This window comes from Neolamprologus brichardi, chromosome 7 (assembly GCF_056152115.1).
Source record: "Neolamprologus brichardi isolate AB-2024 chromosome 7, ASM5615211v1, whole genome shotgun sequence".
In the NCBI taxonomy this organism is placed as follows: Eukaryota; Metazoa; Chordata; class Actinopteri; order Cichliformes; family Cichlidae; genus Neolamprologus; species Neolamprologus brichardi.
Genome location: NC_142110.1, coordinates 42,048,490 through 42,170,385, shown reverse-complemented (window position 1 = coordinate 42,170,385; position 121,896 = coordinate 42,048,490). Strand labels below are relative to the sequence as shown.

The window sequence follows — 121,896 nt, the reverse complement described above, 5'->3', positions numbered from 1 at the left end:
TCTTCTGCAGCCTCAGGCAGTGGCTTAAGGAATGGGCCTAATAAGTTAATGCCCTGTTTACTCCTCCCGAACCGTTTGCTGCCCCCTAAATCTACTTTTTTAAATACCCAAAAAAGCTAGGTGTAAAACAACATTTTAATATGAAACATGTTTACCGAGCAAAAAGACAAAACGACAAAGATGGAGTTAGCAATAAAGTTTGGTTAGCTGGAGTTGATTGTCGCTGATAATGTCCATGGTTGAATTTGGATCAATTAGGGTCTGGCAGATGTGCAGAATCATGGTTGACCCCAGGGCCTAAAGAATACAATCCAATTTTCCTCAACAAATGTAATACCATTAGGCTGGATAAAAACAGACAAATCACTAGGGAGGAGTCTCTTAAAAACCAGAGAGGTGAATGAGACAGACAGAGACCGGGCAGTTGCTCAGAGACAATACCCAAAAAGGCTTGGAGACAGAGAAACCTAAACACTGGGAAACTGGTGGTTTTTAAAAGAAAGTCAAACTTTTCAGAAAATGAGAGCCTGAGAGGATAGAAAACATGTGAAGAAGAAAAAACAACAATCCTCGAATGACCACTGAAAGGGATTCTGCTGTGGCCAGAATGCAAAGAAGAGAAACACAGTGAGTGCTTGAGTTTGGAGAATTTTACAGCTCTGGAGAAAAAGTTTCCACAAAACATTTTGGATTGAATTCCAGTTCAACTTTGGTTAAAGAGAAAGAAAAGAAATTGAGGTGGAAAGAAAACCTGAGAGACTCTGTTCGCTGTTTTACTGAAGCTCATTACGATCTGTCGTTGGGGATGCGGATCTTCAGCAAAAACCTTCGCCTTCAGGACATAACCATCATGTATTTTACTGCCCTGGCTGCTCTAATGGTCATCTTGGTGGCTTCTTACCAGGCGCCCAACAATCCTATTGAAGTGTCCAGCCTTAAACCAAACCCCTCTCGCCCTCTCCCACCTCTCCCCATGCCTTTCCGTGTGCCCCTTGATCCACGAGGGGAGCTCCAGCTGGCTTGGAATGTCAGCTACACCAACCAGGAGATTTATATGGAGCTGAGGGTTGCAGAGCTTAGACACGGGGTGGTCCTGGGGATGTCCGATCGGGGAGAGCTGACCAATGCTGACCTGTTGGTGCTGTGGGACTCTGGAACCCAGAGCTACTTTGGAGTAAGTAAACCCTAGATGTGTGTATTTTATCTTCATAAGACTCTGTAAAAAGGACTTTAATTTTAGTAGGTAAAAGAGTCTATCATGCTCCCTTTGCCAATTTTTATTGCAAGTTAGCTTGCCATATTCATAAATGCTCAGGGATTACACGGAAGTCCTTAAAGAGGTGAGATTTTCCTCTTTCTCAGAAATCATCTGCCTGTGGTCCTTGGAGTGTGAGATTGGTGTTTTTGCAGAAGGAGCCGGCGGATGGTGTGCTTCATGATCACATAGTCACAAAGGATGCAGGCGGTCTGCACTAATTGGAAATCACTCAAACAGCACTAATAGCTGAAATTCATCTGGGAATTATTAGCAGATATTAGCATATCAAAGTTGAATCCTGTGCTGATTAAGATGTGTATGTATATTACCTCATTTTCTTTTTGCCAGACTTGAGCCTTTAAACAAAATCCAACTTTTTCTCTAATACGCTGTCTTTAAAAACAATATACATAGCTATAAAAATGTTTGGATTTACACTTTTCCCCAATCTTTTAGTATTCCTAATGAGTTTATGTGGAAATATTAATGAAAGCACCAGAATGTGTTTAAATTCTCATTCCTTCTCCTTTAGATTTTTTTCTTTAATATTTTATAATAGTAACATAAGAACAGAGTCTAAGTGGTGTAGTTATCAAAATATGGAATATCACTTATTTTTCAGCTACAGGCAACACATGTGGTGCTAATACGTTCCAATAATCCATATCTATTACAGACAATTTTCTTGTTTCCTTCAATAAGATGGGAAAAAAAATTAAGTACAATACATTTATTTTACATGTATATCAACAAGCTGCATGCTTTTGGATCTTGACATGGAATTGTCCAGTTTAAAATGAGGATACATGTTATAAGAATGTTTATGAATTAATAAGGAGTAGTGTAAAATTTAAATAATTTGTATCATTTATACTTAATTTCAAAGATATGCCTTCATTTAATTCTGAAATATTTCCATAAATGTCAGTGTCGCATTCCCACTGTTAAAAGATTTTGAATTTTATTACTTTATTCAACTGTGATAATTGCTTATGTTTAGCTTTATTTGAATTTCACAGTAATGCCTGTACATAGCGTGTCAGCAATTCTTTAACTGGAACAAAGTGACCACATGAGGAAGTTGCTCAAGTTTAGACAACACCCACATGTATTGTTTCAACCCATTACAAGATCGTTAATCAACTTGTTCCTCTTTGTCTTGCAAGGCTGCATCCTGTGCAGCCTCGTATGCAATCGCCAGATAAGAAGTTGTTTTTTCCTTAACTTGTACTCCACCCATGAGTAAGACAGTATATAATAAAGTGTGAGCAGATGCCCGGCGCGCATTCCTGCACGACTCTGTAGTTGACGGATCGTGCTCAGGAACCGCCCATGTACATGAATTAACTCTGGGCCCGTGATTCTTTGCTTCCTGGGGTTTTCTCCTAACACCCACCTTTTAAAAGCATCTACAATCTACATGTAACACTCGCATCATTGTAAGTCTTTTCTTGTTCAATCGATTGCCTCCTGTCTGACTTTCTTTCTTCTCCAGTTCCATCGTTCTTTCCTCAGAAGGCCAAAATTACCCACAGAAGAAAGGTCACTGCTGTTCCACTGTCTCCCTCCCTCCCTCTCTTTCTTGCTCCCTCTCAGGCACACACACACACACACATGCACACACACGCACACACCCGTACACACACACACGCACACACACACATGCACATATATTCACAGACTTTTCAGTGACTGGCTACTCAAGCTTGAACCATTTCTGTACAATCAGGAACTCAGAAACTCTGGACTTTCAATAGATTGATGAAAAAAAATCTCTGCTATGATCTTCACAGCAGTGTGTATGGAAGATGAAATAAACACACAATATGGTAAATGGACTGGTTCTTATATAGCGCTTTTCTACTCATCTGAGCACTCAAAGCGCTTTACACAACTTGTGCCTGTACCTTCACCCATTTACATTTACACCCATTCCCACAAGCACATCTTTCTAAGTGCTTCATAGCTAACATTCACACACATTCATACTCCGATGGATGCATCGGAGAGCAATTTGGGGTTAGTATTTTGCCCAAGGATATTTGGCATGTAGACTAGGGGAAGCCAGGAATCGAATCACCAACCTTCCGATCAGTGGATGACCTGCTCTACCACCTGAGCTACAGCCACCCCAATAGAACTTAAAGCTAAAAGAAAGACAATAATAAGACATTTATAGGGCATTTATTTATTATTCATAGGGCGACCGAGGCTCAGGGGGTTGGGAAGCGTATCTGTAACCGGAAGGTCGCCGGTTCGATCCCCGGGCTCTCTGTCCTGGTCGTTGTGTCCTTGGGCAAGACACTTTACCTACCGCCTACTGGTGTTGGCCAGAGGGGCCGATGGCGCGATATGGCAGCCTCGCTTCTGTCAGTCTGCCCCAGGGCAGCTGTGGCTACAACCGTAGCTTGCCTCCACCAGTGTGTGAATGCGAGAGTGAATGAATAGTGGCATTGTAAAGCGCTTTGGGTGCCTTGAAAAGCGCTATAGAAATCCAATCCATTATTATTATTATTATTTAAAAAGCTAAAAAACATAATAAATAAGATTTCAAAGTCCACAGAACTCAAAACTTGTGGGTCCAGCAGTATGACAGTTATGAACAGTTGTTAATGCAAAGCCATTTACAGCTGCTATATTAGATATAGTAACATTAAATAGCATAAAACAAATGCAAATAACGGTAAATTGGATTTTTTTTTCTAGAGTATTAAAGCAAATATAAACAATAAAAAAAATTCATAATGGTCTGTACCAGATGATGATGTGTAAAGAGTCCTTGGTAATGATAAAACTACAGAGAACTATCAGTTTAGTCTCAATAGCTCTTCATCTGTATCAAGCCTGTCATTCTTTGGTTGTCTGTTCTGAAATGTTATCTTTTTTTTTATTCCTTGTGTAGGATCATTCTCACCTGCACTTGGATGAAAGCTCTAAAAGCCCACCTACCTGCTCAGGGGGGAAAGAGGATGTTAGAAAGAGTTGCCCACTACCGTGTGCACACACTGGAGCATTCAGCAGCTAAAAAAAAAAGCTAGCAAAAGTCTCAAGTCTTAATTTCTTTATATGACACTAGGGAAAAAAACTGACAATCAACATTAATTTTACCCACTGCATTTACCAACATGTTTATTGTGTGACCTAGGACTGAAAGACCTCTATCATAACTTATACACTGATCTGTGCTTTTTCAGAGGGCAGGGACAAAAGATTCCTCCACTCATTCACACGCAGTGGAGATTCCTTTAAAAACAACAACAACAAATAAATAAAAAGATTAGATAACACATAAACTGTGGCTTCAACACTTTTTAAAATAGTTGTATAACTCTGTGTCTCAGCCATCTGTAGAGCTCACAGCTTGTGAATTCCATACATGCATACATAGCACATGTTGTTTAATGTGAACATTTTCCTCCTGATTTGTACATACTGTATGTTTTCAGAATTGCTGGCTTTAAAGTCTATGAAGTGTGTGCAGAACAGTTACATAAGAGCGACAGAGAGGGAGACGGAAATAAAGAAAGAGATCTTAGGTGCTATTCTGGCCAGGTATGAATGTGAGAAACATAACAGAAGTGGATAGAGCGAGCTGAGCTGCTGCAAAGCCTCCTGGCAGAGAAGTAGAATATCGTGTACACCAGGCTTGGATGGCTCTAAAACACAAACTGGCACACTTTCAATGATTTCTCTAACTGGATTATAATTACTTGCCAAACAACTCCAATATTTTTCTCCTAGATGTAACTTTTTCACCACTTAAGAAACAAGCAGCTACATGCTTTGCACACACCCGTAATTCTCCCGAAATTTGTTCATTAATGGCAGAATAATGAAATTCCCTAAAAAAATGTAGCCTCAGTATGTCTTTTAAAATGAGAATGAGTTGTTTCCCTTAATTACTAGACTCAAACCCTCAGTTTGAGAATAGGTTGCTCAGTGTTGACTCTAACTTATCGCTGTGTTCTCAAATGTTTTGTTTTGCTATTTGTTGCGTGTTATTCAAAACCTAACCAGACTTATTCTGTCTTCTCCTGCAGGATGCTTGGAGTGACAGTAAGGGTCATGTATCACTAGACAGCCAACAAGACTACGACCTGATTGAAGCCAAACAGAAAGCTGAAGGATATTACCTGCTCTTCAAAAGACCATTCAGTACCTGCGATCCCAGAGACTACATCATAGAGGTGTGAAGAGTTTATATTCTTAGTGTATGTCACTGCTCTTTAAAGCTCTGGTACTCAGGAGAAACCTAGTAAGAGACTCTTTCTTTAGGTGGTTTATTTATGAATTTGATGGTGCAGTTTTGCTTTCCTTTTTAAAACCAAAGATTAATAAAATATTGCTCACAATTACAGTTTTCAGAAAGAGAGGCTGGCTATCATCACGGCTATCCCACTAGAATGCAGTGAATAAATAAATGCATAAAACTCCCCAAAGCAACAATTTATCTTACAAACTGCCAAATCTGAACTGCTCCCCGACGTAAAGGTGAACGGAGGAAAAGGAGTGCATGCCAGAAGTCATCAGATAAACTCAGTTAGGAAATGAGCAGGTAAGTTACCTATTACTGAAGAACCCCATAGTTATGGGTGTTGTTCAAACTGAAACAACCTCCCAGTGGTTTTCAGCAAGCCCTCAAATTCTTAAGCAACATACAACTGACTGCACATACTATAAAAACATTTTAAATGACAAACAAGGTTTTAAAAAGGCAGTGAAGTCCTCATGTAAGCCAGGATATTTAATAGTCTGTAATTTGTAAATCTAAAAACCTTCCCGTTGGTTTAATCTCTTTTGACTGGCGCCTCTTCACATTGAAAGGAAATGTTGGCAATTCAGCAGACGTGTGATGTGTCATTTAAATTCAGACAAAGATGCATGCTGATGCTAATTTGCCGCTCATCACTTTATTTACTGTAAAACCTTGTTTGTCACATGTAGGCTAGAGGTATGCTAATTACCTCCTGTGATGGCTAGATACCATCTTGACCACATTGTAGGATTGGAGGAAGGAGAAAATTCCTGTCTGTGGAACAATGCCAGAAAAGAATCATTGATTCAATGAAATCTGTTTAACTCCCTGTCGAAACTTACTTGAGTTTTTTTTTTTTTTAAGGTTGAACACGGCTACGCTGTAAGAATAAATGCATTTTAAATATTGTTTAAAAGACGGTGCCTCTAAACTCCTCTATATATTTTTTTAATTTATATGTATCCCCTCTAAGGAGCACTCTAAACAAAAACAATTTAAATCCAGGAAGTGCTTTAAATATTCTTCAAATTAAGGGCATTGTGCTGGCTTTTATTCTGAGAGCACACATTTTGTTTTTGTTTGTTTAATTAACTTTTTTGACTAAGTTGAAAAATAATTTACTGTAACTCCAGGACTGTAGTTTTTGCTGTCTTTTTGATTTTTTTCACCTCTAAATCACTTTGTATGGCAATAATCTGTATGACAAGGTGTTACACAGATCACGTCTGACTGAACTACAGCATGATTTTACTTGCTGGTTTTGGCCTCAAGCCAAAATAACAAGAAGGCGATGAGAAGGAGGAAAAACCATGAATGTCAGACAGAAAGTATTTGAGTTAGCGCATCAATGTAACACATTGTCTTTGCACTCTGCATGTTAATGAGACAGGGCCTATGTGCATGCGTCTGCACGTGCCTGCACTTTTGCAGTATTTTCATTGCTGTGAACCTGATTAATTTAAGGTGTGAATATAAAATACTCTGAATTATGGAATGAACATTATAATGATTATAGTTTCCATGGCACCACATTAGATTTTTAAGTCAGATGCACCAAAGCAAGGCTCATCACTATGACAACATAATGAAAAGTTTGCTGTGCTTGCCTCAGAAGGCATTAAAGCCTAATAAAAATGAAGGGATGCTTAAGTAGAAATGCACATCATGGAGGTTCATATTCTCCTATTGTGGCCATTAAACACTCTTTCTTTTGTGATTGCTCTAATTTGTCAGGAGGGGACTGTGCACATCATCTACGGCTTCTTGGATAAACCACTTGCCTCACTGGAGAAGCTGAACCTGTCCGAGATCCGCACAGGCGTACAGAGAGTCCTGATGTTGCGTCCCGACACGCCGCCACCTACCCTGCCTCCAGACGTACAAATGTTAGATGTAGTGGCACCAAATGTCATCATACCAAATCAAGAGACTACCTACTGGTGCTACATCCACAACCTGCCGGAAAATTTGGCCAAGAACCACATTGTTATGGTAAAAAAGAAAGGAAAAAAAGCTTCTAAAAACAGAAATATTCAGCGAAGAGTCTTTTTACACACAGCTGAGGGGGTGTTTCAGATGATTGTGCACAGGCAGCCGTTATTCTCCATGTCTACAAGCTAGATCAAACAAAATACCCAGCATGGCCACAAAGCAGATGTGTCAACACAAAAAGTAACCCTTTGCACAGGCATTTTTAGTGATATAGATTACTCAGAAATCCTCGGCACATATGGGAACGTAATGCCTTTAATGTTACATGACAGCAGAAAGAAACAGATACATTTCAGCCTGTGACTTCCTGCCACAGCAGTATTGACATGTCTTGCATAAAAATACATATACATTTTCTTTTTTTCTTTCAGTATGAGTCGGCGATAACTCCAGGGAACGAGGCCATCGTGCATCACATAGAAGTGTTTGAGTGTTCTCCGGATGTCCCTGCAGTTCCAGCGTACAGCGGCTCCTGTGATGACAAAATGAAGCCGAAAAACCTCAACTTTTGCCGACACGTGCTAGCTGCATGGGCTATGGGGGCTGAGGTATGATGGGAAATACTGACCTTCCTACTCCTGTCTGAATGACATTACCTTGCCTCAGTATGAAATACAAATAAGCTTAAATTCCTAACCCAAATGTCTTCAATCTGCAAAACAGATAAGCCACAAAGGGAAAATAATTTAAAAAAGACAGACACCCACATAAACATTATTTAAAAAAAAAATTTTTTTCAATACATATAGCAAGTGCTTAATTGAAACACAGAGTTGGGAAAGTTTTTGGTCCAATGCTTGTACCTATAATAGGAGATAAACAAAAACTCCTACGCAAGTGATATCCAAGCCTAGAATTGCCAGCATAAAATCTTGTATAGATGAGCCCACACGCAGCACATATCTATTAAGAGCTTGGAGACAGTCTGCATGTGGGATGCACACTCACACAGAAATATTCATGCTTACATGGAAGCACAAATATCGTCATAGGAGACACAAATTAAAACTGCAGTGAGGAGGTAAGGAGAAGGTGTCAGAAAAGTTGAAACAGGAATAACTTGGCTTGCTGCAGCGAGCCGTTTATAGCAGTGCCACTTTTCTATCCTTTAACGCTGGCTCTTCCGATCATTGTGAGGCTGAATTCTCCGAGTGTTTGCTACTAGAGAACATGAGTTGGGATGGTTTTTTAAGAAGCAGAAAAATACAGATGCAACCCAAACAGTACTTAGATTCTTGTTGTTAGTGATTTGTTTTACTTTTCAATCACAAAACTCACAAAACTGCTACCTTATTCTGAGGCTTGCCTTCCCTCTACAAAAACTTGCTTGCCTTTTTTTTTTCTCATTGCTTTCACTTCCCTGTCCACAGTTTTTACCTTCAACAAATTCATTGCCAGCTGTAGAAGACAGCTGTTTTCAGAACAAAGAAGTCAGTGTGGAACATTTAGCACCTAAAAAGTTTGAGTAGCGAACAAACCAAAGTTAAAAAGGAGTTCTGCTCAGAGCTCTGCTGTCCCCCATTGCCAAGGTCACACTGTACACCAAGTGCCGTAGGCAGCTGAAGACACACAGTGATGAGGAACAGGAAGACGAACTATAGTGGAGGACTAAGTCCCTGCATAAGATGTACCACTGACTGAAGTGACTGACATTAAAAAAATCCTGCTAGTGGCTACAAAATGTCGGCCTAAAGGACAGTACAGAGCTCTGATTATACCAGCACAAGAACAGGCCCTAAGGACCACATCCATGGAGACAGGAGTCTGCCACACACTGCTCATCAGAGATGGGCAGTAACGCGTTACTTGTAACGCGTTACTGTAATCCGATTACTTTGGTATCCTTCCACTGACCGCTGCGGCACACCTGCACCAGGATAAACCTCCGCCTACTCTACTCCTGCTTTACAGGTGAAAATAGAGCAAAAGGACCGCTAGTCTTTGACTTTATTTATTTTCTGCACAAAAAAAATAAATAAATTTAAAAAATAAATAAATAAATAAATATATATATATATATATATTATGTGCTGGAATGTGCAGAAAATAGGTTTAAATGTTAAACTAATTTCTTCAAGTCAGAGAATGGTGCATATAATTAAATTTTGCTTCATGCATAAAGTTAAAAGATTAAAACTAACAAAACAAGTTTTAAAAAGAGACTTTTCCATTTGATTACATTTTGTATGAGGGATTATGTAGACAAAGTAGAATTGGGCTGAATGATCTATCGCTTTATCACCTATTCAGGTTGTAAATCATGTTTTTAAAAAGTAACTAAGTAACTAAGTAACTACGTAATTAATTACTTTTGAAAATAAGTAATCAGTAAAGTAACGGGATTACTTTTTGGGGGAAGTAATCAGTAATTAATTACTGATTACTTTTTTTAAGTAACTTGACCAACACTGCTGCGCATAGATGTCCCAGAGTCTATTCACCACATAGTAGCAGGATGTAAGATGCTTACACGAAGGCACGAGTAAGTGGCTGGCATTGTGTACAAGAACATCAATGGGAGGCACCACCAAAGGTGGCTGAGGACAACAGGGCTAAGGTCCTGTGGGACTCTGATTTCCAGACAGACAAGCAGCTTCTGGCCAATCAACCAGACATCATGGTGATTGTCAAGGATTGTACTTGTGGCAGTCCTAGTGCACAGCCCCATCAGAAGGAAGAAGTAAGAGAAAATAGAAAAGCACCAGGTGTTTGCGAGGTCCAGCCGATCAGAAAAAAAGGGGGCTTTAAGAGATGGGGCCCCCAACCCGAGGAGAGCTAAACTGTCTGGTTTCAGACAGCAGAGGAACTAAAGAGGATGATGTAAGGTCCAGTATAAGATAAACAAGGACTAAACTATGAATCCCTCAAACACCAATGTGAAATGCACTTCACACACGTACACACACGCACAGTTCTTTGTCGCCAGATGCCACGTTTATTTATCGTTTACATATGTTATGACCGACCACAGTCTGACAGCTCCGGTCTCAGCTGATTTCCAGCCTCTCCTCCGCTCCTCTCCCGTCTCACTATAAAAGGGAAGGAAACCATCATCAGTCCAAACGCCATCAGCTGTTCTCACCTGCGTCTCCAGCACCGCCCCGTTGAGCTCACTGCACCACTCCTCCCCTGCAGCCGCGCCCGGGACCACACCTCCGCCACAACCAAGTATAAAAATACAGAGTTACAAATGAACGTAAATCAGCATCTTTAATGCCATTAAGCTTTTCATTCATCTTTAATTATTATGTAGTGAAATCTAATAATAATTATAGCATTTTAGAAGTTTTCTTTGTGGCATCTGGTTGCAGAGTTTTGGAGTCATGTCCTTATTACCTCTGAAAGTCACTAAAAGATTGCATAGCAGTGATAAAACATCATCATATCGCCAGTTTGTTTTATTTTTAACCAGGTTCCACGATTTGTGTCGTTTTCTTTGGGAGATTTACATTTTTGAAAGGACCTCTCGTAAACAGGGGAGGTGACGCTTGTTATGAATTAGTCAGGTACATAGTCAGTCGGTCATCTATCAGCTATTAATCTACCATACTTTGGTAGCCTACTGCTGGCCACAAGAAGCAAAGCAGACAAGGAATGGTGAGGCTGTCAACATATTTGTCTGCACTACTCCCCACTGTATCACAGGCAGCCTGGCCCCTCTCCGATTGGATTATCTGCCAGCTAAACAAAAACAAGCAGGATGCCTTCTGTGAGCTGTGAGCTGTGGAGACAAGATTAGGTGGGAAATATTCAGGCCTCTTTCATCACCTCTTAATAGTGTTGTTTCATTCTCCTCGGCACCGCATCAGAAGGGAAACGTGGCCATGCAAAACAAGAGAAAAAGAGAAAAATAGAGTGAAGGAAGTTCTGAAGTGAAGAAAATCAATAATGTATGACGCTATCAGAATGCAAAAAGGGAGAGTAGCACCGAAGAAAAAGGTGCGTTTGTGTGCAAGGGACATGTTTCAGAGGATTTAATGTTAGGACATGAGAGCAAGATTAAAGCTTAATGTGGATTTCTCTATGTAATCGATGAAGGCAGTGGCTCTGATATGATCCCGAAGAATACAGCCTTTTTTATTTGTAGTATTTTTTTTCTTTTTTGTAAAAAATATTTATTTTTCTATAAGAAAAATATAGATACACATGATTTAAGTCATAATTATACATGACATGACAAAAAAAATTCTCAGCTGTCTGTAATAGCCTGTGCTACGTAAATTAATTTACAGATTTAAACTATGTACTTGGTTGTGCATAGGTATCCCTGTTTCTTTATGGGCTTCAGCAAGAATTCTATTGAGCAGGACAAGGAGAGCTTGCTTTGACGAAGCGATCACATGTTAAGAGAACAGAAGAATGATGCTTATGGATAGATGGAACATTATATTGCAAGCATATAAAAAATGATTAATGGAAACCTGAAAATGTTTTTGCCCTGTTGTATGATATGTGAAAAAAAACCTGTTATATGATCTTTAAAAAAAAAATCATAAATATGTGTGCATTTGTGTGTATTTGCAGGCTTTCTACTATCCCCCTGATGCAGGCTTGGCTATGGGTGGACCAGGTTCCTCAAGATTCCTCCGTCTGGAGGTCCATTACCACAACCCTCTCCTTATATCTGGTACATACACTATATATGTGAACAAGCAAACTTCAGGCGCATGCATCTAAGAATGTTTTTCACTTTTTTGACACACACACACAGCAGCAGCAGGACTCTCTGTGCAGGATCTCTCTCCAAGATCCACAGGGTTGTCTTGAACTCTGTCAGTGCAGACCCACTTTGTCTTCCTTATCCCAATCAAACCTTGAAATACACAGATATCTTCCAAGTATTTCTTACTTTTTCAGCCCTGGCTCTTATAATACAGTATTTCTGCGATTTAAAATAATTTAGAAACCACAGGTCTTCAATAACAGGAAACAAGAAAGCGAGGGGTGGAGGATGACATTCAACAAAGGTCCCCAGCTGGACCCCTGGAACAAGAGGGTTCCTCTTGAATTATTAAATTAATTTCAGAAATATCACCAAGATCACCTTTTAATATCTTATGCTAACAAATTGCACATAGCAAGTGTTTTAGAGGTTGTTATACTTTGTTGTCTAAACAGTTGACAGAAAATAGGAGGAGTCATATTTACCTGGGCCAAACATACATACTACATATTACAGTATATAATTACATATTAACTAGACCTTACCTTATAATCCTCTTTTTATGTTTCTGTTAATCTCCTTCCAAGATCTGTTGTTGTAGCACACAAACAGCACCTGAAATAAATTCCTTATTTTTTAATTATGTGTATTCTTAGTCTGGTATAATACAAGACTATTCTGGCTATCAAATGTTTTAAAATGATCTAAAAGTAAGTAGTTAACTGAAGATATGCTAAATGTGTTCTAATATTTTAATATTCTTCACACAGGCCGGCGTGACTCATCAGGGATACGACTGTATTACACCCCGAGCCTGAGGCGCTACGATGCAGGGATCATGGAGCTGGGCCTCGTTTACACTCCTGTAATGGCTATCCCACCTAAACAACACACCTTTTACCTCAGTGGATACTGCACCTCCAAGTGTACCCAAACAGTATGTACAGATTTACTTCATTATTTATAGTTAAAATGCTGGGGGGAATATTTTGGCTGACATGTCTTTCTTTTCCCAAGTTTTTTCTCTTTGTCTCTATGGTAAAAAAAAGTTTTAGTTGGAGCTTGACTCTTTCTCTGTCTACCTAGGCTTTGCCTTCAGGTGGAATCTATGTATTTGCTTCCCAGCTGCACACCCACTTGGCAGGGCGTGGGGTGACGACGATTTTGGTGAGGGGAGGCAAAGAGCTGGAGGTGGTACAGGAAGACCAGCATTTCAGTACGCACTACCAGGTGGGAGATAGCAGGGCTCTGTTTATGCAGAGGAACTCCACCTTTGCACACTGTGTCTTAAATTAGACTGGGTTAAGGTGGCCTTTATTTTAGATCTCAAAGAGATGTGTGTTTCAAAGCTTATTCACAACAAATATTTGGTAAATTAAACCAGAGTCTTTTTTTTTTTTACCCTTTTACTACTTTCTCCAACATTAAAAAAAAAAAGTAAAGTCTGATTGGACTGCGGTAAAGTGACCCGCGTACAGTATACACAGGCCATGAGATACACAGATAAGCTAGAGAGGCGAAAAACAGCTAAAATGCAAATGAATACGTGATCATGCATGTTGTTAATGATGTACACATGTGTTTAAGAGTCAATCAGAGTACTTCTTCATCATTTACTTACTAATTTCCTGTCGTTAATGCTGAGTAATTTAATAATGTTCCGTTAAAATAGGAATAAATCACATACTTTTACAGTATATTTTCACTGGCTGGTTAATAACATGTTGGGTTTAATATTAAAAAGCACTTGGGACACATTGGATGGCACAGTGGTGTACAGATTAGCACTCCTGTCTCTCAGCAAGTCTCAGTTCCAACTTACTGATCAGCTGAAATCTTTCAGTATAAAAGTACTGCACATCATCCCTGTGCCTGCTCCACCCACAGTCCAAAATATGAAGGTTGGGTTAACTGGCGATTCTAAATTGGCTGTAGGCATCGGGTAGCTTTTTAGTTTTCGGGGAGCAAAAGCTCAACAAGTTTTGACACGTGCTTTAGAAAAACTATTTCAAAATAGAGTCAATATGTAACTGAAAAAGATTCTTATTCTTAAAAAACAAAAAAGCGTATCTAGTGATGAAGGTCAGAAGTCACTCCTGTCCAAAAAACAGGAGCGAAAGAGAAGCTCACACTTAGAACACTTAACATTTTATACATCTAAAGACCATCAGCAACCTTGTATAAGCACTGACATCAGTATTGACGTCACTAGATAGTGATGTAGTCTTCAGCTTCAGCAGCATCCTGGTTTTGAATAGTTCCCTTTACAGGAGCTTTGCAGCGGCAAAGAGATACAGTGTGCCTCCATTTCAGGCTTTATATTAGAGAAAAGCATTGATGACTGAGTGAAGGTGTAGGTCAGGTAATAGATGGATGCCTTATATAATGCCTTATATGCAAAGACCTATCAACTAAACATCTAATCAGTTGTCGACATCTGCTGTGTTTTATTTATGCACACTATCCTGAGGCAAATACACACACACAGCTGGACACAGACTCTCAAATAAAATGTCCAGCTGCTGCTGATGTCCGATTAAGTTTCACCTGCAGCCTTATTGAGCAATAAGAACCGCATCAAACCAGTCTCAGCCAAGCTAATAGACCTTTTAACAGAGAAAGCTAATAACTGTGAAAGGTGCCTCCAAGGAAAGCAGCCACTGGTTTTTCTTACTGCATTTGTGCTGTACACAGAGTATCCAGTTATACCTAAAATTAAGATGCTATGCAGAGTACTGCATTTTGCAGTGGTAAATGTGAACTCTTTTATCAATACATACATCCATGATTGCATCCATCCATCCAGGGGACTATCCTACGCCTGTCATAGGTTGAACAGCAGGCTGCTTTTTAGGTTATAGCACCAATCTATTGATGGGCTAACACAGAGAGACAAACACCCATTCACCATCACTTACAGCCCAGAAGCTTCTTAAACCCAGAAGCTTCTTGCAGGACTTACTATTAATTTTGAAAAACTCTATTTTTGTCTTTTTTTTTGTCTTTGTTTTCATACAGACAATCCGAGTTCTTAGGAAAATGGTGAACATTTTGCCTGTAAGTATCCAACAAATGGCTGTATTTTCAACAGAAATTACAAAAGGCAATAACATGTTTTTGTTTACTTCACGACTGTGCTTGTTCTACGAATAGATTCCAATTACTGTCTTTTTTTTTTAATGCTAGAGCCCTGTAGATATGATTTCCCCTTCGCCTATGAAGTTTTTAATTAGAGTAGCTTACTACTGTAGAAAGCGTTTAAACAAAAGTGCAACAGCAATAGGCAGCTTGGCCCATCTCCTGGGAATAGCAGCAGCTCTGACTGGACACTGTACCTCTTACATGAATGATTTTCTGGCAGTAATCTTAAAGTATCATCAGTGTTGTTTGCTAAATATAAAATGTGGTGGAATGTCTTCATATCTGTGCTTAATCCCACAGGGTGACGTACTTATAACAAAGTGTACTTATAACACAGAAGATAGGAGCAAGCCTACAGTGGTGAGCAGCGCACTCTGAATATATAAAAACACTTTTCTTGTTACCGGATTTCACCCTGATCATTGTGAATAACAGAAGGATAACCACGAGCAGCTTCTTTAATCTCCTTCCATCTTTCTCCTTCAAAACTCAACATATTTCTTTTGTTCTCGCTGTCTTGGCAACCCTGTATCTGCTCTGTGTACTATATTTTCACTGTCTGAAATATCTTTGTCTCCTCAGGGTGGTTTTGGCATCATGGATGAAATGTGTGTCAACTACATTCACTACTACCCCCGTACCCAGCTGGAGCTCTGCAAGAGCCACGTTGACCAAGGATACCTGCAGAAATATTTTAACTTCATTAACAGGTAGTGCAGGCACACAACATTTCGCGCTCCCTAAAACGATTAGCTACTCTTTCTCCTTTCCCTCTTCCTCTCACATGTGACTAAGCCGTTTTTGTTCTCAGCATTCATCTCTTCCTGGGGACGCGTGGTGATTACATTGTCCAAAAGTAAAACTGTGTCCTGATAACTCAGATTCCTAATCCTTTCTCAATCTCGTTCTGCCTCCTTCTTTTATTGACTTTCCTTCAAATCTCTCTTCCCCCTCTCCATCCTACCCTCCTTCCCTGCAGGTTCCACGGAAATGACCAGTGTGTGTGTGGTGAGGTTAGTGTGACGGAGCAGTTTTCTCAACTAGAGTGGGATGAATTCACCGGAAAAGTGCTGGACTCGCTTTATAACACAGCCCCCATCTCGATGCACTGCAATCAGTCGACTGCACGCCTCTTTCCTGTAAGTCCCCAGTCACGCACACATACACCCGCTACAATAGACTGCCAAGCCACCAATTAGGCCAGTTCAAAAGAAGACATCAGTGGGACAGTGAGTCAGAGCAGCTGAACAGACAGCTTGTTAACTTGTAAAATCAACTCAGATGCACACAAGCTGTTTGGATCAGAGAGAATAAATCAATTACAAACTGTGAAGAAGCCTCGATCAAGGTTTTCTGTCAGAAATTTTGCTTTAGTCTTGAAGTTTAACTTAACTTGTGCAGTTAGTGAAAAGCAGTTACATATACCATACTGCAGCGTTTCGGTGGATACACGAACAGAGCGTCACTAAGACAAGTAAAGGATAAACGGATTTTAGGTGATCTAGGTTTGGAAACAGCACATAATTTAAAATTCAGGCCAAATACGTCACATAAAAATCCAGGATAAAATCAGGACTGCTTATGAAAGAAACCCACAAGGTACAGAGCTACAGTTCTGAATCAGCTAAATGTACAGAGAATTTGTCTGCTGTGAGGATTTATTTAGTTAATCCATTAAGGCCAAAGCTGTTGATTGAATTTTTTTACCTGAAAAATCCCCACATTTTGTCAGTAGCATCCGCAAAACTTTCACATCAAAATGAAAACTCTAGCTCTAGTAATGAAAGTCACTTGCCTGTGATCCAGAAAAAAATGTGTCAGTAACACAGACGCTCTACATCTGATGTTCTCAAATTATATTGTATATTCTCATAGCACTAGTCAGTAGCCCCGTCAGCGAATATACTGTGGTTACCAACTTTGGAAAAATGGCACCAGTTGCATTTTTCTATCTAATCTTATGATTTAAAATACGAAGTATTAACAATTCTGTCTCTCTAGAAATAAGGTATATCTGTACATCTATCTGTCTCTTCTTTAACTAGTTTGACACCTTTTTATCTGGCATATTTCAGTTATGGTGCCACCACTGGAGGGCAAAACTGTGTTCAAGATACATATATACATTTATTTTTTTTTTTTTTTTTTTTCGGGGAATCCGTAATGAGAGAAATTAACACAGTAATTCAACAATTGCACTTATAGTCAAGCTCACTGTTTTAGTATTTGAGCTGCCAGCACTCTGTATGGCAGAGTACATACAGCAGATGTTGTTTGGCACTTGAAAACTTTGCAAGAGATAATGAGCAATGGAGCCAATTTAGGGATGAGCTCATGCAAAATATCCAAGTTTTGTTTTTAACAAAACATGAAGCAAAAATGTGAAGCTCAACAAAGAAAAACCTAGGCGCAACAGCAGGCTCTACCTGCTTTAAGCACTGTGCAAGGCATTACATACAGAACACAAATTACTCTTTAAACCTGGCATACTTGTTGCTGGTCTGAGTATTTCTGGAACTGCCAACCTACTGGGATTTTCCAACACAACCATTACTAAGGTTTACAGAAAATTGTATGGCTGAGATGACCACTTGTTAAACACTTACAAAAAAGACATGCAAAAGAGCATCTCTGAACACACGGCACACTGAATCTTGAAACAGGCGAGCTACTGTAAAGCGCAAAATTGAGGCTGCAGTTCATTCAGGCTCACCATAAGTGGACAAAAGAAGATTGGAAACATGTTGCCTGGCCTGACAGGTCTCAATTTCTGCTGATACAAACATGAAAACATGGATCCATTCTGCCTTGTATCAGTGGTTCAGGCTGGTAGTAGTCTAATGGTGTGGGGGATGTTTTCTTGGCACACTTTGGGCCCTTTTGTACCAACTGGGCATCATTTAAATGCAACAGCCTATCTGAGTATTTCTGCTGATAATGGCCATCTCTTGTGACCCGATAATAGCAAGATGTAGTTAAAGGTCACTGAACGTATTTAAATGTATCAGAGTCACACCAGCTTCTTTTTCTGAAAAGTAGTAGTACATAGTCACAGTGTTTCCTGTAAATGGTCACTGTGCATTTATAAACTCTTTAGCTTAACAGTATTTAGCATTTTCAGTCTTAAAGCTATGTCCCAAAGCTTCATGTGCATTTCATAATTTTGTGAATTTGAGGAATGTGTGACAGTGGCGGCAAGGTTATTACTTCATTAAAATCTGTCTGAAGAACATAAACTGTCTGGCTATTATTTTAAAGCACCCAGAATTAAATAATACATTCGATTTTAAGAACATATCATGTGTGTTTCCAGGGTGACTGGGACAAACAGCCCATACCAGCGGTGACCACTGTCCTTGAAAAACCTCAGTACACCTGTAAGCGAGGCACGCTTCGCACCAACTGATGCCTTACACCTTCAATGTGAGCAACAGGGGGTTTGCAGGATGTTTCAGCCCAAGGAAAAGGGAGATCTCAAGAGTGGAAACCCAAACAAGTTCCCACAATTTGATTCAGTTTGCCTTGGTTTTTATGTGTTTGTTATCTACTTGCTGTAACTATATACTTATATAAATTCCTGCAGTCTGTGTTATCGTTAGTACATATAAATTCTGTTAGTAACAATCATATTTTTTTCCCTATTGAAACCATTTAAAACTCTACAAATTGGGAATGGCAGGTATCAAACTAAATTAAAATAATGCTGGCAGGTTTTTTTTGTAGCTGTTATCAACAGACATGTTACGTTTGTGCAGAGACATAACATACCTACATGTTTGTTCCCTGTGATCCTGTTGACCAACTCAAAACATTTGGGCTGGAAACACGATGTCATTTGGTGAATAATTACAATCTGTACTAAACACAGCATAATAAGTGACTTGAGTGTTATTCAAAGGCAAGACATTAAATAAAAATAATTAAAAATAAACACATTTTTATCCTTTCCTTAGTTAAAGTAAATGGATGGATGAATAATGAATGTCACAAAGTGTTGAATGTTAAATAGACATTTATTAAAACACAAATCGCGTTGGACAGAAGAAATGAATGAGGGTTAACATTTGCTTTATAATTTGACATGCCGCCACATCTTTCCACCTCTCATTTTTTATTCATTTTAAACTGATCATATTTTCTCTCTAAGCATTAATAATAAACGCACAGTCCAAATGTACATCCAAACATCCAATAACAAGATCAATTTTAACAACAAGCCAGTTTTCCATTGAGAGGTTTTCAGTGTTTAATCATATTACAGGAAGAAAAAGCTAAAAAACAAACAAACAAAAGAAACAGAAACTCTACCTACAATGTGATAAAAGAGCTGCAGTGTTTTATCAGCGTGTTTCAAATTTCCCACATAAATCTCGTTATTAACCTAGACTGCTCCTGAGAACAACCATTGCAATGATTAATGGCCTTGTGAGCAGAATCGATGAATCATTCCACATTAGTAAACATTTCGTGCTGAACCGGTTTCAACAAACATCGGCGGGAGAAGCATGAAACACACATACAAATGCCTTCCCTTATTTAGACACCTTTTTCTGAGCTGTTCACAGTGTGTGTGCGCTGGACTCGAAGTATATTCGTGTAAGTTAGAGTAAACAAAACATTGTCTTATGAGTGTCAAACCAGATTTAGATACTTGTGTAAACACTAAGAATAATTATAACTAAAAAACAGCACCTACATTAAAGATAAGATTCTCTGTACATTAAGAGCATTTAGTCTTTAAAAAAATCAATATAAGCCAAGGTATTCATCAACTTCATTTTTCCCAGCATGACATCTATAAAGTCATGTCTTGCTTTACTATTAGTTTCAAATTTAAATATTAAGCAATTATAGCAGAGATAAAATGAGAGGTTTACCTATGCATAAATTAACTGCTCGCCTTATTTAGCAAACTTCTCTGTTAAAGAACAAAAGGCGGTACATTAACACAAAATGCCATGACCATGAGGGGATGGATCAGAAGACAAAGGAGATCTTTTTTCATCATTCAAAATCATTTTCCCAAAACTGTTTTCTGAAAACTGCTGTCTTCTGTTATTCTACTTCATTAGTGTCTTGTTTCCCTGGTACGTCGTGCCTTTGGGTGTTTCTTTTTTTTGCCTTCCTTTCTCTTCCAGGATGTCTGTTTCAGATTTAGAGAACAAACAAAAAAAAGCCTCTGGATTTTGTCATCATTATCAGCACAAACAGTTATTGTATTCTCTGTAAATGTCTGCATTGTTATGAGAATACTTTTACTCCCCATTACAGAGTATTAGTATAACCAAGTAAAAGGTCGAATTAACACCGCCATTAATATCAAAGTACTTCTAATAAAGGATAGTTTTCTCTTGAGCCTGATTAGCTTTTTCAAAGGACCTTCCAACAAACTGAGAAGTATATTTATTGATATTTACTTTGGATAAAAACATCCAAATATCCGTTGTATCAGCTGTTTGTACTGTTTAGAAAACGCACGCACGCACGCACGCGCACGCACGCACGCACGCGCACACACACACACACACACACACACACACACACACACACACACACACACAACTGACCAAATTCTATCCAAAGAGTTGCACTGAAAACTCTACTAACTGGGTTAGTTGCAGATTAACAGTTAACTGTTTTTACTATATCTGGCTGTTGATCCTTTGACATAAACAACCAACAGATGTTTTACTTATTATTAAAAAAAAAAAAGAAACTGTTTGAAATACATCATCCGTTATTAAAGTTTTTAAGTTAAACTCTGGAAAGATGAAGGCAATCTGGACCACAAATCCCTCGACTCTTAGAGATAATACGATCAGTGTATCCCTTGAACGTTTTCATGGTATTAGTACTTGCATGACGATTCAAACAGAGTGCTGTTACTCTCAGAGTGGATATAAAAACGTGGAGACAAGAAACAGAAGCACCCTTAACAATCCAGTCATATCTAATTTTTACTGATGCACATTTTACATTTTTCACCAGCTTTCAACATGCAACATTTTACAAATGAGCATAAAATCGATCATACGTGCATGAGTCCCTTCAAATCAGAACAAAATTAACAACATTTGAGATGAACTTGTATTTGACAGAAAACAAAAACAGCTGCTCATACAAAAGGTTGTAAATCCCTCCAACTCTGGTGCCGTTCTGTAGCTGGTGTGTTTTTCGTCCGTTTTTACATTTGTGGTCTGTTCTCAATCATAGATGCCCTTGACACGCTTATTCTCAGGGTCAAAAGGAGATTTGAGGTGTGCTTTGGCCTTGTATACTACTCCCATCCTCTCCAGGGTAAACTCACCACTCTTTATGAAGTTAGCGCTAACCTGATGAAGAAAGAGACGGTGAGAGAAAATGATAAGTCATAAAACACAAAAAAGACAGAACGATAAGCAAGTATGGGGATACTCAAATACTCGAATTTCAAATGTGTCAAACAAGGACACAGTAAAGATGAAAAGGACAAGGGAGCAAAAAGAGATGAGCAAGAATCCACGTACTTTGTAAACCAGAATGACGGAGCAGCTCATCAGGCTCACGATCCATCACAATTCACAAATTGCATACAATGCCATTTGTGACTGTGCGATTTGTGATGGATTGTTTTGTATATAGTCCGTAAGATGACAAATAAAACCCTGACCCTGAGCACAGTTTGGTTGTAAATGCTTGTGTGCAAGTATCACAAAAATCTGACAAGTCATAGAGGAGGAACACCATTACTTGTTAGTTGTATAAAATACTGCTCCGAGCAGGCAGATTATTCCAGAACGGACAATGTCACTGCAGGAGTTTTAAAGCACAGGAAGCTATCAATTCCCTCATGACTCAGTGTCAGCTCGCTCGTAACACCAAGTGCTAATTTTCACTGACTGACTCCCCGACTCTCCCACTAATCTGTCACTGTGTCTCGAATTCATTCACTGACAGACACATGCTCCATGTCCTGGAGCCTCACGCTAACCATAAGCGTGCATGCTACTTGTTTATAACTAATCAAAGAAAAACCTTGAGAAGAATTTAAATGCAGAAATACATGCAGGGACATATGACACATATCTAAGCAGATATTAAAATCACAGAAGTCAACTGCTGCACACAACCTTAGCTACTAATCTAATCTGTCTGATATTCAGTTATGACAACGGCTCGTGTGATCATTTTAGTTTTCTGCACTTTACTTTCAAGGATTTAGTAAACTCGACACATTTTTTTCACAACAGTGCAGATCTCTGCCATTTTCGTATTTTAACACAAACACTGGAAAACGAAAGAGAAAGTGGTCAGAATAAGTGTGGGCACTGCAGTGTGTTGGTGCTTTTAAGGCACTTACCACTCCTCCATCTGGATTGCGGATGTATCCATAACCAATAGTTTTGTCAATATAAAAGCCATAGTCAGCACGTCGGAGGTGACCAACAGGAACACCATTGCGGTAAATGGCCTCCAGACCAAACATTGGGACTTTCCTAAAAGCCACAGAGTAAGAGATGCAGATAATGATAACAGCTTTATCTCAAAACAACGTTGCAAAGATTTTGACATTTGACAATGAAAGACTGGAGGCACTGTCAAGTTTTCAACAATACAACCCTCTCTGCTTCTGCAACCCTGTTGCTGTTTCACTGGATGTTTGTTTTGGACCGCTTTTGATAAATATTAACCAGTGCATACCAGTAACAGCCCACAAGACCTTTCTGAGAAACTCAGACCCCGCCATCACAACTGACTGCTGTCAGTCGGTCAGAGTTTCCCGCTTCCAGCACATCAACTTTAATAACCGACTGTTCACTTGCAACCTAAAATACCTCATTTCCTTGACAACTGCCACTGTAACGAGATAATCAATGTTATTCATCTCACCTGTCACTGGTTTTAATAATGTGGTTGTTCGGTGTAAAAATACAGTCTCAGGTCTCAGAAAATGAAAAGTTTTGTATTTTTTTGGTACATGTATTATTTACTTCATAAAATAAGGTTATGAATCTTAAATATTAATAGTCAGAACTACTTAAACATAATATATCTAAAGATAACATTTATAAACTGTTTCACCTGTTCCCATCTTTCGCTCTGGAATAAAACATATATTTGATTTTATTTTATTTTTCAAATCAATATTACATTTATTCACTGCACCATCATTAAATATAATGATCCTGTTGCCTGGGAATAACATGGATGGTTGCCGTGCTGCTGAAAATATTTAAATTACATCTATAAATGCTGCCCCCCACCCCTTAATTAATTTTCTTAATTTCTTTCTGATGACTAAAATATCATGTCACGACAGAAGCTCTACTGACTCATCAGTGGTGAAGCAGACGATGCGCCTCTTCAGTCCCTCCTTCTTCTGTTTCTCTAACATATCACGACCCTGGAAAGGGACTGAACTCTTCAGCTTGCAGGTGAAGGCTAGCCCCGCCTCCAGTGGTGTGTCATCAGGGCGCAGGTCGGCGTGCCAATGCCTGTACCCTTAAAAACAAGAAACACCGAAGATTAGAGTAAAAGCCATGTTTCCTGCATATTTGGTACAATATTATTAAAAGTAAACTTTGGCTGAGTTCCATGCTGGATAGTTATTAAAAGAAATGTAGACTCAGTTGTTTTGTTTACTGGTTAAATCCTACCTGAGCTAGATTGGATATTATAGTTATAGATTTAGGACCTTTAAATACAAGTTACCTTTTTCTATGCTGAGCGAGTCGATGGCTCTGTAGCCTGAGTTGATGATGCCGTGCTTTGCACCAGCAGCCATGACAGCATGGTAGACTGGAAGGCAGGAATCTTTGGGAATATGCAGCTCCCAGCCGAGCTCTCCGACAAATGACAGGCGCATAGCTCGCACCTGTGATGGGAGAGGGGTCAGAGAAGAGGCTTAGAAGATGGAGAGATGCACAAAGAGGACCAAGCTGCCATTACTCTTTTTGTGCTCATTCATGCACAAACACACACTTCATCCTTAAGGCCCAAATTTACATGGAATTCATTTTAATACCAAAAGCAGCTTCACAGAAAGCCAGAAAACAGAAGAGAAAAATCAGGACAGATGTACGAAGATACAAGGTGTACAAGAAAGGACAGGAGGGAAAATACAATCATACTGAAGGTATGAAAGACGGTGCTATGAATCAAAAGGAAAATGGAAAGTATTTTGCAATCTGTATGTCATTCTTTATAGTTTGTCTTTTTCAATAAAGATCATGTTAACATTCATCATCTTCACAGCAAAAAATGCAGAAAAAGGAAGAGGAGAAAAAACTCCAGTGAACAGCTCAGGAGAAGCAACTGCAATCTGTTTACCTTCTGACAACTGATGAAGACTGTGCAGTGAGTACAGACTGTGTATCCTGTCATTTTATTTTTGCAAAGTGAAAATCTGCACACAAATCTTCTCCTTCTGTTTCTTCTTCTATGGTATTATGTAAACTAAAGCGCCCTCACACCCTTACAGAAAACTGTGTGAAATTAATAAAGTAAAAATGTCAGCCAGCAGAATGGCTATGTAGTGGTTATAATAATCTAATATTTTATGCAGTTTACTACAACAGTGACAGCCATTTTCATTTTTAACTGGGAGTGAAATAAGATTAAACCATGTAGATACCTTTGGGCTTGAAGCACTGAAAAACTGCAGGCTAAAAGTTTGCATTATTATCATTGTTATTATTATTATTATTATTATTATTATTAGCACTGCTGTTTTAACGCCAACCTCACCATTTGAAAAATGAAATGGAATTTGAGTATCATTTTACATATAGCAGGTATCTGTGCTAACCCTGGCAGTGTTTTCTGAGATGATGTCACATTTACCAGGCAATGTCTATCTTTTTCTATCTATTTTCTATCTGAAAATAAAAAGTTCTTCCTTCAGTTCCCTTTTCACTACAATAATATATATAATGTGTCAGTAATGTAACAAGAAGTCCCAGTACATGTACGTGTTATATATTATAATTATGTATGGCAATGTGTCTTCATTACAACGTTAACCACCAGGGAGGGAAAAAAACCAAAACAAGCAATACATGTAAAGATCTGAAATCAAGTTGCATTATCAGTAACAGCTTTAAAAATCCAGAATATGCCACTTAATCATGACAAGACTGACTCTGCTGCCTTAATTTGTATCAGATTCAACAAAGCACTGAAAACATTCCTCAGAGATTTTGGTCCGTATTGACATGACAGCATCACACAGCTGCTGCAGATTTTTTGGCTACAAATCCATGATGTGAATCTCCTGATTCAACCCAAAGGTGCTTTGTTGGAATGCGATCTGACCATGAGTATAGTCATTAGTCATTGTAATGTTCAACACACTGGTTTGAGATGATTTAAGTTTTGTGACATGATGCAATACATGCTGGAAGTAGCCTTCAGAAGATGGGTGCACAGTGGTCATAATGGGATTTATTTTATTTATCCAGGTAAAAAATCTCATTGAGTCTACGAATATGCAAAGATGGACATTTAGCAGCAGCATACGAAGAACAATGATGTACACGATTTCCATAGCCAGTAATAAAACGTAAAGCACAATGGTACACAGTATCCAACCTCTTTAGGTAGTGGGCAGGTGCATTTATAAAAAGCAGGTCACCATAATCCAATAAAGGTAAAAAAGTAGCATGAATCAAGTGTTTTCTCACTTGGAGGGAGAAACAGGATTGATTTCTAAAAAAGTAACCTAGTTTTAGTTTTAACTTCGACACAAGCCTTTGGATGTGAGTTTTAAATGACAAATTCTGATCTATAATGATCCCTAGATACTTGTAAGATGTGACCATTTCAATTTCAGTTCCTTGAATTGTTTTAATCTTAGGAGACGTAGCTCCTTGACATTTGAGAATAACATGAACTTGGATTTCTCTGGATTTAACACCAACTTAAGTTGAGTTAAATGGGACTGAACTACATCAAAGGCAGACTGCAGAAAATGCAGGGTTTGTGCTACTGAAGGGGATGAACAATAAATAATTGTATCATCTGCATAAAGATGAAATGCTGCATTTGACAAATTATCACAAAGGTTGTTTATGTAAAGAGAAAATAGCAATGGCCCTAATATGGAGCCCTGCAGAACTCCTTTGGATACTGGGAGAAAAGAAGAAGAAGACCCAGCAGCATGGACACACTGTTTTCTTGCTGACAAGTAATTTGAAAACCAACTTACAGCATTTACAGATAGACCAATATTGTTTAGTCTATTTAATAAAATAGCATGGTCAACTGTATCAAAAGCCTTTGACAAGTCAAGAAAAAGAGCAGCACAGTATTTTTTGCAGTCCATTGAATCAATGATGTCTTTAACCACTTTAATAGCAGCAGTTATTGTGCTGTGTTGTTTTCTGAATCCTGACTGATGTTGGGAAAGAAAGGAATTTTTGTCCAAAAAGTCTTTCAGTTGTTCACTAATGAACTTATCTAGAACACACAATTTAGATATGGGCCTGTAGTTATTAACATCTGAAGGATCACCTCCTTTCAGCAAAGGGAGAACAAAGGCAGATTTCCATATTACAGGGATCTCACTGTTCGAGAGGCTAAGATTAAAAATGTAAGTTATCGGTTTTGCTATAAAATCTGCAGCCAACTTAAGAAAATAGGGATCAAGTTGATCTGGTCCTGCAGATTTATTTAGATCCAACAGATTTAAATTTAAATTTTGGGAGCTTCGATTGTCTGACTACAGGTACCACACAGTGGTCACTGATATCATTTGCGAAAACCCCAGTGTGAGAATATTTATACGGCATAGTAGTTAAAAATAAATCAATAAGTGATGACTTTTCTGGGCATTTAAAAGTTGTGCTGTAAATTAGTTGTGTGAGATTATATGAATCACACATGGATTTAAAACTGTCTGAGGCAGAGGACAACTAGTCCCAGTTGAAATCTCCGGCCAGCACAATTTCATTAAAATCTAAAGTAGATAGTTTTTCACTAAGTGAAACTAAAGCCTCACTACTAGCCAAGGGGGGGTCTATAACAGCCCACAATAGTAATAAAATAGCCCTTGAAAAGTTGGAGCTTGAGGGCAAGAAGTTCAGACTGTTTACAAACAGATACCAATGAATCGACAGTAACATGGAATTTGCTTTTTACATAAATTGCAACACCGCCACCCTTTCTGGGGCGGTCGCAACGGAAAAGATTATAGCCTGTTATTGCAATGTCTTTGTCAGTAATCGATTTTGTAAGCCAGGTTTCTGATAATATAAGAATATCGGTATCTAACTCTTTCATCCAAACTTTCACAAAATCAAGTTTGGGAAGAAGACTTCTGACATTTAAATGAGTGATACCAAGACCTGTTCGAGTTTTAAAATCACAAGGAGTACTTAAGCATTTGCAATCTGGACCGGGATTAGGTTGCACATTTCCAGATATAAGAAGCAGATTTCACAGATTTTTTTTGTAGGATTACAGACTGATTTCTCTTAGTGCCCAATCTCTTTGGGGGGTGAGAGAATTGGGAAATAAACCAGTGATATGGAATAAATCAGTTAAATCAGTTGAAATGAGATCTCTGCTGATGATCACGTTTGAGAAGCTTAAAAGATGTAAAATTCCACCTTGTTCCCTATGAGAGGAGTAAGAAGTATGTTTTTTTTGCTCCACAGACATCATGTAGACAAAAAGCTGTCAATAAAAACAATAAAGGAAAAAAGACTACTGAGGATAACATGCTGACTGACAGATAGACCTGGTAGACCTGTGGTAGAGCCTGGTTGTGGCCTGGTAGGTGATGGTGGAGCCTGGCTGTGGGCTGATGGTGGAGCCTGGTTGTGGCCTGTTGGCTGATGGTAGAGCCTGGCTGTGTGGCCTGCTGGCTGATGGTGGAGCCTGGTTGTGGCCTGCTGGCTTGGACCAGCTAGCTGATGGTGGAGCCTGGTTGTGACCTGTTGGCTGATGGTGGAGCCTGGTTGTGGCCTGCTGGCTTGGACCAGCTAGCTGATGGTGGAGCCTGGTTGTGGCCTGTTGGCTGATGGTGGAGCCTGGTTGTGGCCTGCTGGCTTGGACCAGCTAGCTGATGGTGGAGCCTGGTTGTGGCCTGTTGGCTGATGGTGGAGCCTGGTTGTGGCCTGCTGGCTGGACCTGCTAGCTGATGGTAGAGCCTGGTTGTGGCCTGCTGGCTGGACCTGCTAGCTGATGGTAGAGCCTGGTTGTGGCCTGCTAGCTGATGGTAGAGCCTGGCTGTGTGGCCTGCTGGCTGAGGGTGGAGCCTAGTTGTGGCCTGCTGGCTGATGGTAGAGCCTGGTTGTGGCCTGCTGGCTTGGACCAGCTAGCTGATGGTGGAGCCTGGTTGTGGCCTGTTGGCTTGGACCAGCTAGCTGATGGTGGAGCCTGGTTGTGGCCTGCTAGCTGATGGTAGAGCCTGGTTGTGGCCTGCTGGCTGGACCTGTTAGCTGATGGTAGAGCCTGGTTATGGCCTGCTGGCTGGACCTGCTAGCTGATGGTGGAGCCTGGTTGTGGCCTGTTGGCTGATGGTAGAGCCTGGCTGTGTGGCCTGCTGGCTGATGGTAGAGCCTGGTTGTGGCCTGCTGGGTGGACCTGCTAGCTGATGGTGGAGCCTGGTTGTGGCCTGTTGGCTGATGGTAGAGCCTGGCTGTGTGGCCTGCTAGCTGATGGTAGAGCCTGGCTGTGTGGCCTGCTGGTTGAGGGTGGAGCCTAGTTGTGGCCTGCTGGCTGATGGTAGAGCCTGGTTGTGGCCTGCTGGCTGGACCTGCTAGCTGATGGTAGAGCCTGTTTGTGGCCTGCTGGCTGGACCTGCTAGCTGATGGTGGAGCCTGGTTGTGGGCTGCTGGTAGGACCAGCTAGCTGATGGTGGAGCCTGGTTGTGTAGGAAAGCTTCTGGTTGTTCAGTGGAACAACCAGAAGCTTGTTCAATATGGGAACATATTGTTCAGTGGCAATATGTCCCCATATTGCCATGGTCAGCAACAATACTCAGGTAGGCTGTTGTGTTTAAACAAAGCTCAGTTGGTGCTAAGAAGCCTAAATGTGTCAAAAAGAAAAATGTCCCCACCCCATTATAACACCACCAGCCTCAAACTGTTGATACAAGGCAGGATGGATCTATGTTTTCATGTTGTTTACTCTAAATTCTGGACCCATCATCTAAATGTCACAGCAGACATTCAGACTGAGACCAGATAATGATTTTCCAAACTTCTATTGTCTAATTTTGGAGAGCTAACGCAAATTGTAGGCTCAGTTTCTTGTTCTCTGCTGACACGAGTGGCACCTGTACAATGGTCCTCTGCTGCTGTAGATCCATCTACCTCAATGTTCGGCACTCAGAGATGATCTTCGGCCTACCTCGAATGTAACAAGTGGTTATTTCAGTTAATGTTGCCTTCCCATCTGCCCAGAGCAGTATGACCATTCTCCTGACCTCAAGCAAAGCATCAACAAGCCATTTTTGCTCAGACATACTGGTTATTTTCTCTTTTTAAGATCAATCCCTAGAGATGGTTCTCTGGGGAAAATCCCAGTACAGTAGATCTTCAGTTCTCAAAGTCACATAAATCATGTCTTCCTCATTCCGATGCTTGTTTTGCACTTCAGCAGGTCAACAGCATACCTAAATGTGTCGATTTGCTACCACATGACTGACTAATTAGATATTTTCAGCAATGACCAGTTGAACAGATGTAACTAACAAGGTGGCGAGTGAGTGTACAATGTTACAATGAAACAATATGAGAACAACACACAGGTGACAAATCCCATATTGCTCTTTAAAATGAAATCACATCAAATCTAGGTGAGAGAAAAGGAGATAGGAAGATCACATCTAAAAAAAAATAAAAATAAAAAATATGAGAGAGAGCAAATTAAAAAAAAAAAAAAAAACATGGAGAGAAAACAACAGTTTCCCCAGTAGGTGTAGTGACAGCCAGGCCATCTGGCCATGTAGGGATCACCCTGAGTCCCATATGTATGCATGAAGCTCTGGGGAAGGTACATGTATGCCTGCATATATTCAAAATACACCCTAAAGCACATGAGTGACCAGCAATTATACATTTACCTGGCAAAAATCAAAGACAGATAGCTAAAAGGCTGACATATGTACAAGACTGAATCTACACACAAATTTGTATCTCCCTCCATACATGCTGCACATTTGCTATTAGGAGAGAGCGAGAAACAGAGAGAGAGAGAGAGAGAGAGAGAGTCTAATGAGCTATGAGGGGAGCAGAGGGTTCTGGTCTCACAGCAGTGCAGCCATTAAAATGTCACCCAGACAAGGCCAGAAACCAGCTGGAAGACAGCACAAGCGGCACACTTGCACACAAGCAACACAAACACTCCTGTAGAGCTGTGAGAAGATGCTGACTGCAACCACCAGAGCGCTGCATAATTCATGCAAGACCAACTAAGAGAGAGCGAGTACGTGTGTGGACATATGTGTCGCTGCATGTGTCGGTACAACATGCTCTTTTTCTTTCTTTTTTTTTTTTTTGAGGGCAGGAAGTCTGTGGAGGTCAAAAGCAGAGGCTGATCACACTTAACTGCATCACCTCTTGAAAAATTTATAAAAAGACAGCTAAAAATGAGTACATGAGCATCATTTTTGCTCCTTTTCCCTTTCCTTTATAGCAACTGCACCTCCATCCCTCCCTTAAGATACCAACCAAATGTTTTAAAACTCGCGATTGGTCTTTTATTTGTACCATGGTATGAATACAAAGAGTTTCCCATGTCCTTCTAAGCCACAGCCTTATAAACTTTGTTTTGAGTCAGTAGACCTCAGGGTCGGAGGAAGAAAAGGTAGAATGTGGAAAAAAAAAAATACATAAATTTTGGACAGACTCAACATGCAAGCAAGTCACAAGGACGCCTTGAGACACACCATCTGTTCCTCCTACACACAGTGTACAATCTTTGATGACTGAACTTTTTAAATAAAAAAAGAAAAGAAAATACTGTTTCACTCAACAGCATGCAATTTGCACAGTGGCATTTTTAATTAACGGCATTCTTCATTTAACTAAGACAGACAGGGTTATTTTGAAGCAGAGAAATGTAGAGTATCCATCGTGTACATGTGTGTGTGCATGTAACGGGTGTGTGAGTGCTGTCACCTGATGTCCTGCTGCATTAACAACTTTGTGTGAGGAGAAGGGGAAAGCTTCATTGCTCAGGTCTGTGTCTAAAACCTCCTGTAATATCTCCCGGCTGCAAAAAAGGGAAAAAAAACAAAAAAACAACAAGAAGAAGAAACTCTGGCAGTCATTCAACACATTTTTCTGTATTTGTGCAACCAGAGTGCAGAAACACAATTATTGTTGACATTTTTTATGTATTTATTTTTATATTTTGGTATACGTTTTCCCAGCACAAATAATGCTGGAACAATCCAAAAATGTACCAGCTCTTCTCCCACAATCATACACACACACACACACACACACACACACACACACACACACACAAAATCAATATTACATAAAAAAATGAGTCAACAGTAACGAAAAAGGGTGGGGGGGGGGGGGGGGGCTAAGTTTAGCTCACTGTGCTGCTTGTACATTTGTATGTTTGTGAGTGGGCAGGTAGAGAATACAATGTGTGAGGCCTCGTCAAAGAGATATTTTTTGTAATATTGTGGCAAGACGCCAGGGATGAAGATATCAGGGGAAGGGTTAGAAATGCAACTGGAGGGGTGTCTTTTAATTCAAAAGAAATAAATGTGTAAAAAAATAAACAAATGCTGTTAAAATTCCCTGCAGAAATATAGCTGGAATATGTAGGGTTTCTAACATATGTATGTGTGCAGGTCTCAATGCATGTGTGGGGCTAATAATAATTTTTTTTGTGCCATTTTCCAGTTCCTCCCATCCCTTTCTCACTGAACTTAAGAGCCCAACAGCAAAGGCTAATTAGCTATATATAATCAGTGAATTGCTCTGTTTTGTATGTGTGTTTGCGTATTTGGCAAAAGGGGCACTCGCAACTACCAATTTGTTTCTCCTACTTGCCGCATCACTGTGGCTCTCAGCTGTGCGTCTGAGAATCCGCATCCACACAAACAAGGCTCGATTAAAGGACGTCACATAATTTCATCCATTATACAGCGCACAAGGTGCATAATTGCAAAGCGAGTGGTTAAGCACTACTTTTGCCCACTGGAACACACTGCCAAAGCTGCGTGAGAGAAAGGCTGCAAGTTTAAAGACTCCCCTATTGAGTGAATTTGAATGAGACGACTCAGGGAGGGAAAACACGGGCAAACACATTTCCATAAATGCTGCAATCACTCCTCTCCTCATGCTCTAAAGGGATCAATTTGCTTCGTAAGAAAACAAAACCCCCAAAATGCTGAATTTCTCAAACGTGGCAAAAACAATACAGAGGAGCTAAAAATGATTACAGTAATGTGCGCAGAGAGGCAACACAGATGCCAGTCTTTTCTAAATTACACACACACACACACACACACACACACACACAGACACACACAGGGAATCATTCACGGGTGAAAATATGCACACTCATGAAATAAATGTGCTTTGGATGCTAAAGAAAAGTCAATGAACTCCACAATCATCATAGATATTGTCTTGTGTGTATGTGCATATAAAATCTCACACACACACACACACACACACACACACACACACACACACACAGAGAACACATACACACAGAGCACATACTGGGCTATCTAGCAGTGACGCAGTGGTTTCCAGTTTGACGTAAGCAATAAAAGCAAGAGGGATAGAAAAACCTAGAAAAAAAAAAGTGAAGATGACACTGAGAATGGGCAACTGAGCACAGGGGGTGTGTGTGAGAAAGAAGTGCATACAATCCACAGAGACAGAGAAAAGAAACTTAGGAGAACAGGAGAGAGAAGCAAAGCCTCAAGAAAAAAAATCGACAAAACCCACACAGGGAACGGAGTGGACTAACCCTGCTGCTGGTGAGAGGGAAGAACAAAGACAGAGGGCGGTGAGCTGGGGAGGAGAGGAGGTGAGAGGGGAAGAAAAAGATAGATGTGGAGTGCAGAGAATAAGATAAGGAATAGGTAAAGGTGGTGTAGCTTCACTATTTGAGTGTTGAGCAAAGGGAAACTGTGGGAAGGATAAAGAAAGCGTTGATCTCCCTCCATATCTGCAGTAAGATTTTTACTTGCACCGTGCACAAATTTGAATCCGTAGATTAAGAAATCAAGCTGATGTTGATGGTTGAAGCTGAAGAAATAATTGCTATGTGACAACAGGTCTTATGGAGTGATGAACTCAAATTTGAAATCTCAACATTACTGAAGCAGCTTGAAGCGAGCAAAAATCATCCAGCAGCCAAAGAAGAGCTCTGAATGTCCGTCAAGAAGCCTGCAGAACTTTCCATTAGTGCAACTCTGTTTTTGCCTTATATAATGGATTTCCGTGTGTGTCTGCACGTTTCAATAAATCACTGCACCCGTTTTCTCTAAATCTCTGACAAACTGCATCATTGACAGAGTCTAATGAAAATTATTTATGTAAGACAGCAAAATTGACACTTAATCCTTGAAACTCATCACTAGTGTTCAACTTGGAAGCTGATGCAAACCTTCATGGGATTTATTATTTTCAGCTCTGAGGTGCAGAAGAGTGAACTTGAGAAGCCCTAAAAAATAATCTAACCAGTAAATGTACGATGAGGTGATATCATGCCATAGTAGATTGCATTCTGAGCAAGGTACCCCAGGTGTCCTGAACTTCACAAGGTTTACAAGGATTTTGCAGTTCAGAGTTGATATTAAAGGTCTCAGTACCCTACAGTCTCTTAACAGTTAGATACACACCTTCAATTGTTCTCTTGTTCATTTCTGACATTCACTTCTAACCCTCTTGCTTTCCTCACCTTTTGGGCCCCTGGATGCTGATCATCCCCATGTCCTCAGAGTGGTCCGCCAACTGGCAGCGAAAGCCTTGATCCTGAAGAACTGTTTTAATGTGGTTCCAGTTGTGTTCTGCCACACCGCCTCCAATGGCCAGGTAATATGCATCACCTGGAGCAAAGATAGATGGCGATCAGGTCAAGTATAAGAAAGAGAAAGATATATGAAACCACTTTATCTATAGCATACAGTTTGTAATCATGAATGAAGTATCAAGTATGAAGAATCTCAGCTGACAGCTACATTAGGTGATCTGGTGATGAGATAACAGAGTTTATTACATTAAGATGTTTTGAAAGTTGACTCTGTTGAATCCTTCCACTTACTTTATGTAGATATATTCAGCAGGACTTGTCAAGAAATTTGCATAATTAATAGAGCGGCAGCAACTTTTTCATGGCATTTTAATTGCCGCTTCCCACCTAAGATGTCATTACGCAACATTAATTACTTAACAAATTAATTTATCTCCTGTGATTCATGTGCACCCTGGGGGTTTTCAATCAGCAGCTGTGGTAACAGAAATAAGGGATACCTGAACAGATGTTATTTTCCAGGCTATTTTTGATGTAGTGGAGTCAAAATGACAACATAAAGAAACAAGCTACTGCTGTGTAACGTCAAAAGGAGACACGTCTTTCATGATATTCTCTTTTTTTGAGTGAGACAACAGTAAAAATAATTAATAAATGTGGATAAACGGTACTGATTGGGTGAAAGAACCACAAATAACAGAAAAAATAAGTCTGAAATAAGATAAAACAGAATAGCGCATTATTAAATCCAATAAACACAATACAACAGCTAAGCTGACAAATAGTGATGCGGAGATAGGGAGATGAATGAAATAACAGTAATAGGTAAAGAGTACAGGAAATAACTGTGAAACACACACGTCTACACACTATATCTCACCGCTGGATTCTGGTGCCAGGGGCAGGTTGGCCACACCAGGCTCCAGTCTGCTCACAGTCAGGTCGGCCTCTGACCCTCCTCTTTTATTCAGCATGCAGGTATACACAGTGGTACCTGCAACACACACACACAAACAATTAATACATGCTGCAGACTTTGCAGACGTATTTTAAGCATGCTGTCGAGTGGAAACATACTAATGGAAGCGTGCTCTATGTGTGAACAGGAATGAATATTTAATACATTCACGTGTACTGACACTAAGTTCACAACTTAGTTGTTCTGAAGGAACAATAATCGTGGCTCTGATCCTCTTAACTCATAAAACTCTGCTTTCTTGTAGCACAGTACTGTGTAAAAGTCCTGGGACACACCTCATTTCTTTATTTTTTTCTGGGAAAATGGGAAATAGATGTTGCAATTTACTTCCTATGTGAAGCTGGATGTTTGTTGTGATTGTTTCTTTCTTTAAAAAGAGGGGTTAACCTTTCCCTTGGTTTTCATTTTACTTTAGCTCAGACTTCTAGCTGTTTTGAGTTTGCTTTCTGTGATAAGTAATGAGAAATGTATTTCTTTTTTCCAAATCTGGAATGATTTCAATGCAATGGCACTTGACCACACATGTACAGATGGAGGTAGAGACAGACCGAGTCATACAGGCTGTCTTTAACAGACCCTCATGCACTCTTAGAAAGTATGTTCTTACTAGTTTTAATCAGGTCTGAAGACTATAAAAGGAAAGTGAAAAACACTTGGGGGTTGAAGTTATAAAGATGCGAGTGCGCCGAACCTCAGCAGATGCCGGTGTCATACATTTTCTAAATCCATACAGGAAAGTAACAGAGAGGCTTAAAACTAAAAGGATTATCTGTCTTCTCACTTCTTCAGAACTTGATCTCACCTTTGGAAAGGCTCTGGGGCCAAAAAAGTAGCAATGTAAAGAACGCAGCTTTCCATTTTCATATCTGCACAATGGTAGGATTCAGACACGGTTGTCAGTTTGCCGATTGTGACAAGAATATAAGAAAATGAAGCAGTAGAGACGTTTGTCGCCACTATTAACAGCATACCAGACACATTACATACTGGTATTTAGAAGTCCTGTCTAGAAGGCTGCTATTCCTCGCTTGTTGGCACATCTTTTTCATAACTCTATGCACGTAGCTGCCCTTTTTATTCTGTCAATCTTTCTTTCTTTCTTTTTTACTCTGACCTGGCTTCTTGTTGACATCAGCAGTGAACAGCCAATCAGCTGCCTTCTTGGCATCGGGTCCAGTGAGATAGAACTTCCCAAAGTAGGACATGTCAAACACAGCCACACTGTGTCTACATGAGAGGCACTCGTTCTTAATCTAAATAAAAATAAAACAAAAAGACCATAATAGCAAAAGGATAAAAACAAACTGTCCCAACTCTGCAAAGCATGATGTTTCTAAGAAGAATGCATGTTATTGTCAGATCCCTGAAGGCAACATTCATTACAGCAGTGAAGAGAGATTTTAAAATCAAGGTTAGCATTCTCTCCTCTAATTTAATCCTGCAAGCTGCTGAGTTAGCGTGCGTTCTCCCTCGATACCATTTAAACACCATTAAACTCACCAACTTGCCCTTAGAAGCCTTCAGTGCGTTTATACTCATCTGACCGCACGGTAATACTGCACTATCGATCACCCACGCTCAGCCACACATACCATTTACTCTTAGTACTGTCTCTTACCACGTCATGATGTGGAGGGAAGTCAAAGGTGTACTCTTGACCCAGCAGTTCATTGTATTTGTACTTTTCATTCCTCTTCACATTGTAAGCTCCGTAATAATCATAGTCTTTAACCTGTGCAATATGACACACAAACAATTAGAAGCTAATTAATCATTACTGTTTTGCAAGAAACAAGGCAAGATGTAGAACTGAGCCAGACACTGTGGTAGCATCATCCATTATTGGCAGTCAGTATGTTCTAACAGCCTCTATCCAGCGTGGCTTCTGAAAAAATATCACCGGGGCAATTATATAAAAGTGTGCCTGCGACTATGTATAGCATTCAGAATATGTGCAGTGTAAGTGTGTTTCTCACAGGAGCAGGTCCTTCTTTGTTGAACCAGCCAGGTCTCTCCCAGCCATGCCGCTCTTGGAACATGCAGCCCTGCTCTGTGAGCACCTGAAAACAACAACACATACAGAGCACAGTACAGCAAAAGCAGTTCGTGGCTGTCTTTGAAGAATTGCTATTTATTCACTAGAGGTCAACATGATGAACTAACACAAAACTTGGACACATTCTCACACTTTAAATGAGGGCAAAAGTGGGAGCAAACAGTTGACAATTTACAAAAGAAGAAAACATACATGAACACAGTCGATGCTGTACTTCTGGACACCTGTGGATCCAACTACAATTTCCTTTAAGCTCTGTTCTCCAGCATGAATTGAAAAACTCTAGCCGAGAGGTATTGTGATAATAATTCTCTGTGGTTTTGTCACAACAGGCAAACCTCCCCCCCCCCCCCCCCCCCCTCATCACACCCAGTCTTTTGATCCATTGTCAGTATAAAGATAATACAGTACATTCTGTCAAAAAGAGCAAAAAATTGTCTGGCCTAAACAATAAACCTCTAATCTAACATCACAGGAATCAATAAGAGTGAAAGTACACTGTTAGTTTTCCATAAATTGCTGCAGAAATATTAAACTTCTTATTTCTTGAACAGTCTTTAGATACGATATATCAGGGCTCCTTGTTAAACTGACAGTCGCCCACAGTCGGTAGGTATGTTCTGCTATGCTCTGCTCCTAGCAGGCATCTAGCAGTCTCTTGCCAAAACTTCCCACACTAGGCTATATTTACCATCTGTGCTACCGAGGTGGAGAAAACGTGTGAGCAGCAGTGTCAGAGATGGCCTGCATGTGCTCTGAAATAATCCCATATTGCCTCTTAAAGCTAGACAGTCTCATTACTTGCATAGCTTCCCCAATTGATCCAACCCTTAAGTACCTCCGAGCCACAATACATTAAACCTTTGTCTTGTGTTAAAATAGGAAAGGTCACAGGTGTGTTACACATGAAAAGATTACTTGTTGTTGTGCTAGACAGTCATGGATGGCAAAAAAATAAAGTAAATAAAGTAAACACTCTCTTATTTATTAGACCACGTCATTAGTTTTGTGTGAAAAAAATGTGTATACCCCATGATGCAAAAGCTTATACAAATCACCTTTATCACTATTAACCTGAAGTAATAGATTTAGCCATAGAGAATTTTTTGGCCCACTCTTTAAAACTTCAGTCATTGCACTGACTCGGTGCAACGTCTTGAGTCGCATCCTGTTACAGATTTGCTTCTGTGCTTGGGATCATTGTCCTGTTGCATGACCCAATTTTGTCTATACATGGATTTAGTATACAGAAGAGTCCACGGTAGACGCTTTGGGGTGAATTTGCTGGGACATCCACCCCTGAGAAGACTGGCTCCACTTGAGTAACCTGTCTCACTGTACAATGATGGGCTTCAAAATAGCACGGTAAGCATTCCCAGACAGAAAGCAGTAACAGTCACTTCACTGCTATCATTGATGTCTGTGTTAACACATTTCTGACTACTCCCGACCTGCCAAAACTTTACACTTGATCAGTTAATCAAGTGCATTTCATTAGCAACACCTGGCTGCTATTTGCCCTCTTAGTTGCTATGGAAGCAGTAAGGTGTACTTCATTTTTTTCCACAACCTGCTTTTGCATTTTGGATTATTTTTCTTTTAAATAGACAATGACATGGTGTAAAATAGTACGTGTTGTTGTTCATCTCAGGTTTTATTTCCTTGATTCAAAGATCTGCTAACGACCAGATTAAATCATAATATTTAAACCTTATAATTGAAAGAGGGTGTATGTACTTTTTACCATGACTGTAAGTAAGGCTTAAATTCTTTTGCTTTTTACTGACTTTTTGCTCAATCTGACTTTATTTTACTATTTCCCCAACACAAAGAAACCTATACTCATAGATCCAAGTAAACAACAAGATCTTCCAATGACTATAAGACAAACATATGTCATAATGATTACAAATTATTTTTATTTCATAGTGAAGAGCAAAAACCAGATGTTGAAAACCCCCTCATATATTTAAACGAAGCAAATTCTGAGAAAGCACACAATATAAGCTACAAGACAAATTGACAATGTTACTAATGGAATTTGTGTTAATAATCTTTCATGAAAAGATGCCTACATTTCCGAGTGGGGGTACAAATTGCAACCGTTAAATGTAAATGAATTCTGGAATAGAAAAGCATGTCTAAGTGGATCATTAATGCATAAAGTGTGGTAGTGGGGCCCATTAAAAGTTTGTGCCAGGCTCAGGAGGGAGGGGAAGCTGAAAGACATCTGAGACCAGGCTACTGAAACTAAGTGTAGCATTTAGATTCATGTTGGCAGGGGTTGCATTATTAAATGTAACTGCTGGGGATAACTTACACCTCTAACTGCCTTCTGCTTGAATCAGCTGCCTCTAGGTTTGAACAAAGGCAACGGAATAAGAGAGTAAGATCCCCGTGTCCCAAACCTCGAGTTTACAAACACTTGTATGCCTATATCTCTCACAAGTCTTTTAAGTCCCTTTTTTGACATTCACACACATGGAAATGTGACAAGCTAGGGTTTCAGCAGCATCATTTATATGTAGATTTGTTCTATCTGCACATTTCTGTCTCAGCTAGCCAGCCAGATGTTGTGGTAGCAGAAGTGTAGAAAGAGAAATAAAGGGGAAACACATAAAATGCAGACTTTAATGAGAATAACTAAAGCAACACAATTACGAGAAGAAGAAAAAAGGGAAGCAGACTTGTGTGAATCTGACGAAAACCTGAATGAATATATGAAGAAAACTAAGTGACTGAAGGAGAAAAGTGCAAAAGTTAGACAGGTAACAGAAGGAAGAGATCGGAAATGACAGGTCAAGTTACATGCAGGGAAAAACAAGAGCTGGATATTGGTCCACAAGCCAGCATGCGTGTTTGTCTAAATCAAGACAGACACAGCAAGTGAATGCCCTGACAATTACTCAACTAAAAGAGCTTTAAGGAAGCCAAGGTTAGGCTTAATGTTTATCTCAAAGGAAAAAAGAAAAAAAAATCATGCGTATCTTCTTCCCCTTCACCCACCTACTTACCAGCTTCTGCCTGCCTTACTTTAATAAAAAGGTTTAAACTTTTCATCTGTGCCTGAGTCGTGCATATGAGTCCTGTGCTCTCTGTCACCATTTGCTAGACTACCTTTTCATACAGTAGTTCTTTTATCATTTCTGCGCTTATCTCAAACTCATCCGTGACTCACACCACAGCTGAAAGGAGTGTGACTAACTCCCAGCACAAAGACAAAGCATGTGGGTCACTTCCTTGAACTCCTCATGAAACACTGTGATTAACTGTCTGCACTGGAGATCAAACCACTGACCTACCTGGTGGAAAGGATCCTTCCTCATGTTTCGGCTGGCCAGCGGCTCATCAAAGGGGAACACCAAAGAGTAGTTCTTAGCATACGACTCGTGACTCCTCTCTCTGATCCACCGTTTGTTGTCTGTCAGCGAGTTATGAAAGCGCCTGAGAAAGGAGGGAGACGGATTCAGAAGATGCTCATTAAAAATCACAATCTTCATTAAAACTTGCTGCAGTTCCTGCTGCCTTTTGCTAAAGTGATAATCTGAAGAATTTTAAGTAGATTTTGTGGAGTGATGTACCTGATGTCATAGCCGTACATATCCTTTTCAGGGCGGCCATGTATGATCCAGTGAGCCAGCTCTCTACCACAACCACCTCCCAGCATCATACCTGAAACAGAAGGTGTAAGGATAAAAGAGATGTTGATGTGAGAAGCATTCCCGGTCAAATTCAGCTCATTTTAATTAATGCTGAAACAATATTAACCAGTTTTATGTAATTGTGGAATAAAATAATTGCAGATTATAGCTTCTTTACTGTCTTTTGAAACTGAATATGTTTGTTTTTTGGTTAAAGGACGGAGCCTGTGAATATTATGAGTGCCAATATTTCTGTACCTGATTAACTGCTTTTTAAATGCAAAGTCAGATAAATTTCCATAGCCCAAGGGAATAACATTTAGATGGAATGATAGTCAAACCAAACAAAGATGCCACTTTGGATGCTGGGAAGTTGTAATGTGCATGGATTTTTTACATTTTTTAATTTTATGAAAATTAAAATGATTGTTGGTGCACAATGAACCAGCCATTCAATTGTTCCCTGTGGGTCCCTGAATGAGGACCAGAGGGGAAAAAATAATGATAATTTAAAAATGGGCATTTATTCACACTTTTTGAAATTAAAGACAACCCAAAACCCATAAAATAAATGCTAAAATAGATTTAAATTAAAAAGAAAGGACACAGACAAATGTCCAAAGCTTTAAACTGTAATAATAATAATAATTAAATGAGCATATAGTACTGTGCAAAAGTCTTAAGAAACATCACTCATTTTCAGTCCAGTCCTTAATCATTTTTAGGGGAATGCTTTTTTAGTTGCTTGCTAAGGCACTCAACACTGACCTGCAAATCAATCAGATAACCACCAAAAAGGATGAACTAGTTATGTGTCTACACATAACAGACAACTTGGCAAAAAAAACTATTTTTAGTTTCATCTTTAGGCATTTAGTTACTAGCAGTCTAGAACACAAACATCTTTTTTTTTCCAGATTTCTTTCGTTTAAGCTGTGGAAAATGCCAAAGATAGCACAATTTTCTTCTTTCTTTTAAAGGTATGAACTGCAGCACAACAGACACAAAATAGTTTTTTTTAAGCCAACAACGTGATTTCCAAAGACTTATCATATTCTGACACTGTGTGCAGCGTCGCCTTCGAAAAGAATAAAAGAAAGAAGTGGAGGACCAAAGAAGAAGAAAAGAATAAAACAAACTATCTATTCTATGAATAGTATTTAAAATAGGGAAAAATGCAGCAAAGACCCGACACAAGACTGGAGTGATGTTTCTGATCTGTTTACTGTTCACCAAAGCCTCATCAGAAATGATCTCAATGGAAGGGTGTCAAGAAACTGTTCCTCAGGAAGGGAAATGGGGAGGTCTTTTAAGCTTTTGTATAATTTTGTACAAGCTTTTGTACAATTTAAATTTTCATCAGAGTTCACTCTTTTGTTACTTATATACATCTTTCCCATGTTTGTCCTCAACTTTCTTTTCTTTTTTTAAAAAAAAAAAACAGACTATTTTGTGGATATTCTGAATAAGTCACAGCAGATCTCTAATCCCCTTCTTGCTCACCTACATCCTGCCTAGAGGACAGAGTCACATTAATTTGTAGAAAAGAAAGGAAAAAAAGAAGAGAAACAGAGCAGTTTTTGTCCTCTGCTATGGCTCCTATGTGGCACATGATCCACATAAGGTTATTTCAACCCTTCTTCCATCTTTTGACTCTTGCTCACAGGAGCCCCCGAGCAATGTGACCTCATCATCTGCACCCAGTGGCTGCAGCATTGTGCATCTTTCAACACAACCAACAAACAATCATCAGCAATTCAATATTTTATCTGTCAAGTCCCAAAACTGTCGGGTTAATGAGCTGGGCCCTTTTAGCAACCCCCCACTTGCATTGTGCTGCTGGTAATTTGCAGTTATCAAGCGTATGTGTGTGTGTTGTATGTATGTCTCTCCCATGTGTTGCAACCACAACATCAATATGCAGCAGCACGAACAGTGTGTCCTTGCAACCCTCCGTCATCCCTCCATCTCCATCTCTCACAGCGTCCCCTCTCCCTCTATCTCTCATTACTTCACTCATCTGCAGGCACTGTCACTCCGAGCCCGGGTGGACAGTTGAATGGCTGGTTTGCTAGACAGATGGATGGATGGGTGCAGGGGTTGAGCGATAAAGGGAGGAGGGGTGAGAGGATGTTGATGAAGTTCTCCCAAGACAATGTGGGGACAACCAGCAAGGCGAGGTGGCACTGATAAATGTCACTCGAGATAACTGGGTTGATGTGCGAGTTTCCATACTTGTAAATCCTCATGCTTGAGCTTCCACTCATTCTGTCGTCCCCTTCTAACCCGTCCCTTTTCCTCCTCGCGCTGTTGTTCGTTTATGCCGTGCAAATATTTGCCCCTTTCACGGTCATTATGTGTCATCTAATCTCCTCTGTCTCAAATTCTTCTTCTTAACATTTACAGGGGTGCTGCCAGCAATACCACCGATGCTTAGAAAGAGCAGGAACACATGCACAATTGTTTTTTTTTTAATCTTTTTCCAATATCCTCTTCAGCAGATTAGCAAGCACATTAATCTGAAATTTTAAAACAGCATTTAGTGTACACATGATTTGGCTACAACTGAACATTTTGGAAATTGAATGAGGATGGTCGGTTCCATCCAGATTTTAAACATGTGTCTATCAGCATCTATAAAGAGGCATTTCTTTGTGTAAACATTGCATTTAATGTTTCCCCCCGACACTGAATTTATTTTCCTGCAGAATGCTGCATATCAAGATGTGTTATTCAGAAGTTCGACAAACAAGATACATGGCCTAAGATGGGTCATTCATCAGAATCCCAAATGCTGTAGGAACTGTACATTAACAAACGCCTGCAAACCTCAATGAACTAAAGCGAAGTTGTAAAGATGAATGAGCCAAAGCTCCTCCACAACAAGGAGAAAACGTCATGTACTTCAAACACAATTTCATATATTACAGTTCACACGTTTAAGTGTTTTTAACCTTCTCTTCTAACTTATAGAAAGCCAAGTACTGCCACAAATGCTTAACTCTTTACTTAAAGGCTTTGGTTATTTGAATATAGCACATATAATCAGCACTAAAATAACTAGAACTTTAGAGTCAGTATGTTCTTCACCTTGAAATTAACAATACTCCCCTCAGAATGCAGAGAGTGTGTTTCATGATCCCCTCTTCGATAATTTTTCTAAGTTAGAAATTTGATCCTCTTTTGGCTTCACATTCACACTAATGCTTCCATTTTATGAGCCAACAAAGTTGGCCAAAAAACAGAAGACAGTTTTTTCCTAAGATTTACATCAGCACCAGTATCCTTATTATTTCTTATTGTGCACAATAAGAAATAATAAAGGTGCTTATTCCTGTGATTGTTAGCAAGACAAGGATGCAGCCGGGTAAGAGGTGCTGCAGTTCATAGCTTTAAAAGAAAGAAGAAGAAAAAATACCTTTATAAACAAGAGTAGTTAAATGTTAAGCATGATGGGTTTGACACCAAGAATAAGTATCCAAAGGTTGCCAGGCAACAAATACAACTTCAACCAGTCTGAAGGCTTGGTGATTGCTTGGAGACCAAATTTAGCTCCAGCAATGACTTTTAAAAAAAAAATCTATCATAAGTGACCCCTTGGTCTCTGAACTTTCCTGCCTCTCCGTGCCCGGCCTTGAGCCAAGACAGCCGTGTCACTGAAAATGCGAAAGATGCCGTTTCCTTGTCAGAGGGGCATAAAGACAGGGGAAGAAAGAGTGACAGATGCAGAGAGTGTGAAGAAGGGACGACATGGCACATCAGTGTTTCCTTTGTGTGTGTGGATGCTGAGTGCGAATCGAGCACAGTTCAGGCAGGCTACGAAGTCAAGCTCAGTCCCAGCAGATCGGCTGATCTCAATGGCAGCCCACATCAACTGATGTTCCAAATGCCTTTCTGCACATCCAATTTCTTATGCAGGGCACACTATTTAAGCTGCTTTAGCCTTCCCACACTTACTGCACATCTGCAATACATCTACACGTCATACTAAATCTCCGACTTAGACAGTATCTGCATCACTGATGCCTGCTCTCCTCTGTGCTGCTGGTCGTACCGCTGCTTTCCCCAAACTCTAGTTTTTAAAAGTATATACTTGCAAGACGTGCAAATAGTCTTCTCACTACAGGAAGCACTCCCTTTGGTGAGCGGGTAACACACGCAGGAGACCAGCCTCACGACTCCCACTCACTGTCTGTGAATTCGCATGACAATTACGTGCTTAATTCACACATAAGCTACATGGGACATTACACTGATTTTGTACCATAGAGCAGGCAGCACAGCTCCATCATGTAATGTTTAGGAAAGTTCAGGGATGCTGTGCATGTGTGAAAATGACTCAGGTGTGATATTAGTAATACTAGGCCAATTTCACTGAGCTAGTACCCAGCATTACACTACAAAATAAAATGGGTACGACAAAATTGTAACCACCTCTATTCACACAGGCAGGTTGTGTTTCTATGTAAATGTAGAAAAGAAAATATAATGCCAGCAGTCCCAAGCTCACTTTATAGTTATTAATTACCAGAGAATAACAGATGGGGGTCGGCCTCTCACATGAGGGTGTTGAACATTTAGCTTTTTGCTCACTGAGCTGCCATGAATTAATAATCCAAACTGATGACAATTTATTATTTTTATGAGAAGAAGCCTATTGGCAAGTTTTACCACTGTTTTCAGGTATAATATGAGACAATACTCGAAGGACGTGTTAGTACTCTGATCAGAGTGGTGAACAGAATATTTCATGGTTAAGTGGTTGCAGAATAGAAAAGCAGTGGTAAACATCAAGGACCACTCATTAATTTGCAGCGAGTCAACTACACCTCTGAAAGAAAAGAAAATACAGAAGAGGGAGGTCTGTGTAACATATGAGTGTCGAGATGCCCACACATCAGGTCTTCACTTCACTGCGTCTCCCAAGCGTCCGTCAGGACTGCAGAGCCGGATCCCATAGTCTTTTGCTCTTGTGCAGAAAAAAAAGGCTTTGTCTGAATTGTCTTAATGCTTATGGTGATTACTTTACCCTTTACGCCCCCTCTCTCTGTTTTTCAGACCGCTGAGATCCTCGCATTCCTCCTTCTCTAATGTCAGTAGAAAGTTCATCCCTGAGTGAAGTAATGGAGTTACTCGGGTTGTTTCTGTGTGTGCCTGCGTGTATGTGTATGTTCTCGATGAAAGCTGAAAAATGAAAACCACTCTATTATTCATTTGTGCCTTGAGAGACTGGTGAAGGCTAGGTCAGAGTCTAAGAAAAAAAAATCTTTGGCCATTTCCCTTATTTTCCTCATTATTTTTGCCCATTTGTTTTCTAAGATTCCTTCGACCTTTGTCACCCCTTGAGGAATCATTTCATAGATTCCTCAAGGGAAAGCTATTAAAGATGAAGTACTTTATAATAAATAGTCAGTGAGTGCAGTGTATGTATTGTTTCTTTAAGGCAAAGTTTATGAAGCTAACCATTTAATCTAAGATGTCTTTGCACTCTCTGGGATTCTCGCTCACTCCCTGCCTCCCTTCCTCTCTTTTCTCACCTCTGACTATTTTATTTCTTCAGACTGTCAGTTGTCAGCTGATGCAGAACTTACCAGCACTGTTGAAGCCACAGCCCAGGAAGAAACCTCTGACCTCTGGTGCTTCTCCCATCAGAGGCTTATGGTCTGCTGTGAATGACTCTGAAACAATAACAGAGAAAAACTTTGTGATAAAGGTGGGAACAAAATCTTTCTATCCGATTCGTCACAGGAGTCAGTCTCAGCTCCTGTGGTAGCTCGAATAGGATACAGTCCACACATGACCCAGAATTGGATATGCAGAAGAAAAAGGACTGATAGATGGATATTTGACTACTTTGGCTATTTTATCAGTGTCATCTCTGGCTTTGGGTCATTCCATGCCAAATCATCAAATTCTGAGAAGATTTTATGCTCATCCATCTCCGATTTGCCTAAAAATTGGAGATGGATATTTTTTTTGGTATGTCTGAGCATGATTATCTCAAAAACTACAAAAGATAAAAGCCTGAAATTTTCCCGGACCTTTCTTATGAATCAGGGTCTGTAATTTTGAACAGAGAGATTTTTAAAAAAGTCACAGTATTATCTACTCAAGATATGAAGACAAAAAAAAAAAACTCGCAATCCTGTAAAGTCCCTTATCTGAGCACACACTAATAACAAACATCACGTTGCATACATACAAATACTAACATTTTCTGAAGTGTATATAACCCAATTTCACAATAATGCATAATAAAGCAGGTAGAATACTTTTTAATATGAAATTCCTTGTCACAAATATGAAGAAGTAATCCAAATTTCATGCTGCATTGAGTAAACATGACAAAGTGTAAAACAAAAATATCAGTAAAATAATGTGCTCAGTAACAATAAATATTTGCATATTTTTTATTTTGATACATACTCTACCTACCGTTTCCAGTTCTGACGCCCATCAGAGATCTTATAATTCAGGGTAAGCTTAAAATACTAAGAGGCGATAAAAATGCAAAGAACCCAACAAGTACTGATGTAAGGCTTTCACATATGAAAATAAATATAGCACAACAATTCAAAGTAGTTAAAACGGGATTAGTAGCCTCTTTCACCTAAGTAGCAATGTAAAGTTGCTGTGTCCACTTGGTGTGATCTGTATTCCAATACAAGACCCTAACCCCCTAACCCAACCCAAATCCTAATGCCACAGTTGCTACAGGCAAGCAGGAATCAGGCAGTTGACTTCCAGACTGAATCCTGCACGAATCGGATGAGACTAACTACTGATATTTTTGTCTTTGTGATACAACTTGTCATATTTTCTCAATCCATTGTGAAAGTTAATTGAAAGTAGCATTTTATGACAATGAATTCATGTTAATCTATTCAAAATGTTTCATTTTGCATTATTCTGAAACTCGACTATAAACCATTCAGAATTCTAGTTTCCTTTTGCAATGTTTTATTAGTGTTTGCGCAAACATGGTATTTTACAGGGCAGCTTGATTTTATGTTTCATATTTTAACTAATCATGTTTGATATATCTATCCAAAATCCCAGATCCTGATTCATTTTTACGAAACGAAAGGCCAGTGAAAAATTCAGGCTTTTGTCTTTAGTAGTTTTTGCAATATTCATGATCAAACATGGCAGCAGATCTTCCACAAATTAGATGATTTAAAGATGTGATGTCTTCAGTCTTATCACGATATCAGCAGTCTGAGCGCCGAATCATCTGACATGTTAGCGGATATAATAAGAAATGCATCTCTATATTCGGTGGACAATGTGACAGTACAGGATGTGTTAGTTTTGCACAAGATATAAAAGTGTGGGGAGGAATTGTGAGAAGGCTAAGGCTCAGAACTTTTCATATACTGTGTTTTTAGTTGGCAAGCCACCATTTATCATTTAGGTTTGGTCAGGCTTGGTCCTCTGAGACTTTAGAACAGCTGTGTGCAACACTGAAACTTAGCGAGCCGTTTGTGGTCAGTAAATGCCTCCTAACCATAACGGCAGGCTGGCTGTTCATTAAACCGTAATGTCTCCTTTTCTATTTCCACTTGCGTTAAAAACCACAGATTGGATGGGTGGTTTTGGAGAGCTGGAAGTTGTTTAAAAGGCAACTTTAGCCAAGTTCTGCAATGCAATAATAACTTTTCCAAAAATCCAATACACGCAAACTTTAAAACTAACAATGTCTTATGTAACAGAGAAATTGCAGCAGATACATTAAGATATCGGTACTTTTATTACTCTACTGAACTAAGCCGAAAGAGAGATATTTTCTCTTATATACCTACACACACATGCATGTGAATATGTCTTTTAGCAACATTAGACTAACTGCTGAATATTCAAAAGAAAACACAGTAAACCTTTAACTCAATTTTCCATACTTCTGTCTATATAAATAAGTCTCTCTGAGTGGTGAATTGCATATACTGATGGAACTCATAATATTTGATTTATATTTGAAATTTATCCTTCATTTAGCCTGCTGTATCCTCATGGAAATGCCAAAGGTGCCTTAGTAACTTCTTATCCAACTGCTTATCCAGTAAACATAAAATTAAAACCTGCAGGACTTAAAGCCAAGGGCACAGATAAGAAGAGCAGACAGCTTTTCAGACTTCTATCTTTATTTTTTCTTCCATCATTTCGTCTTCATTTCATCTCTGTAAAATTTATGTTATTAATTTTTATTTCCCTTTAACATTTTCTTTTTTGTATTTTTGCTTTTTGTCAAAGTTCCTTCTAAATGTCTTTTGTACTTTCATTTTATCGCTCTGTTTTACTTTTCTATCCTCACAAAATCATTCTGATCATTATTCCAAACTGCTGCTCCAGGCTAAAATAATGAAAAAACTCAAATCAGAAACCACGAAGCATGGCTACAGACCAGCTCACATAACCAGCTGGGCATGTGATATTACCTGCACAGGAAGTAAGGCTCGAGCTAATCAAACTATCTCCTCTGCAAACATGGCATACAGCTCGCTAGTTTACATATTCATGGGCAACCACAGTATGCATCCAAAGTGTTGTGAAAGTTGCTTGTTTGCTGCTGTAATGCATAAGGATTTGTAGGGAAAGGCATGGAGGAATTGCTCAAAGATAAATGCTTCTTTTGAACTAGTGCTTGTATGTGTGCATGATTGCATTTTTCCTGTTGGGATATATATGTCCGCTTACACATAGTCACAAATAGATGACCTGCTTTGTTTTTAGGGACATAAATCGAATCCCTGTAATGTTAAACACATATATCTACATCTTAGCATGTAGACTTTAAGTTTAAGATTAGTGGAAGGGTTAGTGTTAGGAGGTTGCAGATAGAGTCTCCAGGAAATGACCTCAGTAAATGTAATTCCCCATGAGGTGATGGGAACACAACTGAGCATGTGTGTGTGCGCGTGTGTGTGTACCTGGTCCACAGACAGTGGACTTAATGCCAGTCTGTTCCAGAGCAGGAACTCTGTTGACTGCACCCTCAATATTTTGCATAAAGACATCCCAGTCCAGATCGAACAGGCTGAAGGAGAACTTATCAGACACCTGGGAAATATTAAAAAAATAAATAATTAAATAAAAGGCACACTGATAATAAATGACTGGCTTACTTCCAATAACCTTGAAACCTTGAGTAACCTTAAAATAACACCACACATTTACTTTCTCTCGTTTACCCCTAAAACACACCAATTTTGAAACTAATTTTCACACTGAAAATAACGAGTTCTGTTTGAGGAAGAAACCAAATCTCATAAATAGGGACCACATCTAATTAGAAAAATTGAATTGAAGAAATGAGCAGTAAAACAAGCACTGAATAATGGTGCATTTTAATATTTTTCCTTTTCTTTGTGTGTCTTTGTAGACTACAGTCAGCACTACTACTGTGATGTTCAATGCTGATGTACCACCGCAGTGCCAGTGTCAAAAATACTGCTGTGTTCTTTTATCCTCTTCATATGTGACTGGAGAAATCAAGGCTGCAGCCACAACACATCCTGTAGCATCTGTTAAATCAGCTCTTCCTCAACCCCGGAAACATCTGTCAAATCAGCCCTTCCTCTCATCTCAGTATCTTGTCCAAGCTTTAATTTGCTCCAATCTGGAGTTCTGTAACTCCCTCCTTTTCAGCCACACCAAAATCCAGCCTTTAACTCCTACAACTAATGGCCAGCAGCACAGATGACCCCCCACTCCCCACCTTCCCATCAAACACTAATCTGGCTGACTCAGGGCACTCAAAGTGGAAAGTCCAGCACACCAGAGCTGTCCAGCAATTTTATCAGTCACGTATTTCTCTCTCAATTCCTGCCCTGATTCACTCTTTCATCTACTTTTATTTTACTTACCTCAATTTCTTAAATTATGTAACAGACATGCCTAAACAAAAACAAAACAAAAAAGCACTGGATAACCCGCTTTCTAAAATGTTGAACATAAGTGATTAAGTTAGATAGATGGTTATGGTCTACAGTCAAGTACAGAGGACGTACTGAAGGAAATTCCTTTGGCTTCACAATTACCATCTGCTGTGACACTCTCAGCTTCGATTAAGACTTTAATGTCATATGGATGCCTAAGCTGACAGTAGCTGCTTTCATGTGAACAAAGAGTTCTGCACTATTACCGGGCATTGACACTCAACTGGGGTATCTGAGAAGCAGATACCTTTGTCCTAGGCACCACACTTCTCCCAATCCTTCCCAAGCCATCAATCTAGCTCATCTTCAATCACTCCGCTTCTTCTATTCTCCACGTCTCCTTGCTAATTCTCCTTTCGGTATCTATTCTTTCTTCTTCCACTTGCTTTAAGACATCAAAGCTGCTGCAGAACGAGAACAAAGAAGCTGCTTCCGCTCAAAGAAATCCTCTAATATGTAAAAACCACTGAGGAGTCTGCAGACAGGCAGCCAGCCAGCCAGAAGGACAGAAAGCCAGGAAGTTAGGTTGACAGGCAAAAAGATATTATCGGTGACCTGCAGAAAACGTCTAATGGCTTTCATTACTTCTGAATAGTATAAAAGACCAAAGTCTTAAAGAAAAAAAACAGGCATAAATCAAGAAGGAATGCATGACGAGTGAAAAGTTTTAAGTATCTAATGCATAAATGCATGCCACCAAACCTCCTGCCAGCCCACTTAACAAACTGCTCTAAAAACCTGTCCTTGAGAGAAAGTACAAATCTATTAAGACCAAGACCACCTGTCAGTTCAAAGGCTCTTAAAAAGATCAATCTCCAAAGTCAAACTCTCTCTAAAGTCGGTCTTTGCATGGAACATGCAACTGCTTGCACAATGACTTTTTCTAGTTGCCAAAGTGTTGTTCGAATAATTAGTCTTCAGAGCCTCTTGCAGTTCCTTTTACAGATGTACTTTGATTTTAATGTTCCAATAAAACAAATTTCACCCCAAGCAGAGCTAAAAATACAATGTTTGTCTTTTGTGCTAAAAGAATGAGTATGAGGTAATTAAAATCCAATAGACTTATCCCCTCTTGAGCACTGTGCACATTAGAAATAAAATATATGTGGAGTGTGGGCAATAAGACTTGCAACAGTTTTATTAATGGATACAAATATAGGACTAGTTTTTTTTCTTTCTAAGTATTGTTTTCTGTATAAACTTTCTAGAGAAAAATAAACTTTTCAAAAGTGTCAGCGTTTGATCCCTTTTTTGCACAAGCGAGTTTCATTATTTGCATCAAGGTTAATAAACTTCGCCTTCACGTAAGTGACCTGAAGGCACTGGATTTGATGATTTGATGAAGTCATCCAACAAAAGCCACAGATTCCAACAGAACTTGGGGGAAAAAAATGAATCCTGTTCTTTCCCTACTGGGTATACTATACCTACTCATGTGCCTCCAGAAGCATCATAAACACAGTTTGTTGCTCTTTCCTTTTATAATGGCTACTCAAGTTTTTATACTTAAAGTCCAACATTTGTAGCTTTGTGTCTTTACAGAAAGATGATAAGAGAATTGATATTTGTCTGTCATATTAAAAACCTATAAAGTCGACCCAGTAGGCTGTAGGAATATTTAAACAGAACCAGATTAGCGGCTTACTGTTGTTCTGTGTTCAGGCTAAGCACACATAAACATCCTGAATCCAGCTTCCTAGACAAACAACTAAAACAGTTATAAATAAAAAATTAGGATACATATATTTAAACCAAGTCTGAGCATCCTGCAAATTATGGGAGAAATAGCAAAATTGGAGTGTAAAAAGATGTGATCATAAAGAATGGAAGAAAACTGTAACTGTTCTTAAAGTACCTCAGTCTTAATGCTAAGCTATGCAGGATGGTCACAAACTATCAGTCTTTATATCAGTTTTTTGGAATAAAACAAATAACAATTTCCCCTGAATGTTAAATATTTTTTACAGTTTTCCTTTAAAATTAACACACACATGCACGCGCACACACTCACACACACACTGTTTTGACTGCTGTTATGAATACAGTTTGACCTCCAAACTAATACAGCAGAAAGTAATAGACAAGGTAAATAAGAGATGAGGTCAAAATGACACAGAGAGTGAGAAGTATATAAACTAGATGAGAGTTTATTCAGATTCCTAATTAAAGTATTTGATTTTTTTTTTGTCGAGCAAAGCTAAATCTTTTATCACAGCACTCACTGAAACGAATAGAAAGAGAATATGACAATTAACCTCAGGATGACATTCAAGCTTACCTCATCCCAGAAGATGGGGTTTCTTTCATAACCGCCCACAGACAGAGCGTCACCTTGAAGGCGCAGGTACACTGACGCATCATGGTCCCTGACATTTGGCATGTTCTGGGAAGATGAAAGTGAACGGATCAAAACACAAAGGAATGAGAACACAATCAGTTAAGGACTGTTTTTATGAAAAAAACCCAAAAAGTAATAATTTTATTACCAAATAGTTGTTTAAATTCTCCAAGTTCATAAAAATCTACAAAGCCAGGGCCTCAAAAGTTATCTAAAAAATTCCTAACGGTAACAGCTAATTCAAATAGTCCATCCATTGAGCGATTTTCTTTATCGCACATCCAATTCAGGGTCACAAGAGCTCAGGGATGGATGGGATAGGCTCCAGAGACTGAAATCCCAAAGGCTGTCTAAAGCAGCGGCCCCCAACCTTTTTTGCGCCACGGACCGGTTTATGCCCGACAATATTTTCACGGACCGGCCTTTAAGGTGTCACGGATAAATACAACAAAATAAAACTAGTACCGGTACCGAAAAAAAGAAGATTTATCCATAACACACAAGACCCAGGAAAACCGAGTTAACGATAAAAACAATAACAAAATAACGCCGAAAACCGATAAAAACCCTGAAAACCATACATTTCACACCTAAGCCTCAACTCTCGTGGCCCGGCACCAAACGACTCACGGACCGGTGCCGGTCCGAGGCCCGGGGGTTGGGGACCGTTGGTCTAAAGCTATTCATAAAAATTTTAAATTGCTAATAATTTCTTTATGTTCTAAAGGAAAATGGAAAACAGGTGCAGTGACTTATTGAAACATGGACAAGAGTGAGTTTCCTTGTCATTCTAAAAAACACGAAGCTGCTGCCACAATCTTTCCAGATGATACTGCATGGTGGATTCAAGTGCAATTATAATTCCATACATTTTGACAACATCCCCAATACCACTCGCTGAAATGCGAGCCTCCAATTTGTTTTAGAGATGGATGTAGACACTTACTTTTGTCTCTCTGTCCTGACTTCTTCTGTACCTGCTGACAGCAATTTGTCATCACTCCATAAGCTCTGTTGCCTCTGATTTTTGGTCCTGTTCCTGTTTAATTTGGCATACCTCAACCTTTTCTCCCAATTTCCCTTCTTTAACAATGGCTTCTTGACAGCCAAACTTCCACTGAGACTATTTCTGATGAGGCTTCGGTGAACTAAAGGGTTAGATGCATCTCTCAGGTCCTGTGTCAAGTCTTTGCTGGATATTTCCTACTTCTTAAGTACATGACTTTCAGATACTGCTCATCTCCTGTAGATAGTTTTGGCCTCCTCTTCACCAATTTTTAAGAATACACTGCACATTATGTCAGCATTTGCCAGGTTTTCAGCTAATAGCTTTTTGGGAATCATCTTGTTGGTGCCAAAAATACAGTTTAATTCCTATCAAAATGTTATCTTTGGCATTTTATGGATTTCATGACCTCATGTGTTCTTGCAACAGGCTGCTAGGAACAAAGCACCTAAAGATACAATTTAAAATGTGTCTTTGCTAAATTGTCTAATATATGTGGACACAATACTGGTTAATCCCTAGAGTTTGATACCTGTTTAATGCTTGAGTGATTAAGTGGGTTCAGTTGGTTAAGTGGCTTTAAAAAGAAGGAAAAAAATCTGGAAATAGTCAGATAAAAGGACTGGATTAAAAAAAGAATGAAAAACCAGTCAAGATTTTTTTTTAAATGTCTGAAAATCCTTCAGACAGTCTGGAGAGCTATTGCTCAAGACTACCTTAAATAATTATAATAAAGTCTGGTTCCTTGGAAGCTGAATATAAAGACAAGTGCTCTTTTGTTTAGCTCTACATTTTTATAAGATGTTAAGAGCTGTACAAAAGGGGCATCACAACATGGGACTAAAAAACAGCCTTAAAAATGTTTACAGCAGCAGTCGTCAATGACTTATCTTAATAAACCAAAACATTTCTTTATGCATCACAGCTATGGAACTCCAAAGTGTTCAAAATTAAATAAATAAATAGGTCATGATGAAATAAATAACTATGTGAATAAATAAGACACAGATATGTAATGTGAGAATGATATTGTGAAATAATGGAACACATTTTGAAAAAAATGCTCATTATTGTGAAATATATTGCATTCTGCTATATAAATTTACTTATTATTGTGAAATATTATTTCATGGTCATTATTTTTTCACAATAATAGAGATTATTCCTGAGGCATTTTATTTATTTCCAGATGTTATTATTCCAAAATTACCTATTTTCAAAGTCAGTCTTTATTTCAAAATCCCGTTTTTCCCAATGGCCTATTTATTTCATAATGTGACTTTTCAGCAGAATGACTTTGTCTGTCAATCAATGAAAGTGGGCTAGACCTTTGCACCAGCACCGTGTTCGTTTGGAAGGAAGAACTGTCTTCAAATGTTGGTCGTCCATGTCTTGAAATCCCAGTGCAGCACTCAGGACTTTAGTGCTTCCCGGGATAACCATCGGGGTAATTGCCGATATGTGTTCTGTGTCTCCGAGCACAATTAGGAAAATGACGGAGGAAGGCCTAAGGTAAGTTTATGCTGTAACTGAGCACCTGTGTGATTCTGTACACAGCATTGTTTAGATGTTGACCTTAATTATGACGTTTGACAATGAAATATTATCGCTTACTTTTTTTTTTTTTTTTGTTACTGTCTAGACTAAGTGGGGCAGCTGCGGCTAAAGCTATCGGCACAATCTCGGCGTAGAGACACGTTTAGCCTGTGAGTAGACCCACCAGCTTTCCACAGTCTATTTACTTATCACATCTTGTTAGCAGTGTTGGGGAGTAACTGAATACATGTACCGCTGTTACGTATTTAAAATACAAAATATGAGTAACTGTATTCCGTTACAGTTACCGTTTAAAAAGGTGGTATTTAGAATACAGTTACTTTGTTGAAATAAATGGATTACACAGCGGTACTTTCCTGTTTCATATTGTCGCGGGTCAGGACTGTTTGGGTTTTGTTTGACAGCTACGTTCTGTAGTTCCAGGCGGCAGCGTTACGGTTGCCATGGTTACAGGGTGACACTCTCTCTCTGCGTGTTTCCTGGGTGAGAGAGGTCTTTTTGTTGTTGTTGTGCTAAGCTAATAGGCAGAATGCTACAGGTATAGCTCTAAAGAATGTAGCATCATAGGCAGTGTAGTCCGTGCTGCAGGGAGAATGTGCTGCCATACCCGTTATGTGTCTGTGAGCGAGGGAGGGAGAAAAAGGAAAAATACGAGCTATCATCGAGCAAAAACGGGAGCTGGAAGCATGTAAATATAGTAATAACCACTGCAGCCAAGAAGAGTGCCTGACAGCCCAGTTGTAAGTAAGCTATTAAGACTCGACTGTACACCGTGTTCGTGTTTTCCTCTAAAAACCATAAGTTCCATTGGAGCAGCCTTTCAACGCCTCTCTCTGTCTCTCGCAAGCAAAGTTGACCCAGACAACAAAGTAAAGCTATTTTTCAGCTAGGAGCCCGACACAGAACCCGCCCTATTAGCCAGAGGTCCCTTTACTACGGTTCGGAGCCGCGGACCTTCAGTAACAGTAATAAATCGCAGCAATAGTACATTCACGTAGTTGTAAACAGCATGATAATATATTAAGTAATCCAAAGTATTCAGAATACGTTACTCTCATTGAGTAATGTAACGGAATACGTTACAGAATACATTTTGGGGCATGTATTCTGTAATCTGTAATGGAATACATTTTAAAAGTAACCTTCCCAACACTGCTTGTTAGACAACAGGGTCATTAGTGGTTTAAATAGTACATAGTTGAATGTTTCATTGCTGTTTGCAGTTGATTGTTCTCTGATAACGCATAACAAAGTTGATGTTAAATAGCGAGTTTATTGAAATGGTTTTGTCTATTACAGCAGCGTTTTAAATATCATACTTTCTCTGGTGTCTTCAGTAAAGCTAAAACAAGAATACATTTACATCCTTGGTTCTTTCAGTATTAATTGGAAAACTTTGAGATTTGCTGTTATATGAAAATATGAAAAAATGTTTTATGTGCAGAAAATCTGATAGGTATTCCTCTATTGGAGATGTGGATTTGGATTCAAAAGTGCTGGACATTCAGTGTCATCGCCCAAATGCCGACTGCAGAATGATGATGGGACATCTACGATCCAGAGGCATATACATTCAAAGTAAGGTGATATTGTTAAAATATCCAAACACCAGTTTCTGGCCTGGAAAGCACGTGTCAGTGTGGCCTTGATGTGATATTTTAATGTAGGCATCAAAAATGACTAGCATGTTCTTATCATTGTTATGCAGTTATGTTCCTGTTTGAACCAGTCTGTACATGATTCTCTCTCCTCACTAAATCTGTACAGCATCTGGATACTTACCTGACACAATGAAGATCTGTCCCATAAGCATTACAGTGTTTACAATACTGTCACGGTTCTGGGTCCGTTGGACCCAGTATTTTGAGTTTATTATGTTTTGGTTTAATTTTGCATCATGGATTGTTTTCTTGTTCTCTTGTTGTGATTGTGATGATTATTATTATTAGAGTTTTATGTTTCTGTTATCCATGTTTTAGGAATTGTGGTTTCATGTATAGTTCAGTTCCATTTGTCATTTTCTGTCTCTCTGTGTTGAGTCAGTGTCTCTGAGTTGTGATTCATGTTTCCTGTTTTATTGTGAAAGTCTTTGTCTTATGGTAGTGTGTGCAGCTTTGTTCCCCCTGTCTCATTAGCCCTGATCTCTCCCAGCTGTGTCTCCCTCCTGTTGCCGATTCCCTCGTTACTACCTTGTGTATATAAGCCCTGTGTTTTCCCGTGCTCGGTGTCGCGTCGTACCCTCAGAATTATGCCTGTGTGTTCAGTTCTCAGTGTCATTGTTCAGTTCATGTTTTCGTATATCACCAGCAATAAAGCTAAGGTTCTCAGTTTCAATTCAGTCTCAGAGTCTCACATTTGGATCCTCATCTCCATCCGCCTGCACACAGAGCCCTGACAAATACAGTCTTTTTGTAGTTGTTAGTACTAAGACATGATCTGTTTGTTAATCAGGATTTCGACTGATGGATTCAATGAGACGAGTCAATCCAGAAGGGGTCAAGATGCGACGGTTATCTATTAAGACTACAAGACGTTTTCAGTACAGTGTATCAGCAGCAAATCACCTTTGGCATATAGATGGAAATCAGCATTGAGCGCCTGTGGAAGGATGTATATGAAAACATCTTCACCCAGCTGGAGATTCAAGGACTGCTCAACCCTGGTGAAAAAATTCACTTGTTTGCTCTGCACAGATGCTTTTTGCATCACATTCAACATCATCTTCAGTCATTCCAGGAAGCATGGAGTCAGCACGGACTCAGAAAAGCAAACAACCATTCACCCCTGCACCTCTGGTTGCTGCACAGAAAGGAGGGACAAGATTTGTCACAGGCACATGACTATTTGATCCATATTTGTTCTTGTATGTAAAACTCTGCTATCTGTAGTTGAGATGAGTTTATTTCTACTGTGCTAGTTGGTGTACCAAATATTTCTCCTGTAAGTGGAAATGTCTCCCAAGCCATTCTCTCCTTTTGTCCCATCTGTCAGGTATAGATGGCAATACTTTAAACAAAGTTAAATTTGTTATACCTGAAGAGAACCAATCCTGACCTAGAATGGGTGAATGAATAATTAGTTGGTAGCCAAATCCTAAGCAACTCACATAGGCCCTGACAGACTCAATAAGTCCATCTAGCAACAGCTGCAGGAAACACCTCTTCAGTTTAGATTTAAAACATGTGCATGCTCTTTCAGGTTGATGAGGATTATGGTGTGGACTGGACAGGACCACATAATCACTGCCCATCAAATGAGATCACCATTCCTGAGATTCAGCTCCCACGTGCACTGAATGAATGAGACCCTGCTGTGCTACCAAACAACAACGTTTCACTCAGTCAAGCTTTGGATGCCTACTGTGAAACTGTTCAGTCACTCAAACTTATGTTTGATACCACACCTTAACTCTTCAAAGTAAGCAGGTGCAATATGTTCACACCCTATTTCTTGCATAACCATACTTCAAAATCATTTGTAGAAAGACACTTTCACATTTAATCAGTTTCTATGTCAGGAGGATTTTATTTTTTTAAAATTTCTACATCTATGGCTTTGTAGCTAATACTGACTCAAAACAGCATAACCAATTTCATTTTCAACAAAACCGTGAGTGGCTATAAAACAGGATTTGTTTTATACAACTGTCACTTTAATGATATTCATTTCTTGGTTGGATATACAGTACATGTCAACTCTGAGCAGATTTAATACAATGAACACAGTACAGTAGTGTAACATCTTAATTCCAATAATTTTTTCTACAAGATTTTTTTGTACCAGTAGCGAGTATAAACAAAACATACTGTGTAATTTATAATGTACAGTGAACAACTGATTTTGATATCTGAACTGTTTATCAGTTTATATAAAAAAAAAAGCCACAAATGCTCACCTGTACTGTGCATTTTTCACTGTCAAGTGTATTAAAAGGAATTAGAACTCACTAGATTGCCCGTTTCTTTGATGCAAGAAAGAAGAAATGGTCTAATCTTACCATGTGGTTATGGAATCAATCCTAAACCGGACCAAAACCTGAGTCAGTAGAGTTGAGACACACCTGAATGTCCATTAGAGATGACTCATAGGTACAGTAGTGTGCAGGAAGACGTAGTACTTCAAAACAAGTGGAAGACTTTGGAAGACTGCTGTTGACCACTTCCACAGTCATTTCTCTCTGCAAGACTTGCCATCCTGTCCAAAACTTGATGAGGGCTTTTCGTTGTGCACAAGATGCTGCAACAGAAGATTGTTTTAAACAATAATGACATCCTATATTCATTATTTTGAATTGTTTATGGAGAAATACCATAAAAGATGACCACTTACATACAGGGCACCATACATTTTTGCCCCACTCAAATTGCTGTTATAGATATTTTTATGTTAACAAAGCTAAAAGTAGTCTACATACAATTCTAGTGCAACTGATAATGCCACTACTCTGTTTTTTTATGTATTGCATGGAGGCAGTATGGAGCAAATAACAAAACAAAATTACACTATAGTGTACTTTGTTAATGACCCAAGATCACTGGACTGTATGTAATTTACCAAAGTATAATCAGAGAAAACCAATGGCAAAATACCTATCGCAGCAGACTTACCATTTTCAATGAAGGACCGAAGGTAGCCTGCCACTCTGCATTTATCCTCGAGAGCATTCCTCTTCTTCCTCATCTTCATCTTCTGTGGCAGGCCACAGTCATTTTATAGCTTTACTTATCTTGTAGTCTTAAGAGCATCAGCAACATTAGGTGTATTTTTATTAAATGTAACCCAGCTGTTCAACTAACCCAAGCATACAAAATATTATATTGGTGTTTTGTGTCAACAATTAATGTTCATCCTTCATAAATTAACCAAATACCTTTACTATTCAGATGTTAAAAGATGTGACCTGACCTTAACTCACAACAGGGAGCAGTCTCTGATTCCCTTGGTAAGAAAAGAGGAATGTCTGATCTCTCTCTGTCAGAAACGGCCATACCATGGTCTCCTTAAGCCCTTTCCTCAGCTGCTTGACTTGACGGCTTGTTCATGTTATGACCTACAACAGTGAGACCAAACCAAAACTGAAGTTGGCTTCCGTAAAGTGACACACACTTTAAATGTTAAATACTTAAAGAACATCCACTATACTAGTTTTAAAACCATTTTCAAATTATACCCACTTACAAAATCACTACATTGAACTAAAATTGCTTTCTTTTCTTTCACATAGATTACTTGTCTTCCATATTAGCAGAGAAGATAAGCCACTTTAAAACAGTCATGAATAACTATTACCTACAACAATGTAAAGAGTAATACAGACATTAACCCAGAAGACTTCAAGAATTATTTTCTCTTACCTAATTTATAGAATTCTTTGCTATGATAAAAACAGTATTAAAAAAAATCTGTGACTGAACTGATTAAAAAGCTCATTTTTGGGAGACAGACAGACTAACTGAGCAGTAATAACATATCGTTACTTACCCTGAACAGCGTTTCGTGGAGTGGAGCTAGCTGTGATAGCGTTAGCATTTGCTAACGTTAACACTGTGCGGTTGTGATGAGAACTTGGACCAGGGACCACTTCATCTCCAGTACACTGCTGCAATACTCTCCCAAACTGAGGTGAAGACGTACAATCTAAGCGGTTAGCAAGTTCTCTGAGTAACTCAGAAAGGGACTTGTTTCCTGCAGCCATGCCCTTCGCAAGAATTGATACACCTGTAACGTTATTCGCGCCCAGTGTTTTGCATTTATCGGTGTCTTAAGTTTATTTTGAGCTACATACTGCCGCCAGCTGCATAGGAGACGCATTGCACCATTAAACCTAAATCGACGATTCATGTGCTATTACTTATGTCTGAGTAAAGGAGCAACCAATCACACAACTGGCTCCGCCCTGTCTTTCTTGATTGACAAAGTCATTCTGCTGAAAAGTCGCATTATGAAATAAATAGACCATCGGGGAAAATGGGATTTTGAAATAAAGACTGACTTTGAAAAAAAAAACAACATTTTGGAATATAAACGGCTGGAAATAAATAAAATGCCTCAGGAATAATCTCTGTTATTGTGAAAAATAATGACCATGAAATAATATTTCACAATAATAAGTACATTTATATAGCAGAATGTAATCTATTTCACAATAATGAACATTTTTTTCAAAATGTGTTCCATTATTTCACAATATCATTCTCACATTACATATCTGTGTCTTATTTATTCACATAGTTATTTATTTCATCATGACTTATTTATTTAATTTTGAACACTTTGGAGTTCCATACACACAGCATTGTGTCTAACATACCATGTAATCATTTTGTTGTGTTCTAATAAATATTTATGCAAAAATGTTCAATAAATAGTTACATTTTAGGTATGTTGTCTCATCTGTATTCACGTCACTATGGAGGTCTTTTCTACCCACCAACTGGTTTTCCGGGTAAAACCAAAATACCAGCGAACAAGCTGACATTTTAAAAACCGCTCACTCCAAATAACAAAAGCCAAACTGCTCATTTCCCCTCTCTTGTGCACTGGGTGCAGCTGCCAGCTTACTTCATGTGATCAATACTAAACACTGCACTACCTTCCGTCCTTCATGTATTCACACAATCTGGTATGGTTTCTTTTCCCCTTACTTTAAAGCCACCACAGCCTCCCAGGAGGTTACATGTCACACAAAGGCACACAGATGACATGAAATGTTTGACCTGACAAGTTGCACACTCTGGTGGGAACAGATTTCCTGACATCCAAGTGTGCGAGTGTGTCATTTTGTGTGTGGGCTGACGTCTGTGAACGTGATGTAGCAGTAATGCTGGTTAAGCTCCTCTTAAACTACATAATACAGGGGAGCTGACAGACCGCCTACAACCACCAGCCTCGAGAAGATGAGCACAGTCATGCATGTGTACACTAATTTAATCTAGCAGTCGTAAGACTTGCAATCACAGAGATACAGTGAATCATGTGAACATCTGTTATAAAGTATACACACACACGGGGGCTTCCCCGGTAGATGCAGGTTCACGTATCATCCCATTAATATAAAGATACACACAAATTATTCTGTTTACTTCTCTATTACAAATTATTGCAAACAATAAAACAACAGTCTGGGCCATCGAAGGCTGAAGATCTGTTTGGTCATAGTGCCCCCTACTGGTTATATAACCTTAATGCAGAAAGAATTACCCTCCTCCACCTTGAAAAACAGTTTATAAATTAGCCATTAAATACACCATCGTGCAACAGTTGCCACCAAGTAGCAGTGAAACAATACGATAATATGTCTGGTATTTATAAAAGGAAATGAGTTATTTGAAACATTCGCCCGCTTTTGGCAAACAATCTGTTGTTTTTCACGTCAACTCTCATGAGAGTACGTCGCTGTGGTAACTAACCCCTGGGGGAAAGACTGTACAGCATACATCTTTAATGACTTCAAAAAAGGAAAGAGAACTTGGTGCACAAGTTTGAATTTAGTTTGGATTTTCTCTAATCCACACAGGGTAAAAAATACACATACATTTACTTAAATAAGTGGCGCTGAAGGTTTGACTATATCTTTTAACTTGACAAGGCCAGCACTCACCGCTCTTTCTTGGTCGGGATTCTCTAAGTTCTCAGATTGGCTTCACTGTGGACAGTGAGCTGGTGTTCCAGCAGTTTCCAGTTCACGACAGGGTTCCTGGGTTGTTCCTAAACACCCTTACCATTTTATTTTTTTTACCTGAGGGTGACAGCTTGGGTCTTATTCTAGGCCTCAGTGACACATGAGAAAAACTTTTACTTATGTACAAGTTGTGTTACTCTACAATTCTCTTTAGATCTTCACTGAGTTCCTTGGACTTTCCCATTATTTTGGGTATTAGTCAAACAAGTGAGTACTGTCAAACAAATCCACTTTATGCTGGTAAAGAGAAACTAACTTTTATAGTCAATCATGATCACTAATGAGAAGTTAATAGACCTTGGCCTCGCCAAGTTAAACGACATTGTAGAACCCTCAGCACCACTTAAAAGATTTAAGCGAGTGGATGCAAATATTTGAGCCTATATCCATACTTTACTGTGTGTGCATTAGAGAAAATGCTAAATAGATTTAAACTTATGCACCTACTCTATTCTATAGTTGCTCTCACACTGTTACACAACACCGGGGCTGTAGCTGAAAGAATACAAATTAAAGTATCCTATACACATCTAACTATTAATTTAACAGAGTAACAATTATAATCTATCAGATTTTCTCATGTTTTAATGACAGAGCACTGATATCCTGTTTACTTACAGTCAGTGTTTTTGGTCACTTTCCTTTCTGGGTTCACAGAGATTAAACTTATCAGTGTAGTAGATCATTTCCAGAAATACAGATTAAGGCACTTAAAACACACAAACACACACAGTCCCTTTCCTCTCTGCACTGCAGCAGCTTTGTTGCTTACAGCCTGTACCATGCGTTTTACTTCTTCATACAGCATTTTGCTAAAATAGTAGTTTTCTCTTTCTGCTGCCAGCAGACCTGTCCTTGTTTATGATTGGTCAGACACCCCTTTCACATGAACACAATCCTAGCTAGACTCCAAAACCCTGGTTTAACTTTTCAAGTTGATAAACAGCTTTGTGTGCCCACTTATCCTGATTGCTTCACTATAATGTTGGCAAAGCCAAATAAAACATGTTGAACTTTCTTCATAGCACATTCCCCCGGAGAAGATTTGGTAAACTTATTAAAATCACAGTAACTTGGTTTGTAAAAAGGAAACTTTTTTAAAACACTTTTTTTTTTTTTTAAAAAATGTATTAAAATGAAACACCTCTTTTATTCAATGATGTCTTAGTAACACAACATTGTCAAATGCAGCATTTACTGCAAATAAGTTAAAAATGTAAACAAAACGTTAACTTTATATTTTTGTAATATCATTTGGGACGTGGCTTCAGGAGGTAGAACGGGTTGTCATTTTTCATACATCTTTACAATTTTTGTTTGTCATTTTGAATATTTATGATGTAAATCTGCAGTGCTGCGACTTTAAGAGGTATCCTTCCTCGACTGCTTTTACAGACTTCTTCTTCGATCCTTTTTTGCCCTCCTGCTGAAGATTTTTTTAGGAGAGTGTTCCTCATTTAATCAAATGGTCTAAAGGCACGAAGGGATCTACAGGCTTGTAAAGCCTCTTGAGGCAATTTCTGACATTAGTTGAAATAAATATAGCATTGACTCCATACCTGTATGCCCTCGATTCTCTCTGTTACCACATAGGCATGATGCATAGCAATGAGAGGAACCTTGACTCCAGCCATTTCTCCCAGCTTGGTGGCCCACACACCTGCGGTAACACAGAAAGGCAAAAATGTCATAAACGTGTTACCTTTAACACCAAACAAATATCCTTAAAAATTGTATGGATTTTTCTTTTCTCATTGTGATTTCACGTTTACAGGATACATTTACATCAGGAGAGTAGTTGCAGGTTACATAAAGACTGCTTTACACTGTGTTACATTTGTGGATTTGTCATCTTTGAAAAAGAAAGGCAGCAAACCTGCACAGTTCACCACACAAGGTGTCTCAATGGTTCCGTGTTGTGTCTCCACTGCCTTTACCCTCTTCACACCGATATCATCAGTTCGCACTTGAATGCCAGTTACAGGACAGTTTTCGATCACCTGACGTAAAGAATGGAAAACTGAAATGCTGTATGCACTTTTCTCCATGCAAGTACAATGCACAGGGAATCAGTCGAGTAATATTACAGACGTTTAGATGTCCGACTGAAGAAGCCTCGTATTTACTTATTACTACAGAGGAAAAGTAACGTAACATGTGAGTCATTTGTGCAAAGCTTGAGAATGTAGTGTAGTAGTTGGGCTGTTCACAATATAAAGACATGCTAAGTCAAAACTAAGCAAACAGTACATACAGTCTGCCATTTAATGATCAGTGCATTCAACAGTTTTCATATGTGATTTATTGAGATCTGGCAGGCGTAACATAACTGTCAAAGAAATGTAATTGCTGCTTTGCTTTTTAAAAATGTTTTTAAGACTTTACTTTTTGATCTATAAACTAGCCATTAGGCTGCTGTGCAATGTAGATGTATTCCAGTCTCATCTACTCAAAAACATGTACCTATAACATCAAAGTGCTGTGTGCCGCGCCTGTGTCTAACAGCCCTAGTCTACTGGACTACAGCAATTAATGTTTAGCTATTCACAGGGTTATGGCTTGGCTATCTGCAGAGGATATCTTATTTGGATAAGGGTGCTATTTTTGCACTGCAATATATCAAAAAATAAATAAATACAGTGGCTCAGAAAATGTGCACAAATGGCATGATAAGTCAAAAAAAACAAAAAACAGTATTTGAAATAAAAGAAAACATAGCTTTTAAAGCTATTTGTATGGCTATAATATATATACATACATACATACACACATAGATTGAAATCTATGGGTAGAAACAGAATAAAGCTGGCCATCAACTAAAGAGGCATTTAGCAGATCAGTAGACATTACCGTGGCTCCTCGGGCAGTGGCTGCCCTGGTCAAGGTTGTGCAGGTACCTGCAGGGTCCATGGTGCCGTCTTTTGGAACATACAGTGTTCCATAAAGATCATCGACATTCATCAGAGGATACAGGTCCTTCGTCTCAGCCGGTGAAAGGACATGGGACTCAATACCATAAACTTTACCCAGCTAGAGAAAAGAAAATGGGGAGATGACGTGTTCAATGTAAATATTACTTTAAAGGCACCTTTGTTCCAAATTCAAATAAGTGGTTAGAGAAAAATCTGCCATAATTTTAAATCATATCAAAGTCTTTATCTTCATGATAAAGCAAACAGAAAGACTCTTTTCAGTACTGTAACTATAAGTTGAGTCTGTCGCTATGGCAGCATAGCGTTCTGCATTAGTTTTATAATACGCAAAGGGAACAGTAGTGTTGTTTGTGAACTTTGAAAATCTAACACACACAATTAAGGTAAATTACGTTTTTTTTCTCTCGTGTACCTCATGTTAAGCAGTAAAAAAAAACTTTTTTAGAAAACCCACAATCAATTTTACATTTAAAAGCCCCAAGGAGGAGCAGCAGTCGAATGTTTCATGAACTAGAGCGTTCCCTAAACACATCCTGTAGAGGCTATGTCTGTAGTGCACACATATTAAGCCGATATGTCTTGTTCTTTGGTGCTTGTGACTTCAGGATCCTTAACCCGAAGAATAGAATTATTTATGAGACATTACTCACCAACAACTATCTGAGTCTCGGAAATATTTAGTACATTTACATGCATAAAAAAAGATTTCCCTGTTGCAGATGGGTAAATGTGCATAAATATATACATAAAATCAATCAAACTGATTTACAAACTCAAATACTTTGAAATGAAGCGTCCTTTTCTTGAAGCACTGTGAACTAAATAGAAAACAAACAATTTTGACTAAGGATAATATTTACTTTCATCTTGTCTAATTGCTGTCACAGAAGTACTTGCTCCATCTGAAGTCTTTGTGTGACTCCTTTTGTATCCCAAAAAGTTAATTCTGTTCATTTGGATGCAGCGTTTTTAGCAGAATAAACACTTCGTCACTCATCCAAGTCTCAGCTGAGCGGAGATTTCCCCAACCTTATAAACAGTTCACTTACATAATGATTGAAACTAATGACTGAAACTAGCACCACTGACGAACATTGGGCTGTGAGGTCAGTTTCCTCATCATTAATATGAAAATTGTCATGAGCATTGATCAACAACAACTGATCAACAGACTGGTCAATGAATACAAACACATTTTTAATGTGTTTTGCCTCTGTTTACCGAACAGTGCATCTATGCTTTCCTAATAATGTTCACAACCAACATGTCTCTGTCTTTACCGACATGAGGCGCTTGTACTCGTCAAGTCTTTGCTTGTTGGAAGCAATGAAGAGCCCTCCGTTCTGGATCCAGCCTGTATGGAGACCCGTCTCCTCCTCTAGGTCTTTGCTAATCACATTCCTGGTGTGGGCCAAGAGCTCTACCTCAACATCACTGGGTCGCAGCTGCCACAGGAGGCCTAATAAACAGAGGGACACATGAGTGCAAAAAACTTAGTGGACATTAGTGAGCGTCTCGCACATCACGCACATGCAGGTGAACACACTTAATAATAATTACTACACAAAATTACCAAAGAGTGCTTAATTTACTCTTAAAACTTCTTATTAGAACGCTGCTATTAAAGTAGGATGTATAACTTCAGGCAAACACAGCTCTCTGTACTGTTACAGACTGTTACCTGCAGTATGCCAGGTGGTGCCAGCAGTCAGTCTGTCTCTCTCCAGTAGAACTACATTAGTCATTCCCATTTTGGCCAAGTGGTAAATGGTCTGACAGCCCAGACTTCCTCCTCCAATCACCACCACATCAGCTGACCTGAGGCAGGAGGAGGTATATGAAAAGACTAAAAAGGCTGATGCTACTCTTGACATATGAAGGTAACCAACCAGCCTGTGAGCTAGCACTAACTTATCAATTCACAAGTGCAACACAGTCCCTTTTTCTTTCCCCCTGCTTCCGATCTTTAAACTACAGCAACATAAAGACAGTATTAATAATGACCAATAACTCCTTTTTTTTTATTAAACGAACAATAAACACTCTTGTTTTGATACCAACCTTTCCCAGTGCAAAGTATCAACAGAGCATCTATATTCTGTTCAGAACTTGTACATCACTGTTTCCATTCCTCCATGAACTAGTTTTTCTTCACAACCAGTATTAATCCACCACTTCAACCATTAGATTAATCAGCTGTTTATGTATAAAGTCACTGCATATAATCTTAAGAATATATTTCTGAAAACATTCCCACACAATCCATTCACCCATTCAAAACCCAATCTAACCTGGGTAATGGCTTAGTGGGTCCTGAGGAGGCTCCATCCTCCTGTTTGAGTGTCTTCTCGTAGGGAACACTCTTTTCCTTGGTGGGCTTCGAGCTGTAGGACCGAGTGCTTGTCCGGCACAGCGGAGAAAGAGGAGGCCTCACTGCTGAGAACACTCGCCAAACTGCGCTCCCAAGGAAGGCCATGACCCCTGTGTGCAGTAAGACAACACAAAGGGACATAGTGATATGTCAGCTGTTTTAAGTTGTAACACTCAAGGTTTCAGAACAAAGTCATTATCTACAAAAACTCTTTTCTGAACTCTTTTCTGCTTGTTCTGGCTAGGATTTGTTTTGGGTTTTTTTGCAACATTTTGTACCCAGTAAAAACCATAATAACTGAAAAATAAATGTAAATAACTTTATTATACTCAGGGGGATTTACGCAAATTTGCGCAGGGTTAGTAAATCTAGTGGGCAAGACTTGACGGATCGAGTATATAATGCTGGCACCTTGCTTTAGTTCTATGGGGCGCCGTTTGTAAAGTGAAACATGCTGAAATTAAGGGTAACATTTTTCCACATTTAGCTCAAAACCTTACAAAAACATGTTTTTTCGAGTAATTTTTTACAACATTTAGTAAAATATTTGTAACTTTTCATCAAATGTTAAATGTTAAATCTAAATATTATATTTAAATCTAAATGGTAAATCTAAATGTTAAATGTTAAATCTAAATGTTACAGAAAACTAAATATTTAGGCTAATATGCAAATTTTTTGTACGGATCAACGGAAATACCAAAATAAAAGCTTCCCGAAAAACCTCCGGTGCAAAATTGTGTCTGCTCTCCCCCTCACTTCTCCCCGCCATGTGCTGCTTCACTTCTTGCCTACGAGCATGTCCAGCGATTTTGCTGGACATGTGCTGCAGCGATTGTGAAGTGGAGACTGCAGCTGCTAAGAGTGCACTACTGCTGAACCTTTGGATGACCGACAAAACGGATCTTCCGATGTTTTCAGCTAAATCGCCGGACGTGCTTTCTCATGGTCCGCGCCGGGTTATGGCTGAATTCCAGTGGAATGACGGTCCCGCCATAATAGACGTTCCAGCCATGTGTTCCAGCCCCAAACCTAACCTTATCCCTAACCATAACCTTATTCCTAACCTTTACTAGCAGTTAAATGACGTAAAATAGTGTTTTCCAAAGCGATCGTGTGTAGATTGAGTCCAAACGGTTCTCATGTGCTCTCCTTTTTCCGATGCTGTCATTCAACGTGTTGGGTACCCGAAAGCATAAAATGTTGACGACTGTTGATAATTATTATGCTTAGGGAGTGAGAACGTATCTGACCACTACCGGCACACTTTTGCACCGGAGGTTTTCGGAAAGCTTCTATTTTGGTATTTCCGCTGATCCGTGCAATAAATTTGCATGTTAGCCGAAACATTTAGATTTAACATTTAGGATTTAGATTTAAATATAATATATAGATTTAACATTTAGATTTAGATTTAAATATAACATTTAGATTTAACATTTAAAATTCTGTTTTAAATATGAAAAGTTACAAATATTTTACTAAATGTTGTAAAAAAGGACTTGTTTTGAGCTAAATGTGGAAAAATGTTGCCATTAATTTCAGCATGTTTCACTTTACAAACGGCGCCCCATATAGTTCAGCCATGTGCAAACACCAAAAGTTTGACCAGACAAGGATTTTGGAAAAAACACTTTGGGCACCTGGGCGCAAAAACGGCAGCACATTCACCACTAAATAATCCCGCACTTAATGCGTACTACAAAGCTTTTAGCGGGTAAATGTGCAATAACGTACAGAACGCGATGCACAGAATGCGCTCGCCTGGAAACGATAAGTCTCAAAATAAAAGAAACTACATAAGCAGTTGCAGGTAGTAACGTGGCGTGAAGTTCTGCGATCTCTAACAACGGAGCATGCAAATTACATAATGCAACAACTTTTGGAAGTACATTCATGTTGCACTTACGCTCGATTCCGCTTGTCCCAGATTACCCGGAAACACACTCGAGGAAAGAGCTAAGTAGTGAGAGGAGCTGCTTGCAGAATTAAGGGAGTGGATTTATGGGGAGAAACGGTCAAGTAGTTCCGCAGACCAACGAGCGACAGAACTGCTGTCGTGGCCCACAAGACACAGCTCAGTAGTTGTCAGATAAATGTGAGCTGCAGCGGTGCTAGACTGCAGTTGTAGTTCCTACCTTCACCCCTCCCCACTAGTAAGTGGTGGAATTGAGCAACAACACATTAGTGATGGGATTTCCGGCTCTTTTTAGAGAACCGGCTCTTTCGGCTCGGCTCACTACAAAGAGCCGGCTCTTTCGGCTCCGAACCGGCTCTTCAGGTTGTTTTGTTGCTTTAATTATTTAATCATTAACAATAATATAAAATTATGCAGAAAATGAATTACTAATGTAAAAAAAGTGGTTTTATTTATATATGTTTATATATGGCCCCTAGAGACAAAGCACATACAAACTCTAAAGCATATACAAACTCCAAAAAGCACGTACAAACTCCAAAACACATTTCTAGCGTTTACTGAACTTCCAAAACAGAGCTACCCAGATCACTTAAATTACACAATTGAAAGCATGTGTGTATTGTTTGTGTATTTATAGACAAGCACTCATATTTATTCAAATAATTAAAAAGTAATAAAATAATTCATTTACCTTTTACTACCACACACCAAATCCGGTCGTTGATACTTCCTGGCTTGTGTAGCCACTAGGTAACAAAAGCTCAACACTGCGCCCTAGCATCCTGGAGCACTTCTGTTGTCTTTTGTACGTGATTCTGAGTTTTTACGTGTTTTGGAGTTTGTACGTGCTTCTGAGTTTTTACGTGTTTTGGAGTTTGTACGTGCTTCTGAGTTTTTACGTGTTTTGGAGTTTTTACACATTTTGGAGTTTGTACATGCTTAGGAGTTTGTACGTGTTTTGGAGTTTGTACGTGCTTTGTCTCTAAGGGCCACCATAAATATACTTTATTTATTCACTCCACATAAAATGTAATAAATAAATCATATAATACAAAAAACAACTATTTACATTTTAAACTTTTAACTATTTAAATTTTCAGGTTTTTCCTTTTAAACAAATTTGACGTGAAACACAAAACACTGCAAACCACAACACAATTAAATATAAATTAAAATATTAAAACAAACATACAACACACGTACAAACTCCTAAGCACGTACAAACTCCAAAACACGTAAAAACTCAGAAGCACATACAAACTCCAAAACACGTAAAAACTCAGAATCACGTACAAAAGACAACAGAAGTGCTCCAGGATGCTAGGGCGCTGTGTTGAGCTTTTGTTACCTAGTGGCTACACAAGCCAGCAAGTACCAACGACCGGATTTGGTGTGTGGTAGTAAAAGGTAAATGAACTTTTTTTTTAAAAATTATTTGAATATATATGAGTGCTTGTGTGTAAATACACAAACAATACACATATGCTTTCAATTGTGTAATTTAAGTGATCTAGATAGCTCTGTTTTGAAGTTCAGTTAACCCTTTAAGACCTACCATAGAACCAAGTCCACCAGAGCTTATATTATATTTTTACATGCTGTAGTGCCATTTTTGGGAGCATTTCAAGTTGCTATACATCAATACAACCATTATAGCCCAGAGTTTAATGATATGTATGCATTAAGTGCATAGTAATTACATATATTGAAAAAAAGTGCAATAAACTACAAAAAAATTGAAAATCCTTTTTTTTTTTTTTTAACATATATTTCTAGTTAGAGAAATTTAAAAGGCTTATCCCTCAAAACTGTAAATACAAAAAAGTTGCACAAAATAGTTTCCCACCACAGGAAATTTATTTTGAGTGTCTTCATAGTTTTATTTTTGAAATGCACCAATTTCTATACACTGCAGGAAAAACGAAAATAAATATTATAATGCAAATTTGCAAAAAAGCAGCATATGCATCAAAATAAACTATTTCCAGCAGTGCAATATGAGTCCTAAGCATCCCAGAAACAACACAGAAAGTCATAAAGTTAAACATAACTTTTAAAAACACCAGTATAGGCTCATAAGGCCCTGATGGTAAAAAAAAAAACAAAAAAAACAAACTACATTTCCGCGAAAATGACGTCACTTCCGGTTTCGGGCAGGTAATGGCGGACATGCTAAAGTTCGCGCTGACATTTATACCAACATAGGAAGTGTTATGAACAGCTGATCGGATCGGCAAAGCGTGTTTCTGGAATATTATGTTTTTGTTGCTGCAAGTGCAAGTGAAGGAAACCGTGACCTAGGACAAGCTGATGGCATAAGATGTAAGTACAACTTCTCTGGTTTTTAATTATTGCCTAGCTTACGTGGTTGCAGTGCTACCGGGATTTAAAAATAGTTACACAAAACAGAGCGTGCTGCTCCGACCGGCTTTAAAGGGTTAAAGCTAGAAATGTGTTTTGGAGTTTGTACGTGTTTTGTCTCTAGGGGCCACCGCATGTATTTATATATAAACATATATAAATAAAACCACTTTTTTTACATTAGTATTTCCTTTTGTGCATAATGTTATATTATTGTTAATAATAAATTAATTAAAGCAACAAAACAACCTGAAGAGCCGGTTCGGAGCCAAAAGAACCGGCTCTTTGTAGTGAGCCGAGCTGAAAGAGCCGGTTCTCTAAAAAGAGCCAGAAATCCCATCACTACTCCAGACCCCTGAGGCATCTGTAGTTGAAGCCTGTCAAGCTGACCTCATGATTCTCCACCTCCTAACCAGCAGCCAATAAAGTGCAGAGTTTAGGTCCCCTCCCGTGCCAGGAGGTTCTTTCTAGTTTATACAGCTATGAGCTAGACTTAAGCTAAGTATAGGAGTTGTTGCCAGCCCTGGTATCTTATGTTTAAGAATCTGAAATGAAGAAAGTGGACCACAGCTACCTTTGAACTTTGTAGATTTCCTTAAACTAATTTTTTATGTGACTGAATAACAGTGTCTTAAGGACAGAGTGTTATGTCCACGTGTATTTGTGTGCACGCACATGTGTATGCTGCTATGCCAGCGCATGCAGCAGAACACTGAGCTGTAAGCACATAGATTGTATATTGTGGCTTCTCTTCTCTTCCTGTGGTACGTGGCAGAGTGTTCCAGAGAGAACCAGATAAACTACTGTATATGCAGACAGCTGGGGTGTGCTTAGAGGTAAATGTGTATGCTTTGATACAGACTTGGGTATCAAGTGCTGGTGTACTTAGAAAGACAGAAAGAAATAGATTCAATCAGAATACTTTATTGATCCCTAGGGGAAATTCTTTTTCGTTACAGTGCTCCATTATAAACAACCATTAACAAAGACAGACAATACACTAACTAAGAATAGCACAATATATACAGGCATATATATACATAAAGGTCACTTATTAATAACAACCCTGAGTCAATAGCTAATAACTGTTACATGAATAGACTGAGAAAATATTTTTTACGTTTGTGTCAAGCCCTTCATTTTTAGAGTGCTCTCAAAAGTTATTTTCACAGCAGAGAGAAAGCTGTCCTTTACTGGTAACTTGTAAAGATGACAAAGAAATAAAAGGAGAAATTATCAGCTTTCATGGTGATATGCACATACATTTTTCAGTATCTCAGAAATGGCAGTGTTGAGTTGATTTTCCCCGTTTTCAGCTGTGTAAGTTAACAACTGATTGACAAGTTGTTGTGGAAGTGTCTCACCCTTTTGCACACAGTGGCTGTGTCCCAATTCAGGGTCTGCATGCTTGAAGTACGCACACTACGTGTAAATGACCTTTAAATTTGGTAAATATTTTTTACGTTTGTTTGAAAGTTACTTCGATTTTATTTTGAAACCCATGCTTTTATTTTGAAACAGGAAACTGGCGCAAAACCGTTAAAGGGCTGTTAGTAACGTTTCTTTTAGATTATGATAAATAGTGTGCCTTAAAGTGTAAAATATGTATGTTTTCTTTGCCAATTAGTACCTGGCTGACAGTGGCACAAGGTTTGTTAATGTTTCCTTTAACGGAATAAGTTACATGGAATCAAAATGTTGTTTAATAGAGTTTATGTTGTTAACCTTGACCTTGACCTTTATGTGTAGTTGTAAGTTAGTGAGGTGATATAATGAATTGAGTGATGTAAATTTGATGTATATGCTATATGCGAGCAGGAGAAATTTGTTTCCTTTGATGTTATTAATATTAATGTATTAATATTGCTGGTTTTGTTTTGCTCCTAGCTCTTACGGTGTCTTCACTGAATATTTCAATAAAAACATTTCCAATAAAACCTCTGTGAAGCATCAGTATAAGAGACCATCATTCAGCCAGGGATGCTACACTACGTGCGTACTATAAGTACAAGAAGTGCGGAAGTGAGAGGCTTGTGAAGTGGGATGGTCTAGCCTTCGTCGCGCTGTTCAGGTTGCCTAGCAACCATGATACTAACCGCAAGAAATGTCTCATACAGCATTGTGTGACATAAATGAAGGAGAAAAATGTTTTGTTGGTCATTCATTTTTGTCATGACATCACTTTGATTAGTTGAGTATCTGAGGCTGAGACCACAGGACTGTAAAACATGATTGTTGGGCTTCATTTCTGTACTGAACAGTTATTTCAAGATTAGTTAGTAAATAACAATTAGCTCATGTTGTTCATGAGACTAAAATCATCTCAGTGTGGTAATGTAAATATAATATGGCCAATATTATAGTTATTGTCAGATTATTATGATATATATATATATATATATATATGGCTTTACAACTAAGTTATCGTTGAAAGTACAAACGTCACTAATGTCACAACTTTGCCAACATGTGGCCAACAGCAATGTTTTAATGTTCTTCGTTATTAAACATTCACACATAAATAAGTGACGTCATATTCAGTACTTACTTTTGACAGTTCACTCTTCGGCCCCTTGCGGCAAAATTATCCACACCCACGCCGCACTATGAATTGTGGGATATATGGGACCACGAAGCGTGCACCGGACCACGCTTGATATTTGGGGAAATCGACGGCGCTGTCGCTACCCGATCCGTACCGGAAACCCGATCGGTACCCCGCATGCGCAAATCTCACGTCACTTCCTCTCTTTGCCAGCATTGCAACATTCAATATATTTGAATGATACGGTTAGCGCCCAGTTAGCTCCTAGCATTTCTCAACAGCTCTGCCTCCTTTTCGACTACCGGGACATTTAAACAATGGATAATCTGTATACAAACAAATTCATGCTTTTCTCCTCAACAGAGAGCGTTCCCCGATTGAACAACAGCGCCGTAAAAAAAGAAGAATGGCGCCTAATTACAGAGTTAATAATACAGACTTTGTAATATGTCACGTGAAGATTCATCAGCCAGATTAAGTGTTTACTGACAATTGACAGTGATAGCGGACATCATCATCACTATTCCAACAATCCTCTCCACACAGACAAGCATAAACACACTCAATTATCACTAAATCAAATTTAACACATGTTTGTAATGACGCTAATTCAGTTTACAATAGGGTTCATTCATTCAGTCAGCAGGTGTCGGTATCCTCGTACACTGGGGAGTACACTGCCATTAAACGAACAGAAGAAGATGAAAACCCCTGCACATGCGCGGTACGGATCGGGTAGACCCGATTTGTACAGTCCGACATTGCACATGCGCAGTAAGGATCGGGAGTCCCGATCTGTCATTATCTTTTTATTTTTTTGTTTTTGTCTACATTATATTAAATGTTTCATTATCGGAAACATTTTAAGAGATACTTATTATTCTTAACATCTTAACAGATACGCTGACCTGTAACTATCGTAAAACGCTTCAACCGGAAATAGACACCTTTCGCGCATGCGGGATACGGATCGGGTTTCCTGTACGGATCGGGTAGTGACAGGTGCATTTGGAGTACACTTCGAATTGGGACAGCCGTCGTCGCGTGGCGGTGACGTAATGACACTTAAAATGCGTACTTCAAGCGTGCAGACCCTGAATTGGGACACAGCTAGTGTCGCGCTGACCTAGTAGGTGTGGCTGTTACTCTTCTCTTCCTCCGTCTGCCCACTACCTGCTCTGTGCTGCTGCTTACGCATGGCTGCTGATTAGACCTTGGCTGTGTCCCATTTTAGGGTCTGCACGCTTGAAGTACGCGCACTACGCGCACTACGCGTACTACGTACGGCGCGTACTATAAGTACGAGAAGTGCGGAAGTGAGAGGCTTGTGAAATGGGACGGTCTAGCCCTTCGTTGCGCTGTTCAGGTTGCCTAGCAACCATGATACTAACCGCGAGAAACGTTACATACAGCATTGTTTGACAGAAATGAAGGAGAAAAATGTTTTGTCATGACATCGCTTTAATTAGTTGAGTATCTGAGGCTGAGGTGTACGGTGGCCCTGAAGTGCAAATCACACCAACAAATTGCTAAACACAACAACAAAATTGAGAAACACAAAAACAAATGGAGAATCACAAAACAAAATTGAGAAGCACAAAAACAAAATTGAGAAGCACAAAAACAAAACTGAGAATCACAAAATCAATTTGAGAAGCACAAAAACAAAACTGAGAATCACAAAATCAAATTAAGAAGCACAAAAACAAAACTGAGAAGCACAAAAACAAAACTGAGAATCACAAAATCAAATTAAGAAGCACAAAAACAAAAGAAGAATCACAAAAACAAATTGAGAAGCACAATTACATTAAGAAAACCGGAAAGGGTAGGTACCAGTCGGCAACAGGAGACATCACTGATTGGACGTCCGCGCTGTTCATCTTTGGAACCGGAAGTTACTCTGCCTGTAGCGCATTTTTTTCAAACATGAACATTAGCGGTGACCCAAACATAGCTGTCGCTATTCGAGAATATTTTGATTCAGGACATGCATACGAGGTGATACTGGATATGCTCAAGTGTAATCGTGACATTTCAATTAGTATGCGTACACTGAAAATGCATTTAAAAGAATCTGGACTGTACAGACGAGGCAACTATTCTCCACTTCCTGAGGTGAGGCGTGCCATTTTGTCCGAGCTTCGAGGACCAGGACAATTGTTTGGATATCGGACCATGTGGCAAGTTCTCAAACAAAAACACAAGCTGCGTGTCAAGCGTGATGTAGTTATGAGGCTGTTGAGACAACTAAATCCTCAAGGAATCGCTTTGAGAACTCGAAGGAGGTTCACAAGACGCTAGTGATGGGATTTCCAGCTCTTTTTAGAGAACCGGCTCTTTCGGCTCGGCTCACTACAAAGAGCCGGCTCTTTCGGCTCCGAACCGGCTCTTCAGGTTGTTTTGTTGCTTTAATTATTTAATCATTAACAATAATATAAAATTATGCAGAAAATGAATTACTAATGTAAAAAAAGTGGTTTTATTCATATATGTTTATATATGGCCCCTAGAGACAAAGCACGTACAAACTCTAAAGCATATACAAACTCCAAAAAGCACGTACAAACTCCAAAACACATTTCTAGCGTTTACTGAACTTCCAAAACAGAGCTACCCAGATCACTTAAATTACACAATTGAAAGCATGTGTGTATTGTTTGTGTATTTATAGACAAACACTCATATTTATTCAAATAATTAAAAAAAAAAAGTTCATTTACCTGTTACTACCACACACCAAATCCGGTTGTTGATACTTCCTGGCTTGTGTAGCCACTAGGTAACAAAAGCTCAACACTGCGCCCTAGCATCCTGGAGCACTTCTGTTGTCTTTTGTATGTGCTTCTGAGTTTTTACGTGCTTAGGAGTTTGTACGTGTTTTGGAGTTTGTACGTGCTTTGTCTCTAAGGGCCACCGTAAATATACTTTATTTATACACTCCACATAAAATGTAATAAATAAATCATATAATACAAAAAACAACTATTTACATTTTAAACTTTTAACTATTTAAATTTTCAGGTTTTTCCTTTTAAACAAATTTGACGTGAAACACAAAACACTGCAAACCACAACACAATTAAATATAAATTAAAATATTAAAACAAAAAAAAAGACGCACATTCTCTGTCATATGGGCCTGCATGATTTCTGAATCCTTTATCATCTGCAACTGAAAATAGTGGATGATTACTATACCTTTCTAATGCGATGTTGTTGTCCCTCGCTCTCTTTCTCTCTGGCTCTGTTCCTATGCTACTGCGAGTGTAACTAACGCCCCTCCCCCCTCTGCCCAGCGCAAAGTACAGGCCGTGCATGCGGAGTTTAGCGGAAAAAAGGGCGAGAGAGAGGGTGAGAGAAAGACAAAAAAACCCTCACGGCTCCCAATAAGGAGTCGGCTCGCGTCGTTCACTTCAAAGACCCGGCTCTAAGAGCCATTTCGTTCGCGAACGACCCATCACTACAAGACGCACGTATCACTCCATGGGGCCCAATTACATATGGCATGTAGATGGCTATGATAAACTGAAACCCTTTGGCTTGGCCCTGTCAGGATGTATAGATGGCTTTTCAAGAAGACTGATGTGGCTTGTGTGTGGAGCAACAAACAACAACCCGGCTGTTATAGCTCACAATTATATAAACTGTGTAAAGAGTCTTGGTGTGATACCAATGAGATTACGAACAGACTTTGGGACTGAGAATGGGACTACGGCAGCAATACAGTGTACCCTCCGTCACGCGCACACGGACTATTATGCTGGATCGTCAAGCCACAGTTACGGATCATCTACTGGGAATCAGCGCATCGAGTCATGGTGGTCTTATTTCAGAAGAGGAAGGTGGGTACATTTGTGTCTGGTAGGTGTAAGCTACAGTGAAAGCTGATCAGATCGGGGTTTTTTTTTACATGCATTTAAGAAAATAGAGTAGCGTCCTGCTGGACGTGTTGAAAAGTTGGATGAGATAGACGTTAACAGCCGTCACTTTATTGCAGGAACTCAAAATGGTCACTGTCAGCTGTTGTGCCGAAATGAGCATGCTTGCCTAGATTTAACGACGCCAATACAAAATGAAAAACTCAGACCAAACTCTCCACTCCTCACAATCAACACACAGAACAGAGTGAAAAGAATACAGCATTTTTAACAAGAACATTACTGCAGGGTCGCTACAATATTTATGGAAAACTAATATGCATTACTTTGTTTGACATCCATTTGTGGCATGTTTTAAATGGGACCAAAATGTAACAAACCCTATAAAATGACCAAGAACAAAGCTAAATTGATTCTTAAATATTAATTATATACCCAGGTCTCAGTTTTGGATGGACTTTTTTGGAGATCTAAGAGACTCTGGAAACTTAAATGGAAGCCACGAACACCAATGCTTGCTGAGATTCTGCTTCAGAGGGGTTCTACAGAAAGACCTGGATGAATGCAAAGACCTCTGGAACAAACACAGGATCCGGCCAAGCAGACTTGCATCGTGTCCAGGGGGGATTCCAAACGAACTCTATCTCTTGCCTCACAGGTATTTGAGTTCTTAACAAAATGAATTAACCTTTTGCATCAAACTAAATGCAAGGTGTTGTTATTGCTTAAGTTGGTTAATATATATTCATAATTTTACACATAAGTATGATAGAGCAGTTTATAACATGTCACTGCATGCGTTGATTTATATAGTTCCATATTGTCAGCAAAAAATCCTTCACTGTTCTATTTTCATTTTGCAGATATGGTTCAAGAGACTGTGGATTTGCTGTTGAGGAGAGGGAACTGGATGTGTTTCCCGAGGAGGGGCTACCGGTTGGATTGTGTGGTTATCCAAACATTGAGGAATATTTACAACAGGCTGTACAACAAAACACACTGCAGCAGCCACAAGACTGGGAATCGGCCACAGAACTGTATTTGGCCCTGAAGGACATAGCTGGGTTTTAGATACCAACTGAACTTCAGTTTGTAATGACATTTGTCAGAGTTACTCTGACGAAGACACACACGGTGTCGAAACGTTAGTTTCTTTCCTTTTTTTGCACCTAATAAAACCTTTGGACTTACTTGAGTGCTCCAGCCCTTCTGTTTTTTCTTCATTTTTTAATGTTAGTAGTGTTTCCTTTCCCTCTTGCTAAATTGAATATAATATTGTTCATAATATACAGCAACTGGCATGGATTTAAATATTAACATTTAACCACAAGGAAACATTTAAAATTTTCTTTAATAAAACCATTTATAAATAGTGTCCAGCATTTCTGTCACTTTTCCAACATACACAATATTCAGAAAAAACAACTAAAACAACTAAATGTTTAACAATATGGAAGTTGCTTGTCACATGAATGTTTTAAGTAGTGTGCCAACGGCAGCTGAACCTAACAGGGTAACTCAGTAACTGTAACTTGATGACCTTGCTGATTTAAGAACATCCAAATCCTGGAGCATTTTGAATTCCAAAGTCCATGTTGGCCTTAAAGATGCTGTATGAGTCACAGATGGGTAGCTTCAGAGTATTTGCACAGGTGTTTGCAACTGGAAAAGGCGAATCACTTAAAAACTGGATGCATGGTGGTGGTGTCATTCCTGCCGGTGGAACTGCCGTCAGCCCTGTGGCAAACATCATCAAATCTTCCAGACACACTGCTGTTGCCTTCTCTGAAAGAAGAAAGTAAACACTGTAGTACATTACAGAAAATTAATTTCCTTACCTCTCCTTTCATAAAACTATAAACAAATAAAAACGGCCATTCAAACCTTCACAATCAAGGAGATAATCTGCCCAAAAGCCAAGTGTTAGGACCTCCTTGTGCCGCTTGTTGCTTCCTGCTGGGCTGAGATCTGGTCTGAACATGCTCTCCAGTTCTGAAGCAGTCAGGGCCTTGGCAGAGAAGCATAGGAGTGGGGCCAGCACACTGGAATGTTGTTGCAGTGCACTTAAAAAATTCAGACTTTCCAGTCCATCTTTAAATCTGCAAAGGATAGACAAATAACTAATAATTGGTTTATAGCTATAACTATTGCAGTCTTCTAAATTGTGTTTAAATGTCTTTACCTACTAGATCTTTCATTATAAATTTGGACAGATTTCAAATGCATAGAATCACTCATACACAAAAACAATTCATAGTGCTCAGAAATTAACTGTGACAGCAAAGAAAGAAGAGCTCATTGGGATTTCAGCATTTAAAAAAAAAATAGTGCTTTCACACTGGAATAAACAAGTGTGTCAAACAAGGGATCACCTCTTTTTATAAATAACTGAAATTAATCATGTTGCATGACTATGATTATTATGGGTCATTGTGAACAATAAATGTATACTAAATTAGAGTTCTAGTGTCAAAAGGTTAATAGCGTGCGACAGTGGCTCAGGAATTAACTTGTTGTTCATCAGATCACACGGATGCTACTGAATCAGTTTTTTCATATACATCTGAAGGTCTGAAAATGTCAGTGGCTACTGTGATGAGCAACTGGCCATCCTGAATTTAAAAGGAGTAATGAGTTTACTGTTGAATGACACTTTGGTTTCTTTCAAGGATGTACCATCTGAGGTACTCCTCCACAAATGCTTGTTTCTCACAAGGCTTGACGTTTCTGAGGCATCCAGCAGTTTGGAAGATTGTGCTGTTTTGCAAAATAAGATTATGCAAAGACTCCTCTGATTCAGCTTTCAGGACCTATATAAAAAAAAAGGTTTACTGTAAGAAAAACAAAAATATAATTTTCACTACTTTTACGATTCATTCAAACATTGGATTAAAAAAATAATCAATTTGTTATTTCACTTGTGTTGTTGGGAGGTGGAAATCTGTCCTTTCAGATTACAGAATCTACCTTGAACCTACTTTCAAGATATGATCCAACCCGGATAACTTTTATCCTGATTAAATCTTTTAAACTGGCCCCAAGTGTCTTCTAAGTAAACCCATTCCCTGAGCCTAGGTAATTTTCTACCTGATGTAGAACTTTTGCGATCTCTTCATCTTGCACATCTTTTACAGTGGCGCTGAAACTCTGATTCCCTGTGATGTGGTTGACCAGGTTCTTGGAGAGGAAATGTGGTGCTGGTCCCCCATGCACAATGGATACAGCGATCATCTTTCCTGCTAAAAAGTACTCATCTTGCCTGGCAGCTGTTATACAGGGCACATAATTATCATGGTTAATTGCTATTAAATATGCTAATGAAAAAAATAAGCCAATTTTTATTAAAATTTCCATTGTAATAATTACGGAGAAAACATCCACCTCTTGAATTATATACAAGATAACGGCTCTCTGGAGGTCCATCAAAGATGGGGCGATTTCTCAGACTGCCCATAAGAAGTGTGAGGAATTCACGCCTCGGGCCACCTGTATCCAAACCTTCTTCAAAGCTGCCAGCATCATCATTAAACTTGATGAACATGTGGTAGTTGTCAGAGTATGTGCTGCGTCGAAATCCTCTAACAGCTCCATCCCATACAGCTGACCTTGATATATTGAACCTGCTGACCTTCTTGTGGTCAAGTTCCAGTGCCAAATTTGCAATAATTTCATGTGCCTGCAAATTGGTGTCTCTAAAAAAAAAGGGAAACTTATTTTTTAAAGGTGTATATACTTCTCTCATGATTGCATGATGTCTTGTACAGAACAAGATGGCGGTTAATTGGATTCAAATGTTTAAATTACTAACACAGGTTCTTCTGGGGACTCAGCTTTGGCTTCATTAGGAGTAGGATCTTCATCATCAATCACAATCGGTTCAAACAGCTGTGTGTAGTTTCTGCAGAGTGAAAACATGTACACAAAGTGTAGATGCAAAAAGACAAATGCATAAACATGCAGTTCCAGTTTTATAGAACGATTCTACTATTTTTTTTTTCTGAAGAATCTAATGTAAAAGAGTCAAACTACATACATTTATAATAATTGTGTGTATATATTTTGTGCAACCCTCTGGAATAATTACTCAAGATACAACGCACCTGTAACAGGAGCTCTCGACAGTGAGGCATTCAGTAGTGCCTGTATCGTTTTCTTCTTCCAAATCTATGACCTGGAAATACAGAAATGAGGATGAATGAAAATTCATATTTGACCAATTGATAATTATTTTAATATAGGGAGCCTAAGTCTCCTCCCCTTCTGGTCTGCTCATGGGTCCCTGAACAAAAGAAAAATGAATGGAAGTGAATGGAGCTATAAAAGTTATTTTCTGGTCTGCTTTGCCTTACTCTCTGAATCACACATATGTTGTACTTCAATTTAAATAATAAATAATTGTGTTTCGACTATGTCTGTAATGTAATTTGAGATTTGTTAGCTTGTAAAAATTCGTCATTAAAATGACTACAAGTCAGATGTCGCAAATATGACGTCGCCTCAGAAGCTTTTCTCCCCCAGCGTAGCTGCTAATTATCACATGGCCAGATTTATAGTGGTTTTCTCCACATCATCCTGGAAGAAGGATTCGAAGCTCGCTAAACAAAACTAAGCTTTTCCTCTTCTCTGTGTCTGGTTCGATGATGTCAATTTTGTGAGACGAACATTTACATTTCGCCACGTCTTTTCAAACAAAACCTAAAATAACCTTTGCCACCTGTCGCTTAAGCACTTTTTGGCATCAAAATGTGTTTATATACTTCACGGACATCATATTTTAAATCCATGGCACACATCAAACGGGATCAGAAAATAATTTTTATTGGCTCATAGACTCCTATTTTTTTAGCAGTAGGGGACCCATGGTCTGGAAGTAGATGGGTGTACCTTAGGTTCCCTATCCCAATAGATTATCTAAAGGTACAATAAGTAAGAATGAAATAAGAAGAACATCCTGTGGTCCAATTTGTGTACTGCAGTCTATCTTTATAAACAAACGAGTGACTCTCCCTCCTCCCGTTCCATGAGTTTCATGGCTACGGATCAGCGCCAGAAGATTCTAGATGACAAAGACGAGTCATACACAGTTAGTTTCAATGTAACCTTCCTTCCAACATGATTGAGACATTAGACTGCTTTGTGATTATTTCATGACTTAAGTATGACTTATTGTACCTTTAAGGGGTGGATGTTATAATCTATTGATAGTATGAAAATTGAGGATGTGAAATGCATTGTATAATAACAATGAATGTAATAAGCAAACAGTGAATCGTTATCTAATTGCAAAGTAAAGGCGGTGGAGATTGTCTGCTGCACTGTTTTACTAATAAAATAGTTTTTTACCTGTTGTACTTCATTAGCAAGCACAAGATCCCCAGCACCCTTCCTTAGAGAACAAAGAAAAGCATTATTGTTGTGTACTGTGAAAATATTAATTGACACTTTGAAAATATTTAAGCATCTTGATTAACAAACAAGCAATACAAGTATTATGTAGTTCATGTTCCAAAAACCATATACAGAATGAATGACAAAAGTGTATATCTCATTAATACAAAGTGTAGGCAAAAAACAGTAAAAGATTACATGTTCTTAAAATATCACTTACTCATATTCTGCCGCTTTCTGTAAAGGACTGCTTTCATGTTGAAGTTCCCATGTTCCCATAAACAAACAAACAAATAAACAAACACACGCACGCGAGCACGCACACGAGCATGCACACACACACACACACACACACACACACACACACACACACACAAAATGTATTTCACATATAACTATTAACTGTTTTACTGAACTGAGGCAAATGGTGGTGGCTAAACAACAAGAAAACTCTATAAAAAAATTTAAATTGTACTTACCAGTGTATCAGCAAGATCAAACTCAGAGGGCCTTTTAATAACAATCTCTGGGTCAGAGTCAGGCAAGTCTGAGTTTTCTCCAACTACAAAACATGAAAACAAATCAAGCTAAGCTAACTAAATTCATACTAATGTATGAAACTTTATTTGATCATCAATAATAGATTAATACGAAAGGCATAAAGTTAGCATTGAAAACTCATGACTCAGTAGATCCAAAAATGGCTGAATTTCATGTTTCCAGGAAGAAACATAACATATACAAGCTAATTTAGGGAGCAATGGTGGCAGAGGAGTTAAAAGCCCGCCCTGTAATCAAAAGGTTGAAGGTTTGAGCCCTGCTCAGTCTGTCGCAGTCGTTGTGTCCTTGGGCAAGACACTTCACCCTCCATGCCAGGTGGTGGTAGTGGGAGGGATAGGTGGCATCTGTGTACAGCAGCCTTGCTTCAGTCAGTGAGTCCCAGGACAGTTGTGTCCACATTGTAGCTAATCACCAGCAGTGTGTGAATGTGTGTGGGTGAATGACTGGATTTGTTGTGAAGTGTCTTGGGGGGGTTGTAGAACCCTAGAAGGTGCTATATCAAATACAGGCCATTCACCATTTTAATGTAGGTATGCTATTGACTTGGGTGCTTTATGCGTAATGTTATCATTTCACAATTTCAAAATTAGCAGTTGTTGAAACTAAGGGAATGTGTGTCAAAATCCAAACAAACATTAGCAGCTTACCATCTTCAAAGTCACTCTTCAAGCAGATGAAAACAGTGATTCTTTGATAAGGCTTGCCAACTTCAGCCTTATAAGCCTCAAGTGTAAATGGTCTTTGTGTTCCAGGGACAGTAATGACCTCAGTGCCATCCGGATACAGAAGAAGGAAAGGTCCATCTTTTAGATCTTTGTTAAAGTCCATCATTTTTTAACAGCTTGATCTAGCAGACTTGTGGCAGTAGCGTCAGGGTCTGTTGTTAGGAAAATAGTTTTTCCACGGTATGGCTTCAAACCACCCTTTTTAATGGTCATCAAGCCGACATTTATCTGTAAGGAAAAAGACATGAACAATGGGCCAAGTAGATACTAATATGACTCTAAGCAGATCTATTCAAACTTGAATATTTATTAACTGCAAAAGAGGGATCTTCCTGACAACCTAAATATACAATTACTTGTAAACAATTGTTCTTATTCTGGATAGCTTTACTACACTGAACATTTTTTACACAACTCCCCTAAGGAATAACAAAAGAATGTCATTAGAAAATTAACCTCAACTTGTTTTCAGACTGAGCTAGCCAAACTACCTGAACCTTTCTTTTTTCCTTTTTCTTTAAGCCCTTCCTCCCTTCAGAAAACTTTTGCCTCTCTTCATTTTTCTTTTTTCTGTATTCTATGAAGGTGCTGAAGGTTGGAATCGGGCAGTTTGAGGTAGTCTGTGATGCTAAAGGGAAACAAAGGAAAAATGTACTACAATGTCACACATTAAAGACATTCATTCATGTGACATTCCATTGTCCACACAACACGCAAATAAGGACAACACTGAATAATCTCACTAGAAAATTTCTACCAAGGAATGACAATGCAACTGATACTATTGACCAATACAATTCTACACCAGTAAGTTTTAATGTATAGACACATAATAGTGTTAGTTCCTAAAGTTAACCAAACATAATAAATGAACTAATTTATTATCGTTTCAGTTGTGGAAATACTCAGAGGACTGTTCCACGAAGCAAGCTAATCCCAAAAGCCAGGCTCACTCTGAAAATCCAGGCTCGATTGCCCCAAATTCGGTTCCAGGAACGAGGCTAACCTGCAGTCTTTCTGCTCATTCATTATGCAATATGCTTGTGGACAAGTCTGGTCCGTGGCACCCTAGCTGCGAGGTTTGTTAACACTAGAACTGCCCTCAAACCTTCACTACTAGAAAGGTCTTGAGCAGTCATTTTGACAGCTGCGTGCATTTTCAAATGAGCCTCGATTTTCTGAGCTCGCTTAGTGGAACAGCCCTCTGGTCTGCTATGGTCTGGAAACAGCTAACGCTAGGCTAATAAATCAATAAATAACAAACATTTTATTATGCTTATTAACTTACTCAATGGGAGTGAAGTGTCTCCGATGCAAGATGCGTGATAAAGCCTCTCGCCACAGCCGCTGCAAAAGTTCGGTGACTCCTCAACCAGCTTTTTCCCACAGCTAGGACAAAACATTCCGCCGTTCTTCTTCAAACGAAATGCGCTACAGGCAGAGTAACTTCCGGTTTCAAAGACGAACAGCGCGGACATCCAATCAGTGATGTCTCCTGTTGTCGACTGGTACCTACCCTTTCCGGTTTTCTTAATGTAATTGTGCTTCTCAATTTGTTTTTGTGATTCTTCTTTTGTTTTTGTGCTTCTCAATTTTGTTTTTGTGCTTCTTAATTTGATTTTGTGATTCTCAGTTTTGTTTTTGTCCATCCATCTTCATCCGCTTTATCCGGGGCCGGGTCGCGGGGGCAGCAGCCTAAGCAAAGAGGCCCAGACCTCCCTCTCCCCAGCCACCTCCTCCAACTCGTCCGGGGGAACACCAAGGCGTTCCCAGGCCAGCCGAGAGATATAATCTCTCCAGCGTGTCCTGGGTCTGCCCCAGGGCCTCCTCCCAGTGGGACATGCCTGGAACACCTCACCCAGGAGGCGCCCAGGGGGCATCCTTGTCAGATGCCCAAACCACCTCAGCTGGCTCCTTTCGATGTGGAGCAGCAGCGGCTCTACTCTGAGCCCCTCCCGGATGGCCGAACTTCTCACCCTATTTCTAAGGGAGAGGCCAGCCACCCTTCGGAGGAAGCTCATTTCCGCCGCTTGTATCCGCGATCTCGTCCTTTCGGTCACTACCCACAGCTCGTGGCCATAGGTGAGGGTAGGGACGTAGATCGACCGGTAAATTGAGAGCTTCGCTTTTACACTCAGCTCCCTCTTCACCACGACGGACCGGTGCAGCGTCTGCATTACTGCAGCTGCAGCCCCAATCCGTCTGTCGATCTCCGGCTCCCTTCTCCCATCACTCGCGAACAAGACCCCGAGATACTTGAACTCCTCCACTTGGGGCAGGAACTCATCCCCGATCCGGAGTGGGCACTCCACCCTTTTCCGGCTGAGAACCATGGCCTCAGATTTGGAGGTGCTGATCCTCATTCCCACTGCTTCACACTCGGCTGCGAACCGCTCCAGTGCGAGCTGGAGGCCCTCAACTGATGAAGCCAGCAGAACCACATCATCCGCAAAGATCAGAGATGAGATTCTGAGGCCACCAAAGCGAAAGCCCTCCGCCACTTGGCTGCGCCTAGAAATCCTGTCCATAAAAATTATGAACAGAACCGGTGACAAAGGGCAGCCCTGGCGGAGCCCATCACCCACCGGGAACAAGTCCGACTTATTGCCGGCAATGCGAACCAAGCTCTTGCAACGGTTGTATAGGGATCGAATGGCCCGTAGCAATGGGCCAGACACCCCATACTCCCGCAACACCTCCCACAGGACACCCCGAGGGACACGGTCGAATGGTAAATGGACTGATTCTTATATAGCGCTTTTCTACTCTCCCGGAGTACTCAAAGCGCTCTATACAACATGCCACATTCACCCAGTCACACCCATTCTCACAAGCACTTTATCTGTACTTAGTGCTTTTTCTAACTACATTCACACACATTCATACTCCGATGGACGCATCGGAGAGCAACTTGGGGTTAGTATCTTGCCCAAGGATACTTGGCATGCAGACTGGAGGAGCCTGGGATCGAACCTCCAACCTTCCGATCAGTAGGTGACCTGCTCTACCTCCTGAGCTACAGCCACCCTCATCTCATAAACTTGTGGACTTGGAGAATGCCTTCTCCAAGTCCACAAAACACATGTAGACTGGTTGGGCAAACTCCCATGCACCCTCAAGTATCCTCGAGAGGATGAAGAGCTGGTCCAGTGTTCCGCGACCAGGACGAAAACCGCATTGTTCCTCCTGCATCCGAGGTTCGACTAGCGGACGAACTCTCCTTTCCAGCACCCTGGCATAGACTTTCCCGGGGAGGCTGAGGAATGTGATCCCCCTGTAGTTGGAACACACCCTCCGGTCCCCCTTCTTGAAGATGGGGACCACCACCCCGGTCTGCCAATCCACGGGTACTGCCCCTGATCTCCACGCAACATTGCAGAGGCGTGTCAACCAGGACAGCCCTACAACGTCCAGAGCCTTCAGGAACTCGGGGCGGACCTCATCAACACCAGGGGCTCTGCCACCAAGGAGTTGTTTACCTGCCTCAGTAACCTCGCCCCCGGAAATTGGCGGGTCATTCCCCTCATCCCCAGACTCTGCTTCCTCCTCAGAAGACGCGTCAGTGGGATTAAGGAGGTCCTCGAAGTATTCCTTCCACCGCCTGACAATTTTCTCAGTTGACGTCAGCAGCGCTCCGCCAGCACTATACACAGTGCAGGTAGAGCACCGCTTTCCCCTCCTGAGACGCCTGACGGTTTGCCAGAACCTCTTCGAGGCAGTCCGAAAGTCTTTTTCCATGGCCTCTCCGAACTCCTCCCACACCCGAGTTTTTGCCACTGCCCGAGCCGCCTTCCGCTTGGCCTGTCGATACCTGTCGGCTGCCTCCGGAGTCCCACAGGCTAACCAAGCCCGATAGGACTCCTTCTTCAGCCTGGTGGCTCCCTTCACCTCTGGTGTCCACCATTTGGTTCGGGGATTACCACCACGGCAGTCACCAACCACCTTGCGGCCGCAGCTCAATGCAGCAGCTTCGGCAATGGAGGCGCTGAACATGGTCCATTCGGACTCGATGTCCCCCGCCTCCCTCGGAATGCTGTTGAAGCTCTGCCGGAGGTGTGCGTTGAAGATCTCGCGGACTGGGGCCTCTGCTAGTCGTTCCCAGCACACCCTCACTACGCGTTTAGGTGCACCAGGTCTGTCCAGCGTCCTCCCCCGCCACCTGATCCAACTCACCACCAGGTGGTGATCAGTTGACAGCTCAGCCCCTCTCTTTACCCGAGTGTCCAGAACATATGGTCGCAGGTCTGGTGATACGATTACAAAATCGATCATCAACCTACGGCCTAGAGCGTCCTGGTGCCACGTGCACTTATGGACACTCTTATGTTCGAACAAGGTGTTCGTTATGGCCAAACTGTGATTAGCACAGAAGTCCAATAACAAAGCACCGCTCGGGTTCAGATCAGGGAGGCCGTTCCTCCCAATCACGCCCCTCCAGGTCTCGCTGTCGTTACCCACGTGAGCATTGAAGTCTCCCAGCAGGACAACAGAGTCTCCAGGTGGAGCACCTTCCAGCACCCCCCCCCCCCCCCCCCCCCCCCCCAGGGTCTCTAAGAAGGCTGGGTACTCCGAACTGCCACTCGGCGCATAAGCGCAGATGACAGTCAGGACCCGTTCCCCGACCCTAAGGCGCAGGGAACAAACCCTCTCGTCCACCGGGAAAACCCCCAACGTACTGGCAGCAAGCCGAGGGGATATTAGAATACCCACCCCAGCCCGCCGCCTCTCACCAGGGGCAACTCCAGACTGAGACAGAGTCCAGCCCCTCTCCAGGAGACTGGTTCCAGAGCCCAAGCCATGCGTAGAGGTGAGCCCGACTATATCTAGCCGGTACCTCTCAACCTCACGCACTAACTCAGGCTCCTTCCCCACCAGAGAGGTGACATTCCATGTCCCTATTGCCAGTCTTGGCAGTCGGGGGGAGAAGCACACATTTGTTTTTGTGCTTCTCAATTTTGTTTTTGTGCTTCTTAATTTGATTTTGTGATTCTCAGTATTGTTTTTGTGATTCTCCATTTGTTTTTGTGTTTCTCAATTTTGTTGTTGTGTTTAGCAATTTGTTGGTGTGATTTGCACTTCAGGGCCTCTCAATTTTGTTGTTGTGTTTAGCAATTTGTTGGTGTGATTTGCACTTCAGGGCCACCGTACTGAGGCCACGGGACTGTAAAACATGATTGTTGGGCTTCATTTCTGTACTGAACAGTCATTTCAAGAGTAGTTAGTAAATAACAATTAGCTAATGTTGTTCATGAGACTAAAATCATCTGACTGTGGTAATGTAAATATAATATGGCCAATATTATATTATTGTCAGATTATTATGATATATATATATATATATATATATATATATATATAAAAACACCCAGCACGCCCCTGCGGGCGGTTTATCCTTCAAGCTCGGGTCCTCTACCAGAGGCCTGGGAGCTTGAGGGTCCTGCGCAATATCTTAGCTGTTCCCAGGACTGCGCTCTTCTGGACAGAGATCTCCGATGTTATTCCCGGGATCTGCTGGAGCCACTCGCCTAGCTTGGGAATATATATATATATATATATATATATATATATATGTAGGCTTTAAAACCAAGTTAACGCTGTAAGTACAAACATCACTAATGTCACACAACTTTGCCAACATGTGGCCAACAGCAATGTTTTAATGTTCTTCGTTATTAAACATTCGCACATAATTAAGTGACGTCATGTTCAGTACTTACTTTTGACAGTTCACTCTTCGGCCGCTCCTTTCTGCCGTATTTTGCGGCAAAATTATCCACACCCACCACCGCGCTATGAATTGTGGGATATATGGGACCACGAAGCGTGCACCGGACCACGCTTGATATTTGGGGAAATCGACGGCGCATTTGGAGTATGCATTTGAAGTACACTTCGAATTGGGACAGCCGTCGTCGCGTGGCGGTGACGTAATCGCACTTGAAATACGTACTTCAAGCGTGCAGACCCTGAATTGGGACAAAGCACTTGTGTGCAATCTACAACTAAGCGCGGCCTGGTGCGCGCCGCTCCGCCAGGTGAGCTGAATTAGAGCAATCAAGGGCTGGCGTGCCTCGTAGACCTTAAAATGCATGCAGCAGCCATTTGACCCGGGTGCAACATACTGAGAGGACAGCAAACAAAGCACAATCCACTTTCCACTGTTTCATCTTCGTTTTTTGAAATTACTCAGCTCTGTGATTAAAAACCAATGAATGTAAAACTAACTTAAACTGGGTTAAATGATAGTTTAAACAAAAGTATTTAGCTTTAGCTATGTTAAGTGGCTTTACTGAAGTGTATATATTTTTGTTATTTCATTTGTATTCTGTATGATGCATTTAATTTATCTGAATGATTAATGAAATGTTCTTTATTTTTTGTGTTGAGAGGTTTTTCACCTATCTATCTACCTGTCAGCTATCTAACTAGCTGGTCAAAATAAATTGAGTGAAATTCAAAGTCTGGTCTTTTTCAAGTGTGGGCACCTCACAGACAGAGAACACTTGACACAGTGTTCACAGATGAGAGATGAGCAGGTGTTCTTTCATGAGAGGTTAGGCAAAGCCTTCACGGGATTCTGTGTAGCCCTGTGAAAAACTAATAATTTCCAGAAGCACCTTTAGCAGGAATAAGTGGAAGTAATCATTTTCTATATGACTTTATCATCCTCTCACATTGTTGTGGAGGTATTTTGGCCCACTCGTCTCTACGGCTTTGCTTCACTTCATGAAGGTTTGCAGGCATTCATTTTATGAACAGCATTCTCAAAAATAGGACTGTGCAATATGGCCAAGTACCTCTAGTTTGGTGTCATTCTTCCAAAGGACATCTGTCCTAGAAGTCTTACAGTTTGTTCAGATCCAATTTTTCAAATCTGAGCCGTCCTGCCATGTAGTGAGAGGAGGCTTTGTTTTGGTTTGTTTTGTCCTGGTAATCCATCCAAACGAGTTATACTTGTTCTAATTTTACTCTCATGAAATTTAACCCTTACCTAACACCTGAAAAAAAAAAAAAACAGTTCACCTGTAACAACAGAAAACAAAAAGGCTATGCTCTAGAGATCACAGATCCAATAGTGCAACAACCCACGGGTCATGTGAACTTATTTGTCAGTGTTACAGAGGCAGTACTGCAAGATGCAACACTGTTTTTAGTAATAAGAAACATAGGGCTGGACTGGAATTTGACAATAATTTCATTGGGAGAAAATTTTATTCACAGGTCAGGAAAACTCTGGAAAGATCTGCATGGACAAGTATGGATGCGCCTGGAACTTTCTCAATCATCTTAGTTTTATTGTTACAAAGCAGTTGCTCCTTTCTCAATGGCCTGACCTTCAACTTGGAGCACAGACTGTTTTTGAGTTGAAATTGAAGTGGAATGTCCTGCACTTTGGATTATTCTGCAGGTTTTTAGTGCCTCTGCAGAATGGATGGGCAGGGTGCTCACTCATCTTTCTTCTCCTGGGAGTTTGGGTAAGTGTCCCAGGATTTTCAACACCTGCTAAACGGGAGAACAATAGGTAAGATGGAGTGGGGGACTTCCTTGTGAGTTTTTCAGGTGTTTAACTGGGATTTATTTTTGGGGTTTAGATTCCCAGAATATGATTATATTTTGTATGAGTGGCATTTTTTTGTAAATATTTATATTTTAAGTAATGAAAATAGAAAACTGGTTTTATTGGCATTTGTTAATGTGGAAACACCCTTTCTTATGTGTTAGCAGTAAAATGAGGTGCAAAACAAATAATTCATGTGGCTTTAAATACAAAATGTTCGAGAAATAAATCACGCAACCTTACTTTGCTTCTGCCCTTATAATTCTGAAATGTACAGTATTGTATTTATTTCCTTGTGGCCTGCACTTTAAAACACATCGAGTTGGATAAAGACAGTTTTTGTAGTTTTGCGTCTGCACTGTACACTACCACAGAGGCTTTTAAATCAAACAATAACTGATTGAAGTGCTGACTTTCGGCTTTAGGAGATTTAACAAAATAATGCTTTAACTTTTAAGGAATCGTTGCCATTTTTATACACAGCCCCTATTTTGTTGGAAAAGTAATCGAACAAATGACTGACAAGCAGTTTCGTGGCCAGGTGACGCCTGATCCCTTGTAAATGACAAATGTAGTAGACATAAGAATGATTCAAAGTGTTGAATTTATATCTTACACAAATCAAAGTCTACAGCTTGTTACTGATATTTTAATTGAGACCTAAGGACACATCAGTGTCAGTGAGCAAGCTCTTTATTCTGCTGAAAAGAAAAAGACTAAATAAACCATCAGAGGCAGTAAAGACTTTAGGAATTGTCAAATCAACAAACTGGTACGTTGTTAATAAGAATAAATGAACTGGCCAGCTCAGGGCCTGAAAAACCACAAAAGACAACTAAAGTGCACGACGACAGAATTATTTGGTTAAGAAAAACAGCCAAAGCATTTCTAAAGGCAAAGAAATGGGATATTATTCAGTGGCCAAGTCAGTCATAATCCTACAAAGCATGCTTTTCAATTATTAAATACACAAGCTGAAGGCAAAGAGGCCTAAAAACAAGCAGCAACTGATTGTGGCTGCTGTAAAGGCCTGGCAGCCAGCATCTCAGTGAAGCAAACACATTTAACAATGTCAAGGTGTTTTAGACTTAATGCTGATGGCTGAAAAGGATTTTCATCAGTTCTGAGCCTCTAAAAATGGGGGACTGTATATGAAAATGACTAATTCCTAAACAGTTAATGCAAAATTTTTGTAAATCCCCTTGAATAAAAACTGAAAGTCTGCACATCAATCACAATGACTGATTTAAAATCCACTGCAAATATTGTGTCTTAAACTGCATTTATGTACTTCTCCATCTACACACACATCTATAAGTGTGCATGTATGTAAACTCTGGCTGCAGGAGCAGAATTGAGGAAACAGTACCCCCTTGTGTTTTTTCTTCTTAGTACATGGTAGCTTTGTGTATTTAATAAAATATGTTAATTTGTTAACTAACAGTCCATAACCACTTATATAATGGTGCAAAAATATTTGTATTTCAATTCTGAGCTGCTTGCTATCCAGATGTGAAATCAGTGGCAATTAATGAATCGTAATATTAATATAAATTTATTGCTCAAAGATGCAGAGACAAAAAGTAGACCCAGAGACAAAACTGGACCCATGTATCGTACATCATGTTGTGCAACTCATCTGTGATTCACAAAGAAAAACAAATAAGTTAAGATATTTGCAGGAAAACAAATCTTCAATGTCAAAAAACAATATACGAAACAGACCGTTGATCACTGCGCACAAAAATGAAATACAAGTTTAGTTTGACCTGATCAAATCCACAAACTTGCGACATCAGTTACCTGCACTACAACCCTGTCTAGACGAGTGTCAGCTCAATCCTGGATAGCGACAGCGATGCTACAAAAGACTGTTAAAGGCTGTACTTTCATAAGACCTTTAAACACTTAAGCAACACATAGCATTTATACTTTTTAAACATAACATGTGGACGCTCTCCAAAACTGGAAACAACTGGATAAAAACCAAAGCTACACTCTTCATGCCTCAACATGTTGCATGGATTTTATATAAGTAATTGGGCCTTCAAAAAAAAGTATTTATACTTTATGAATTTCTCATGGTTGTAATAGTGTCATAAAACCTGAAATCTTAAACGGTTCTCGAATCATGATGTAATATTTTAAAACCAGTAATATGCGCAAAATTACATGAAGGTAATTTTGTTTCCAGTTCATGTTAAACTCTTAAGGATGAACATGGCTAAATGTGAAAATATTAAAATACAGCTAGGGAGTAGAAGATAATCCAAGTTAATCCATTAAGTTAAGAAAAAAAATCAATCTGAAGAAGCTTAAACTGATCAAAAGAAAACATTCAATGTGTAAGAGCTACTAACAAAATACTTAATGAATATAAACTTTCATAGTTTTCAGAGGTACACAAGTTTGAGAAAGGTCTGGAAGAAATTAAGAAAAAAAGAAACATCAATTATGGTCATTCGAGATTTGTGGTAACTCTCCAGTCCCCAGTGGAGGACACACAAACACAGAAATGTACAGACAGATTATAGCAACATGAAAAAAAGAAAAGAAAAAAAAAATAGCCAATACAGTTCAGACTTTTTTTTCCAGACTTGCCAGGAGTTGTTAACAGTGCAATTACTGAACCCTCGGTTAGAATATGATCAACAGATTACGCACTATCACAGGAGTACATTTAAACAGGTTGACACGAACCATACAGAATGAATTAACACTCCAAATGAAGCAACTAAACTAAATGACTGAGCAAAGTAAAAGAAAAGCACAAAAAAGGATAAACACTCTAAACATGGGGTTGTTTGAGAAAAATCTATTGTGCAAGTTGACGCATTTATTACACCGAGACAACTGTGCATGTCTTTACACAAAGCCAAAACGAACACCATATCTTATGTTGTTGCCTCCTATCTAAGAAGCTCAGGTTAAATGACACTGAGCATGTCAGCTTTATGACACAAGGTGGAGTGAAAGTATCTCTCTCTCCTCAGTAACAGTCTCTCTGGCCTCATGGCCTGTGGACCTGCAGATTCTCCTCAGCTACATTTGCGCTGCACTAAAGTTCATCCCTGTAGGCAACTGACAGCATCTCGGGTGCCGGGGCAGCCCCTTTCAGGGTCTTTTGGGAGCCCCTCCAATCAGTCCTCACAGAGTCATCATCCCACAGGGTCGATGTCTCTGTGTCGCTCACCCACTGGGGATCACCGGCGTAGTGACACGGCTGGACCAGCAGGGGGTGCGCACTGAAGGCTTGTAAGTTTCTATTGGGGAAGTGGGATTTGTAGTCCTCGCTGCAGAGGGAGCACAAAGGCAGTGTTTACACTGGGTAAAATCATTCGAAACTTAAAAACACAGGATAGGATGTCACAATAAAGAAAAAATAACAAAAATAACAGCACTGGAACTGCAGATAGAAGTTTTGTTTTTTTTTTGGGGGGGGGGGCAGTTTGAGCAATTTTTCACCATTTACTGAAATGTTAAATATAAACATCAGGGATATTTTGTGATTTCATTACACTATACTGATTTGACAAGAGATGGTGACAACAGGCCAATTTCAGAGATGGTTCAGTTACTCTTGGCATGAAGGGCAACAATGCATGGGGTGCATTTGTTGAGTGTTCTCAGCAGACTAGTCAAGCATATCAAATCAGAATCACAGTGGTGTGAAAAAGAGAGAGAGTGCAGAGAAAGCAGGCTGGCTATAGGCCAGATTTCCACACATGATGGAGCACACAGACACTGCCAGGCCTTCTGGTTTGCAGATCCTTTGGCACAAAGTGCATTTCATTTCTTAGAGTTAGTTCCTGATGACGAGAACAGTTGCCTGGTTGGGGAAACTGTCAAGGATATCATTGTTACAGTCAGAATTTGATTCACCCATTACGCTAATAATTTAAAGATACATTTGGAGGTGACGTCGATATTTTATAGACCTCCAACAACCATCTAGCATAAAAAAGAAGCTTTACAGATGATGGCTCTGCGTCAGCAGTTGAAGGATCGCCAATGTGGTTAGACTTCCTTTGTACGGAGAGACAAACGCGCATTTTTATTGCATCAGACAGTCGTCTGGACCTTTGCAACCAAAAATGTGAACCTTATAGTGATGCCAGATGAACGCTAAGGGATAACCATAGTCATCATGGTGGAGAAAAACCATGGATGTCTGTATTATTATGGCAGTAGTTAAAACTAAACAACAACATCTGCGGTTGAAAAATAAAGCCAATGATTAAAAAAGCAGTTCCAACAATGGCCACTGGAGGCTTGCTCCCAAAGTGAGTCAACCCCATTGACTCCAATGTTAGTAGGCCAACTTCCAACCAGAAAATACAATTTCCCCTTCAAGGCCTTAGCTATTTAGAGTGACTGAACTGTCTGTGCTCTAGTTATGGTGCATATAATAGAATATTTTTAGTGAGCTTTAATTAGCAGGTATCTATGTCTGTGACAAATTCACATTATGCAACTTGTCAACTATCCTACCATCTTTCATTTCTTGACAATAGCTCATTTCTATCTGCCAAAGCTGAATATACATGATAAATGATAATAGCAACCACCTATCAATGGGCTAAAATTATTCTTTTTTGTGATTATACACATACAACACATTATTAAAGTATCATTTTGATTTCGCAGCCAACGGCATAAACAAACCAAAAAATGCTGTAGTTCTACATATAAGGCTTTAAAATTAAAGTCCCCAAACAAATGACTGATATTAGTGTGGCAGCATAATTCTTTTATATCAAATCTGTAATAAAGAAACTTTGATGTTGCAGCTTAATTTATTTATTTTTTTTACCAAAGTAAGTACAGACCATACTGTGAGTGCCACAAACACTGGTATAAACTTAAATAACAAACCATAGAAATTTAAGTATGGACTAAAATAGTCTGGACTGACCATACAGTAATTGTAATTGTGTAATTCATGGAGAAAGGCAACAACATAGGCTTGGAAAAAATATATATATCTTCTTTACCACAAACAAAACTGAGTCCACTCTGGCTGCTCACATCTGTCTGTCACACTGTGTTTAAGAAAATGTCAGCCCACACTGACAAAAATTTAGACCATTAATCCCAGAAAGAGATGCAGACACGAGGCCTGTGCATCATAAAAGGAAAATGCTGAGAAAGATTAAATCTATTTTGAAATGTGGTGCACTAATTCAGCTTGACAAGCACAACATATCAAAGTGACTTCCTTTCAGAAAAATGCAGTGAAGTAAAACCCCAGACTTCCACATAGTTCTTTAATCTATACACTCCAAACAAAACTAGGCTAAATATAAAGCACGTACACATGTTTAGGCAGCTATAGAAAAGAATGTTTTTAGCCCTGAGGTCTGTTTTAGTTTAAACGGTCTCGCAGGAGAAGGAGATTAAAGAGTGCTGAAGAACAGGTTTCATTATAGAGGTCACTGTATGGAACATACAAAAAGAAAACCAGAAAAACTTCAAAGTGTGCAGAGAGTAGCATGTAGTAGCAAATAAGTGTATTTTTGACACTTTTTTATGATACATACTTCGGATGTTTGTCGTACATAATGGGGAGGAATTCATCGACAGGCAGCATCTTGGAAAGTGGCTCAGCATTGAGGATTTTCTGGGCTCCCTGTAGGGATATGGCGTAGGACAGAGTCCAATACGAGTAGTCGGCCATCACCAAGTTACGAATGTTCTCCACTGGCTCCTCCTTTCCAGGATTCACCTGCTTTCTGCCCAAGTATCTGTGGCAACATAAAGCGATCATAAGAACTAAAGAAGTTAAAAAAAAAAAAAATCAGCCACGGGGAAGAAGCAGCAAAAACCCAGTATGGTCAAAACGTGATTTTTACAATCAAACTTCACCTTGCCGTTCTTTTCTGCCTAGCAGGCATAAAACATTTTTCAGCACATGCTCTGCACGTGCATTTTCCTCCCAAATATGTATGAAAAAAGAAAGTGCTAACGTCACATGTTTAATTATTTTGGATGAGCTTTAACCATGGAGCTTGGGATAACAATTCTATTAGGGTTTTTTTTTTTTTTTTTTAATTAAATGATTTTTTTCTCCTAATATGAGAAAAAAAAAAAAAATCACCCTACTGGACTTCATGGTTCTGCGCAGTACACAAAATGTTAATGGTTATAGCAAATATGATTGCTCTACAAAAATATGTTCCATTAAGTTATTGTATATCATAAATTAGTCCCAAATTCTACACTAGAAAAACTTCAAACTTTGTCTGGAGTTTTGTCTAATCCCGTTTGTATGATTTCAAATAAAACCAGCAAACTATATCAAAGGGTACAAATGCACTTTGGACTTTATAATGAACCTAACCTGGGCTTTCTTACCTGCGTCTCATTTAACCTTAACCAAAACAGGAACTGGACTGGAAACTAGGAGTAAAATGTGTCTTACATGATGTCCCAGTCCAGCTCCACCTGCTCCACATCCTGCATCATTTTGAGTATTCGTCGCTTGAAGTTGGCCTGAAAGCGAACATCGTCTTCAAAGACCAGGGCCTTATCCATCTGCATGTCCACCATCTATGGAAAAAGAAGTATACACACTGTAAGCCTGACCTGTTAAATAAATCAAAAGGTTTGTGTCATAAAAGCAGGTTTTTATTTTGCATCCATCTTCTTTACAAACATGACTCTTGGTTTTCAGCTGAGTGCAACTATTTTCATTTACAGTCGTGAAAAAGAAAGTACGCCTTCTTTGAATTTTAAGGTTTTACATAAAAATAATCTGGTCCTTAGCAGTTCTTATGTAAATGCAAATAAATGCGGTTGTCAGATAAACAACCACGCATTATATATTGCATCATGTCATTATTGATTGTATGAGAACAACTCCATAATGCAGAAGCTAAGGACAACTTACTTAGATATGAATTAAGAGGGTAAATAGCAGCCAGGCACTGTGAATCAAATATACTTAGGTGAGCAGGTGTGAGCACTTACATAAAAGCAGATGTTTTGGCAGTTTGGTGGTATGGAGCCTTCAGGTGTGTGTTAACACAATGTCAAGAAGGAAAGACATCTTACACATGACCTTAAAGAAGCAATTGTTGCTGTCTTTTGTCTTGGAAGGGTTGTGAAGCCATTTTCAATCATTTTGAAGTTCATTTTTTGAAAACATTCAGTACAGCTGACAATCTTCCTGTGGACATCCCAGCAAATTCACCCCAAGGTCAGACTGTACATTGCTCAGAGAGGTTGCAAAAAAAACAAAACAAGAGCTACATTTCAGACTCTACAGACCTCAGTTAGCATGTGAAATGTTAAAGTTTATAACAGCACAGTCGGAAAAAAGGCTGAAGAAGTACGGCAAGTTTGCAAGAAGAAAGCCTCTTCTTGGCAGCACGGCTTAGGTTTGCAAACTTACATCTAAAGAAACCCACAAGACTTCTGGAACAATGTGTGGTGGACATATGACACCAAAGTGAAGATGTTTGGCCATAATGGAGGCTAATATGTCTGGAGAAAACCCAAACACAGCACATAAACCTCACACCAACTGTCAGCACAATGGTAGAGGGGTGATTATTTGTGCTTTTTCTACAACCACAGGACCTGTGCTGCGAGTCAGTTAGAAACTCCTCTGTATACAGATCATTCTAGTGTTAAATATGAGGCCTTCTGTCCAAAAGCTAAAACCTTTGGGTCATGCAGCAAATCTACAACAATATGCCTGAAAAAGAAATAAATCAAGGTGTTGCAACGGCTGAATCAAAGTCCAAACCTCATCTCCGCTGAAATGCTGTGGTGGACTTTAAGATAACTGTGCATAAATGGATGCCTGCAAACCACAGTGAAGTGAAGCTGCGTGCTGTAAATGAGAGCGGGCCAAACTTCTTCCACAATGATGTAAGACACAGATTAAGTCATCCAGAAAACCACTACTTCAAGTTATTACTGCTAAAGGTGGTACTAAAAGCTACTGAAGTTGATATAGAAACACTTAGAACTCAAAGAGGTTTTTGTTTTCACATGACTGTATCATAATATTGTAAAAAGGTGATTTGCAAGGACTGTGCTATACTTTCTTCTTATATAGTATACTATGAAGTATATATTAAAATATTTGAGTTTTAACTTCAGAAAAGGGATTTGACAAATGTGTGACAGTGTGTGTCCTCTCACCTCCTTCCAGATGTAATAGTGGCTGAGGAAGCAGCCCACTTCTCCTTTGGTCAGAGTGCGTCCAGAGAATGGGTCATAGTATCCTGGCAGCAGGTCGACACCCAAAATCTTAATGTCACTGCTGTTCAGTGCACTGCACACACACACACACACTTTTGTTTTAGGTAATTCTGTCTTTGATAAGAGAAGAGCGTTCAAATTTGGAGCATACGTAGCCATAACGCTGATATTTATTATAAACCACAAGTGTCTATATTTTCAAGATAAGAATTGAAATTGGCCTCACACCAAGAGTCTGAATTGACACGGTGTTACATTTCTTGACAAACGTAACTATAAAACTGAGAGAGGAAAAGAGCTGAGAGCAATCCACTCACTTTCCATCCACGGCATCGACCACTTTGACGTCAATCTCAAGCTCGTTTAGAGAGAACAACATCCTGTCTCTGCGGTCAGCACGCCGTCGCAGGTTAATCAGATAAATCTGTGGAGGACATGGGCAACCCAGAACGTTATTTAAATCTGGACACTGTGTACCATCATCATAAATCTTTGAGTTTCATCAAATGGGTCGACTGCATATTCGGCATGTTTTCAAACTCTATTCACTCAGTGAAAACATGCATCATAATTGGTCTGAATCTTGCTGAATATAAAGTACTACCTAAAAAGTTGATGTATAATTATATTATATATTACACATAATTACATCCATGCTTTCATTACTGCATAGAACAAGCCTGTATAAGGTTGGGTTAACCTTTCTTACACAGTAACTGAAAAACCTTGAACTGGTTCACCTACCTCATCAAATCCCAGGAGGTCTCTCTGTTTTGGAAACATGTGGATGAAACGGGAAGGGTACATGGGTGGCCCGTCGACTTTTCCACAAACGGGGGTGGGGGTGGGGGGGGGGGGGTGTAAAAGAGAGGTGAGCTGATGTGCCTTTTTTTTAAACTGTCATTATTTGCCTTTAGTATTACAAATCATCTATGCTCTTACTCATAGACTCAAGGTGAACATGGACAAAGTTGAGACGATCGTCTTCTAAGGTGAAGTGCGGTTTGGCTGGAACGTTCAGGTAGCCGTAACGCTCCTTGTTGCACAGGTACATCTGTATCTCTGAATAGCAACGAAAAGCAATCATTTAATAAATTATAAACATATTTATTCATGCATATTTTCAACACTGAGTCCTGAAATATACAAATATTCTACAGTGAAGCAAGCGCAGACGTGATTTAGTGCAACAGCTGTGTTGAGTAAACCTGACTGCTGAACATAATAACACACAAGCATCTACAGACCTGCAGCCCGACAGGAGAAGGCGAAAACAATAATATCGTCGTAGGGCCACGAGTAGTCCTCATGAGGAGGATAGAAAGTAAGTTTTTTCATGCCCTCCTTCCTCAAATCCAGCAGCAGGGTGCTGTGGACCATAGGCACAGGGAAGCAGCCCACTCGGTGACGATGACGAGTGGGGAAGTACTCTGCTGTTCGACGATAATATCCCTAAAGAATTGAGATATTTTAAAAAATATGCTTACTTATGTCCTAGATCTGTGTCATTTTTCTGCATTATGTTCATCAAGAAAGCAACAACTATTTTTTTTCTCAAGTATTCCCCTTAAGCGGATAAATAATCACTCATTTTTAAGTGCTGCTCACCTGTGGAGTAATACCACACCAGTAGTTAGAGTACGCCCCCGGAGAATCTAACATAGGAGCGATGACTGACTTGTTTTCTGCTATCAGCAGGTTGAGGGATTCTGGATTTGTGAGGATATTGTCCGTGTCTGCGTACTGAAACACAGAGACAGAAAATACGAAGGAAAAAGTATTTTTCATTCAAATTACAGTTGCTAAGTTTTTTTTTCCTTGGATGAAATAACAGCCTCAGTAAGAAAGACATCCCATCTGCTTAATCAAGAAAGGAGATAAAATGAAACTTATCACAAGAAAGGTACCAAGATATAATCAGCCCAGCGTTTCCTGGCAAAGTTGAGCGCTGCTTGTTTCAGCTTCATCACATATTCGTATCTGCTGTTGGGCCAATGCTTAGGACCCAGCTCTCCAGCATAGGACCTAAGACACACAGAAGTACAGTATTATTAGGGGATATAATACTATATTGGTAAAATGTTGTATAATTTGCCACGTGAAGCAAATATGTGATTGGCTGAATGGTTTCTATTGTAAAAAGCAAAACAAAACAAAAACAGCATCGCTGAATCATGCTGGAGTGTTGACCACAGTGAATACAGCATACCGATGCTAATGGATTAAATAAAACCAGAACAGTAAATAAGTTCTGTGGTGCTGTGAAAAGAGCATAAACAGATGGATAATGTAACAGTTTCATGACTGTAGAAGTTTAGCTGAACTCACTCAGAATAAATAACTGACAGGCATAAAAGTGTCTGCTAATAGAAAGCAGAGCATCATGTACAGACAAGCCTAGATATGCTTTGTCTAACTCTTTTTTTAGCTTTTAAAATGAATACCAGATGAACTGCAGAGTTGCAGCCTACAGAGAGGTGTTAATACTTTCATTGAACACGTGGACAAAAAGAGCAAGTAAGCAAAATCAATACATGCGCAATCTGAACATTGATTGATTTATGTTGTCAATACCAGGATAACTCTTCAGTGGATCATAGATTTGCCTCCTGATGAGTAAAAGGTATTTATTGTTCCTGTCATTTCCCTTGTAGAAAGCAACTATTGAAGGTGATCTTCTTTGATCCACGTGTGCTGTAAGTTCAAGTTGGGGATGGTTCCAAACTCAAATCCCAGCAGTACACAAAGCTCAACACATTAACATTTTCAGACTTACATTGGCTTGTCCATTGGTCTCCACTCAACATAATGGTAATATTTCTGCATGACAGTCAGCCACTCCTTCAGTATGGCTGTGGTGTTATCTATGTTGTGATCCGTGGCTGCCCTGGAAAGCACAGAGAAGGCAGAGGGTGAAGTAACTGCACCAAACCTAGGGAACCTAAACTTGGTGTTGGTTCTTGTTATTACGTATTCCCCTCGTTGTGCCAGGGGAACAGTGAAATCTACATCATGTGAATTTTTCAGCTCCTCGTCATGCCGGTGCAAAATTCATGCTGCATTCCCACTCTCATTGGTAAATGTCAAATTATTTGCTGACAGGCTTATTTGATTCAGTGCCCAATACTGATGTTCAGCCTGTGTATTACTCGATCAACAAACAAAACCAAATACAATACAAAACAACACAATACAAATGATTACTACTTATTTGAGCAGAATTTTTCAGGTCTGTAAACGTTTTAATGTTGTCTCTCGGTTCCACTGAATGATCTGAACAATCATTTTCTGCTTCTCTGGTTTACGGTACACCACAAGGTTCTATTTTGGGGCCTTTACCGTTTTTGTCACATCTGCTCCCTTTTCAGCACATTTCCATCACTTTTAAGGACATTTCTTATCACTGCTAGATAGACTGGCTGTCAAATTTCTTCAACTTAGTGAAGAGAAAGCAAAAATCCCATGACAGATTTGTGCTGAAGGTAACGGAAATTCTAGATTGCCTTGCCCCTTTTGCTAAAGTTTGAATAACTTTTGATTCTGGATACTCCCATTAAAGCTCTGGTTCACTCTCGTTTTTATCACTTCAGAAATATTGTCAAGTTAGGTTTCATTGTTTCACAGTCTGAATTGGAAATCAATCAAATCATAATCAGTCTTTTATTTCATCACATCTAGATTATTGCAATTCACTAATTCAGTTCCACTTGCACCCCATTAACTTCAGTCTACTTTAAGATTCTAGTTTTGACTTTTAGAGCTCTGCATTAACAAGCACCAGCATATATCAGGTATCTTTTTGTATCCGTACATCCCTGAGGTGACTTAATCAGGACTTGCTGGCTGATATACAAATATAAAAATAAATGAGACAAATACCCCAAGAGTTTGAAGCTCTCTCCCACTGAGTCATAGCACTATGAAGTTGGTGATCTCTTTTAAAAATGAGGTTAAAAATGCATATTTTTAACCTTGCTTTTTGGTAACTTTTTTGTCTTTCTGTTTTTAGCATTTTGTGATATTCATCTTGAAAGGGGCTATATAAAGAAAATTTTGCTTTTTCATTACTTTTAACCTAATGCACTTCATGACCTCTGGGCAGAAAAGAAGAGCAAAGTGGCCGACAGTTTTTGCACTAAAATATGCATTGGATCCCGTTCCTGTCCACAGCTGTGAGTTATCTTCGGCAGTGTCACTCTAGCAAACCTTTACTTGTGGTGAAGTAGGGTTGGACAAAATGACAAGGTATATTAAAGATACTAGATATCTGTCAATTAGCAGAATGGCTCTATTGCATGACCAGGTTTTTGTTAGTCTTGTTTTTTTTATTTGTGCAAATAAGACACCACTGCAGAGTAACATCCTTTTTTTTTTTACTTCATCATAATATTAGGGCTTCTAATGATTTCTTTAAACTCATATTTGTACAGCAACTGTAGACACAGTTAGGGAAAGTCTCTTTGAGCCATTTCTAAACAACTGTGGATTCCAAGATCATTGGTACAAACAATTATACAAATGTAAAAGTTACTCTCATGTGTCAGCAGTTTGCCAAGGTCTGGAAGAAGACCCAAATCGTTACCCTCAGATGAGAGGAAACTGATTAGGATGTTCAGGAACAAACCAGGAACCTCCCAGGCTCAAGCCTGCCATGAACTGAAAGTTGCTGAAACACCAGTGTCACTGTTCACACTGGAGTGAGTTTTACAACACCATGGACTGAGAGAGCGCTAACCGAAAAAAGAAACCCCTGATCTAAAATCAAGACCTTCAAGCTTGACTACAATTTACAGTTACTTTCAAACACAATAACACTATCAGGTGTCAAACATGGTGCTGGTAGCATCATGCTCTGCTGCCAGTGGTAGGGGTAAACATAAAGCCTGAAATCAACAGATGGATAGTTGAAACTTGGACACAACTGAGTGTTCCAACAGGACAATGATCCCAAACACACATCCAAACTGTTATTGGAATGGATCAAGCAGGCCAACATTAAGCTTCTGGAATGGCCTTCCCAAAGCACCTACCTCAACTCTATTGAACATTTGTGGACTATGCTTAAAGGCCCGATCTGTATACAACCAATTTAAATAAACTCTACTAATTCTACTAAGAAAAGTGTTCAAATATCCGTCTGGAAGTGTGCCAGAAGCTTGTTGATGGCTACCAAGGCATCTGAGGTGCTGCTTGCCAAATCTTCTTGTGGGTGGATGTTTATTTTTGACTCTGTATGGATTAGAGAAAATCCAAAATAAAGTTCTTACTTTGTTTCAAATAAATAATTAAAAGTCAAAAATTGCCATGACTTTCATGACCATGATGATCAATATTCCCGTAGGACTCAACATACTAGAGTCATTTCCTCATATTAAACCAACAGTTAATCCTTTTCCATCGTTACACCGATTAAACGGGATCTCTTTTACTTCCTCACTAATAAACCACTCCGCGCTGTCTAAACAGCTAAATCCCAAGAGTTTGAAGATTTGAACATGCAGCATGAATTATAAAGAAGTAAAATCACTGCTGGTACAGTTACTCTATACAAACTTCACGGGACATAAAACTCCAAGCGAGCGACGGTAGGAAACGAATGCGGCGGAGTGAAAGGCAGCCTGGACTGTGAAAGGCGCAGAGGGAACAGGGGAGGGGTAGGACGCTGCTGCTTTCACAAACTAATTTAAATGCCATTGACCTTTTGAACGGCTGCTATAGACGGATAAAAAGGAGACCCCTCGACAAACAGCCTGGCAGTCCATGCAGGAAACCCACCACACAGAGATGCGATCTTTGGGGTAGTTGAGTCTCTCCAGAGCTCCGAGGTAGTACGGCAGGGAGTGACCAGTATTTCTCGCTATGATAGCGATAACCACGGTTGGAGGCTGCATTTTCGACTCCTCTGGATACTTCTCCTCCGAAAAGTAACATTCAGTCTGAAAAACAAAGGCCCCCAAAGCTAGAAAGTGAAGTATCATGGTGGAGGCTGTTAAAGTCGGAAAGTAATCCGCGGGGCTCCGGAGCAGCACGTAGCCGCGGTACGCGTCAGCAGTCCAAGAAAAAAGGGCTTTCCCAAATGTTCAACCCCCCCTTCTTCATGTACAAGCTGGCCCCTTCTGAGGAGAAATGCAAACCCAATCCTAAAGCCAGAGAGGGTTATATTCCGCTGTAATAAACCTTTTCCTGTAGGGAAAAAAACAGAAAGAGGGGAAAGAGGCGTGATTTGGCCACACTGGCATTTACAGCGGTGGGATACCCTTAGAAAGATTAGAAAGATGGAGAATAAAGTTTTAAAGTTTAAGGTCGAACATCCTTAAAAATGTCATTAAAATGTTCCCAGGGATAGAAATCGGGGGGGGGGGCATTTAAACATGGCAATTTGTTAGTCAAAAATGTATTTATTTATTGTTTTTGAGTAAACCAGTCACAGCATTTTAAATATTCCGACCACAGTATGGGCATTTATACACACATTTAGTCTGTATGTGTGATATTCTGATACATACATCTGAACTAGAAAGGGATTTTGAATAAACCCAGCTTTGTCGTAATATGAAGCCAAAGAGTAGCAATTACAGAGATTCACCAGCAGAGGGAGGTTTTGATCCAAGAGAAGAATCATTATGTCGCGCACGTCTTCCTGAGGCCTTTGATCCTTTGGTTTTCTCAAATGCTGCAATTAGGATCAATTACGAGGTTATTTTCACATTTATTATTTTATTCTACTTAATATTTATCTTTTTAAGACGTTCTCATAGTATGTCACCTTCCACTACATTTACTCATGCTATATAGTGCTTATTTGCATGGATATAATAGTTGCAAGGTCAGTATTACTCCGTTGACATTTGCCTTATAAGAAACGCAGTGTCTGCTACAGAGACACTGAGGCTTGATGAAAAAAAAACAAAAATAACAAAAATGAAAACAAGTGTAAATGTTTTTAAGGGACATGTTCAACCTAATATTCATTGCAAATCTTTACATTTAAATAGTCTAGAGCTTTGACAGAGAAAGTTGGGAAGTTTGTGGTTTTAATCAAAGGGGACCTTCCAAATTTTAAACACAGCTTGTAACATTATTTTCCATTTTGCACTGTGGTTCTTATTTATTGCAGTCCTAGAGCTTCGAGTGGCCTGTTGACAAGAGAAGATGTACAGTAGCCTGGGTGTTCCTCAGTATATTAAAGAGTCAAAGGTCATCTTGAATGTATTGAGTGTCAGTATGTGGGCAATAGAAAATTCATGGCCAATAGCCAAGTAGAAGATGCAGGGGCAGACAGATGCATTGGCTTCAGGGTGTAGGTGTGGCGGGAGAGCAGATTAAAACAAAGGATTAAAACACACTCGTACGGGGGAAATAAGCACATATAGACACTTAGATCTTCAATTGTATTTTTCGTCTAGAATAACAGTAGAAAATAAACGTGAAAAAATTTGCTTGCTCCCATGGGGCTAGTGAGTATAAGGAGGCAAATGTTTTAAAAACTGATGCTCAGAGTGCTCGGCGTACAAGTGAAAATTCACTTGTATGTAAGATGGACAGGACAGAGGCTGTGCGAAAAGGGGACCGATGGGAACAGACAAAAGAGAATGGAAACGATGGAAAGGGCAGTGGAGAGAAAAAATAAAGAATGGGGAGATGCATTAGTGTGGGTGGAAAATAATAAGCAAAGTCGTATATAATGAATTTTGGCTCTTTTGGCGGGCTCTGTGAATAAACGAAGGCAGTCAAGGCTGACAATGGCAGACTTGGGGCAAAGGGGTTGTTTGTGTGGACAGGTCACAAGGGTTGAGGGTCAAATCTCTCCTATTCATGACACCCCAAGTGTTGCCACGCTCACACACACAAAAACACACGCACGCTCATGTGCACGCATACACGTATGTCAGGCTCACTTTCTCAGCGCTTGTGGCTGCAGCTGATCTGGGAGAGTTCAACCTCGGGTGCACTAACTTTTCACTGCAGGGTCAAGGGTGGAGGTGGCGTTTGTGTGTGAATCGGGGACAGACGGACAAGGAAAGCGAGAGAATGACAAAAAGAAAATCTTCATTGTTTTGACCAGATTGCAGGAGAGACTGCAACAGAAAGCTGCAGCGACACCAGGACTGTGCATGCACGCATACAAAATAATATACCTAAATCACCTCAAATGTTAGCCATCAATACTCATAGATTTAGCTCTATTTGTGCAAGTTGCAAGATACTCAAAACTCTCATATCTATACAGAACGCACATGTCCTAACTGGTCACGCAAGCCTCTATTCTATCTTTAATCTTTTCTTTGCTGGGCCAGGAAATTCTTGTCAGCGTGAGCAAATGATTGGCTGTAAGTTTGGATGTGACAAAGTGTAAGTGTTTCTGTTTTTGTGGGTTGGGACCAAAACTGGTGGGCAGCACAGAGTCGTGACATTCTCGCAAGCTTCCGGGACCTTTATTGCTGTGGCAATAATCAATAGCGTTCCCACAGAGACGTCTTTTGGCTGGGCAGGTCAATACCTGTCACTCAGGGGCTCAGTCATGGCACAGACCCTCTTACTCAGCAGCTACGGCAGCCTCGCTCTGTCTGCTCCCCACCTCGCATGTCCTCCTGCATGTGTCTCAGGAGTGTCATGTTTGCACAGTTTAAGGAGCTGTGCAGTTCATTTGAAATCATATCCAACTGAGCATCCACTTTTTTTTTCTTTGCACAGAGTACCGAGTCCAATAAAACAGACACAACAACAGTTACCATTATTGTTTAATCTCCAGAATATTGTCATTTTAAACATAATTGGGTCTGGTTTAAAATTATATGGTGCTGTTGTTAAATTGTTGTTTTCAGTATTTTGTTTTCATCTTTAGCACAAAACACCTGTTTAAGTTATTTGTTAGGTTGAAGTCTGATTGATTGTGCAATCAAAACTCATCTTTCCAAAGTAAATGTTCATGAAGTGAAACCTATATTGCAGTTTTAAGTAAGCAAGTATGTTTGTTAGCCAGCACATGTTTGCTAACTGAGTTAAATTTTACATGGAAGTAGCTCAGTTTTAAAGATGCATATCAGATGGATTTTTAGGAATCTTTACATTTACTGTTAGGAAATAATATCAGAAAATTATGTTCAGCATTTTATTGCAATGTTGTTATTCTAGGCCTTGGATCCATGTTTTCCCCAAGAGTTTTACAGGTACTCGTTTTGTTGAAGTCTGACTGAAACGAGCATGTCTGGAATCATTTACAAACCTGCATTTCATTTCATTTTTAACTTCACAACACTCAGTCTTACAGATGTGATTTTCTGATTGTAGCTGGCAATATGAAGAGGGGATTCTCTGGAGGTGGCAACAGACTACTGGGCCAAACAGCAGGTGTGTGTGTGTGTGTTTTCTCAGGTGCTGTTTGACTAAAGCACTTAAACAGAATTGCTTCAGTAGAAAAGGACTAGAATACCTGAAGTCCTGTCTTCATGCAACACCACCGAGTCAGCACAAACAACCTCAGGCTCAAACCGAACGCTCAGAATGCTGGTTGTAATGTGATTAAAGAGGTCAGTGACACATGATCACATCTGTTCTAATTAATATTTTTTTAAAAGCAATCAATTATTTTGATGTCTTTTATTTTTTATTGGTCGTTTTAATATAATCGATTAAGATACGTGTCAAGTTGATTCATTTTACAGAAGATGATCGCAGTTACACTGACATTGAGCCAGTTTGGTTTAAAGTGAAATAGACATTTTAAACTGAATTGAGTCAACAATGAAACATCAAGGATTTTGATTTTATTCATTTTCTAAGACATTATACGTAAATGTAATTTCATCTGAAGATCTTGACAGTAACAGGAATAATGAGTAGACCCTGTGTTATTTTTTAAATAAAATAACATTTTTAATTGGAAAACAAAATTGAATAACGTGGTGTTTGGATTTCCAGTCGACATTCTCCTTTTTATTGCACTAATGTGAAGATTTCCAGGACGCAGGACGATGTCAAAAAAATTGACAAGATTCTCTTAAAGGATTTTTTTTATTTGAATATACTAAATAAACCTTCAATAGATTGGCAACCTGTCCAAGTGTGTTCAACCTTTTGCGCTAAGACAGCTTTCCCAACACAGAAGACAATGGATGGATGGATGGATGGATGGGGATACTCTGCATTGCCATCTGCTCCAACATCCCTCCAGCAGTTATAACCTTTACATGGTGCTTTATGACTAAGGCTGGATGGACTTCCTTAAACTCAAGAAGAAGCAGCAGCATCATGTGACATGTTTACAAACCTCTACCAACGAAGATCTCAAACTAGCTCACATCTCTTCTCTATTTAAATAAAGGAAGTCCAGTACATGATTAACCTTAGATATTACCCCCGTGCACCAACCTTGATAACCTGGTTTGAGGTAGCCTACAACACACTTTTCAGAAGCGATGAAACATCCTCATACTGAGACATTCATTCATGAAGATCTTAAAACTTCATAATCTGAGTTTTTTTGTTAACATCATGCAGCTGTTTTCCTTCTTCAGTGTCTTGTTCTGTTGTTTTAGTCTGCTGGTTGTGTTCTCCCATTCATTTCAGCTTTTACTGTTGCAAAGGATATGTTCATTTTTGCCTGGTTAAATAAAGATTAAAATCTAAAATATATATAATGCAAATTTTTCATGACTTGCAAAACTCAGCAAAATTTGTACAACTGTGCAACTGAGTCATTTTTCTTTTAGTCATTCAAAATTCGACATAAAAAACAAATTATTGGATATTTTTGATCACCCTGTTGCCCCCATGATCTGTACAGTCTCGGTGAGAATAGTGCAGACTTCTTTGCTTCTCATCGTCTCTGTTGCTCCCTGGATGACGCTGTCCGTCTCCCCGTTGCCAAGCAACAGAGCAGCCACTGTCAAAGAATTCTGGGGGATGTTTAGGCAGCGGCATGCTGAGGGGGAAGGAGTGTGTGTGTGTGTGTGTGTGTGTGTGTGTGTGGCTGTGATGGTGGCAGTGAAGAAGTAAGAGAGTAAAGCGAGTGTATTTGTCTGAGTGCAGAGTCGAAGGATGCACTCAGTTTTGCACTTACAGGAGAATTTTCTCTTAATCTTTTCATTTCAGCCTTTACACCACTTGGTGATTTCTTTAAGATTTATTAATTTCACGATCCAACATTTTACTACTCTTACAAATTGAACCTCTGATCTCTGATTAATCAACTTTTCTAAAAAAAAAACCCACAAAAAACTCAAACAAATGTATCTTTTAGTTATTTGCACTCTTAATGGTTTGGCTGCCTGAATGCAAAGAACAAGATCCCATAATTTTTAGTGGCTATATAAGCTGAAGACATGTACTCAATGACATGTGATAAACAAATGTGCTTATGATCATGGGAGACTGTGTGGTGCATAATTGGTTTTAAATGAAAGTACAACTGCATGCTTCTTGTCTGGCCTTAACACTTGCAAAGCACTATCACTTTCTCCACTAGATATTATAAGCTGCCATAAACAAGATCATCTTACACAATACAGTGCACCAGCAGGAAGATGTATGGCTTGAGAATTTTTGTTTTTCCTTTTGTCTTTAAAAAAAAAAAAAACTCTCCTTCCAATTTACCTCTTTGTCCCTTTGACTCCATGTCCTGGCTTGCCTGAGCAGCTAGTCCACTATAAATGTCAGTGACATTCCCTGCAACAGTGTTGCCTCTCGTTCTAACCTCTTTACTCTCCTACCTCTGTAGCTGGCAGCAAGGAGGAGATGCCTTCACCAGAGGAGGTTTATTTTAAGGATTCCCCTGTCGCCTTTGTCCTCCCTCTCATCTCCATCTCTCGATGGGATGGTTTCATAGCCCACCTCGCTGATTGGGCCTCCCTGTCCCCTGCCAGGCCTTTTAGCCAGCGGGTTAAACATTGATTTGTGAATGGAGGGAAGCACAGTGGCCCCTGCATGGAGCCCACCAGTCCCCTACTGTTTCTGTGTACACACACACACACCCCTACTATACACCACCAAGACCAACAGCCAACATGAAAGCTTCTGAGCTAAAAGGCTTTTTCAACAGCTGATGTTGGCTGATGGTGTTTTTACTTTTTTTTTGTGAAATGCTACCTAGCCTTTATTTTTGATCAAATCACCTAGAAATGGTAAATAACAGTTAGAAAAGTAGTCTTATGCATGTCTTATGCACATTCTAAAAGGTTTGCAGAGCTGCAACAACAGAAAGTTTCAGACCAAAAGAAACTGTGTCGCAGATGTCTCTGTGATGCAGTATATGTTTAATATAACCAAGCAGTCAGTCTTCTTTTTTTTTAAAATCCATAACCCTGAGCAACACAAGTGAAGGGTGTCAAGGTGAGAGTGAAAGTGGACCCTCTTGACTTCTTCCCAACTCAAGTCATGAAAAGACAGAGAGTGGGAGAGTGAGAGAGAGCGGAGTTGAGATGGAGGGTTTTGCTTTTCACCACTCAAAAAAAAGAGCAATGAATGAGTGACTGGCTGAATGAATGAGAGGCAGGCTGGGGCTGAGAGGGGCTCTGGCTGTGTGGATCAGCAGAGGTTAACTCGGCTTCTTCAGAGGGATGAAAAGGGGAAAAAACGGATTGAGCTTTAAAGAGGAGGACCCCCTGCGCCTGGGGCGGGATCAGTCAGGATGATTTATTAGAATGAGAGAGCAAGCGAGAGAGAGAGAGGCGTTTGCAAGCGTCAAAAAGCTGCAGCGCAAACGCAGCGTTAAAAAGTGCTGATATGCACGACAACAAGATGGGCATGATTCAGATTCCCATTTCAAGTAAGAGGGGAGCACACACATACAAGACTTTCAACCACCTGAGCTGTTGCTACAAACGGGAACGTTATACGAAAACAAAACAAGAACTTGTGCACATGAAAATAAAAGCCTGCTTGTTTGGGAGCCTTTTTTTAAAGTGTTGCAAGCAGAAATCGCTCAAAGATCCTCTATAATTTGTCTCTCTTCCTTTATTACCTTTCAAATATGATCCTACCACATTACTAGTATCCGTAATTGAGGGCAGTACTATTTAACCCCTGGGTTTATAAAACAGCTGCGGAAGCACATATAAGGAATTTAGAGTACAGTGCAATATAGTCGCTCACGCAAGGAAACCACTGCAGTTTGGTTCTCTTGCTTGCTTGTTAAATGTGCTACAGATTTTTTAAAATTAAACATGCCCACTGTTACCCCATCAGTCGCTTGTCACACGAGCATCATATAATCCACTCATTTTCTGTCACTTCGGACAACACTCTCCTTACAGGCCTACAGTAAGCAGCTCTTTTCTGGGGCAGAATGGCTGCACATGGCGCTGAAGGCACCGCTTTATGTCCAAGTGCCTGGTTACAGCGTTGCACTAGTTTGCTCACACAAGAGAGGGGGCACAAGAGAAACACTAAACGTCATGCAGTGCGGTCAGAGAGTAAACAGTGTCGGGATTGTAATCTCTTTTTGGGTAGAAAATAGGGCTGTTGTATCTTTAAGAGGGGCTGCTGGTCCCTCATCGCAGCTGCTGGCGTGTGTGCGTGTGAGTGCGCGAGCGTGTGTGTGTGTGTGACATAGAGGACAGCGGAGATTCATTACTTAAGCAGTACAATGGACATTTATCACCCCGTGGTGTTATTCAAATTCAGTACCAAGCGAGGACCTTCTCCACTCCTCTCTCCGCCTTGCGTCGCGGCCACAGCGTTTATTGTTGCAGCGGCTTAAAGGAAAAGCCAGGAGTGCAGAGACACATGCATCCAGTCAACCAGTCAGTCAACCAGTCAGTCAGTCCGGGAGACCCGTAAAGGACGGATGGAAGGAAGGCAGCAAGACAGGACCGTCTGTCTGGAGTGTACGAAGCCCGCACATCTCCTGCCCCGTAGCTGCTTTTTGTCAGTATCCGACGCTGCTCGCTGGGGGGCATTTGGAAAGGAGCAGCGAGATCCGAGAGAACGCGCGTCGTGGGAACTGAACCAAGGACGCACCAACGGGAACTAAGGGGGTCTCCTTTTAATTTTTTTCGGTTTTGTCACCAGAAGAAAGAACCGCTCGAAGTACCTCTATTTTTGTTTTTCAAATGGAAGGCGGATTTTTTTTTTCTTTTTGTAATTTAACATCCGTGGAAAGCCATTGTGCATCTTGAGGCACCATCAACTGAGGAGTCCTTCCCTAAATCGATGACATTACACAGGTGCAGAAATGGCGTTTTCCCGGCGTTCTCACGTCGGACTTTAAGATGAAATAAAGCCTAAACGGCTCGTCTTATTCCCAGCTTGTAAACTCTTTTGAGACACTGTAAAAGTAAGACTCCTGGAGGAAATACAAGGACATACCTTTTAATTTAAAACTGCATTGTCCATTCAGCCATCTTAAGGGCCTAGAGATGTGGGTAGACAAACTTTACAACTAGCAACCAGTGTTAACACATGGAGTGAAGACAGCAGCTGTAAAAGAAAGTAGGGAAGAGGAAAGTGATTGTGACCGCATCAGTGGTTAAACAGTAAAGGGGTGGGCTTTTTATAAAGTATTTATCAGTAGAAAGGTTGAGTTTCTGTGAGTGTTCAATGATTTTAAAGGAAAGGCAAATGAAGTTGTAATACAGCTTTTCTGTAATGGCAATATATATATATATTGAGGTTTAGTGAAACAACTCAGTGCTTGAAATGTATAGCAGTTTTTTTTTCTTTACAGGAAAAGAGGAATCCGAGAGGCAGTGCTGAGCAGTGAGCATGTCAAAAATAATGCACAGTAGTGCAACTCCCTATCTTGTTGAGAAACGAGGGGGAGGGAAAAAAGCAGGGTTTTTTTTTTTCGGTGTCAGAGGCAGCTAATACTGTCAAAGGCCAAATAGGCAGGCGTAGCAGGTGCACCCATGGACCTATACAATAACTGCCCGTGCACATTTGTGAGTCAAATAATCAAATGCTTAATTTCGTCTTTTCATTCTGGCAGAGGATATATAGAGTCTTTAGCGGCTGATTGTCCAAACGCAATTCTTGAGTAAACTCATATTCAACCCCAAGAATTGTGTATGGACATCTGTTGCTGCAGACTCACATTCGTCACTGCTGTCTTTGGCCAAGCGCCACATCCGAGATTGTGGGCCTCTAGAAAGAAAACCACCCAAAACCCCACAAAGAAACCAGTAGAAATGCCTTAAATCTCGTTTTGTTTTGTATCTGTCTCGTTTCAGGTAAGGGGCAAACCACATTTCTGCATGATATGTAGAAAAAGTCGCGAGACTGGGATAATAAAGTGGAGGAAACCGCATTCTGCCTCATGTAATGTGTTTTTCGGGCTGTGTGCTGTGGTTGGCCCGATTGGTATTTACACTTTGTCGAAGATCTAATCAAGACTGTTTGTTTTAAATGGCAAATATCGACTGGAAGCATCAATGTATTGACTGTCTTTGGCAAATAGGAGAAAGCAGTAAGTTGAGAGCTCAGAGAGTGAGGCCTGTATGCAGCATGCACGCTGTGGATGAGACGAGCCATTGCTAAAAAAAAAACCCCATCGGGTACATTAAGCAGTGAACGGGCTTAATAGACAGGCTTTAAGGTTTAACGTTTTCGTTTACTATATAAACTACACGTAATGGAAAATAGCAACAACAATACCTAACAATTTATTAATAAACGGAAAACACATCTACAGCACATTATCTCTAAGTAGGGCTCAGCAGACTAAACTCAAGTATCTATTGCTTCCACCACAAGATTCTACGTTGTTTATTTATGTCAAGGTGTAGTAGTATTATATAAAAATATATATATAGAAAATAAAGAAAAACAGGGCTTGATGGTGTCAAATATCTGGAGCCAAACAGCGTCATTCATAAATCACGTGGGGCACTTCTTGGCCCATTGGATGCTTCGACGTGATTGTTTTGTTCATAAAGAATAAAACTATACCCACTTCAAAAATAATGCGATTATTTTACTAAACTATCCATAGTTTTTTTTTTTAAATCATAAATATTTACAAAAATGAATTTATAACTTTAACATTTTCGAGCAATACAACCTAGAAACTGTTTAATTCTACATTTGTCAAAAATCATTGAAAATTGCTCATAATTTAATTTCAAAATATGAGCATTTTTCCTCTTTCTCTCCATCTCTTTTGTCTGCCTGTCTTTCACTCCCTTTCTCTCTTACACACACACACACACACACACACACACACTCACACACACACACACACACACACAGTATTGTTGAACATTAAAGACTAACCTCACTTAATTCCAGGGGATTAGTGCATCATGTTTGCTCTTATATAAACGCTTCTGTGTCCAACGCAGGGGACATACAGAGGACAAGTATGTTCTCCTGCTTGACATATTGAGAGAGCGTTTTTATTGTAATATATATATATATATATATATATATATATATATATATATATATATATATATATATATATATATATATATATATATTGTAATCTATTTTACAAAACACTCTAAAATGATCATTTTAAAACAGAGTGGCCGGTGTAATGTCTTCTAACAGTAGACCAGTAACAATTACTCATGTAAAAAAACGAAAAGAAAAAAAACTATTTTATTAGCAATCCATAGACTTACAGTGTTTTGCTACTGTGGTGGTAAGAGACTTAGTATTATAATGTTGTAATGGTGGCGATAGTCTCTAATGCCTTCTTTTTATTTTCTTTTATTTTTTTAAATTTCGAAGACGATAAAGTAAGTTTTGATTGGCTTAAGTGAAATGTATATTCCCGCTTTCTCTCTATGGTGTAATCGAAAAATAGAGGAATTTTTGTTTCTTTTTCTTTCATCACAATATAAACTTACATGCGATAAAACTACATAGAAAACAACAAAGTATTAGCTTGACATTTACAAGCTACAAAAAAGCGAAAGAAAAAAAAAGCAAGAGGAAAAATGATGGCAAAAATTCGGATTTTTTTTCAAAATATAATTTTTTTTAACCATGATGTCAGGTTGATGTAAAATGAACAATCGCGTAAATAAGGCTTTTATGTTTGTTCCCCATTGTTTACTCAGTAGGTGTTTACCTGAGAAAGAGAGTGAGCTTCAGCTTTTCATTTCCACTGTTATAACCAGAGCTGTGAAGCCAGGTCGACTCTCCCACCGTGCAGCAGCAGCATCCTCCACAGTGAGCTAGTCACTGTGCACACTTACCTATATACAGAAATGTAGGCCCAGGTAGCTCTCCAAACCTCAGGTGTTTTTCACCGGATGCACTTATAATCCACATATCAAAGTAGCTACAAACCAGATTTAACTAACCAGCCAAAGATAACCAGAATTTATCTCTACAACTTTACATATCCTTGATATTTAAAGACAAATGATTTATTCGAGCAACAAGCTCTGTTTATCTCCTCACATTGAACCTCTCTCTCTCTTTGCACACACACACATACATTGCTGAGTACATCATCCTCGGCCAGCACTAGCTGACACAGTGCAACGTTTTCTCCTCTCTAACCCCCTCACAGCCTCATTAGCATTTCCTTTCTGCCGGCCATTATAGGCTAGTTTCCCGTTGCAAATCGGACTCCACAACCGCGAAAAGGTTTTAGGTCGCCCCGGGCGTTCAAGGGAGGGCAGCCCGGAGGCTAGACCTCGACCTCCCGCAGTGGTGCTGTAGTTCACACCCCACCCACCACCTTCACCACCATCACCACACACACACAAACATATATGTTACACGCACACACACCCATCCCCTTCTTATGAATATTCTCCACGAGTTTGGTTATATGAAGGTAAAATCTCTCCCAAGTGTCGTCTAATCAGCCTAAAAATGCACTGGGAACACATGAGCTGGTCTTAAATCGATCACGTATAAGCTATCATCAGGGATTATCGAAGCGTGATGTAAAACCCTCACTGTGTTAAACATTTGGATAGGCGGCCCCTGTGCGTGATACCACCTTGCAGCCAAAAAATGGACTCCGCAGGAGGAGGGAGATTTTGCAATTGGCAGAAGTAGTAAGACACATTGTGCTTTTGGAATTTGTAACAAAAAGTAAATTATACAAATAACACAAATAGAAAAAGGTGCAATATTAATTGCCTAAACACACGGTGACTTGATTTATGATACGAGTGGTCGATCGCTACGGAAAAAAGGTAATTTCTAGCAATTTATGCGGTATTTGTAAATTTAAAACGACAGCTGTGATAGTGTACAAATTTATATTAAGAACGTGTTCTTTACTTTAGTTTGTTGGTAGCATTTTTCTGTCGTCTAGGTTTAGAACCCCCCACCCCCAAAAAAACAAGCCAAAAAAAATAAAATAAAAATCCTGATAAACTGAATGTTGAAACAGCGTGAAAAAAAGTATCAGAAAAAATGTGACAGAAACTGTGGTACAAATAGATGTATATATTAAAACGAAGGACAATTTTAAAGACAATAAAAATAAAAATGTAAAAAAAAAGGGAAAAAAATGAACCTTTTTTTTTAGACATTTAAGGCAAAACACATTGAGGAAAAACATTTCATAAAAGGTTTACATGAGATTTAAAAAAATGCTCTCAAGGGGATACAAATACGTTTTTAGGATGTTAAGTAATAGACTTGTCAAATACAAACAAACATGTAACTGGCTGTTTGTATATGAACACATTATTGACAGCAACATAACAAATATGTAAGCATATTAAATATCTTTGAGTTGGTTTTAATTGTTTACATATTTATAAACACTTAAAGCACAGTCAGTGTGTAATAAACCATTTATTAAATGTTAATACATTGCTCCGAAACACTAATGGAAGAGGGAGTAACGTGTGGGTTTTTTTTTTCTAAAGTGGTGATTTCCAGCTAATTTTTAACCTTCAGGACAGACATGCAGGAAAAGTGTCTGCATGGAGATGAAGGCAGACCCAGTAAGTGTAGATACTGACATTGGTGCCTGGGAGATGGCCAGTGCAACCAGGATTTGTATCGCTTCCCATTACACCAGTCTAACAGTTTCTAACAGTTTCCATCTTTCTATATGAGAATTTCTCCTCATTCCCATAAAACATCATCAATCCTCTCAGTTGTCGCTGGGTAGGTTGACACATCTGCAACATCCAATAGGGTGATGTGTTGCTGGGATGTGGTGGTGGGGGAGTAAGAAGAGATGATGTGGTGAAAAGGCTGAACTGTTAGGAAACATTTAAAATTCTTGTCTTCTTCTTCTTTTTTTTAAAAATTTTTTTATCCTCCATGAAGAGTAGAAATAAACACAACGTTGTCTTGGTCTTGTAGTTGATAGTCCAGTTCCCCCTGAGGTATAGAAAACACACAAAATAACTGAGAATCAAAAAATCTGCACAAGTCGCTGAAGAAAAAGCTGCGTTTATTAAAATAAATGTGTGAATCGCTCCTGTGTTCTCACTGGGGTCCAATCAATGACAAACTTTTCATTTCATTTACATCCCATACCGAGTCTTGTAATTGAATCAATTCATTTAAACTGTAGTGTTCAGGCTGTGTGTTCATGTAAATATGTGTTCAGATAAGAGACCCCAAGGACAATCTTGCCCTGCAGCTTCTTCCTGACTATATGAAACATTAACACACTGAAAAAATAAAAACAAAACAAACAAACAAAAAAAAAACAAGTCAACTTTCCACATCCCCATCTTTTTTTGCACTTTTAGTTTTGAAGATGCAAGCATATGTAATCTCAAATAATGTGAAATTAAATGCAGCGAAATTCACGAGAAACAATTTTACATATTGTTAGGAAACACACACACACACACACACACACAAACCACGAATTCTGACAGTAAACATAGCTTCCCAGTGCTCACCATTAGTTCCCAGTCTGCATCATTGATAAGTACCAGGATCCCAGGCCTCCTGTGGGAAAACACAACCCCATTTTCAGTCAGACGTATCTCCCAAAGGCAACGCAGATTCAACCACAGGCGCACACGCGTGTAAAAGGTACAAACAGGTAGCTCGCTCTCATTTCATACATGCTGTACACAAACATTTCATCAATTTACTACAAAAAATACATTAATAAATAA

The 121,896-nt window shown here is 39.5% G+C and overlaps 5 protein-coding genes across 6 annotated transcripts in view; 1 reads left to right on the top strand and 4 right to left on the bottom strand.

Annotated features, from left to right (window-relative positions):
• The first annotated feature begins 440 nt into the window (after positions 1-440).
• On the top strand, positions 441-19,206 carry dbh (dopamine beta-hydroxylase (dopamine beta-monooxygenase)). The gene is made up of 12 exons (XM_035907015.2): positions 441-1,174; positions 5,299-5,445; positions 7,248-7,505; positions 7,877-8,053; positions 12,030-12,132; positions 12,939-13,105; positions 13,255-13,398; positions 15,187-15,225; positions 15,610-15,669; positions 15,892-16,019; positions 16,289-16,448; positions 18,623-19,206. Exons 1-12 carry the CDS (start codon positions 806-808, stop codon positions 18,713-18,715), a joined length of 1,845 nt encoding a protein of 614 aa, XP_035762908.2. The 5' UTR covers positions 441-805; the 3' UTR covers positions 18,716-19,206.
• Positions 19,207-21,241: 2,035 nt separating this feature from the next.
• Positions 21,242-70,886, bottom strand: sardh (sarcosine dehydrogenase). Its single transcript, XM_087843609.1, has 22 exons — positions 70,655-70,886; positions 68,666-68,855; positions 68,056-68,192; positions 67,655-67,833; positions 66,292-66,471; positions 65,318-65,441; positions 65,001-65,101; positions 53,138-53,242; positions 49,852-49,981; positions 46,516-46,602; positions 40,865-40,955; positions 40,586-40,727; positions 37,204-37,287; positions 36,846-36,959; positions 36,342-36,480; positions 35,129-35,242; positions 34,177-34,324; positions 31,416-31,509; positions 24,001-24,163; positions 23,622-23,790; positions 22,649-22,784; positions 21,242-21,641 (listed from the first exon to the last, which is right to left on the bottom strand). The coding sequence occupies exons 2-22, from the start codon at positions 68,848-68,850 to the stop codon at positions 21,513-21,515; spliced, it is 2,751 nt and encodes a 916-aa protein (XP_087699735.1). The 5' UTR covers positions 68,851-68,855; positions 70,655-70,886; the 3' UTR covers positions 21,242-21,512.
• Positions 70,887-80,915: 10,029 nt separating this feature from the next.
• LOC148102159 (G2/M phase-specific E3 ubiquitin-protein ligase-like) lies at positions 80,916-85,108 on the bottom strand. 2 transcript variants are annotated; one of them, XM_087844458.1, is made up of 9 exons: positions 85,062-85,108; positions 84,797-84,839; positions 83,554-83,624; positions 83,262-83,351; positions 82,835-83,145; positions 82,541-82,719; positions 82,094-82,263; positions 81,338-81,552; positions 80,916-81,238 (listed from the first exon to the last, which is right to left on the bottom strand). In XM_087844458.1, exons 5-9 carry the CDS (start codon positions 82,992-82,994, stop codon positions 81,003-81,005), a joined length of 960 nt encoding a protein of 319 aa, XP_087700584.1. In that variant the 5' UTR covers positions 82,995-83,145; positions 83,262-83,351; positions 83,554-83,624; positions 84,797-84,839; positions 85,062-85,108; the 3' UTR covers positions 80,916-81,002. The 2 variants fall into 2 exon arrangements, with proteins under 2 accessions (XP_087700584.1, XP_087700583.1); XM_087844457.1 differs by lacking the exons at positions 80,916-81,238; positions 84,797-84,839; positions 85,062-85,108 and having other exon boundaries at positions 81,397-81,552; positions 82,167-82,263; positions 83,554-84,318.
• Positions 85,109-95,250: 10,142 nt separating this feature from the next.
• On the bottom strand, positions 95,251-108,042 carry cercam (cerebral endothelial cell adhesion molecule). The gene is made up of 12 exons (XM_006795536.2): positions 107,672-108,042; positions 104,673-104,783; positions 103,804-103,921; positions 103,505-103,639; positions 103,144-103,348; positions 102,839-102,958; positions 102,641-102,717; positions 102,214-102,320; positions 101,837-101,969; positions 100,107-100,234; positions 99,226-99,429; positions 95,251-96,978 (listed from the first exon to the last, which is right to left on the bottom strand). The coding sequence occupies exons 1-12, from the start codon at positions 107,872-107,874 to the stop codon at positions 96,744-96,746; spliced, it is 1,776 nt and encodes a 591-aa protein (XP_006795599.2). The 5' UTR covers positions 107,875-108,042; the 3' UTR covers positions 95,251-96,743.
• Positions 108,043-120,235: 12,193 nt separating this feature from the next.
• The window catches only part of urm1 (ubiquitin related modifier 1), an 11,889-nt gene continuing 10,228 nt past the window's right edge, over positions 120,236-121,896 (bottom strand). Inside the window, exons 4-5 of the mRNA XM_006795538.3 lie at positions 121,675-121,723; positions 120,236-121,141 (exon numbers count right to left, since the gene is read on the bottom strand). Coding sequence (XP_006795601.1) covers positions 121,073-121,141; positions 121,675-121,723 — 118 coding nt within the window. The 3' untranslated portion in view covers positions 120,236-121,072. The remainder of the gene's footprint in view (positions 121,142-121,674; positions 121,724-121,896) is intronic.

Excerpts from the sequence above, each read along its gene's own strand:
- sardh (XM_087843609.1), bottom strand. The coding sequence starts at position 68,850 with ATGGCCTTCCTTGGGAGCGCAGTTTGGCGAGTGTTCTCAGCAGTGAGG. Across the intron at positions 46,603-49,851 it reads GTCCACTGTCTGTGGACCAG|AGTCATTCACAGCAGACCAT; the intron begins GTACACACACAC and ends TTATTGTTTCAG. Across the intron at positions 21,642-22,648 it reads GCAATCCAGATGGAGGAGTG|GTTAGCGCTAACTTCATAAA; the intron begins GTAAGTGCCTTA and ends TTTCTTCATCAG.
- dbh (XM_035907015.2), top strand. The coding sequence starts at position 806 with ATGCGGATCTTCAGCAAAAACCTTCGCCTTCAGGACATAACCATCATG. Across the intron at positions 1,175-5,298 it reads GAACCCAGAGCTACTTTGGA|GATGCTTGGAGTGACAGTAA; the intron begins GTAAGTAAACCC and ends CTTCTCCTGCAG. Across the intron at positions 16,020-16,288 it reads TATTTTAACTTCATTAACAG|GTTCCACGGAAATGACCAGT; the intron begins GTAGTGCAGGCA and ends CCTTCCCTGCAG.
- cercam (XM_006795536.2), bottom strand. The coding sequence starts at position 107,874 with ATGATACTTCACTTTCTAGCTTTGGGGGCCTTTGTTTTTCAGACTGAA. Across the intron at positions 104,784-107,671 it reads AAAGATCGCATCTCTGTGTG|GGCAGCCACGGATCACAACA; the intron begins GTGGGTTTCCTG and ends TGTGCTTTCCAG. Across the intron at positions 103,349-103,504 it reads GGTGTGGTATTACTCCACAG|GGATATTATCGTCGAACAGC; the intron begins GTGAGCAGCACT and ends TCAATTCTTTAG.
- LOC148102159 (XM_087844458.1), bottom strand. The coding sequence starts at position 82,994 with ATGTTCATCAAGTTTAATGATGATGCTGGCAGCTTTGAAGAAGGTTTG. Across the intron at positions 82,720-82,834 it reads TCTTGTATATAATTCAAGAG|CTGCCAGGCAAGATGAGTAC; the intron begins GTGGATGTTTTC and ends CCTGTATAACAG. Across the intron at positions 81,239-81,337 it reads TTATCTCCTTGATTGTGAAG|AGAAGGCAACAGCAGTGTGT; the intron begins GTTTGAATGGCC and ends TTCTTCTTTCAG.